The sequence below is a fragment of the Cibotium barometz genome, chromosome 48, assembly GCF_041138505.1.
Source record: "Cibotium barometz isolate CiBa-2024 chromosome 48, ASM4113850v1, whole genome shotgun sequence".
Taxonomy (NCBI): domain Eukaryota; kingdom Viridiplantae; phylum Streptophyta; class Polypodiopsida; order Cyatheales; family Cibotiaceae; genus Cibotium; species Cibotium barometz.
In genome coordinates, this window is record NC_141093.1 from 15,419,285 (window position 1) to 15,563,463 (window position 144,179).

The following is a 144,179-nucleotide window of genomic DNA, read 5'->3' on the forward strand; positions in this document are numbered from 1 at the left end:
CGAGCACTCATCACCTACTCATAGGCTCCAAAAAATGAGAATACAATGGTAACCCTCCACCAACCTAGAGACTAGACAATACCATGAGGATAAAGGTGAGTTCAGCTAGCACTTATCACCTAATCATAGGCTTCAAACGGAATACAATGTAAGTCTCATTGACTTAGAGACCGCATAATGACAATACCATGAGGATAAAGGTTGGTTCGGCTAGTACTCGTCACCTAATCATAGGCTCCAAATGGAATACAATGGCCTCGCTCGACCTAGAGACCGTGCAATCCTAGTCCAATCCACATCCTCAAGGCATGCATGACTGATACCATGCACTCCCCATCCTTAAAAAAAGTCATTGATGTAACTAGCTAGTGGACTAACTAGTAGCTAGGCCCATCTTCCAAGGTCAGAGTCCCATGGGGGAACCCCCTCTAATATGAGCCACAACCCAAGTGTATAGCCCAATATTTTAGTTCACACTGGATAAACTATCTAACCTCATGCTAGCCTCATAATGTTTAAAACGGGCGACAAGACATAACAGGCTCCTTTATCTGTTGGAGTCCGTAACATAAGGGTTGAGAACTGCCCCCCATTCACTTTATTAATTTTTGTGTTCACACAAATCATTTCTTAAAGTAGTTGCACCATGCTTTCATAGGTGGAACCTACCCAAGTGGTGGGTTGCCTTCCTGAAATGTGCAGATTCCCTTTTCACCTGGTTGATTCCAAATCATTGAATCTCCATATGTAGCGTTGGATGCTTGTACTGGACGTGTTTGTTATGTGCTTGGTAAAAGGAGTGCACCTATGTACTCCAAGTAAAGGCTACACCAAGGGCATGTTATCAACTTAGTGGTAAGGTGAGTGTTATTTTTGGCTTGTATACATACACATACAGATAGAGGGTGTGTATGCACATGGCAAGTATGTGTTAAGAGAGTGTGCACGTGTGGGTAGAGGGGTGTGCACGTGCGGGTGTTTGTGTGTGTGGAGAGGGATTGAGCATGTGCACAAGTGTGTGTCTAGGACATGCTAGAGGAAAACATTTTTCTTAACAAGTGATAGTAAGGAGATATCTTGACCTTGGCAAAGTTTTCCTTCAAAAAATCTACACAACATCAATCGGTTTTCAACCGGAAGGCATAGTTTCAAACGATATTTTTCAATCTAAGCTATTGAAAAGACAAGGCTAACTGAAATTTCGATGATATTTTTCAATCTTAGGTGTAGAAAATACAAAAAGAAATAAAAGGGCCCAATATATATTGAAAATGGGTATTTATAAAATTGACGAGCGAGCGCTTCCCTCGCGATCTCCCTTCCTCCACGCCTCCTCTCTTGATCACTGGCTTACACTAATGTAGGTATCGTGGCCCGTAGTTCTTGTTACGATGATGCAATCCGGGAGCATACACGCTTCACTCGTGTGTGCCTGATTCGGATGCGCAGCTCTCTCCGTCGAAGCAGCAAAATGAACGCCAACCGAGTCCGCATTCCGACCTTGGCCAGGCAAATGAGGACCCTTAGCTCCAAACGGCTCCGCGCTTCTCGAATCAAAGACCCCCAACACGAAGAGGCATGGCTCTACACACCCTTATGCTTCTGAATCCTGCTGTATTAAGTTTTTTTTTCTCAGTTAGCCATCCAAAGTACTCTCTATTACGGACCATAACCTATGGGTATGGAACCCAACGTATGATTGGCCGCATGCGACCATTTCACATGTTGTACGTGATGATTACCCATGAATTACATATGATCCGTCACCCACCTAGGGGTGGGGAACATATGACTCATGATCCATGTGGACCATGGGCATGGAGCTGTCAGAGCCATGACCTGTGGGTATTGACCATTCAGATATAGCTGGAACCCTCACATATAACTCATCATCCACGTTGCCCTTACCCGGGACCATAACTTTGGCCGCATGTGACCATTACCTATGGGTATGTAACCTTCACATGATGCACACGAGAATTACCTATGATCCATGACCCACCTAGGGGTATGGAACTCTCACATACGACTCAAGATCCATGTGACCATCACCTAATGCAACCATTACCTATGGTCATGCAGCCCTCACCTATGTGTCAGAGCCATGACCTATGCTTATGGGTATGGAACCTTCACATATAACGCATCATCCAGGTTGGCCTTACCTATGGGTATGGAACTTTCAGATATGGCTGGAAACCTCACATATAACTCATCATCCATGTAGATACGGCCCATGAGCAACCCAAGGGTATGAAATGCTCACAGATGACTTATGATCCATGTGAGTCTGTGACCATTATGGTTATGGAACTCTCGAATATGAGTCATGACTTATGCAACCATCATCTATGGTATGGATCCCTCACATATGACTCATAGCAGCCCTTTACCGACACAATCACCTGGTGGGAGAGCTCGTCATCCGAGTAAAAGTGCTCAGGGATGCGCACACGGGGTGAAGATTCATGTTGCCCACGCTTTCTCGTGCTCAGAATTAATGGACAATGGTTGGACTTAGAAGTGCTAGGTGCAATGCATGGACATTCTCCCTTGTCAAGAACCCAATCAGAGACATAGAAGCCATCGATGCAGGCATGCAGGATGGCTAGTTGGATAATGCGGCGGTTGTTGACGTGCACATACACGCAGAGAAGTACCATGACAATCTAATGAAAGAGACTAAGAAGATGTAGTGAAAGAAGATTACACAGTTAAAGCAGATGCACATGAATGTGCTATTATGTGTAAGACAAGATTGCAAGAGAACTACCGTACATTATTGTATCAGATACCCCATGGAGTGAATGAGTGAGTGTCTACTTCTCTCTGTTAGTTGAATACTCACCATTTGCTACTCCTTACTCATTAACTGTTTCTAAGTTTGCACGTCGCTTGTATGTCTATGCCTGTTAGCTACATTCAAGATCACCTAATGCAACCATTACCTATGGTCATGCAGCCCTCATCTATGTGTCAGAGCCATGACCTATGCTTATGGGTATGGAACCTTCACATATAACTCATCATCCAGGTTGGCTTTACCTATGGGTATGGAACTTTCAGATATGGCTGGAAACCTCACATATAACTCATCATCCATGTAGATATGGCCCATGAGCAACCCAAGGGTATGAAATGCTCACAGATGACTTATGATCCATGTGAGTCTGTGACCATTATGGTTATGGAACCCTGGCATATGAGTCATGACTTATGCAACCATCATCTATGGTACGGATCCCTCACATATGACTCATAGCAGCCCTTTACTGACACAATCACCTGGTGGGAGAGCTCGTCATCCGAGTAAAAGTGCTCAGGGATGCGCACACGGGGTGAAGATTCATGTTGCCCAGGCTTTCTCATGCTCAGAATTAATGGACAATGGTTGGACTTAGAAGTGCTAGGTGCAATGCATAGACATCCCAATCAGAGACATAGAAGCCGTCAATGCAGGCATGCAGGATCGCTAGTTGGACAATGCGGCGGTTGTTGACGTGCCTATACACGTAGAGAAGTACCATGACAATCTAATGAAAGAGACTAAGAAGATGTAGTGAAAGAAGATTACACAGTTAAAGCAAATGCACATGAATGTACTATTATGTGTAAGAGAAGATTGCAAGAGAACTACTGTACATTATTGTATCAGATACACCATGGAGTGAGTGAGTGAGTGTCTACTTCTCTCTGTTAGTTGAATACTCACCATTTGCTACTCCTTACTCATTAACTGTTTCTAACTTTGCACGTCGCTTGTATGTCTGTGCCTGTTAGTTACATTCAAGATCCTAACGGATTGATGATTACAAAGTATTAAACAAAGTAGTGAGTACATGGGCAGTCGCAAATGGTGGCGTTTACGGTAGGTGATGTGGTTGGACTAGTGGACGAGGACTTCTTGTGTGTCATGATTGTGACTTGATCTCTCTTAATTACTCTTAATCATTGAAGGGTCACCAATGTAGGGTCATACCTTGTCACATGGGTCATCACCAAAGGACAGGTCTATTTAAAGGGACACATCTCTATGTCCAAAGGACATAACTATTCATTCAAGAGTCACACCCTTTTGTCAGGGATGTGTCTCTTCATTTGTACCTCTTTAGGCCCTATTTAACATGACCTTGTATTTAACAAGACCTTGTATCTTAATGCAAACACACAGCTTTTTGCGGTAAGCATCTTACTTTGAGTGTTATGTCTTTAATCATGTCTTATAAATCATTAATGTGAGAAAATGTAAATGTGAAGGAGAAGCAAATAGAGATCACATAAGAGAGTAGACAGCCAAGAGAGATCCAACGCTTGAGCTTGAAACTGAAATATTGAATGTATTGAATGAATAAATGAAGGCACAATGGCCATGCTTATAAACATCTCATGTAGAGTAGTCGGCCAGTAGCATTGGAGGACAAATGTCCATGACAAATAAAAATGCCTAAATAGCCTAAGAAATATGGGAAAAATCCCTAAAAATAGTAGATAAATATCTGGATAAAAAGTGGCATAAAATGAAGTAACTGGAGATGACATGTCCAACACCTCTTTGGACATGCGGAAGCTTCGGGGTAGATCGGTAACTTCAATACTCAGAAATCAGCAATCGTTCATGACGAGAATAACACACAAAACTGAAAGTAAATGTGTAGAAAATAGAGAGAGAGAGAGGGAGAAGAGGACATAGTATTGGGTCCCGAATACCCTCTGTAGGGCCCCCACCATGAATGGTGTATTTGCTTTTATTAGAATGATGCAAAATCTGAAAATAAAAGACTGACTTGACCTGTTTTGGCTAAGATAAATCTCTGCCCTTGACCTTCAACCTTCACCCTTGCGTTAGCTTCTTGCTTGGCTGTCCGGGTGTCATGTGCATGAAAGATGCCATGGACATTCTTGGTCGAGAAGAGGCAGCCAGATAAAGAGTATGAGAATCAGATAGAACTAGGATTTATGAGCACACAGTGGAGATTAGCTAGTGTGGACTTGGAGAAGGACTAGGATGCACTGTCGGTTGCATGACAGAACTGTCGGCTAAACCAGATAAGACTCCAGGAGCTGTCGGCTGAGACGGCTATAGGCGCATCTGCGTTTATGGATTTTATGATTATTTTGTCCAGTGGGCTGGCTGACTGCTGGTCGGCCAGCACTCCAAGTAGTTCAAGAGGCTATAGAAGGCCAAGGTGCTCATTGTGTTAGACCATGAACTCACTTAGGAGTTGGGTCCTTAGGGTCCCAGATAGGGAAGATTTTGGTGATGTTCACCTTTTATGAAGGCAGCCAAGGGCTGTAGATTAGGAGTACCTTTTTGTACTATATTAATATACTGAATTTCCAGCATATATCTCTCTCTCTCTCTACTCTCTTCATATATGTGTTTTGTATCAGCATGTTTCTAGGAGTGTTTGGGCTGAAAGAAGACCCCTAGAGCGTCCGCGTGTTACACCGGGCCCTGGAGTAGCTGCAACACTTTGTGAAATATGAGATGAATGAATTGAATTATGGCTGGGCTTTATATACCCCTGCATTAGCCCTGGTCAGCTAGCTTATTGAAGTCGTCCAGCAGCAAATATGCTCATGACTAGCAATTTATGCTAATAAAACTCAACGTTTTCACACCTAAACTATGCTGGCCACTTGCGCATGACATGGACAATGCCCAGGCTGCTAGGCAGCCCTGCGCATGGGTGTGGGATTGCCTCCCACACCTGGCCGACTTGCTGGGTAGGGCTTATAGCCATGTTGGCTGTCTGGCCAGGCCCCTAGGGCTGGTCGACAGCCTGCCTAGCCCACAGTAGGGCTGGTGGGCAAGCCTGGGGCCTTCCTGGCCCAGGGGTGGCTTATAGCCTTCCCCATGCCCACACTAAAAGCAAACCTAAGCTCTGCACAAAGGTCTGGCATCTGGTCGCAGACCGAACACACAGAGCAACTGACATCGTTCCGGAGGGAGACTCACAACGCGGATTGGCACTACTTCATGTGCAGGACAATACACACTTGACCTCGGATGCATGGAGTGGAACCCTGGCTGACTTGTCTCGGACTGGGCTCACATGGGACCGGTTTTCCACTCCAGGTCCTGCACCTTCTTGTTTAGATATGTCTACGTGGCATCCAAGTGTGGGATGCACACGACATCCCTTTTTGCTTAACTTGACGGAAGCTGCTGTCATGTGCAAGAAATGCCATGACCATTCTTAGAGGCTAATCCAGAAGGGGCAGCCAAGAAAAAGACCATTAGAACCAAAAATTGGAGCATAAGGTGCTGAAGAGACTAGTTTGGACTTGGAGCAAGGGCATGGAAAAGCATGGGAAGTGCTGTTGGCTGACACAGGAGACTGTTGGTCGTACGAGTTCAGAGGCGGGCAGTAGGCGCTTCAGTTTATGGAGAGAACGCAGCCCGACCAGCAGTTATTGAAGATCATGCCCAGTCGGCTGGTCCGACAGTAGTCGTCGGCCAGCGTTTCATTTGTCCAGAAGGCCTATAAATAGGCAGTTTGCTAATCATTGTAAATCATTCATTCCTTTATGGAATGGGTCTCAGTATAGGACAAGATTTTGGGTGATGTTCACCTTTTGTATGAAGGCAGCCTAGGGCTGCAGAGTTAGGTACCTTTTTGTACCATAGGAATATATTGAATTTCCAGCTATATCTCTCTCTCTCTCTCTCTACTCTCCCTTCTGTCTGCGTTTTTGCATCAGCATGTTCTCAATGGTGTTTAGGGCTGAAAGAAGACCTCCAGAGCTTCCACGTGTTACAGCTGCATAGCCTCCAAATAGTCTATCAATAAAGTCGGATGGTCGTCGAAGAACTCTTTGTCAAGCCATACGGCTTCGTCGGTCCCTCGGTCTTGAAACTTTGAGGAAATTGTCTGTCTTTTGCTTGAGCCATGCTTGAAGCGGTGCAAAAGGATTTGTTCTGCAACCATCACTTCAGCTTCATCAATGATATCTGGTTCTTGGTTTTGCTTTGTCTTTCACTTCTGAAGGGATCGAACTTGCATATGGTTTTAACCAATTGACATGGAACACATCGTGTATAGTCCAACTCGGAGGTAGCTTCAACTCCATTGAAACCTCGTTAATCTTTCTCTGGATGGGAAAAGGTCCGAAGTTTCTAAATGACAATTTTGGGCATCGCTTGCCCACATGTTTCAACCTTTGCTTCATGATTTGAAGATAAACCCAATCACCTTCTGAAAACTTCATATCCCTTCGGTCTTTGTTGTCCTGTCAAGTGTAGGCCTCCTGCGCTTTAGCCAACCTATCTTTTACCGACTCCAAAATCTTCTGGTAAGATTTCGTCAATTTGTTTGCTTCAGGTACTGAAGACGAGGTCCTGGTCAATAGCGACTGGAATGGTCTTTCAAACGTTGCTTCATATGGAGTCCTACCAATAGCTGAAGAAAAAGAATCATTCAAAATAGCTTGAACTAAAGGCAAATACTATTCCCACTTACCTGTTTGATCGTGGACATAACACTTCAGCACATCAAAGGCCAACTTGTTGTATATTTTTGTCTGGCCGTCCGTCTATGGGTGAAATGCACTGGAAAAATTCAATTTAGTACCAAAGTCATCAAACAATGCCCTCCAAAAATGACTGGTAAACTTGGCATCTTGGTCTGACACTATGGTCCTAGGGATCCTGCCAATCGGGTACCAATGCCAAATGAACAAATGGGCAACATCTTCGGTAGTCACATTGGCCTTGCATGGAATAAGTATAATAAATTTGCAATAAGTATAACAAATTTGCTAAATCTATCAACTATAATCAAGCAGTGAGTATTATGCTTACCCGGATTGGGAGGCAAATTTGTGACAAAATCTATCGATATATCTTGAAAAGGTCCCTCAAGAATTGGTAAGGGCTGTAACAACCCTATCTTCTTCCCACGAGGAGCTTTCACCTTTTGACAAATATCACATTGTTGCACATGTGCAAATACATCTCGCCTTATCTTTGGCCAATAATATTGCCGTTCTAACTTCTTCGAAGTTGAATTCATGCCCCGATAACCACCAATAACGGCGTCATGGGCGTCATGGAGAAGAGTGAAAGAATGGCTGTAAAACAGAAAAACAGCAAATAGATCTTGCAAAGAAGCACATGTGCAAAAGAACTGAAGTAGAAAACTTGTTATCTGTTGAAGTAGAGCACGAGAGCTGCCCGTAGGTGCATACAACCAACAGCAATGGCTGAATAATGAAGTGCTAATGATGCAAACCCAAGCCACCTATAAGGTTGGACAAGAGCTGGTCGGCCAGCATAAAAACAGTGGGCTAGCCGACTATGCAAAAAATACTAGAATAATGTCTAAAAAATAGCAAAAAAATATCTAAAATAAAATGAATGCATGGCCTCATAAATCTGGCCAGATAAAGCATGAAATATGCACATATATGCCCAATCTGGAGATGATAATGCCAACACCTCCTCTTCAGCACCAAATGGGTGGACCGACTCCAGCACGTTGAAGAAAGACCTCCAAAGAGTCTGAAAGGAACAACCTTCTCATAAAAGGCACAAAGCTCGCGAAGATATGGTACATCTGAATACTGAGAAGGTCTTCGGAAGAAGCCACGAGAAGATCGAGAAGATATCGAAGACGAAACGATAGGATCAATCTGAAGAGAGAAGCCCTCAGGAGATGGAACCATAGATGGTACCTCCTCTGCACATGCAACAAGTATCGGGACCGAAGTAGACTCCTCCTCTGAAAAAGAAGGAAATGAAACAACCACTGGAACAAACTGATCATCAGTGATAGTAGAAGTTGCCAGGTTCAAAGTAGGGACAGGCTCCAAGATAGTGGAAGATGCCTCCTCTGAAACATAGGAAGGAGAAGCAACTGAGAAGCAACTGCCAAAGTAGGAAGCTCGAGAATATGTGAGGATATCTTGGCAAAATTTTCCACTTGCCTAGTAGAAGAACCACTATCCTCCTCTGAAAGAGACGAGAGAAAATCTGCAATAATAGCATCAGCATGAAACAACACAAGGGAAGGGAGATACTCATCCAAAGGGATTAGAGGAACTGATAAGGTCTGTATCAGAAACTCCTGTAAATAATCCTCTGTTGCGGATAGGGCATTGACTTCTGAATCAGAAGTCTCCTTTGTGACCACCAGGATGGACTCATCCTGCTCCTGTGAAGATGAAAGAACAGGGGGATCATAGACAGCAAGAAAAACCATCTTAGCATGAGACTTCGTACCCTCCTCTGTCGTTGGCAAAGTATCCGAACCATCTGTCGTGGGTGAAGTGTCTGAGCCATCGAAGGAGGACTTTTGTTTTGCTTTAGCTTTGGCTTTAGCTTTGCGGGAAGCAGCTTGTCTGGCAAAACATTTGGCCTCAGAATGACCAAGTCGGCCACAAAACTCACAAGATTCCTTCATCCTGGAACCCTTGTTGCTGTCAGAATCGTTGTCGTTAGAAGATGACTTTGTGGTGACTTTCTGCTTGTTGTTGGAGTTCCCTTTTCCGCCTTTGTCTTTGTCCTTGCCCTTGTTAGAGGCAACAAAAGCAGACTCTAACTTGCCTTTTCTGCGAAGTATGCACTTGTCGTGGAGATAACTCACGACTTCCTCAAAAGGGGGGAGAGGCTCACGGAAGTAGATGTGATCTTTGAAAGAGTCAAAGGATGATGGCAGCTTACCAAGCAGTTTATGGATCGGGTTGTTGATTGAGCTCCCATACTCCTCAAGCTGCCTCTTGATCCTTGTGAATTCCCCAATCTTATCAATGATATTATCTGAGTCACTGATGGTAATCTTCTCAAGATCCGCCTCCAACTTAGCAGTCTTCACGGAAGATACTCTCCCAAACCTCCTCTGAATCTCATTCCACATCTGACTGGCATCACTTCGAGAAGATATGAATTGTGCCTGGATAGATGGTGTCATACGATGAATGATGATGAGACGGGCCCGTGCATCCAAAACTCCACGAAACGTGGGATCTACCAAGTGAGGAGTGGTGACAGAGGGCCACACACCTACTCCTTCAAGAAGCAATTGCGTATAAAACGACCAAGTATGGTAGCAGTCAGCTTCATGGAATCACTCACTTGAGGGGGTGAATAGGATGGCACATGGGAAGGGGTTGGGATGAGGCTTTTTGGGAGGGGAGAAACAAGAGAAGTGGTGCTGGTGGGGAATATGGATGGAAAAGAAGCAGGAATCTGGGAATAAGGTAGAGAAACAGGAAGCTGGGAAGAAGAAGCCTGTGAAGTTGGGGCTTGGGATCGGGGAGAAGAAAAGAGAATCCCCGAGAGAGAAGAATGACTATGACCAGAAGTCATATCCTCTGATAACGTAGCAGAATCCTCCTCTTCAACAAAGCTGATCAGAAAATCAACAAACTCCTCCTCGAAAGCTGAGTGCAGCCAAGAGAAAGGAAGGAGAAGAATGGATGGGAGGGTGGGAAACCAAAAGGAGAGGTAAGAAATGACTCCCCTGGGTTAAAACCCTGTTGTAGCACCAAAATACGGGGCTGAGATCTAAAAACGCAGATCTCAGGCTGAAAACGCAGCACCTTTGTGGAAAACGTAGCACCTCTGTGGAAAACGCAGCGCCTCACCGCTGGAGCCCATATGTGCAACCACCTGGCGTAGAGAGCCTCCCACTTGACACCTGCCTGGTTGCAGCCACCTGGCGCCGGTAGCTGATTGTAGCTCGCCTGGTCGCCCATTGCACAGCCGCCTGCCCCCCCCGTACGCGCAGCTTGACGCCCATACTACAAAGAGCCTCCCACCTGGCTGTAGCCCATGCGCACCGCAGCGCCCGCTTACCTGTAGACTATGTGCGCAGTAGCGCCTGCCTGCCTGTAGCCTATGTGCGTTGCAGTGCCCGCCTGGACCACACACGACTCGACGATGACCACAGGACCCGACGACCTGCCCTCCTTCAGCTCCGCCACCCAAATATGATTAATCTTTCAAAAAGAGAGTTTTACTAATCAAAAATATTATATTTAAACATAAAAGATTAGCATTAATCCAATTAAACATTATGAATCACTAAAAAGCTTGATTTCAAGAAAAAACCATTGATTAAAAAGCTTCCCAAGCATTAGAGAGGTTGAGAGGAAGATTACCATTTGAGCAAGATAGAAAAAACACCATGGATTAAGGCTTACCCTTGGTTTTTGGCTTGATTCTTTTAAAAAGAAGTGAAGCTCACAAGGAAATCTTGGCCACCAAAATGGGGAGGGTAATCTCCAAGGGAGGATGGAGATTTGTGAAGCTCCAAAGCTTCCCAAAGTAGAGGCAAAATAGAGGGATAATAAAATTACACTAAAATGAAGATAAAACGCAAGTCCACAACAGAAAACGCAGGTCCACAACAGAAAACGCAGCTCCACAGCAGAAAACGCAGCTCCTTTGTAGATGTAGATATGGTGGATCTTTGCCTACAGCAGTAGATGTAGAAAACGCAGGTCCCTTTGCAACACTGAGCTCAGATACCATGAAAGAATGGCTGTAAAACAGAAAAACAGAAAATAGATCTTGCAAAGAAGCACATGTGCAAAAGAACTGAAGTAGAAAACTTGTTATCTGCTGAAGTAGAGCACGAGGTCTGCCCGTAGGTGCATACAACCAACAGCAATGGCTGAATAATGAAGTGCTAATGATGCAAACCCAAGCCACCTATATATAGGTTGGACAAGAGCTGGTCGGCCAGCATAAAAACAGTGGGCTGGCCGACTATGCAAAAAATACTAGAATAATGTCTAAAAAATAGTAGAAAAATATCTAAAATAAAATGAATGCATGGCCTCATAAATCTGGCCAGATACAGCATGAAATATGCACTTATATGCCCAATCTGGAGATGATAATGCCAACAAAGAGCTGCCTTGAACGACTTCATGACACACAGTCGGCCTTTGTAGAAAAGCCAACCATCGCGTTGTCGTGCCATGGCACGTCTATGGTGTGAAACCATGCATATGAGACTATCAAATGCAGATCTAGATGCATGGGATTAAGTGCTATGACGAGTCATTATATGATGCCCATGTACATATGTTCATATTGTAAATGAGGTTCAATAAGACGAGCTGAGGCTGAGTCAGGTCTCAAAGCTTTTGTATATGAGTGTGGTGTGAAATATGGAGCCTTATGCTTATAGTAGACCTTGCAGTAGGGAACACCCCTCTCTATATGTATGGAAATGTGAGAGCATGTATGATATGAGGATTGGTTTTGAAGAATACCCTTTGGAGATATCGTGGAATGAGCAAAACAAGAAGAACTTTAATAAGATACTGTACACATTCAAAGTTCTTGTGTATCCTCATAGGCAGAATGATCCCTTCAATAATATCTTCATGCCCATGGATGGTGAACCTAGTGGCACCTATGCTAGTGAGAGCTATTTCAAAATGACTCTTGTGAGTATGGTGGTGGTGGGCTCCACTTTTCAGAAGCTTGATCATCCAAATCCAAGGACATACATTGGGTCTGGAAAAGTTACAGAATTGCGTACAGAAGCTCGTGCACTTGACATTGAAATAGTCATATTTGATGATGAGCTTTCCCCAGGGCAGCTTAGAAATTTGGAGAAGGCACTTGAGAATGATGTTCGGGTGTGATCGGATAGCTCTAATATTGGATATATTTAGCCAACGAGCTGCAACATGAGAGACAAGCTGGAGGAATGGTGAAAGGAATGGGTGAGAAGCAGATAGAGGTCGATAAACGTATTCTACGAACCCGGCACTCCTCAGAAAAGAGCTCAATTCTGTCCGTGGGCATCGGCAACAATATTGTGATCGCAGAGGATCTGTACCCATTCCAGTTGTTTCCTTGGTGCAAGGTGGAGTGACCTATAGCACCGCTGGAGCCAGATATTCCCGAAATTTGGTGGTATGATTGAGTACCTTCCAAGAAAGGCCAATCCAATGGCCGATGCTTTGAGCTGGAAGAGACAGGTGACTTTTGATTCAAACCACTAGACTCGACCTTATTGGACGACATGAAGCACACGTACATAGGTTCCGAGGAATTCAGTACACAGTGGGAACACGCATTGGATGCCACAAGACCATGCCATTTTTGATACGCTGTCGTGACGTGGGCGGTGTCGCTGGGAAAGCGTAAGCCACTGGATGGCCATTCTGCTGTAATACACTGCCAATTGCGATGTTACTCGCATCGGAGATCACTTGGAACGGCTCGTCCCACGAGGAAAGTGCTGGACAAGGCGCTTCTGACAAAGCCACCTTGAGGTTCTTGAATGCCTCCAACGCTCGTGGAGTCATTCGAATCCGCTGCCTTTTAGTCTTGACACCCTTTAGCAGATCGGTGAGGTTCGTAGATGTCACGTGCACACCCATTCGACCTCAATCCCGACAGAAGAAGTTAGAAGGGGGCAGTGGTTTCAGTGGAGAAGGAACAACAGAGTCGTCAAAAGGTTGCCAGGTATACCACCCAGCAACAGTTTAGCAAAGGGGAATGTCACGTGCACACCCATCAGGTGTACAAGTGGCATGGCATCATCAAGCATCCATAAACATTAATCAGGATAGTTCAGCATTAATCCAAGTATTATTCAGGCATATATCAACATAAGCATGTATATGGGGCTGTTTCGGCACCAACATTAGTACCTTAACATGTAGGGCATTTATTTGCATCAGGTACTGCAGCACACTGGCCGACCAGCAACCATGCTCTCATATATAAGCAGCGCATCATTTCAGCATGGTCATCTCATCTTCAGCGTTTCCTTCCTAGGAGACAAGGGAAGTCAGCGGGACAGCAGTTCACCCAGCATATAGTCATCATAGGCAGCATATTCGGTCCATTGTCTCATCTCTCCTCAGTGTTTCTCATCCATGGAGCAAGGGAGAAGTAGATCAACAGTATAGCCAACATATTCAGCACATAGTGCATCATTCCTACCTCCTACATAGAGGGAAGCCAGCATCGAAGGGTGGACCTCAGCATTGGAGCAAGGAAGAGTCCTCATCATCAGCATTCAGTCTATCCGTGTCATCCCGAGAAGGATCTTCATCGAGGACAGCATCATAGATCTATTTAGATATCATTGTAACCCATTCATCTAATATAGTTGCATTGCATTGCATTGACTCCAATTGTCTCTCTTAAGCATCCTTAAGTGAAGTTTAATTAGCCTAAGGTTGTGATTACTACGATCAATCCCTCACATGTCACAGTCGAGAGGTCAGAAAACTTGTCTATGTGGGTGAAGTATGCTTGGCATATACCCACAAAGAATCTGATGTCATAAGTAGTATGTGGTACTTGCCAATTGACAATCTTGGCCACCTTGGCCGGATCAAGTCTAATGCCTTCTGCACTAATTATATATCCAAGATAATGAACCTTGAACAAAATAAAATTGCGACTTCTTCTCATTGACGTAGAGCTCGTTGCTTTCAAGAAACTTCAGGACTTTCTCCACATCAATGTCATGCTGCTCAACCGTAGTTGAAAATACCAGTATGTCGTCTAGAAATATAAACACACACTTTTTAATCCATTCTCGGAATACCTGCATCATCATGTGGTTGAATGTGGCTGGGGCGTTCGTCAAGCCAAAAGACATGACCACAAATTCATAGTGGGTCCGTTCCATACGGAAGGCTGTCCTGGGGATGTCTCCCTCAACAATCCTCACCTGGTGGTACCCACTCTTCAAATCGAGTTTTGAGAACACCTTAGCCCTATTCAACCTCTCCAAAATATAGTCTATTTGAGGCATCGGGAATCTACTTTTGATAGTCAGCTTGTTGAGTGCACGATAATCAACACACAATTGAGAAGACCCATCTTTCTTCTTGACAAATGGATCAATGCTTCAAATGGTGACACACTGGGATGGATGAAGCTAGATTGCAATAATTCTTCGAGTTAGCGGTCCAACTCCGATTCCATTGCCTTGGAAAGGCGATATGGAAAGTTGCTCGGGGGTTCCGAGCTTGGGAGGAGGTCGATCTTGTGCCCTCCGGTCTGGACGGGGGAAGCTAGGGAGGGAGATTGTCCCGAAGAAGAATCGTCTGGAAGTTTTCATGGAGAGTCAAATACTTCTCGGAAGCATTGGCCACCGTTTCGGCAGTCTAGATGTAAATCATCGCACAATGTGTGCCTTTCCTGATTGCTTGTTTAGCCTGCAAGTGGCTTATGAGTGGAAAGTTCGGGATTCCTTGCTCACACTTAATGGTCACTGGGGCATTGGACACATTCCGGCTAATTTGGAAAGTGTGCTTGTCCCACTTGACATCAAGAAGGAACTTGTGAAACTACTGAATGCCCAAGATTATGTCTGCTCCTACAAGAGAGGCAACCATAAAATCATGCACAAACTCTATGCCCTGAATGACTAATTTAGCACCTCGAGCTTCAAACTTGACGCTCGTCGTCATGCCTGTGCTAAAACCCTCAACTTGCTTGTCCACTGAAGTTGGGACAAAACGGGCACGTTGAGCGGCCTGTTCTGTGGCCACATCCTCTGTGCTGCCGCGGTCAAACAAGACGACTACTCTCTGGCCACCTATGTAGCCAAAGGTCTTGAGCAATTCGTTGCGCTCATACTCTTGGTCATGGGCATTCTTTAGCTTATCTTCGAGCTCCTGGCTAATGATTGCTCCAACCGAAGCATTGGGATTCGAAGAACTAGGGACAGCCATTGGGATTTGTGTGGAAGCTGGGCTCACCACTGAAGCCGTGGAGGCTGGGGTGGCGGTCTTTGGAGTGGTAGTCTTCTTAAGACACTCCCGAGAAGTGTGTCCTTTTGTATGACAAAAGAAACACCTACCCTCCTTGTACTGAGCGATCTCCTCAGCACTCAACTTGCCACCGGTCTTGCTTGCCTCAGCTTTTTCTGTCTGGAGTAAGCTTGGGCGCATTGGTCAACTCTCGAGTTCTTGGAGCTAGAGGCTCCCATGCTTTGTCCTGGGAAAGACCCTGTCTGGTTCTGGCCTTTTCCCCCCGAGGTGTTAGCCTTGGGAGTAGCCGACTAGGAAGTCTTGGGCTTTCCGGCATTGTGCTTCGTTTTAGCACTCTGTGCAAGCGAGAGTGTGTCTTCGAAGGTGGCTGGCCTAAACATACGCACCTCCCATTGGATTTGTGTGTCAAGGCCATAAAGGAATCGCCCTTTCTTGTCCGTATCAGGTAAGCCCAACTGCAAACATAAGTTTGAAATTTTATTGGCAAACTGAAGGACTGGTTACGCGTTTTGACGCGCTCCGCTAAACTCGTCTTCGAGTTGCTCAAGGTAATGGGGCAGTAGAAATCGCTGCTTAAGGTCACGGACAAACTCGTCCCAAACATAAGCTGCCACACCTAATCTGGTGTGGGCATGAGCGCACTAGGTCCACCAAGGAATGGCCTCACCTTCCAAGTACCAACTAGCTAAGATCACCTTGTCAGTATCACTTCTTCGAACTGCGGCAAAGTAAGCTTTAAATTGATGCAACCATGAATAAAGAGTTGTGGGGTGGAGTATACCATTATACTTACTGAAGTTCATTTTCTCGGGAAAATGACTTGAGGAAGCCGCTGGTGTCAGTCTTGCGTCCAAAGCTGCAAGGTATCGTTCATGTTCCACGCGTCGCATGGTGTCGTCTTCACGTTGTCAAATGTCCATTTCATGCATCTGCAACTCAAGCATCGAACTCGGCTGCGGTCGTGACCCTTCAAAAGGGTCCCTTTGTAGAGGATCTGGAATCTGGGAAACGGAAGGACAGGATGGAGGAGACGGAAAACGTGGAGCTGGAGAACGGGTGCGCTCTTCCAGAGCCAGTATCGGCGCCTTCTGCTCTTCCAATTTGGTACTCTGTTCTGCGATTGCTTGCATCATCTTTTGGAACATCTCTTGTACACTCATGCCTGATGCCCTAGATGGACTGCGTGGTGCACTTTGGTCCCAAGGTTCTGGTTCTCTCTTGTCATCGTAGCTCGAAATAGCAGGAAAATGCACTACCTTTTCGGAGCGCAATAATCTGACCATCGACTATGTGTGTGGGAGACCGCCGGAAGTGGATCCCATCAGCCTGCAAGCGCAGCTAAGCCCTAACCCTAATTCTTAGCTGACCTTGGGTTAGCACATCCCTTTTATCCTAGGTCCTCTCCCCATGGTTAATATAGGCCTCAACCCAATCGGGGTTGTCTTTCCCATGTTATCTTTGACAACCTTGTTGAGGGTGCTTGCTCTGTGTTTGTATTTGACCAGCCTTTGCATTTTGAGGACCTCATCCGTGACTGGAATGCTTACATCCCTTTTAAACTGTTAAATAGTTTTTGGTTTGACATGCTGCCTTGGCAGCCTGGTCTTTTGTTTAGCTTTTGTGAATTGCAGGAAAATGCCATGTGAACACATACATAGGGTCCTTTGATGTTAAGAAAGTTGGTGTTCTTACAAGGTTGCAAGTCTGATCTTTCCTTTTTCATTGAACTGGGCTGTGGGGACAGGGGAATCTTGGGTGTGCATTGAATGGGCAATTGGAGATGAGGAGAATGCACTCTGTGCGTGTCTCTCACTTCAAGCTTTCAGCAGATGGTGCCGCTTCTTCTGGCAAAGGTTTTGTACCCAATTTTTGTTACACATGTAGATAATCATCTTATTATCTTAAATAGTAATGAATGTCACCGTTTTGGGAGCAATGTCTCTATGTACAGACTTGTTGGAAGATGACAAGAGATGGTCTATCCAGGTCTAGGAGGGGACTGTTCATCAGATAGCAACACACAGTCTAGTGAAGAACTGAGGATTGAAATTCCTCAAGTCAAGGCAGAATTCGAAGACACAAAGGAGAAGGTGCTAGACACAGATTTTGGAGATGCCACTAGAAAGTTGAAGGCGGAGTTCGAGACAGCCAGACTTTGTTTTAAAAATATCCCATCCGCGTTGAAGGAGATGACAAAAATGGATCCAAGTGGTAGGTGCAAAGTTGTGATTATGTGGGCAGCAGACAAGTGGGCTTTTTTGTTTTTGCATTATTGCAGTAAATTGTTCTTGGTGCTTCATCTTTTTGTGTGTGTGTCCCCGCATGTACAGTACAACATTGATGACCCTAACCTCCCCCTCTGAAGATAAGAACTGAACTGGATTATCGTGGTTGACATTCCACCCCATCTTCCAACAAAGATGCAATTTTACAAGGAACCATATCTTAGATGTTATTACTGACGACTTCAGTCAAAGACCAAGGTGCCGATGAAGACTGTCATTGTTTTGATTAGAGCCCGCTCACATCACTGAACACACAAAAAATCCAGAGTTTCCTATCATCCAGATGCGGTGCAGGCTTTTTGTGATGAGAGGGACCTCACAGTAAATCTTGGGAAGACCAATATTATGCTCTCGGATACCTCCTACCGGGTTGAATTGGTTAGATCAAATGCACGTTCCTAAAAGGTGAATTTGGGCATGTTCTTGGATTCATCTAGGTATATAATTCAGTTGTATTAGTGGACATGTAGATTTCACATTGTGAAGTTTTCGTCCGAGTTGCGGCCGGTTGATATTGTGCTTTTTCTTTGTATCTTTAGCGGTGCATTTGCCCTATCAACTACTTATTTGCTGTACTAATTCTTTCTATTTGCTTCTTCCCTTAGTGCTAGGCTTCATCATGGCAGACTCCATGGCCGAGTCTGCCTTGCATCTCCGGAGGTTTGATAGAAACTCCGTATGAAGGGCTTTGTGTGCATATATGCTCTTATGTGTGTGTGTGTGTGTGTGTGTGTGTGTGTGTGCGTGTTCGGAACAACCTCATGTTCCAAGCCAATGACATTGTTCCCTTCCATTACTTCAAGTTCTCGCTTGGTCACGCGCTTCATTTTGCTTATGATGCTGGGGACATCACTCTTGATGCTTATAGGATTTACTTTGATTGCTTCTAGGTAGTGAAGCCTATAGTTACTCTTCTTTTTCTGGGTTTTCCTCGCTTAGAGGTTTCCCACTTGTAAATAAAAAGTGTGGTCTTTTTGGTGGGTTTTCCTCGTTTTGAGGTTTCCCACCTGTAATTAATGACATGAAGCTTTACAAAAAAAAAAAAAAAAAGTGTGTGTGTGCGTGTCTGGAGTGCGTGTGTGAGAGCATATCTTGATACAGAGTTCTACACCCACTATTGGGCACTGATGACGTTAGTGGGGATGTTGTAGTATCTAGTCCATACTATGCATAATGGAGTTGATAGTTATATAGTCTTGTGGGTTGACTACCATGAGTATATAACTTGCACGTTCCTAAAAGGTAATTTTGGGCATGTTCTTGGATTCATCTAGGTATATAATTCAGCTGTATTAGCGGACATGTAGATTTCACATTGTGAAGTTTTCGTCCGAGTTGCGGCCAATTGATATTGTGCTTTTTCTTTCTATCTTTAGCGATGCCTTTGCCCTATCAACTACTTATTTGCTGTACTAATTCTTTCTCTTTGCTACTTCCCTTAGTGCTAGGCTTCATCATGGCTGAGTCTGCCCTGCATCTGCGGAGGTTTGACAGAAACTCAGTACGAAGGGCTTTGTGTGAATATATGTGTGTGTGTGTGTGTGGTGTGTGTGTTCTCTGTCCTGATCTCACCTTTCTGCACCGACTTTACCTAGTAGCTTCTCCATCGAATTTCGCTTGATCCTAGCTCTTCCTTGCTGTTCATTTCGTGACGCTTCCTAGCCTCGACATCCCCTTTCCTTCCTGTGTATAGCTTCAGCATCGTTTAAATCTATCGTTGCTAATCTATACTCCCTCTTCCATCTCTGTTTTATATCCTTCATTGCTTTTACAAATTTCTGTATACAGCTTTCTTCCAGGTGTCTATTATCTCATCATGGCTTCTCCTACAAAATATTATGCTCATAAAAAACAAAAGCAGGCTGTGGGTCAAGATGACCCTGTGCATGAGACACCCGAGGCTGGGCTGATCTATGAGGTAATGCATGAAGGATTTCAGGATACACGCAAGAATTGGAAAGATCCTGTTCCTATGGTGGGGCTTGCAGTAGATGTGGATGAAATCCTAGATCCCATTCGAGAATATGCGAAGCATGCTGTGATTATCTTTTTTCCAGGCAGGATGCCTGTTGCTGCTGATGTCGGGAATTGGTTAACACGGACATTGGGTGATTGTTTTGTTCGCAAAGTCCACTATGTGGCAAGAGGTTTCTTTGAGGTCATTATGGTGGATGAGCACCATAAGCAAACGCTTTTAGAGCACTCCCCTCTCTTCTATGGACAACAGATGGTTCATGTATTGCCATGGTCCCCCACCAGAGACTATCAGGCTTTGATTAAGCATCGCTGTCCTGTTTGGGTAGAAGTGGTGGACTTCCCCCAATGTTTGGCCTCCTTGTTACCTAAAATTGCAGCATCTCTAGGAAAGGTTGTATGCCCTCCTAGACCAAATGGCAACTCAAATCGATTTTGTATTTTATGGGACACAGATCAGCCCACTCCGGAATCTTATGCTGTTACCATAAATAACGTTTCCATGGGGAGTGCATTTTTCAGACTCAAATGGGGTCTTTTCGCAGGCGCATGCTTTGAGTGCAAAAAGTTTGGACATATGGCATCTCAATGCCCTCTGGTCCTCCATAAGATGCCGCCTAATGCCTTGCCCATCCCAATGCAAAATAAGGACACTCGTGGTCCTTCAGGGGTTAAATACAAAAGTCTAAAGACTCTTGTTATGCCTCAAGAAAAAGGCAAAGTGCCAGTCTCTTCTAGTATGAATGTAGCTGTGGCTAATCCCTCTACTTCTTCACCAAAAGGAAAAGAAAAGACACTTCAAGAAACATCTCAGCCACCACGCAGGACAATTATCCCCAGGCATTCTTTGCCTTCTAGAACTTGGAATGGAGTGTCACGTGCATCCCGCACTTGGATGCTACGTAGACATTTCTGTACAGAAGGTGCAGGACCTGGGATGGTGAACTGGTTCCATGTGAGCCCAGTCCGGGACGAGTCAGCCAGGGATCCATCTCAGTCGTCCGAGGTCAGGTGTGCATTGTCCTGCACATGAGTCCAAGGTCAGGTGTGCACTGTCCTGCACATGAAGCAGTGCCAGTCCGCGCTGTGAGTCTCCCTCTGGAATGATGTCAGATGTTCTGTGTAGCTGGTTTGCAACTGGATACCAAGCCTCTGTAGGCATGTAGGTTTGCATGTAGAGATGGGGCCAGCCCATAGGGCTATCCCAGTGCGAAGATTTGCACTTGCACTCTTAGTGTGGGCATGGGGGAGGTGTAGAACCACCCCCAAGGGGCCAGGAGGGCCCAGGCTGTGCCCACCAGCCATGGCATGGGCTGGAAGGGCTGTCGGCCAGCTCTAGAGCTTCTGGACAGGCAGCCGACAGGGATTAAAGCCCTATCCAGCAGGTCGGCCAGGTGTAGGGAGCAGTCCCACACCCATGCGCTGATTGCCCAGCAGCCAGGAGCTGTCCCAGAAGGCTGCACAGAATGGCCAGCATGTGGCATAGTGTGAAAGCACTTTATTAAAAAAGGAACCTAGTCGTGGGGCTTTTATTAGCTGGCCGACTGGATGCAAAAGGGGGTATAAAAGCCCAGCCAAGAAATCAATGAGATCATCTCATAATTCACCAAGTGCATCAAGCAAACAAGGGCCAGGACAGTCAAGAACTTGCTAACGCAAAGGGGTGAAGGACTGAAGGTCAAGGGCAGGTTTTCCAGCCAAGAAAAGGTCAAGTTTCTGTATTTGTTTTCAGATTTACATCATTCTAATAAAGCAAATACACCATCCGTGGTGGGGGCCCTACAGAGGGTAATTGGGACCCAATACTGTGTCCTCTCCATCTCCCCCTTCTCTCTCTATTTTCTGCACATCATCTTTCAGTTTGTGCGTTAATTCCGTCGCGAAAAGAGTGCTGATTTCTGAGTTTTGAAGTACCGATCGTTCTCCGAAGCTTCCGCATATTACAGTGGTATCAGAGCTCACTTCAAGGACAAAGATTCAGCAAAGAAAACCAGAAATTTTTTTCGCTCGTGTGGTTGGTTTTTAGACGCCGGTGGACTACCCCTTTCGGAGTGACTCCTGTCCCTCGAAGGACGGTTGGTTTTTAGCCTCCGGAAGCCTCCGGAAGTCTCCCACACAGATAGTGGATGGTCAGATTGCGTTCCGGAAAGGAATTGCATTTTCCCGCTATGGCGAGCTTTGGCGACGAGAGAGAACCAGAACCATGGGACCAGAGTGCACCAGGCAGCCCAGTGAGGGCACCCGGCTTGAGTGTCACAGACATGTTCCAGCAGATGATGCGAGCAATCGCCGACCAGACAACCAAGTTGGATGAGCAGAAGGCGCGGATTTTGGCTCTGGAGGAGCGTTCTCGCTCTCCAGCGTCGCGTTTTCCATCTCCTTCTCCCTCTCCTTCTGTACCCCAGATACCAGATCCTCGTCACAAGGACCCTCTCGAGGGGTCACAGCCGCAGCCAAGCTCCTTGCTTGAGATGCAGATGCGTGCATTGGAGATTCGACAACGAGAAGACGACGCCATGCGACGAGTGGAACATGTAAGATTCCTCTCCCAACCCCTTTTTGATGTCTAGTATCTTCCCCTGTAATCAACCCTCTTCAGAAATATAAAGACCCTGTTGCTAACTATTTTAGCCTAGAGAGAGAAAAATTATTCTAGAGAGAGAATATTCAGATTTTGAATATTTTTGGATAGAAAAATATCTCTTATAATTCAGATGAGTTCCCCTGAAACAGAAATTCAAAAAGAATTTTCCAATGTGCAATTGGAATTAATTGGAAATAGGTATAAAGAACCTTAGTCTAAGGGTCTAGATTTTCAGAAATCTTTAGACTATGGTCCAATTAAGGTTCCTATGGGCCAATAGCATCAATCCATGTGTAGGGAAGAGATAAATCCAAATTTGTAAAAAGAAGATACCCAAAAATGAGTAAATGCTCACATAAGGTGAAGAGTTGAAAATGTACAAGGTTTATTAGTAAAAAACTATGAGCAATATTAAAATGATTCCATTATGACACATATGTAAGGAAGGGGAATTCTTTAAAGGAGGTGCATATTTCACATAAGATGAAGAGTTGAAAATGTACAAGGTTTATTAGTAAAAAACTGTGAGCAATATTAAAATGATTCCATTATGACACATATGTAAGGAAGGGGAATTCTTTAAAGGAGGTGCATATTTCACATAAGATGAAGAGTTGAAAATGTACAAGGTTTATTAGTAAAAAAAACTATGAGCAATATTAAAATGATTCCATTATGACACATATGTAACGAAGGGGAGTTCTTTAAAGGAGGTGCATATTTCACATGCTTGAATGAGTTTTAAACTCATAAAAATTGAGATATTTCATCTCTCCTCTCTCCTCATTCAAGTCTAGTTCCAAAAAGTTAGCTTAACTGACCTAAAAATGGTCAAATATTGACCAAACTGATTTAGAAAATTCTAGAATCAGTTTGTTTGGTTAGGAGCTCAATTTTTCCTATAAATAGAAGCCTCCCCCTTGTTGAAAAATAGATAGTGTTTATGCATCGTTACTCTACTCCACCTAAGCCAAGAACTGTGAATTCATTTAATAATTCACTAGTTTTTGGAGCTTCCCTCTTTCTTCAATCCCCATTAGTGGCTCCATCAACATACTTAACCAATTGATTGGTTGGGGGCCTCTACCGTGAACAAAGAATCAAGCAAGTTGTAAGGTAATTAGTGAATATTGATCTTTCTATAATTTCTCAATGTTTCTCTCTTCTCAACCCCTCTCAAGCTTGAGAAGTTTAATCGGTATGGTTTTTTTAAATGCTATTGAAGTTTGAATAGTAGTGAAGAGTTACATAATGCTATTGAAGTTAATTTTTATTTATGTTTAAATTCTAATGATTTTTATGTAAATTCTCTCTCTCACTCAAGAAATGGTCATACTCATGACCCGTTCTCAATCCAAATCAAGCTTTTCATAAAGCTTTTCCTTAACCCAAGATTAAGCTATGCTTGAGGCCAAATTAATGGCTTTTTCTATGCTTTTAGTTTATGTATATCGATGATTCAATTAATTATGGATTAATAATCCAATTAGAAATCATTTTAATTATTTCCTTAATGATAAACATTATCCCTTAGAAAAATTGAGATTTATCAGTCATAACAGCGGAGCTATGGCAAAATTTTTATAAAAATTATGCATAAAATAATCTCATTCAAAGCATAAAAAGAGGACTTCCTACCATATTCTAGGAATTATCATCCTAGATTAATTGAAAGAATTTCATTACAATCATGGAGAAATTGAATTTTAATATCATGCATAAAGGATAAGTTTTTATATCAAAAGTGTTATTTTTACCATTTTTATTTCATGCATAGAAGTATGCATAATGGATAAATTTTTTTATCAAAAGTGTTATTTTTACCATTTTTATTTCATGCATAGAAGTATGCATAAAGGAAATTTTTTATATCAAAAGTGTTACTTTTAGCATAATTGAATTTCATGCATAGAGGTATGTATAAGAGATGAATATTTTATTATAAAAGTGTTACTTTTAGCATAGTTGAATTTCATGCATAGAAGTATGCATAAAAGATATTCTTTTTATACTAAAAGTGTGATTTTCATTATAAATGGATTTTATGCATAACTTAAATGCATAAGAGAAATTCTTTTATTCTAAAAGTGTAATTCCTACCAAATTGAATTTATGCATATGAAGATGCATAAAAGATTGATTCAAAAGTGTCATTCTCATCTAAATTGAAATTATGTATAGGAAGATGCATAAAAGATTGAATTTTAATTCAAAAATGTCATTTTCATTTAAAATGAATTTATGCATAGGAAGATGCATAAAAGATTGATTTTTACTTCGAAAGTATTAATCTCCTTAAATAGAATTTATGCATAAATAAATGTGTAAAGAAATCTTATATCAAATATAAGAATTCTCTTGTATTCTATAAATAGATATGAGATGTGATAGGATGTGATAAGAGGTGTATAAGATGTGATAAGAGGTGTATAAGATGTGGTAAGAGGTGATAAGATGCTTATGAAATAAGTTAGGAGGTGATAAGATGAATTAAGATGTGATAAGATGTATATGGGATGAGATAAGAAGTGTATGTGATAGGATAAGATGTATATGGGTTGTGATAGGGCAAGAATGGATGTGATGTAAAAGATTAGATGTGAAGGCATATGGGGTTATATGAATGGAAATGTGAAGATGGATGTATGTATGTGGATGTGTGGATGTGGAGATGGGATTGTGGATGTATGAATGTGAAAATGGATGTATATGCATGAAGATGTATATGCATAGATGTGAATGCATAGATGTGAATGTGGATGTAGGTATGAATGTGGAATGTGGATGTGGATGTATGTATATATGTGGAATGTGGAATGTGGATGTGGATGTATGTGAATATGGATGTAGATGTGGATGTATAGATGTGAATGTGGATGTAGATGTGGCTGTATAGAAGTGAATGTGGAATGTGGATGTGGATCTATGTATGTATGTGGATGTAGATGTGGATGTATAGATGTGAATGGGAATGTGGATGTGGATGTATGTATGTGGATGTAGATGTGGATGTATAGATGTGAATGGGAATGTGGATATAGATGTATGTATGTATGTGGATGTAGATGTGGATGTATAGATGTGAATGGAAATGTGGATGTGGATGTATGTGAATGTGGATGTAGATGTGGACGTATGTATGTATGTGGATGTGGATGTATGAATGAGGACATGATAGTGGATGTATGCATGTGGATGTATGGATGTATGGATGTGGATATGGATGTGTATGTATGAATGTGGATATGGGATGTGGATGTATAAATGAGGATGTGAAAATGGAGGTAAGCATGTAGATGTGGATGTATGGATGTGAATGTGGATGTGGATGTGGATGTGGATGTGGATGTATGGATGTGGATATGGATGTGAAATTATGATATGTGATGTGAAGGAATCTGAAGTGAAGAGATGGAAAATGATGGGATTGGATGAGTACACATATAAATGGAATGTGGAATAAGTAATGTGGATTAATGAGGATTAATGTGAAAAAATGAGAGTTAATATAGAGATTGTATTTGTAAATGCTGTTTATAAATGCTGTTTGTAAATGGCTGTTTTATGTCAAGAATGCTGGGGAAGCATTTTGACCATCTTGTGATTAAGGTCGTGGAGACCTAATTGATAAAGTTGCAACTGCTGACGGAGAGTCAATGGAGGACGTCTCGCGTAGCAAGGTCGGCCGAGGTCTTGACCAGCCTCGGTTCGATTAAAATGGTGAGCTTCCGGTACGGTGGATGAGGGACCAAGGAAGCGGCCTATGAGTGAAGTGCTAGGTCACCTGCGAAGGATCCTAGAGGGTGCTGACCATACGGTGCTCGGGCTCTGGGTCGCCTAGGATACCCACGCGTACGTCGAGGAAGATATTGGAACAAGGAGTAAGAGTTGTTTTGTGAAACCGAGCATGGATTTGGTTGATTGACCTTGCTGGTCTTCAATGGATGAGTCCATGGCTCTTTATATGGATCTGTTGGTTGATCTTGCTGATCTTCAACGAGAGTCCATCTTGATTTTTATAAGTGATTATATTGCCAAGTATTATGGGCTAGGAACTATTGAAAAGGCCCCTGTGTGGACAGGTGGTGAGCGTTCTAGTTGCCAATGATGCCATAGATACTCTGATGAAGGAATGATGGGAAATTATGAATCAACTGGATAAATTGGAAGATTGTGATCAGTGGTACTATGGTTTCCTTAAAGGATTGTTTTAAAGTTAGCTGATGCTAAGAAAAAGGCAATTTCATATTGGGTGTGTAAGTGGTGTGGCTAGTTTTATGTTTGCATGAACTTCCGGCTAGGGGGCCTTGGAACTCTTTTCCTTGGTACCCGGGACAAAACCTAACCAAATTCCAAATTGGATCCCATCACTACAGTGGTTGGGCGGTTGGCTAACCCATGGGATCGGATGGGGTTAGGCTGGACTGATGGATCCGTAAATCGAGATTTAATTTCTATTATTACGATAGATGAAGTAAATCCCGGATAGAAATTGTTCTATGGATAGGAATCAACGGCTGTGCCTCTTGATGGGGAAAAAAGCGTTGATCCCAATGATCCAAGTGCAAGTTCTTCCTTGATTTGACCAAGTACCGTTAAAGGTGCAGTCAGATCAGTTTGATCAGTAATGATCTTGACTACGTTAGAGTTAAGAGTTATCCTAGTGGAATCGCCCGTGCTTTCCGGGTAAAGGAAGTTTTTTCGATTTCAGTTTTGGACAAACCGATGGATTAGTCTCTTGTCCGGATATCCGTGGGCGAGGCCCCGAGTGTGGGACCCCTGTCCCGCGCGAGAAGTGCTACTTCCGCTGCTAGTACCCCGAATCCGTTGCTCGGTGGGAACAGGGACCTCACAGAACACGAGCGTTACCTCAGAGCTTTGGACGCCAGATTGACACCGGCGGCGCCCTCGAATCATTTTCCCGAGAAAATGAATTTCAGTAAGTATAATGGTAAACTCGATCCCACTACTCTGTATTCATGGTTACATCAATTTGATGCTTACTTTGCCGCAGTTAGGAAAACAGATATTGACAAAGTGATCTTAGCTAGTTGGTACTTGGAAGGTGAGGCCATTCCTTGGTGGACTCAGTGGGCTCATGCCCACACCAGAGCAGGTATGGCAGCTTATGTGTGGGACGAGTTCGTACGCGACCTTAAGCAGCGGTTTCTACCGCCCCACTACCTTGAGCGACTCGAAGACGAGTTCAGGGGAGCGCGTTGTCGTGCTGTGACACGTCCATGTAGGGAAAATCTTCTCTGTGATCAATTCACATGAATTCAGAGACAAGGACATGCAAACAGTGATGTATAAACTGTACATGGGCTTGATATGCTAGTACTCTGTAAATAGGAGTTCAAATATAGTGTGATTTCAAGTATAAAGTGATACACTGGCATGGTTGATTTCTTTTGAGGTATACAGGGCATTTAGAGATGGGCACTTGGAAGGTCGCATTTGAGTGTGTGAAAGCATGGGGAATAATTGATGATAAAAGGGCCAAGGGGGCATTGGTGTGAAAAGGCATATGGTGACCAACTTGTAGACCTTACAAGAAATAATAAAATGATAATAACCTGGCCAGTTGGAAAAGGGATGCGTGGAGGCCTGAGCAGCTGCCACCGTATATTCCAGAAGGTTGGTGAGCGTGGAGGTGACGGGGAAGCGCGGGCTGCAGAGAAAAAGAAGGACCGCCTCGTGAAAAAAGGAGGTTTTTTCCAGGGGGTTCTGGGAACAGGGTGCTGCAGCTGCTGCAGAGGAAAAGAGGTGTAGCCTTGTGTGTGGGGGTCGCTTTGCTGAGGAGGCTCTCAGGCGAAGAGTTCTGGTCGTGTGGGCCGTGTGGAAGCTAATGGAAGGCGACGCTCTGGTGACTCTGCTGCTGCCGACGTGTGAGAAGCAGCCGCCTTGTACAAGGTAGCTGGTCGTGTGGGCTGACGTGTTAACTGTTGGGGGCTCTCTCGCATAGCTACAAGACAGAGCCAAAGAAAAGCTGCAGGCAGGCACATGCTGAGGGCGCCGTCTTGTGAGAGGGGAGAGCTGGTGCTGGAGGTTGCCACAAGGCTGGAGGCGCCCAGGTGATCGAACAAAGAGAAGCATCACGCAGAGCCGCCAGCCCTTGTAGCATGCAGGCAGAGAGGAAACAAAGAGAGATGCGCCGGTAGCAGATGGGGGGCTTGGCGTTGGAGCAGCTGCTGGGAGAAGCTGCTGGCGAGGAGCCCTTTTAGCACGCTAGCTGCAGCGAGGAGAGACGCGAAGGTAAACACAATGCAGAGGGCGACAGCTGTGGGTGCTGACGCGTGGGCTGTAGTGAAGAGGCCGCCTAAGGGTACAAGGTCTGGCGCAGCTGCAAGATAAAGCGAAGGGAAGCTGGGGAGCGCAGAGAAGTGGCAAAGCAGAGGGTGGTCGAGGTGCTCTTTGGCGTAGTTGCAGGACAGTGCCCAAGAAAGAGTGGTGCAGAGAAACAAGTGTGGAGATCGCTGGCAGGTGACTGGAGCGGGTGACAGAGACAGATGTAGTGGAGGGCCGTCTTTGGGTTGGTGACTGTAGCGAGTGCGCAGGCAGAAAAAGCTGCTCAAGGTGCTGCAGTTGCATGTGCAGTTGGGTGGAAGCAAAGGGGAATGCAAAACGCGACTGGTGGAAGCCACCTTTGGGCTGGGAGTTTGTTACAGTGCAGAGACGGCTTAAAAGTTTGTGTTTCTGGGAATCCATTCTGATGCGCCTACAGAATACTTAGGGTTTTTTGGGTCAACATTATGGACAACAAGTCTGCAGATGCAGTAAATGCGAAGCTGCCGCACACATAGGAGTTTTCAGTTCTTCATTATGGGCAACAAGTTCACAAGGCGCAGAGCAGCAGTAGCTGAAGGCTCTGGGAGCCGCCTGTTCGAGTGTGGAGTCGGGGTGTAGATGAGCGAAGGAGATCGCTTGCAGAGGTCTTAATGTCATAATGTTATATATTTTCTTTGATTTTGGAAATCATGTGATGATGTATATATATCATATGCCATCTTTTGCTTTGTGAGTTGTTGGAATCTGAAAGCAGGTCTTTTTGAGATCAAGAGTCATCTTGAAATGATGATGTTGACATTATGTGAAACATGTGATGTGAATGGTCACATGTATGTTGAAACCTTTTGAAGATTGTGTTGTTCCTACATGTGTTATGTATGAGGCACTTGGATAAAGAGTCAGGAGATCTATGCTTGGAGTTGGTCGTGCTCTTGACACACAATTTATGTGCAATCATCAAGCTGAATTTGGGGATGTATTGAAGTGAATTGGCACATGTACATGTCAACAAAAATGGTGATGTCTTATGCTCCTTGAAGAGCTATCTGTTTTGTTTCCTTGGTGGGATTTTGGAAGCTACTCTCATAGCTAGAAGTCTCGCACTTTCCTAGCGACACCGCCCACGTCACGACAGCTTTTGGTGAACCCGACGTGAAACCGCTGGGGTGAGAGTACGTAGAGATGGCTAGCAAAATGGAGCATTTATATGCAGAGATGAAAGAGCTTGAAGAGCGGTTCAGGAAGATTGAAGAAGAAAAGCGAATTCAGGAAGCGGTGGAAATTGCGGTGCAATTGGTATATAACAGGGTCAATATATTTGATGGTTTCGATCCAGAAAGCTATCTAAGGTGTTACGAGACAGAGATGAAGAATCAAGGGGTTCCAGAAAACATGATGATTGCATCTTTTGCATACCTTATAAGTCCTGATTTAAGATGAAGTGCTGGAACTAGCAGAGTATCGCTCCAAACGATGGAGTGATTTTGCAGATGCACTTATTTATGCGAGTTCCATGAACCTAAAGCAGGAGCAACTTACTTGGGAAAAGAAAAAGCAAAAGGGTGATGAAATGAGGTATAATGTGATGATGAAATGAGGTATAATGTGAGCTGTGATAGTGTTCCAGCAACGATCCGAGCCAATTTAGAAGCGGTTGTCGATGCATGTCTTATGGAGGATAATCAATTGCTATTCAAGGCTGATACAGAGATTGTGGAGGCTGTTTATGCTAAATTGGGACTGCAAAAAGCCATTAGTGAGCAACAAGGCCTTCACAGTGCAAAAAGCGATGCTTTGCTACAGCCTCATAAAGATGCAATGGGTGAACTGTACAAGTATAATCTGTCTTCCTTGTTTGAGGGTGCAGACATACAGGGTCCTATAATCATACCACATGATGTGTGTATGCCTATGCTTGAGGAGACACTTGATTCAGAGAGCTTCAGGACAGGTGCTCAAGACCCAATACACGAGGAAGAGGACATCGCAAATAGTTTCCTCTTGGGCTGTGAAGCATGTAAGCTGTGTAAACTTGAGGATTCTCATGACGAAAGTGCTCCTTCGAAGGGTATTCCTCAGGTGTCGTATCATATGTGTGAAGAACAGCAGGAACCAATGCTTCTTGCTGAAAGCATGATTGCAGAGTTTGAAGATCTAAGACAAGAAGAAGATGCTATCATTACTGCATTCTTATCTGGTTATGATGCTTATAAGCAGGATGATGTACATGAATATGCATGCGAGGAAAATAAAATATTACAAGATGGGCCACAAGTATGTGTGATTGATTTAGAGGGGGTGAGTGATATGTGTGATTCCAACAGTGATGTTGCTTCTGAAGCTGGTTGCCAAGGCTCTTTGGATTTGGGTTATCCTGGAATGCTAACTGGGTGTTCCAACAATAAACAGGGTGATGCTATGTCATCAGTGTCAGGGTTACCTTGCAACCACATTTGTGAGCAACAATCTCGAGCTTGGAAGCCTGTTTATGATGATGATTTGGAGAGGGAAATTGAATCTGTCTTTTTGGATCATACAGGGTTCAATGACATATAGATTCAAGGGTACTCGGGTGAGGGACCCATAATTCTAAGCCCATCTGCAGACAGGTATCAAGAAATACTGGGAGATAACATGCAGGATATGCAAAGTGTGGTCACAGAGCCTCATGAGGCTGCATATGAGCAACCAAATGGATATAGCTATGGGGGTATGAATGTTCATGATAATCAACATGTGGGATTGCAAGATGATAATGGCTTCAATGCGATTGATCTTGGATGCTATCTTAGATGATGCATTGGATGATTTCATGGTATATAATAGATCCCCATCAGCTTTGGGCTCTTCTATGCTTGATGCTAGTCAACTGTCGGTTGCAAGTGAGGATATGCAAGTGTTATGTAAGCCAAATGATTGTGATGAGATTGATTCAGAGCTGGAGGCTATTCTCGATGATGCCTTGTTGGACTTTGTATGTGTTGATGCTTTTCCGTCTTTAGATAAGAAGAATGAATGTTTGTCAGTGGGTGAGCTGGATCCAGGCAAGGTAGATTTGGATGGGATGCTACCAAGTGTGTGTTCCATGCTGTTAATACAGTTGTTACTTGGTGTGGCCATACAATATGTGGTGCAAAGGCTTCAAACATGGCCTGAGGAAAATTTTGAAGGAAATTATTTTGAAGAGCATCCCACTTTGAATGATGAGAGTAATTATGCATATGCAGGGAATCTAAGTGAGGATAGGGGTTCATATGAGCAAAGGATATGGCACATATGCCAAAAGCGATTGGTATTTGATCCAGGTGGGAAAGCAGAACCATTCAGATGTGACTGCTAAGATATAAATATCTTGCAGGCTAGGGGGGTAGGTTAAGATGTCATGCTATGTTTCAACAAAGGATAACCCCTTGTGAGTGGCACTATGTATATTCTTCTACTGTTTCATGTTTACTAGGGTGATACCAACTGGGTCAGGTTTGACAGGGTTTAAGACGCCTAGTTGGATGCTTGTACATATACCAATATTGGTGTGCAAATAATGCATGGACACTGAATTCCAGGACCAGTGTGGCACATACCGGAGGATGTGCAGGCTTAGAGGGGGTGGATGTCGTGCTGTGACACGTCCATGTAGGAAAAATCTTCTCTGTGATCAATTCACATGAATTCAGAGACAAGGACATGCAAACAGTGATGTATAAACTGTACATGGGCTTGATATGCTAGTACTCTGTAAATAGGAGTTCAAATATAGTGTGATTTCAAGTATAAAGTGATACACTGGCATGGTTGATTTCTTTTGAGGTATACAGGGCATTTAGAGATGGGCACTTGGAAGGTCGCATTTGAGTGTGTGAAAGCATGGGGAATAATTGATGATAAAAGGGCCAAGGGGGCATTGGTGTGAAAAGGCATATGGTGACCAACTTGTAGACCTTACAAGAAATAATAAAATGATAATAACCTGGCCAGCTGGAAAAGGGATGCGTGGAGGCCTGAGCAGCTGCCACCGTATATTCCAGAAGGTTGGTGAGCGTGGAGGTGACGGGGAAGCGCGGGCCGTAGAGAAAAAGAAGGACCGCCTCGTGAAAAAAGGAGGTTTTTTCCAGGGGGTTCTGGGAACAGGGTGCTGCAGCTGCTGCAGAGGAAAAGAGGTGTAGCCTTGTGTGTGGGGGTCGCTTTGCTGAGGAGGCTCTCAGGCGAAGAGTTCTGGTCGTGTGGGCCGTGTGGAAGCTAATGGAAGGCGACGCTCTGGTGACTCTGTTGCTGCCGACGTGTGAGAAGCAGCCGCCTTGTACAAGGTAGCTGGTCGTGTGGGCTGACGTGTTAACTGTTGGGGGCTCTCTCGCATAGCTACAAGACAGAGCCAAAGAAAAGCTGCAGGCAGGCACATGCTGAGGGCGCCGTCTTGTGAGAGGGGAGAGCTGGTGCTGGAGGTTGCCACAAGGCTGGAGGCGCCCAGGTGATCGAACAAAGAGAAGCATCACGCAGAGCCGCCAGCCCTTGTAGCATGCAGGCAGAGAGGAAACAAAGAGAGATGCGCCGGTAGCAGATGGGGGGCTTGGCGTTGGAGCAGCTGCTGGGAGAAGCTGCTGGCGAGGAGCCCTTTTAGCACGCTAGCTGCAGCGAGGAGAGACGCGAAGGTAGACACAATGCAGAGGGCGACAGCTGTGGGTGCTGACGCGTGGGCTGTAGTGTAGAGGCCGCCTAAGGGTACAAGGTCTGGCGCAGCTGCAAGATAAAGCGAAGGGAAGCTGGGGAGCGCAGAGAAGTGGCAAAGCAGAGGGTGGTCGAGGTGCTCTTTGGCGTAGTTGCAGGACAGTGCCCAAGAAAGAGTGGTGCAGAGAAACAAGTGTGGAGATCGCTGGCAGGTGACTGGAGCGGGTGACAGAGACAGATGTAGTGGAGGGCCGTCTTTGGGTTGGTGACTGTAGCGAGTGTGCAGGCAGAAAAAGCTGCTCAAGGTGCTGCAGTTGCAGGTGCAGTTGGGTGGAAGCAAAGGGGAATGCAAAACGCGACTGGTGGAAGCCACCTTTGGGCTGGGAGTTTGTTACAGTGCAGAGACGGCTTAAAAGTTTGTGTTTCTGGGAATCCATTCTGATGCGCCTACAGAATACTTAGGGTTTTTTGGGTCAACATTATGGACAACAAGTCTGCAGATGCAGTAAATGCGAAGCTGCCGCACACATAGGAGTTTTCAGTTCTTCATTATGGGCAACAAGTTCACAAGGCGCAGAGCAGCAGTAGCTAAAGGCTCTGGGAGCCGCCTGTTCGAGTGTGGAGTCGGGGTGTAGATGAGCGAAGGAGATCGCTTGCAGAGGTCTTAATGTCATAATGTTATATATTTTCTTTGATTTTGGAAATCATGTGATGATGTATATATACCATATGCCATCTTTTGCTTTGTGAGTTGTTGGAATCTGAAAGCAGGTCTTTTTGAGATCAAGAGTCATCTTGAAATGATGATGTTGACATTATGTGAAACATGTGATGTGAATGGTCACATGTATATTGAAACCTTTTGAAGATTGTGTTGTTCCTACATGTGTTATGTATGAGGCACTTGGATAAAGAGTCAGGAGATCTATGCTTGGAGTTGGTCATGCTCTTGACACACAATTTATGTGCAATCATCAAGCTGAAGTTGGGGATGTATTGAAGTGAATTGGCACATGTACATGTCAACAAAAATGGTGATGTCTTATGCTCCTTGAAGAGCTATCTGTTTTGTTTCCTTGGTGGGATTTTGGAAGCTACTCTCACAGCCAGAAGTCTCGCACTTTCACAGCGACACCGCCCACGTCACGACAGCGCCAGAACGCGCAACTAGTCCTTCAGTTTGCCAATAAAATTTCGACCTTGTGTCTGCAATTAGGTTTATCTGATACGGACAAGAAAGGGCAGTTTTTGTATGGCCTGGACACGCAAATCCAATGGGAGGTGTGTATGTTTAGGCCAGCCACCTTTGAGGACGCACTCTCGCTTGCGCAGAGTGCAGAAATGAAACACAATGGTGGCAAGCCCAAGACTTCCCAGCCGGCTTCTCCCAAGGCTAACGCCTCGGGGGGCAAAAGCCAGAACCAGACGGGGTCTTCCCCAGGACAGAGCCTGGAAGCCTCTGGCTCCAAGAACTCGAACAATGCGTCTAAGCTTACTCCAGACCAGAAAGCGGAGGCAGGCAAGACAGGTGGCAAGTTGAGTGCTGAGGAGCTTTCTCAGTACAGGAAGGAGGGTAGATGTTACTTTTGTCACACAAAAGGACTTACTTCTCGGGATTGTCCGAAGAAGCCTCCAAAGGCCGCCGCCGCCTCCACAGCTTCCGTGGTGAGCACAGCTCCCACACAGACCCCAGCGGCTACCCCTAGTTCTTCAACCCCCGGTGCTTCAGTTGGAGCAATTATTAGCCGGGAGCTCGAAGATAAGCAGAAGGGCGCCCATGACCAGGAGTATGAGCGCAACGAATTGCTCAAGTCCTTTGGCTACATAGGTGGCCAGAGAGTCGTTGTCTTGTTTGACAGCGGCAGCACGGAGGATGTGATCACGGAAGAGGCCGCTAGGCGTGCCCGTTTCGAGCTGACTCCGGTGGACAAACAAGTTGAGGGTTTTAGCACAGGTATGACAACGAGTGTCAAGTATGAAGCTCTAGGTGCTAAGTTAGTGATTCAGGGCATAGAGTTTGTGCGTGACTTTATGGTTGCCCCTCTTGTAGGAGCAGACATAATTTTGGGTATCCAGTGGTTTCACAAGTTTCTCCCTGATGTCAAGTGGGACAAGCACACGTTCCAGATCGATCGGAATGTGTCAAACACCCCGGTGACCATTAAGTGTGAGCCAGGTATTCCAAACTTTCCGCTCATAAGCCACTTGCAGGCTAAGCGAGCAGTCAGGAAAGGCGCACAATGTGCGATGATTTACATCCAGACAGCCCAGACGGTGGCCAGTGCTTCCGAGAAGTACTCGGTTCTCCATGAAAAGTTCCAGAAGATTTTTCTTCGGGACAGTCTCTCTCCCCAGCTCCCCCCGTCCAGACCGGAGGATCACAAGATTGACCTCCTCCCAGGCTCGAAACCCCCGAGCAAGTTTCCGTATCGCCTTTCTAAGGCAATGGAATCGGAGTTGGACCGCCAACTCCAAGAATTGTTGCAAGCTGGCTTCATCCGTCCCAGTGTGTCGCCATTTGCAGCACCGATCTTGTTTGTCAAGAAGAAAGATGGGTCTTCTCGGTTGTGTGTCGATTATCGTGCACTCAACAAGCTGACTATCAAGAGCAGATTCCCGATGCCTCGAATTGACTATATTCTCGAGAGGCTGAATGGAGCTAAGGTGTTCTCTAAATTGGATTTAAAGAGTGGGTACCACCAGGTACGGATTGTAGAGGGGGACATCCCCAAGACAGCCTTCCGTACAGAACGGGCCCACTATGAATTTGTGGTCATGCCATTTGGTTTGACGAACGCCCCAGCTACATTTAACCGCATGATGATGCGTGTTTTCCGGGAGTTGATTGGAGAGTGTGTGTTCATATTTTTGGACGACATACTCATATTTTCAGCTACAGTTGAGCAGCATGACATTGATGTGGAGAAAGTCCTTAAGTTGCTGGAAAGCAACGAGCTCTACGTCAATGAAAAGAAGTCAGAATTTTATCTGTTTCAGGTACATTACTTGGGATATATAATTAGTGCTGAAGGCATTCGACTTGATCCGGCTAAAGTGGCCGAGATTGTTAACTGGGAAGTACCTCAGACCGCTTATGACATTAGATCATTTGTGGGTATATGCCAGGCATATTCTACCCACATTGACAAGTTTTCTGATCTCTCGGAAGACCTCACCGATCTGCTAAAGGGAGTGAAAACCAAAAGGCAAAAGATTCGAATGACTCCACGAGCATTGGAGGCATTCCAGAACCTCAAGGTGGCTTTGTCAGAAGCGCCTTGTTTAGCCCTTGCCTCGTGGGACGAACCATTTCAAGTAATCACCGATGCGAGTAACATCGCAATTGGAGGTGTATTGCAACAGAATGGTCATCCAGTAGCTTACATGTCTCGTAAGTTACTGCCCGCCGAGAAGAACTACTCAGTCTATGATCGTGAACTCCTAGCAGTTATACAGGCCTTGAAACATTGGAAACATTTCCTGTATGGCCGTGACTTCGAGGTTCGCACTGACCATCAGGCATTGCGCTGGATTCAGACGATGCCAAGTGCACAGTGGAGTGATCGACAACACCGCTGGAGTCAGATATTCCAGCAGTTCGGTGGTATGATTGAGTACCTTCCAGGAAAGGCCAATCCAGTGGCCGATGCTTTGAGTAGGAAGGGACAAGTATCTGCGATTCAGACCACTAGACTGGACCTTGTTGGTACAGGACCAGAAGACATGAAGCACACGTACGCGGATTCTGAGGAATTCGGTACACAGTGGGAACAGGCATTGGATGCCACAGGACCATGCCATTTTCTGATACGCGATGGTTGGCTTTTCTACAAAGGCCGACTATGTGTCATGAAATCATTCCGGGCAGCTCTTCTCCATGATGCCCATGACGCCATTACAGGTGGTCATAGGGGCATGAATTCGACTCTGGAGAAATTAGAACAGCATTACTATTGGCCAAAGATGAGGCGTGATGTGTTTACATATGTACAACGCTGTGACATTTGTCAAAAGGTGAAAGCTCCTCGTGGAAAGAAGATAGGGTTGTTACAGTCTTTGCCAATTCCTGAGGGTCCTTTCCAGGACATTTCGATGGACTTTGTCACAAATCTGCCTCCCAGTCCGAGTAAGCGTAATACACAGTGTTTAACTATTGTTGATAGGTTCAGCAAATTTGTTATGCTTATTCCTTGCAGGGTCAATGTGACCGCCGAGGATGTTGCCCAGCTATTCATTCGGCATTGGTACCCGATTGGCGGGATTCCTAGGACCATAGTGTCAGACCGAGATGCCAAGTTTACCAGTCATTTTTGGAGGGCATTGTTTGATAATTTTGGTACTAAGTTGAATTTTTCCAGTGCATTCCACCCACAGACAGATGGCCAGACAGAGATATACAACCAGTTGGCCTTTGATGTGCTGAAGTGTTATGTCCACGATCAGCAAGGTAAGTGGGAATCGTTTTTGCCTTTAGTTTAGGCTGTTTTGAATGACTCTTTTTCTTCAGCTATTGGCAGGACTCCATATGAGGCAGCGTTTGGAAGGCCTTTCCAGTCGTTGTTAACCAGGACTTCGTCTTCAGTACCGGAGGCGAACAGAGTGACGGAGTCTTACCAGGAGATCCTAGAGTCCGTTAAAGACAGGTTGGCTAAAGCGCAAGAGGCCTACACTCGACAGGCCAATAAAGACCGAAGGGACATGAAGTTTTCGGAAGGGGATTGGGTGTATCTTCGGATTATGAAGCAAAGATTGAAGCAGGTGGGCAAGCGATGCCCAAAGTTGTCTTTCAGGAGCTTCGGACCATTTCCCATCCGGAAAAAGATTAATGAGGTGTCTATGCAGTTAAAGCTACCTCCGAGTTGGACTATGCACGATGTATTTCATGTCAGTTGGTTAAAACCATATGCAGGTCCACCCCCTTCAGAGGTCAAAGACGAAGCGGAACCAGACATTATTGATGAAGCAGAAGTAATGGTTCCAGAACAGATCCTTCTGCACCGTCTCAAGCATGGCTCAGGCTGAAGACTACGACAGTTTCTCACGAAGTTTCAGGACCGACGAACTCATGAAGCGGTATGGCTCGACAAAGAATTTTTCGAAGACTACCCGGCATTATTGACGGATTATTTGGAGGCTATGCAGCTTCCGTCAAGTTAAGCAGAAGGGGATGTCACGTGCATCCCGCACTTGGATGCCACGTAGACATTTCTGTACAGAAGGTGCAGGACCTGGGATGGTGAACTGGTCCCATGTGAGCCCAGTCCGGGACGAGTCAGCCAGGGATCCATCTCAGTCGTCCGAGGTCAGGTGTGCATTGTCCTGCACATGAGTCCAAGGTCAGGTGTGCACTGTCCTGCACATGAAGCAGTGCCAGTCCGCGCTGTGAGTCTCCCTCTGGAATGATGTCAGATGTTCTGTGTAGCTGGTTTGCAACTGGATACCAAGCCTCTGTAGGCATGTAGGTTTGCATGTAGAGATGGGGCCAGCCCATAGGGCTATCCCAGTGCGAAGATTTGCACTTGCACTCTTAGTGTGGGCATGGGGGAGGTGTAGAACCACCCCCAAGGGGCCAGGAGGGCCCAGGCTGTGCCCACCAGCCATGGCATGGGCTGGAAGGGCTGTCGGCCAGCTCTAGAGCTTCTGGACAGGCAGCCGACAGGGATTAAAGCCCTATCCAGCAGGTCGGCCAGGTGTAGGGAGCAGTCCCACACCCATGCGCTGATTGCCCAGCAGCCAGGAGCTGTCCCAGAAGGCTGCGCAGAATGGCCAGCATGTGGCATAGTGTGAAAGCACTTTATTAAAAAAGGAACCTAGTCGTGGGGCTTTTATTAGCTGGCCGACTGGATGCAAAAGGGGGTATAAAAGCCCAGCCAAGAAATCAATGAGATCATCTCATAATTCACCAAGTGCATCAAGCAAACAAGGGCCAGGACAGCCAAGAACTTGCTAACGCAAAGGGGTGAAGGACTGAAGGTCAAGGGCAGGTTTTCCAGCCAAGAAAAGGTCAAGTTTCTGTATTTGTTTTCAGATTTACATCATTCTAATAAAGCAAATACACCATCCGTTTATGTCAAGCTCGTCACTGTATTCAGGTAAATGATCATCGAAAGCTTGTCAAATGGGAGATACGGGCACGACAACAGGCGCTTTTGGACAAAGGCTGCTCTTCCAAAGAATTTTTCAAGAGTTTACATTCCAAAAAACAAGTTGCATCTATATGTCGCACTTTAATTTCAGATGACACGTGGACCTCCACCCGAGCACAATTGGCTGCGACTTGTGTTACCCATTTCTCCTCTCAATTTGGTGAGGACGATTCTCACGCCATGGAAGCGTATGATGCACGTCATCGGTTATTACAGCATGTATCCCCCATCCTTTCTGCTACTCAGGCGCAACAACTAGAAACAAAATTCTCTGAACAAGAACTGTCTGATGCAATCAGGTCTTGTGGCCGATGGAAAGCTCCAGGATGGGATGGCCTTACAGTTGAATTTTTTCTTGCATATTGGGACACCCTCAAATTACCTTTGCTGCGTATGGTAAACATTGCCTGGGAGACAAGGCAAATGCCAGCTTCCTGGAAAAAAGGATTAGTGAAGCTGTTGCCTAAAAAACACTTATGTCAGTCTTTGGCAGATTGGAGACCAATTACCCTTATGCCGGTGATATACAAGATTATCAGTAAAATGGTTGTCGATTGCATTAAGGGTTGCTTGAATGATGGACTCCATTCTGCACAGTATGGATTTATTCCTCGCAGGCACATTACAGATAACATTGCAAATGCTTATATTGGCATTGAATATGCCAAATACACGCAGCAGGATGTCTATTATTGCAAGTGGATATTGCTAAGGCTTTTGATACTATTAAATGGGGGTTCATTCAAGAAACCATGCGTGCTCTGGGATTTGGAGAAAAAATGCAGAATATCATTTACTGGCTTTATGCTGATAGCCAGGCGGCTTGTATATTGTCAGGAGATCTCTCAGAATCATGGACTTTGCATCGTACAGTTAGGCAGGGATGCCCTTTAAGTGCTCTTTTGTATGCTATAGCGACGCATCCCATGCTTCTTTATATGGATCATTTGGTTGATACTGGCAGTCTTCATGGATTGGACATTCAGAATAGACGTCAGTTGGTTGCTGAGGCATATGCTGACGATTCCTTTTTTCTTCCTCGCAATACACATCAGGATCTCTCTACTTTGATGCATGCTCTTTCTTTGTTTGCACTTGCGGCTGGCCTACAAATCAATTTTCAGAAATCTAAATTGTTGCCTCTGCATTCAAAACAGTGGCATAATTTGCTATGGCCAGGGGAAATAGTTCACTCCACTCATTTGATTCGGCATTTGGGATATCCTTTGGGATGGAGAGTCACTCGCCGTCAACAAACAGATTGGGTCTAGGCAAAGCTCAAGAAAAAGTTGGAATACTGTTCGTTTACGGATTCTCCAATCCATCTTGGTTGCCTATATTCAGTTCTACCTTCCTCTCATCAGGTTTTCTCAGGGGGAGCTGAAATTATTTATGTCCACCATCTTGGAGATATTCTGGAGGTCGAAGCAGGGGAAAAAGAGTGTACGTTTGCTTTCGGCAAATCGTTTGTGTACCCCTAAAATGCATGGAGGCTTGAATATCCTTAATTTACAGGTGCATATTCTTGCCCACAGAGGTAAACTGATGCTTCAATTTCTGGAAGGCACTCAGCCTTGGACAGCGATGATCTGTCATTTGTTACTTCATCTGACGACTTCGGCTTTTGGCCATTGGCAACCTACTCATTGAGATTTTATTCTTGGTTACATTACTGGCAAAATTAAGGGCTGTCCTCTCATTTCTGGCTTACTTGCTGATTGGAAGCTTGTCCTTTCAAATTTAAAATGGAATGGTCGTGGCTCCTTACAAGGCAACTCTCTCCGCGCTAAGAGCATCCACTGGTCCAAAGCATTTTCAGTTCCCCTGGCGGTGCAAGAACCCTGGCGTTCATATTTTCTCCACTCAAAGGGTGTTACCTCTGTGGGAGATGTCATCCATCCTGATGGCTCCCCTCTTTCTTTTCCACAGGTTGCTGCACATTATGGCTTGGGACCTCATTATCGTCGTCTTTGGCGTGATATAATTCAGATGCTTCAGCCTTTTTTGCCGATTCCACTGTTGGAAATTCGAGATCGCCTGCAGGATTGGACTATCTCCTCTTTTGATTCTTCATGCCATCCCTTGAGGCTATCTGATATTACAGTTGCTGGTTTGTATAAACATTTGTTGCCATTGCCTTGGGTTTTTGAACGGGCAAATCTCTTCTGGCATATGCATCGGTCATCTTGGTGGTGGAAAAGACGATTGCGATCTCTTTGGCAGTCGAAGCTTCCTCTTCGACAACTGCTCTTTTTGTGGCACGTTCTTTTGGCTGTTATTCCCTCAGGACAGTTTCTGGCACGCAGACATATATCCTCATCCACTTGCCATAGATGCTCTGCTTCCAGGGAGACAGTCATTCATATTTTTTGGAGCTGTCCTTCTTCTCGTTAGTTTTTTCTTCCTCTCATCTAGCTTCTGCGGGCTAGATTTCCAAATATGATATTTGGAAAGTTTTTCTGGCTATTTGGTCTTCATTTAGCCAGACTAGAGTTCTCTCTTTTCTTCTCATGGGTGCGCTACTGGGCTTTATGGACACTATGAAAAGTTCACAACCATGGAGTTTTCGGTGATGCGGTTTTTTCTGCATTTTCTTTTTTTCGGTACTCCCTGCATCAATCTTTCTTCGATTGCATGTAGGTTGACCAAATAGATCATGATGTATATTTGTCTTATATTGACATCTTCAGTTGATGTACTTTGGGACTATCTACTTTGGATGGTCATCTTGTAAATCTAATATACTTATGATTCCACAAAAAAAAAAAAGTGTGTGTGTGTGTGTGTGTGGAGTGCGTGTGTGAGAGCATATCTTGATACAGAGTTCTACACCCACTATTGGGCACTGATGACGTTAGTGGGGATGTCGTAGTATCTAGTCCATACTATGCATAATGGAGTTGATAGTTAAATAGTCTTGTGGGTTGACTACCATGAGCATATAACATGCACGTTCCTAAAAGGTGAATTTGGGCATGTTTCTGGATTCATCTAGGTATATAATTCAGCCGTATTAGCGGACATGCAGATTTCACATTGTGAAGTTTTCGTCCGAGTTGCGGCCAATTGCTATTGTGCTTTTTCTTTCTATCTTTAGCGGTGCATTTACCCTATCAACTGTCAGAATATGCAGCGGAAATGATAACCAAACTTGGGTTGACAAGAGCAAGTAGAGTGCAGAAAATAGACAGCACAAGAGACACAGAGAAATAGGCGTGTAAACTCTTCTCTATACACCAGATCCCGCAGAAAACTGAATGAAAAAGTGGTGGGGAGCATGAAGCAAGTCGGCCAATAGAAAATCTCCACGCTTGCTGAATAGGTGCTGAATAGGCAATCGGCCAGCCACACGACTGCTGAATGGACAGTCGGCCAGCCACCAGAGGCTCCTGCCAACATCTGGCATCCATCCACACCACGGAAAAATGGGGAAAAAATACGGGGAGTGAGGAAAAATGATAAAACACCTATACAGGGCGGGCACACCCACAACAGAGGCCCTGGTGTATAAAAATAGATAGGAGATGACTTCTAACACCCCCTCTCAGCTCTTGGCTGTGCAATCAACCCAAGGGAGCTGGAGTGCCGCCTGAGCGTAGCCTGAGCTAGAGACTTCGTGAAGAGGTCCGCCGCATTGTCCTCTGTCCAACAATAAAGTAGCAAGATGTCATCAGCCAAGATCTTCTCACATACAAAGTGATACTGTATCTCTATGTGCTTGGTCCGGGCATGGAAGACCGGGTTGCGAGCAATAGGTATACAACTCTGGTTATCGCACTGGATGACTGTGGGCTCCTTCTGTGGAAACCCAATCTTGCCTAGCAGCCTCCGCAGCCACACAACCTCACAAACAAGCAGCACCACAAGCAGCCTGGTACTCTGCCTCTGTCGAAGAGAGGGCAATAGTTGGCTGCCTCTTGCTGCTCCAAGAAACTGCTCCTGAGGCGAGTGTATAACTGTATCCTGAAGTAGATCTCCTCGTGTCTGGATCTCCTCCCCAATCTGAGTCACTCTCTCCAACCTTGGAGTCTGACTCCATCCCCTCTTGTGTAAAAGAGTCCTAGATCCTTCGTACTCTGCAGATACCGCAAGATCCGCAATCCTGCGTCCCAATGAGACTTCAATGGCGTCTGCATGAAAGAGCTCAATAGCCCCACGAACAAGCTCAAGTCCAATCTGGTGTTCAGCAACCAGATCAATGAACCAACCAACTTCCGGTACTGCGAGGCATCAACTGACTCACAAGGATCAGTAACGGTTAACTTTGTGCTCGGGTCCATCGGCGAAGTAATATGCTTGCAGTTCTCCATCCCAAAGGCCTCAAGCAACTCATGAACATACCGCTGCTGAGAGACGAAAAACCCCCTTTGGGTCTGCTAGATCTCCAATCCCAAAAAGAAGTGGAGTAAGCCTAAGTCGGTCATCTCAAACTCCTTTGAGAAGGCAGCCTTCGTCACTCCAATGTGCTCCACATGACCGTTGGTGAGAATGAGATCATCCACATAAAGGATGATAATCGTGACCATGCCGCGTTCCCGAAAGAGATACAGGTTTGGATCTGCAACCGATCTCTGAAATCTAGTCCGAACAAAGAAGGAATCAATCTTCTGATTCCAAGCCCTGGGAGCCTGCTTAAGACCATACAAGGCCTCACGTAACCTGTAAACCATCCCTTCAGATCCTGGAACAATAAAGCCTGGAGGCTGCTCAACATACACCTCCTCCTGCAGGTCACCATTAAGGAACACAGATTTTACATCCATTTGATACACGGGCCACCTCTGAGAAGAAGCAAGGGCAAGAACGGTTCGAATGTGGACATCCGTGCTGTCGGTGCAAAGGTATCCTCATAGTCGATGCCTGGCCGCTGAGCATAACCTTTAGCCACACAAGTCTGGCTTTGTGTTTGTCCACCGACCCATCAGACGTATATTTGGTCTTAAAGACCCATTTGACACCAATGACTGACCGTTTCGACGGCCTCGGTACCAACTCCCATGTGTTGTTCTTCTCGATGGCATCAAGTTCCACCTGCATGGCTTTCCTCCAAGTATCCTGTGAAAGGGCTTCCTTGACGGAAGTGGGCTCTTTGTCGCGCATAATACGAGACATCAAAGCATAGTTTACCTGAAGAAGCTCCGCTGTATTGCTTTTATCTCGGAGTCTGTGTGATCTTCGAGGGCCGTCTTCTGTGGTCCACTTGGAGGGTAACTCCGTGACACCTGACTACCGAAGGGTGTCTAACAACCACCTAGGTACTCGAACGGATCGTGGAGCCTCCTGTGGTCGCGGGGGCTCTACTCCAGCGGCGGGCTCAACCTGCGGTACTGACTGAGGTTGGTCAACTGGAATAATGGTCTGGGAATCATCATCAGACTCCTCTGGATCTCCAAGAAGTGGTGGCTCCTCGACAGTGGATACTGGAACATGCTCGTCAAAGACCACATCCCGGTTGACAACAATGTCGTTCCTGTCTGGATCATACAATGTGTATCCCTTGGAAAGAGAATTATACCCCACAAATACAAGCTTGCGGGACTTGGAGTCAAGCTTCCCCCTCTACTTCTTCGGAAAATGTACATACGCGTCACTCCCAAAAACACGGAAGTGTGTGACATCAGGTTTCCTGCCAAAGTATGCCTCAAATGGAGTCATATGGGGTATTGAAGTCGTTGGAGATCGGTTGAGGGTATGGATAGCCGTTGCCACAGCCTCTCCCCAAAGTGGTCGAGGAAGATCACGATGCTCCAGCATGGTCCTCGCCATCTCCACCACAGTCCTGTTCTTTCGTTCTACACAACAAGCAGCATAAAGTAGAGAGATCCTCCCAAAGATGGTGTCTGCTGAGGTCCACACAAGTTAGTGTGAATCAATTCCAATGGTTTCGAAGCCTGCCTGGAAGCCTGCTTCGGAAAGGATTCCTTGTGCTGCTTACCACGTATGCAAGAACTGCAACGCCCTTGCCTACTACCTACATCTGGCAAGCCAACCACCATCTGGTCTTGGAAAGCTCGCCGAAGTGCATCCACATTTAAGTGGCCAAAACGAAAGTGCCACAAATCTCCGACCTGAGAACCTGTCAACGAGGAGAGTGCAGAGAGCTTGTAGATACCATTCTCCACACCGTCTTCCCAAACAACCTGGCCAGTCTCACGGTCCCGTAGAGCAACTGAATGCTCCTCAAATTCCACCCGAAAACCAGTCTTGCATACTTCATGCACTGACAGAAGATGAAAACCTAGAGCAGGGACATAAAGAACACGGGAAGCATGCTGCTGAAGGCCGAAAGATCCTGCAATGAGTGTGGCGAGAAAGGCCACTATTGGAGGAAGTATCCTAAGCGGATAGGGAAGAGTGCTGATTCGTCAGCCTCAGCTGCAAAGACTCCTGCATTTGTGCACTTAGAGATGATGGACTCCGACGCTTCATCGTCTTCAAGAGCGAGGAGGCAATTGGCTTCACCGCGAAGGATACCCAGGAATGGATTCTTGACAGTGGTGCTTCCAGGCACATGACTCCATCCCGTGACTTCTTTTTGGATTTGAAACGGCAGTCAGGTCGCATCTTTATTGGCGACAATTCCACTATTCCGATACATAGTGAGGGCCGGATGGAGATTATTCCCGCTGAGTCAGGCTTCTTCTCAGAAGACTTCTCCGGTGAAGCCTTCCCTTTGCCTTTGTTGTAATTTGGGCCTTTCGACCGTTGGCCAGTTAAGGCCTCCGAACCGCTGCTGTGAGGAGGGTTCGTGAAACGTTCCTCTTGGTCCAAGACCATTGGCACAAGCTCCTCCCAGGTAATGGTGCTGAGCCTGCCACTCGTAATCAACGAGGAGTAAAAAGCAGAATACTGAGCAGGCAAGTGGGACAGCAAAGTGATGGCCATGCCTTCAGATGATCTCTCCTTCCCAGCTTGGAGGACTTCCTTCTGAAGGGCCTGCAGTTTTGTAATGTGTTCCCGCATCGTCGAGGACTTTGCAGGGTTCATAACCCGCATCTGCACTTCCAAGGAGATCCTTTTCATGGGTGATACCCTGTTATAAAGAGAAGCCAAGTGCTCCCATATGCCTCTGGCCAGCGTCATGTGCTTTACATGATTGATCACTTGTGGTGTGCAGTTGAGGAAAATAAATGACCGGACCCTGGCGTTGACACGATCCCACATGTGTGCCTGTGCCTCTCGGTCCTTCATCGACAGTAACTCCCCTTTCTCTGCTTCCGGCCGTGGAACCCCGATGACGATGAAATAAGCAAGGTCATATGACTCCAGCACAGACTCCATCATAACCTTCCAGATGCCGCAGTTGTTCCCGTCCAACTGACGGTCCACAGGGAACGTGGGGAGAGTCGGAATCTTCACGTGCTTCTCAGCCATCTCTAGTAAATGTGCCATCGCGGGGATTAAACTGAAAAGGGTGGGTGGGTGGGAAAAAAAACTCTTAAAACCTGCAAGTGGCTGTCCAGCACCTTAGCTCGCCTTCCTCTTGCACCTTCTCTTCCCGAACAGTCCAAAACAGTCCACCAATCAGCAATCTAACTATCCCCCTCTTGCTCAGAAAACTCCCAAGATCTATCACGAGCCTAGGGCTCTGATACCATGTCAGAATATGCAGCGGAAATGATAACCAAACTTGGGTTGACAAGAGCAAGTAGAGTGCAGAAAATAGACAGCACAAGAGACACAGAGAAATAGGCGTGTAAACTCTTCTCTATACACAAGATCCCGCAGAAAACTGAATGAAAAAGTGGTGGGGAGCATGGGGCATATTTATAGGCCCCATAGATGCTGTCGGCCAGCGCATGATGGCCCTCCACGACTGCATAAAGCAAGTCGGCCAGTAGAAAATCTCCACGCTTGCTGAATAGGTGCTGAATAGGCAGTCGGCCAGCCACACGACTGCTGAATGGACAGTCGGCCAGCCACCAGAGGCTCCTGCCAACATCTGGCATCCATTCACACCACGGAAAAATGGGGAAAAAATACGGGGAGTGAGGAAAAATGATAAAACACCTATACAGGGCGGGCACACCCACAACAAAGGCCCTGGTGTATAAAAATAGACAGGAGATGACTTCTAACATCAACTACTTATTTGCTATACTAATTCTTTCAATTTGCTACTTCCCTTAGTGCTAGGCTTCATCATGGCTGAGGCTGCCCTACATCTCCGGAGGTTTGACAGAAACTCAATACGAAGGGCTTTGTGTGAATATATGTTCTTACTGTGTGTGTGTGTGTGTGTGTGTGTGTGTGGAGTGCGTGTGTGAGAGCATAGCTGGATGCAGAGTTCTACACCCACTATTGGATACTGATGACGTTAGTGGGGATGTCGTAGTATCTAGTCCATACTATGCATAATGGAGTTGATAGTTATATAGTCTTGTGGGTTGACTACCATGAGTATATAACATGCATGTTCCTAAAAAGTGAATTTGGGCATGTTTCTGGATTCATCTAGGTATATAATTCAGCTGTATTAGCGGACATGCAGACTTCACATTGTGAAGTTTGCGTTTGAGTTGCGGCCAGTTGATATTGTGCTTTTTCTTTCTATCTTTAGCGGTGCTTTTGCCCTATCAACTACTTATTTGCTATACTAATTCTTTCTATTTGCTACTTTCCTTACTGCTAGGCTTCATCATGGCTGAGTCTGCCTTGCATCGCCGGAGGTTTGATAGAAACTCAATACGAAGGGCTTTGTGTGAATATATGCTCTTATGTGTGTGTGTGTGTGTGTGGAGTGCGTGTGTGAGCATATCTTGATACAGAGTTCTACACCCACTATGGGGTACTGATGACGTTAGTGGGGATGTCGTGGTATCTAGTCCATACTATGCATAATGGAGTTGATAGTTATATAGTCTTGTGGGTTGACTACCATGAGTATATAACATGCACGTTCCTAAAAGGTGAATTTGGGCATGTTCTTGGATTCATCTAGGTATATATATATGTATATTTGGGGATCACTTTTACTGGCTTGCTCTTTACTATGCGCCCACTTGTCCAGGCATGACCGGTGCACGAGGATATACTGCTCTGGCTTCTTTATGGAGAGACTGTGTTCGGGCTCTTTTTCAAGAAAACTAGTACCAAATGTTGGCTATTTGGTTCGCCTGATGGTGATGTACTAGTATCTTTTTGGGGACTAGACTTAGAGAGCAGAGGACTGGAGGAGAGTGGAGAGACTGCAAGTTATGATGCTGTCACGCATGATGAGGAGTAAGCCATGAGTGCAACATGCGGCATGCCATAGTACTTGCCGAGTTGTGATTAGCCCCTCTTGTCATAGATGCCTTGTTCTAGGCCTTCAACACTTGTTAGGGGAATATGCTACTTGGATCAGCATACTTCAGACCTGGTATTTGATGGAAATAATTTTGACTAGTTTGATATATTGACTTTGTTAGATATTGGAATCTGTCCTCAAGAGCGGTAAAATTGTCTGTGTGCCCAATCAGGGATGCCTGTGGACATGTCTTACAAGTGCAGCTGCCTACCAGGCAGGATCCAAGGCCATGTTTTGGCTGATGGGCTGCAGTTTTGGGCAGCCAGACAGTGGGCAGCTGGGCACCCAGTTTGGACAGCTTTTGGATACATTTTATATCGTCATGCGCAGTTGGCCTGGTTGGTAGAGTTGGCCAACCAGCCAACCCTAGCAACTGACCAGCCCTTCATCCACTATTCAAGGGCAAGTGGAGGGTCATTGTAGGGCATCATATCCTTAGATGCTGCACTCCTCTTGCCAATGTGGACGGAGAGTACGGTGGAAGTAATGCCTATTTTGGGGTCAGTCAGAGCATCGATCCATACAGGAAGCAAATTGAATATTTTTACCAACCCATAGGTTCTCCATGCATACTCTTATCCACGATCCTCCTCCTTTAAACAGAAATTGCAAATGAACAAGTATTTTGTTCACTAAACCGAATGTTCAAATAAATTACTAAGGATACGGTTTCGATTGAGCTGGGCTCACCAATGCATGGAACTACACACAAATGCCATGTCTGAGGGTCATGGCTAAGCAAAGGGCAGACCTTGGATTAATTTTAGTTATCTCGGTTTGGAGGTACTTAGACTTTTATTTTCAATTATATTTGTGCTGTTTGATGGAGAATCTATATTGCAGTCTAAACAATGAATTTGCTTTGAGTGAATAATAATCGAAACTTTGTTTTCACTTTTTTTTGAAGGGGTTTATGCAAATCACAACTTGAGACTGGACCACATAGGTGTATATGGATTTGATTACGACTATACCTTGGCTCATTATACTCCCGACCTTCAAACATTAATATATGAACTTGCAAAGGAACATCTTGTGAAAGAGGTAGGGACAGCCTCTGGTGTTTATTTGACCTTTTCCAAAATTTCTTTTTAAGCATCTAATAATCAATGCATATGTGCTCATGTGACTTGTGGATGGGCAGCACAGATATCCGGAAAGCTGCTTAAACTTTCAGTATGACAAAGGATTTCCAATACGAGGACTTTACTATGATAAGAAAAAGGGGTACCTTTTGAAGCTCGACTTCTTCCACTCGGTTGAGCCTGAAGGCTGCTTTTTTGGACGTCGCAGAGTATGCTTGGTTATATCTCTCTCTCTTTGTATTGAGTTTCTAAAAGACTTCTCCATCTAGCCAAATTCAACCACATTCATGAGTGTTTACTAATGTTCAGATGTCTTTTGGGGCTATCTTCAAACTGGTCCCTTTCTACGCTGAAGTGTTATCTTACATACATAAGCTCTTGGCAACCTTTATATTCTTTGAGCTTTTATAGAGCGTACTTATGATCCGACTTATGTCTGCATTGTCACTAGATACACTCATGGCTAGCCTTATGTGCTTCAAGCTTTTATAGAGTTGTTATCGAACCTGCCAATGTGGGAGAGCTCAATTAGTTTCACACCTACCAGAATTCCATTTTTGGGGAAAAAGGCACAAATTCATCCTCCCTGCCCTTCCTACCTCCCTCCAAAAAATAAATCCTATAATTTCGTCCACAAATACACCATGCATGCACACAAATACACCGTGCATGCAGACACTCAGACACATCAGTCTTTGTGAAAGAAGTTGTGCTTTCAAAGATTCATTGTATGTTGTGCTAGAGTTTTATGGATGTTCATATTATAACCCTTGGTGGTTGTTAATTAACCACCTGTTCCCACACCGGCGGGGCCCCACCGGGGGGGGGGGGGGGGGTGCAGTGAATAAATCAAGAGTTAATTTTTGTGTGCGCAAATGGGAAGGATGCAAGGTTTGAGAGTCCTGCTTTATCACCCATGGTTTGAAGCACATTCTCAAAGCTTTGAAAAAGAAACATGCTACGCAATCCTTGATGTTTCAGGCCTTGTCTACAGGTAAATGAGGCAGAAATTGAATCTGCATATGGCGGCAAGCGTATCAGTGCTGAGCACATGCCAAACCTTGTTGCGCTCATGGATCTTTTTTGTCTCAGTGAGGTACATGTATAGACTGAGATTGACATGCTTTGGATTAGATTCGATGCTTGTGTGTTACCCATTTTTCTGATTGTTGTCGAATAAGATGTGGATCATCCAAGAAACCTTTTATTGCTAATTTGGTTTCTTGTATTTTTTCTTGAGAGAAAGATTATATATTTAGCTGACATGCTTTAGATAAGATTCGATGCTTGTGTGTTATCCATTTTTCTGATTGATGTTGAATAAGATGTGGATCATCCAAGAAACCTTTTATTGCTAATTTGTTTTCTTGTAATTTTTTCTTGAGAGAGAAATTATATATTTACCTATATGTGTCCAGCGGCTGTAGGCTGGCAAGATTTTAACCTGGGTTCCTGCTCGGTGAGTCCCATCCCCACCAGGCTGCACATCTGTGAACATTGCCTTGTTGTGTTTGAGGAAAGTAAGGCATTTTTTGATTTTTTTCTGATATGTTAGTTTCTAGAAGAGGTGGTTATTTCACTAGCATGTATAAAACGAGAACCTTACGAGACTTACTGAATTTATATGAAGTATTGATGCAGTATGCGTGTTTCCCATGTGAAACAGCAGTCAAATAGTGAACTTATAAAAAAAAACTTTTTTTTTGGATGCGCTGATCTCATGTGAGAGGTTGGGGCTTCTTGGTGTTATGTGGTAGCTGTGAGTTATCCCACACGTGCTCTTCCATACTTTGTGGGCAAGCAGTCCAAACCCTAATCACACAATTGAAGGCTGTTGGGTATTCTACTAGGAAGTTTGGGGGTAGTAGCACTCGCTAATGTAGTTCATTCTGCTTTTCTTACTTAACAGAGCGGTCCCCTTTACTCCCACACCCAATGTTTGGCATGTGGTCAATTAATTCTCAAAGTCTAAAACCCTTTGGTCTTTTCACCTTAATAATGTAATCAATGCCTATGGGTGCCCCTCTTGGCCTTTCTTCTTCACATTGGCTACCTCAACATTTGTTTAACCCTCTATATGTCCTTACGGGAATCCCCCAATACAAGACATGTATGTGACATTCAAACAGAAGCTGATCTGATTAATGCTAAGCAAAGAGAGATTAACACTAATCCTACTACAGCAAACACACCATAGAGAAGAGACAAGAAAGACCCTAAACTACTGTATATTGCCAAAACCTGAATATATACAATGATGATCCGAGATCTACACCAAGATCTGATCCGGTATATGCCATGCAAACTAGCTAGTCTCTATGATATGTTCCTGATACAAAAGTTCTTACTTGAAGAAATCACACTTTGATTTCTTCGCATGCAACTCCTCTCGTGTGAGAATCTAATCTTGAGATGCCATTTATGTCATAGTTGCAAGCAACAGAAACAGGAAATGGATGATGTCTCCACAATGGAAGTGGCCTAAAATTAGGAAACAGAAATGGATAAGAAACGACACGTCTTTAACATTAAATAGTAGATGTAAAGAGAAATGATGAAAAAGGTTGAGAGAAAAAGAGAAGAAACTATCATGTTACCCATTATTGGGATTTAGGGGATTTACAGGCATTTATAAGTATTTTATTAGATTTACTGGATTTTTGGACTTTTGGGCAAGCTTTGGGAATGGGAGGTTATCCAAATATGGGTTCCGGGTACCTTGGACATCTTGGGGGGCACCCAAGAACAGGATATGGGCCTTGGATAATGGAGCGCGTGTGTCCGACAGGTCATGGGATTGATAGGACGGCCTATTGTGTTAAAAACAGGCTTCAAAACAGGGTATTCTGTGCATTCACATCATTATTTATAATGGTGAACATGTTTATTACTAAATGCCAGACTTTTATTGTTGAACCCCTGGATCGGTTACATTGGTAGCCGAGCACAACTTTCCTTTTAACTAAGGAAAACAGCTTGACTTGGGAATTCACTAGGCTATTAGTGTGGCAGTACTACTTGGCTTAAGTGTATCTGGTAGAATCGTGGAGGCTTGTGGATAGGATCTCATTGTCTCTCGATGGCTCTGGATATATCTGGTTATTGTTGGTGGATAGCTCTGGATATCGTTGGATAGCTTTGAAAAGCATTGGACTTTGGAGAGTGACACGGCTTGTTGGTTTTAGGTAATCGTGGCTTGAGGAGTCTCTTGAGTTGGATAGGTTGGTTAAGTACAATGTATGTTCCTGTAAGGCCAATTGGCAAGGGATCTCATGTCATCTACTCCATGGGGAGATGAGGGTTTGTGACGGAGGAAGAGAACTTTGGGGATTTGTTCCTTGAGTACTTTTCCTGGACACTTCTTTGTTGCATTGGTGCTATGTCTCATGTTGGAAATCTGGTGGACCTGTGGAACACATACTTTGGATCAGGATTGTACTTTTGAGATTGACTCTTGTACCCATGTTTCAGGTATTGAGATGTTATATTGGCTAGTCTCAGCTTAGCCTTTGATTTCGGCTACAAGTTTGGAGACATAGGTGACACTTGTACTTGAGTTTAGATTATGGATCTTCTTCATGGACAGATGGACTTTCTTTGGATTATGAATCTTCTCCATGGACAGATGGGCTCCCTTATGGAAGTACGATATATAGGTTTCTGTGGTACACATGTTTATGGGTTGGCATTGTAGATTTCTGGATTTGTTTTCTACAGGTTTATGTATTGCCATTATGGACTCTTAGAATTTCTTTTGGGGATATGGTTTGTCTTGTGGAGACATGATTTTGCTTTGGTCACTTTCAACGTGATCAGTTTTCCGTCTAGTGTTTTGTGTATGTTGAGGACTCTTGGATTATGTGGACTTGATAGTCTTGGACATCCGGATTCTACAGGAGGTTATGGTTTTGGACTTCTGGATTATATGGCTTCTCTTACAGTTGAGGACATCTTGAGAAGAGGCGGGTGATATTACCATTTTTGTGATTTACGGGATTTACATGCATTTATTATTATATTTTTTCTAGGATTTATGGTCTTTGTGTTCACTGCAAGCTTGCTATTTAGCATATCCCATTGCATGCATCATGCCCGCCATTCAGGTTGGATGCCATATCCCACTTGACACATTGCTTCATTAGCTATACTAGTGTTGTTTGTAATATATCCACATACATCATTGCTATTCGATAGCCTTCTACCAATGCTGCTGTTGATAAGTTTGCATCGTCCCCTTGTTGTGAAGCTCGATTGTCATTCACCTCCTCAATGCCTCCATCATCCCTTGCCATGGTTATTGTAGCGTAGAGTTTGCCATGTCCTTGTTGTCCTTGTATGTGGCAGCTCGACTCCTTATGCCACATTCTCCATCATGTTCTGGATGTCTTTCTCCTGTATTAAGGTACAGTGAACTAGGGAATTGTGCCTCTCGGTCTCGACCTGTGCTTTATTGCCATCCAAGGTGGTTCCAAACGTAGTGAACGATATGATTAGTATGTTTGGAAAACGTGCTGAAAAGATTGCAAACGTAGTGAACGCTGCCCATGATATATATATATATATATATACAAAATTTATAGTTTACTTATAAAATTTTGAAATATGAAGTTTGAAGATTCATCAATGAACATTAAAGCACTTACTAATACTATACAACCTTTAGTTTCAATTTTGCGGGAGAGAGAGAGAGAAAGAAAGAAAGAAAGAAAGATTTTATTAACGTCTTCCAAAAGACCGAACTCGGCCTATGAGACAAATCGGAGTACCTGTATGGGGTATCCTCTGTCATCCCAACAAAATGAAAAAGTACTGAATAAAAAAAAGCTGAATCTGGGTGTGCAGGGGATGGAGCTCTATTACTAGGAGAATGCAAAGCTATATGCATGGAGTATACAATCATGATATGCAACCTAGCTAGCTCCATCCTGTACCATACTGGGGGTATAAAATGGTATACATCAGTGAAGGGGGTGTCCACAGCTCCCTGAAGAACATGCCTGGGTGTGCTCTGAAGCGAGCCAGTCGCTCCGCACCCTCTCTGTGAAACTGAGCTCTGATCTCTGTCATCTCTCTCTGGTATAGGCGTGGTGTCTGAAAGCCAGGTGTCCTCTGTCTCCTGCGGGCTCTAAGTGTCTCTGCTCTCTGGAGAGTAATTCCCTGCCGTGTAGGGGCTGGTAGGGGTATGGATCTCTGAAAAAATGTAGTAATCTGTGTCTGTTGCCCCCCCTCTGGAGCTGTCTGAGCCTGTAATAATGTCTCTCTGTGGCGCTGTATGTCTAGAATGTATCTCCCCAGTATGCGCTGGTCTGCTGTCTCAAAGATCTGGCGTAGGGAATGTGGCTCTCTGAATAAAATGGAATATCTCTCTCTGATGGGTGTATATGCTCTGCATCTGCATACATAATGCTCCTCACTCTCCACCTCCTCTCTGCACAATCTGCATACCCTCTCCTCTCGGGGGATCCGTGCTGCTCTGCCAGTCTCAATCTCCAATCGGTGTGATGAAACTCTGAGCTGACCAATAGCCACTCGGGAGCCGTGTGGTAAAAAGCCCTCCATGTATCTAGGCCTCTCTATAAATCCATCATCAGTGATACTCATGAAGTGATCTCTGTAGTATAGCATCTTCGGTGGAAGAGGCTGTGTAGGCGATATCCATGTCTCTCGTGTATAGAGCTGCCATAGATCCTGTCTCAATACTCTGTTCCTCTCACTATGAGAGAGACGGATATGTGGTGCATCCCTGTCATACTGGAATGGTGGTAGATGATCCATGTCTAGGCCATGCTGTGAGAACCAATGTGTGACCTGTGCATACCATGATCCTCTGTCTCCTGCCTCAGCCAACTGTCTAGATGCCTGAAAAGCTCTGTATGATAATCTGTCTTGTGGCATCTCTCTAAATCTGTCTAGCAGGCATATAGTCTGAAATATGGCCTCTACCATCATAGGAGGCGCAGCAAACTCTGCTCGGATAATGTCATGAGGTACTGACGGTTTGCTGCGTATCATGCGTGCCATCATGAGGGCCTGTGGTCTCTCTATCTGTGTCCACCAATGAGTAGCAAGGCCTGGCGCCCATACTGCTGCTCCATACATCAATGCCGGTGTGACTAATGTGTCAAATAGCCACCCCTTCGTCCGGGGCTCCTGAAAATGCGCCTGGTGGCACTGTCTCTCTAGCATAGCCAATGCTGCATATCCCCGTGTCAATCTAGCTCTGGCTGCTGAACCCATGGTAAAGCGTGTGGCTGCTGCAGAGAAGGTAACCCCTAGGTACACGTATGATGTCACCACCTCCACCTGGCATCCTGCGAGAGTGAATGTCAGCTGACTCCTGCCCTGTCTCGATGTATGAAAGACCATAACCTTGGTTTTCCCAAGGTTCACAGTAAGACCCCTCTGTGTGCAGAAATCATGGAGTGCATGTAGATGCTGCTGTAGACCACCTGGGGACTCAGACACCAATACAATATCATCAGCATAGAGCATAATATGTACTGAGGTACCTGCTAAATCAACTCCATCTCCGCCTCCCCGTGTAATGAAGTCAGCCACCTCATCAATGTATAACCCAAATAGCGTGGGGGAAAGTGGGCATCCTTGCTTCACACCAATGGTGCTAGCAATAGTCTCGGACATACCTCCTGGACATCTGACTCGCCCAAAAACCTGCTCATATAATGCATAGATGCCCCATGTCATATCTGCTGGTATGCCAAGAGACTGTAGGCGCTGAAAGAGCCTCTCTCGTGGTACTGTGTCAAATGCCTTGCGGAAATCCACAAAGCAGCAATAGAGCTTTCTCTTCCTCACTCTGGCCTGATCAATCATACATCTCAAAGTGAATACATGGTCAGTGGTAGAGAAAGCTCTCCTGAAGCCTGCCTGCCCTGATGAGCGTAAACCTGCTCGCTCAGCATATAAGCTAAGCTCCTGCTCCAGCACTGCACCATAGAGTTTGGCTAGCACGTGGCCAACCATAACCGTCCTGTAGTTGCTCGGATCGAGCATATCCCCTGTTTTGTGAATCGGCACAATGGTGTGCATCGTCCACTCCGCAGGCAAACCCTCTGCTAGTGCCCTGTTAAACAGGTGTGCAAGAAAAGGAGCTAAAGAATCTACTGCATATATGAGATGCTCACCCTGCAGGCCCATATGGTCGGCGGCCCGTCCATGCTGTAGGCGGCGGATAGCTTCCTGTACCATCGAGTGGGTAAAGAAGCTAGCTGTGGTAGGTCGAGGCTCCTGGCTGAGGTATAGGTGGCTGCTGTGGGGCATGGTATAGACCCTCTGCATATGTGTGCCATGTCTGTGGGTCTGCAATAGGTGTCGGGGTCCGGGGCTCTCTGAAGTGCCGCCATGAGACAGGGCTATCTCTACTCATGAAGAAATGAAAGATCTCTAGCTCCTGTATCTCTGCAAAGGCCCGCCTTTTGCGGCGAGTAAGTCTCCTCATCTCTCTCCTCGACTCCTGCTCTGTGATGGCTCCCAAGGCTCTCTGTATGCGGAGTCGTGAGTATAGGGCTCTGCACTCGTCATCATACCATCTGTTCTGGGGCATAGTCCCAGGTCTCGCAGGCTCTCCTGAGTGTACACGATGTGGGAAGCTCTGTAATGCAGCCGTGTGTAGGAGTGATGCGAGCTGGGCTGTAATGGTATCCATAGATGCCAGGGGATCCATGAGTAGGAGCCCATCCTCTACTCTGCCAGTGTATATGTCTGCCATGTCATGTGTGAAGTAGATGGTAGTGTGTGGCGTCGGTATATGGGGGGCTGGTGATACTGGTGATCCGGCTAGTGAAAATGCCAAGTATGTATGATCTGCCCCAATAGGACGAGGTGGAATGGAGAATGAAGTGACAAGCTGTGATGCCTCCAAAGACCCCATAATGTAGTCTACCACCGTGCCTCCGGTCCGTGTATGACCCCCATGTGGGAAGCATGTCAGCCCTCCTGATCCCGGCCACTGTAGCATCCCGTTATAAATAACGAGACGATGCCTGGCTCCCAACTCTAGTAAGTGGTCCCCATAATGCCCTCTGTCTGGTCCAGTGTCCTCTGATGCCCGACTAGCCCCTATCTCCTCTGGATCCACAGGGTGGAGGATCTCCATGTCATCATAGTCATACACCTCACACTGTCTGCTCTGTGTGTGGGCATTGAAGTCGCCCGTAAGAAATACTTCCCCTAGTGTAGAATAATGCATAATCTCCTCTGACAGACAAGTGTATGGCGAGGCTCCTATCTCCTCCTCCTGTGGCATGTCCTCTGTAATGACGTAGGAGGATCCTGATGGAGAAAAGTAACATAGAGCTATGTATATAACCCTGTCCTGTGAGAGCTGTAAGCTGATCCACATGTATCTGGCCTCTGGATCCTGTGCTACCACTCTCAGTCTCCCCTGTAGCTCCCGTCTGAATAGGACTGCTACTCCCCCCGACCCTCTCGAGGTAGAGAGAGAGAGAGAAAGAAAGAAAGAAAGAAAGATTTTATTAACGTCTTCCAAAAGACCGAACTCGGCCTATGAGACAAATCGGAGTACCTGTATGGGGTATCCTCTGTCATCCCAACAAAATGAAAAAGTACTGAATAAAAAAGCTGAATCTGGGTGTGCAGGGGATGGAGCTCTATTACTAGGAGAATGCAAAGCTATATGCATGGAGTATACAATCATGATATGCAACCTAGCTAGCTCCATCCTGTACCATACTGGGGGTATAAAATGGTATACATCAGTGAAGGGGGTGTCCACAGCTCCCTGAAGAACATGCCTGGGTGTGCTCTGAAGCGAGCCAGTCGCTCCGCACCCTCTCTGTGAAACTGAGCTCTGATCTCTGTCATCTCTCTCTGGTATAGGCGTGGTGTCCGAAAGCCAGGTGTCCTCTGTCTCCTGCGGGCTCTAAGTGTCTCTGCTCTCTGGAGAGTAATTCCCTGCCGTGTAGGGGCTGGGAGGGGTATGGATCTCTGAAAAAATGTAGTAATCTGTGTCTGTCGCCCCCCCTCTGGAGCTGTCTGAGCCTGTAATAATGTCTCTCTGTGGCGCTGTATGTGTAGAATGTATCTCCCCAGTATGCGCTGGTCTGCTGTCTCAAAGATCTGGCGTAGGGAATGTGGCTCTCTGAATAAAATGGAATATCTCTCTCTGATGGCTGTATATGCTCTGCATCTGCATACATAATGCTCCTCACTCTCCACCTCCTCTCTGCACAATCTGCATACCCTCTCCTCTCGGGGGATCCGTGCTGCTCTGCCAGTCTCAATCTCCAATCGGTGTGATGAAACTCTGAGCTGACCAATAGCCACTCGGGAGCCGTGTGGTAAAAAGCCCTCCATGTATCTAGGCCTCTCTATAAATCCATCATCAGTGATACTCATGAAGTGATCTCTGTAGTATAGCATCTTCGGTGAAAGAGGCTGTGTAGGCGATATCCATGTCTCTCGTGTATAGAGCTGCCATAGATCCTGTCTCAATACTCTGTTCCTCTCACTATGAGAGAGACGGATATGTGGTGCATCCCTGTCATACTGGAATGGTGGTAGATGATCCATGTCTAGGCCATGCTGTGAGAACCAATGTGTGACCTGTGCATACCATGATCCTCTGTCTCCTGCCTCAGCCAACTGTCTAGATGCCTGAAAAGCTCTGTATGATAATCTGTCCTGTGGCATCTCTCTGAATCTGTCTAGCAGGCATATAGTCTGAAATATGGCCTCTACCATCATAGGAGGCGCAGCAAACTCTGCTCGGATAATGTCATGAGGTACTGACGGTTTGCTGCGTATCATGCGTGCCATCATGAGGGCCTGTGGTCTCTCTATATGTGTCCACCAATGAGTAGCAAGGCCTGGCGCCCATACTGCTGCTCCATACATCAATGCCGGTGTGACTAATGTGTCAAATAGCCACCCCTTCGTCCGGGGCTCCTGAAAATGCGCCTGGTGGCACTGTCTCTCTAGCATAGCCAATGCTGCATATCCCCGTGTCAATCTAGCTCTGGCTGCTGAACCCATGGTAAAGCGTGTGGCTGCTGCAGAGAAGGTAACCCCTAGGTACACGTATGATGTCACCACCTCCACCTGGCATCCTGCGAGAGTGAATGTCAGCTGACTCCTGCCCTGTCTCGATGTATGAAAGACCATAACCTTGGTTTTCCCAAGGTTCACAGTAAGACCCCTCTGTGTGCAGAAATCATGGAGTGCATGTAGATGCTGCTGTAGACCACCTGGGGACTCAGACACCAATACAATATCATCAGCATAGAGCATAATATGTACTGAGGTACCTGCTAAATCAACTCCATCTCCGCCTCCCCGTGTAATGAAGTCAGCCACCTCATCAATGTATAACCCAAATAGCGTGGGGGAAAGTGGGCATCCTTGCTTCACACCAATGGTGCTAGCAATAGTCTCGGACATACCTCCTGGACATCTGACTCGCCCAAAAACCTGCTCATATAATGCATAGATGCCCCATGTCATATCTGCTGGTATGCCAAGAGACTGTAGGCGCTGAAAGAGCCTCTCTCGTGGTACTGTGTCAAATGCCTTGCGGAAATCCACAAAGCAGCAATAGAGCTTTCTCTTCCTCACTCTGGCCTGATCAATCATACATCTCAAAGTGAATACATGGTCAGTGGTAGAGAAAGCTCTCCTGAAGCCTGCCTGCCCTGATGAGCGTAAACCTGCTCGCTCAGCATATAAGCTAAGCTCCTGCTCCAGCACTGCACCATAGAGTTTGGCTAGCACGTGGCCAACCATAACCGTCCTGTAGTTGCTCGGATCGAGCATATCCCCTGTTTTGTGAATCGGCACAATGGTGTGCATCGTCCACTCCGCAGGCAAACCCTCTGCTAGTGCCCTGTTAAACAGGTGTGCAAGAAAAGGAGCTAAAGAATCTACTGCATATATGAGATGCTCACCCTGCAGGCCCATATGGTCGGCGGCCCGTCCATGCTGTAGGCGGCGGATAGCTTCCTGTACCATCGAGTGGGTAAAGAAGCTAGCTGTGGTAGGTCGAGGCTCCTGTGGCTGAGGTATAGGTGGCTGCTGTGGGGCATGGTATAGACCCTCTGCATATGTGTGCCATGTCTGTGGGTCTGCAATAGGCGTCGGGGTCCGGGGCTCTCTGAAGTGCCGCCATGAGACAGGGCTATCTCTACTCATGAAGAAATGAAAGATCTCTAGCTCCTGTATCTCTGCAAAGGCCCGCCTTTTGCGGCGAGTAAGTCTCCTCATCTCTCTCCTCGACTCCTGCTCTGTGATGGCTCCCAAGGCTCTCTGTATGCGGAGTCGTGAGTATAGGGCTCTGCACTCGTCATCATACCATCTGTTCTGGGGCATAGTCCCAGGTCTCCTGAGAGAGAGAGAGAGAGAGAGAGAGAGAGAGAGAGAGAGAGAGAGAGAGAGAGAGAGAGAGAGAGAGAGAGAGAGAGAGAGAGAGAGAGAGAGAGAGAGAGAGAGAGAGAGAGAGACTTAAGCGTGTGTGGGAGAGAGAGAGAGAGAGAGAAAGAAAGAAAGAAAGAAAGATTTTATTAACGTCTTCCAAAAGACCGAACTCGGCCTATGAGACAAATCAGTGTACCTATGTGGGGTATCCTCTGTCATCCCAACAAAATGAAAAAGTACTGAACTAAAAAGCTGAATCTGGGTGTGCAATAAGTACAATGAGTGGGGGAGGTGATGGAGCTCTACTACTAGGAGAAGGCAAAGCTATATGCATGGAGTATACAATCATGATATGCAACCTAGCTAGCTCCATCCTGTACCATACTGGGGGATAGAATGGTATACATCAATGAAGGGGGTGTCCACAGCTCCCTGAAGAACATGCCTGGGTCTGCTCTGAAGCGAGCCAGTCGCTCCGCACCCTCTCTGTGAAACTGAGCTCTGATCTCTGTCATCTCTCCCTGGCATAGGTGTGGTGTCCGAAAGCCAGGTGTCCTCTGTTTCCTGCGGGCTCTGAGTGTCTCTGCTCTCTGGAGAGTAATTCCCTGCTATGTAGGGGCTGGGAGTGGGGTGGATCTCTGAAAAAATGTAGTAATCTGTGTCTGTCGTCCCCCCTCTGGAGCTGTCTGAGCTTGTAGTGATGTCTCTCTGTGACGATGTATGTCTAGAATGAATCTCCCCAGTATAGAGAGAGAAGAGAGAGAGAGTTGAGCGCCGCATAGAGACGCCCGCAGGAGAAGACTTGAGCGCTGCATAGAGGCTGCCACACGCACGTAAGGAAAAGCGAAAAAAAAATGATGTTGACTTGCGTCTGTTTTTTAAACCTATAAAATCAAAAGTGCACGTTCACTACATTTCCAAACATTAGTGAATGTTCCAAACGTTTGGAACGTTTGGATTACATCCAAACGTAGTTTGGATGCAAGTATGATGCCATGACTAAAGAGGAGTTTGTTTAAGTGCTTTGGGTTGATTGGATCTACATGTTTTGGCAAATAACAAGACAAGGTATGGTTAGTGATGCGAGAGATGAATGAGAGTGATGATTGTTTTACTAATTGGATAAAATATAATGGTATTGTTTTTCTTGTTTATGGAATTTCAGTCTCCAAGGAATTTTTCATTAATTACTAGGCTCCACCCTCTAGAAGTTTTGTTTTGTTTTTTTTTTGGGGGGAGGGGTGTGTGTGCTCGTGCGTTGTTCCCAAGATTTTTAACTATGGTAATTATATTACCATGATATTGGCTACGTAGACCTGAGATTTGTACTGTTCTAAGGTGCTTAGCAATTGAAGATGGATGGAATGTGCTGTGATTGTGGTAAAGTGATGCAAGCTGGGGGTAATGCTAAGCACTCATGCAACGTTGGCTACTATGCATGATGCTGTTTGGGGGGGGGGGGGGGGGGGGGGATTGATCATGGTTTCAAACTTCTTGCAGATGCTTGTAATGAAGTTGTGGAATTGAGTCATTGGAGGAATATGGTGTCTTGATATCTATAGCTGAAAGTGCAGTGTCAAGTTTGTGGAGGGATGTTGTGTGGCTGCACTTGGTATACCCAAGTGACTTCTGACGGTGAAGAATCACCAGGATAATTTTCTCTTGTCAAACTCAAGGCAGGTATTCGGGATGCAACTTGGCTTGCCAATGAGACCACCTTGCAGGTGGTTATGATGTTGTAGGATCCAGATCATTGTGTATGCTAATGATCAGCTACTTATGTGAAGTTTTAAACTCCTTGGTCTATGATCTCATTGGTAGCAGTGTCGAGAGCCCCTGCCATTGGAGAAATATTGAGCAAAAGATGGGAGAGGCCTAATGTGCATGTGACTCTGAAGCAGAGGTTGGAACCAAATTTGCAAGAACGTGGGGAGGGTTCAGAGGTAGGAAAAGAACTGCTTGAAGAAAGGGGACTCAGGCAGAAGAGAAGGGAAAGAAAAGAAGCAATGGGCTGTAGAGCAGGAGGAAATTGTGAACTGGGTCATCCTGAGCTCACGGGCATGAAAGGTGGGAGTTCTACGTGTTCAAGTGGTATAGTTGGTCTCATGAACAAAATTGGCTTTAAAGTTTATATGTTTGAAAACACTTGGGCACGCTGCTTGGTCAAGGAATCAAGAACAGCACTAGGGGCTTTGAGCATTATCCGGTGTAGACAACTTGAAGCAAGGTTCTGACTTTGTGCTATCAAGAAAGCATTTCAGCATTCAAATATATTTTTCTTTCATTTTCTCTGGTATGGATGGTTATTATGTGAACACTTTATGGTTTAGCTTATAAACAGCATCAGATGATCAGAGTCTTTCTTTCTTTGATGAATCAGGTTTGTCTTATATCAGATGTGATTCAGCACTTTGTTGATCAGAAAGTAGCTTTTGACTCCTCATATGTCTATGATGACGTCAAACGCTCAATTGAATTCGTTCACAAGAGCGGGCTTTTACACAGAAGAATCTTGGAGGAGCCTGCAAAATACCTTGTGAAAAGTGTAAGCTCATTTCGTAAGAGGACACTTTTATGCGCTTAAAAGTTATTTGTTTTACTGATTGCATTGAGATTTATTGAAGTCATGTGTGTTGACAATGTTTTGATAGGGAACACTCCAATGTTTTTTTCAATCTCATAAAGTATGCCATTCCTCTCACACAATCATTGCTGGCACTTTTGTGCAAGCAAGATGCCTCAAGAGAGGAGCAATGCTAGCTGAACGCCCTAGTTGCTTGCTGGAGAAGACTACTGCCGATTGCTGGGCTTAAATGCAAAAGATGAGACTGGGATTCTTAAATAGGCTCAAAACTGTGCTCGTGTGTTGGTTGGTCTGCTCACAATGAGCCTGGGCCTTAACAATGCATTTTTAAAACTAGCCCATATCCATACCTGGGCACGGGTTTCTGCTATCCGAACAGCAAGCTCGCTTTCTGGTTGCACCTAACGCATTGTCCCTAACGCTGCTCCTGTGGACAGCCTGCCCATAGGGCCTATCTCTGTGAACATGCTCACAACCTTGCTGATAATGACCATGGCTTGGTTGTGCATCATTAGATCCATGTTCTTCCCCAAAAACTCAAGTCTTTATAACTAATGCCCTGGCCCCCTACAAGCATATGATGGACCGAGTCTTCAGAGACTATAGGAATCTCACAGGAACAGTCTAGTGTAGAATTTTGTACTTATTAAGGGCTCTGATACATGATATATAAAAGATGATGTCTTGAGCATTGCATATCTGTCAGGTAAGTTACCTTGGACCCGTAACTTTGTTAGATAGTTAATAGTTATCCCATTTTGTAGGCATTTCTTTGGTCTCTCGTTATTGTTTTGAGATTTTTGCAATTAGTGTGAATGTCGGGGTTGTTATTTACTGTTGGATGCAATGCTCTTTTTAGGAGGGCTTGGTGCAAATGCTTCAGAACCTAAAGGACAAAGGAAAGAGACTTTTCCTCTTAACCAATTCTCCATTTCCTTTTGTTAATGGGGGAATGCGATATATGTTTCAGGTTTGCTCTCTATCAAGCTTTTAGTTTCATGTTTTCAATAGGAACACCTAATATATACCGAAATTCAAGACACCCACAGAGGTCTTAAAATTCTCAAGCTTTTTAGACATTGAAAGTAGCTAAATAGAAGAGTCATGTAGGGTTTCTTTGGCAGGACATTGTTAAACTCTTGTTATAGGAAAATCATCCTTAAGCTGAAAGGATTTCTAGAAAGTGAGGGATTTTATCGAGGACTTGGGACTGATTATCAACTTGATGTTTTTTGGAAGTCTCTAGAAAGAAAGAAAGACCGAAAGAAAGAAATATTAATGCCTTCAAAAGATCCAATGCGTCTATGAGACGAAAAAGTAATACAATGAATCCATGAGAATATTGAATCATAAGAAAAGTAATAAAGCTAGCTAACCATGCTTTGATAACATCTGAATACAAGATACAGATACATCATGGGCTTATGTGGGTACATTAAGAGATATCAAATACATCATGGTGGGCTCATGTCTCACTTTGGGGGCTAGTTGTCATTTTTCCACCTTCCCAACGCAAGTAGCATTTTATTTGCATTGTCCGAAAAAGGACACGTAAGTGTCCTTTTTTGGTACCAAACTAGTGTTAAGGTCATGGAGGATAAGAATAGTTCTATTGGGGAGTGTCATAGACATGACTCTCTCAGGAGGAGACTGGAGTTGTGAGCCGAGCAACTGATGGGTCGAGGTTTCCAGTTAGACTTCACCGATCACATCGTGAAGGATTTTCTGAGGACATCGCATTTCTTGGGCTAGTGGCACATCAAGGATGCAGAATTGCATGAGGACATGGCTATGGAAGGAGAAATTTTCCAGCCAAGTATTCGATGCAAAGTCTTCCCAACTGTTGATTGCATTGGGTGTTTTTTTTTTTTGGGCTTTCATGGTGGTTGCTTCAGTTTTTGGGCTAGCATAGGAGTACTTGTCACAATTGTTGATTGCGCTAGTCTGCTAGATGGGGTATCTTTAGTTTTCAATGTCATGGCCACATCACAGGAGGGCATGCTAGTGAATGTGCCTTCACTACAAGGGGGCATGCCATTGGATGCGTCTTTATCCGAGGAGGATGTGCTAGTTGGTGTGTCTTCACTAGAGGTTACGGAGGATTTGCCAGTCGGTGTGTCGCTAGAGGAAACATATTTCTTGGATGCTCTACAACAGTCTCCACGGATTTTTCTTTGGTGTATCACAAGATGTATTACTTACCGGGAGGGGAGGACCAAGCATTGGCTCCTAGGAGGTAGGGAGATGTTGGTCTGAGCATACAGCTCCTGAGCGGTTCTAGTGGATATAAGGTGCAGTTTTAAGGAGTAATGTTTCTGGTTTTGATTTCTTCCACTGGAGTGCATTGGAGTTGGTGGAAAAAGCTCTTGTGATTAATCTCATCCGATGCGTTAGTAGATGAAGTTCTGGCAGTGGAGTATTGCTTGGTAGTTCTTAAGACTTTACAACATGCTTTACAGGAGGAGGCTCATTGGCAGTCAATGTTTGTTTGATCTAGATATGGTTGGTTAGAGGAGCAATTGGCAGCTCTCCTTGCATATTTTGGTGTTGACGAGGCAAGGATGGAATGTTAGTGTTATGTGCCTAACACTAATCCTTGGGATTAGGGCTTAATTTGGCAAGGTTAGGGAACCTTGAGATTAGGGAAAGAGGAGGTGGGTACGTTTGGCTAGGGTTAATTATTAATAAATCCATATGAGCTGGCTATTTATGACTGGATGGTTATTTATGGCGGCAGTTATCACTATATAATTTAGGCCTTGGGTTATTATTGTTATTGAATGTTATTGGTCTGAGCTTGGACCAGAGTAGTCATACTCCTGCCATGGACATGGTGGATCACAGGCAGTCTTGCCGAGGGTCCCTTAGGATAGGCTCTATTGGTATGGGACACTATGGTTGATTGGCTTGGCCGCCTTAGGGTGTTTAACCTTAGCCTTGGCTTGGGGGTATTCGACCTATAGTTGCATGGTCTCTATGTTGTTTTTGTACTAACCTTGTTTATGCCTGTGTATTAGGTGATCCTTTGGGAGGAGTCCTTATAGTTGGTATTTGAGATGACCTAATTGCAGAGGCGGAAAAAGCAAGGTTTGCATGTCGTTTGTGTTTTTCAAGGTTGCCCAATCGAGGTATCTCTCGATCACCATATTTATGTTTTGATTTGCCAAGAAGAAGTAGGTGCTTTTGTAGGTTTTGCTGGCATGATAGCGCTTCTGTGGATTTTGAGAGAGGGGGTTTGTATGCATGTAGGTGTGATAATTGTCCCAAGAACCCCTATATAGTAAGAAAATCCTAGTTTCTTTCTCTCGGGTATGCCAGCAAGGAAAAGCGTGCAGACGTTGGTTGCAGCTGGGTGTGCATGAAGGGTGGCCATGTATGGGTTGCATGAGCTGCAGACAAGGCAGAGGGCACACTGTTGGTGTGCGCAAATCCGAGCGCATACTGTACGTGTGCGTAGGTCTGGCAGGGTGGGCAGCAGGTGCGCGTGGAGGCTGAGCATGTACAGGTTGGCGGCGGCCAGCAGCTGCGAGGCAGGCCGTATAGTGCCACGTGGCAGATGCATGTAGGAGAGCAACAAGGCAGCCATGGATGGGCAGTGGGCAGAGGAGAGAGAGGGAGATGGCGAGTTGCATGTTGATCTGCAGACAGGCAGAAAAGCGTGCACGAGTCATCTTAAGGGGATGTGTTTTTTTAGGCTGAGTTGCAGGTAGATATTCAGCTTTTGCGGGATCAGGTGGTTTTACTTCAGACGACAGTGGTTGGTGCAGCAGCTCTTGTGTGGGGCTGGCAACAGTAGCACCTTCTTTGGACCTGAGGCTTTTGCGGATGAGAAAAGGAGGACCCAGGAGGTGGTTGACTCTTTGCTTAACTACACTTTGAGTTCCACCCATTCCCACAAGCGGGGAATATTCGGATGGTTAGGGGTCTCTTGAAGGGGAAAGCCCTGAATGGCAGAGAGAGCTTAAGAATAAACCCACTACTTGGGTGGACTTCGAGATGAGTTCCTCAAGGTGGAGGATGAGTTTGATGTAGTGGCCAAGTTTGCGGACTTGGATATGAAGAACATGTCTTTTGACACCTACTTACAGAGAAGATTTAAAGAGTTGCAGTCCTGAGCAGCACACATTGATGCCAAAACATTGTGTGGGTTCTTTATTGGTGGGTTGGCACGGGAACACAAGCTCTAGGTGAAGAATAATCATAGAAGGACATTGGAGGATGTCTTCTGGTTTGCTAGGATTTATGAGGAGAGGATGGTCGGCCAAAATGTCTCCCAGAATCCTCACGTCATAGAAACCTCCGAGTAGGATTTCCAGCATAAAGAAAAGTTTAAGGTTGAGACGGTTCCACAAAACCAAACCCAGGCTTTGGGCGAGTCCAGTCCGAAGAAGGATCAGAAGCACCAGCATAGCCTTTGGGAAGGGCAAGTGTTTCACTTGCGGGTAGAAGGGTCACATGAAGGTGAGTTGTCCGTAGGCGAAGGACCAAGGCAGCTCATTTGATTGAAGTGACATGTAACCGTTAGATTATTTCCGTTGATACTCTTGTTTTAGGTCAGAGTGCCTGCATGGAATTTATTTTCAACATGGCAGTCTTCTGTTGTAGTAGTGACTTGATACGTATGTATGGGTCGGTGTTAGGGGAGATTGCACACTCTTTTTAACCGTGGTAGTACTCACAACTTCATTGATGCCGAATTTGTGTAGAAGCTGGGAGTGGAGACGCAACCAAGTGTTCACGTATATCGCGTGAACCTGGTGGTGGGACATGAAGAGATCTGGGACAAGCGTGCAGTTACCGATATCTATCCAAAGTTATACGGAGACCTTATATTTTTTGATTATGAATCTATATAGAGTCAATGTTATACTAGGGAAAGAATGGCTTCATAGCCATGACATCCATGTGGATTGGAAAGGTTATGTTTTGTCCTTTGTAATGGGAGTTGCTCCTATATGTCTGATGGGGGATTTTGCAGTCCCACCCTTTATTTTGTAAATTCAGCAAGACTTCTTAATATAATGGAGGATTTCAATGTGTTCTTGATCCTCTTTCATTTGGTTAATTGTGGTTATAAATGGTTAAGTTAGATGTTTGGAGATAGGATTTGGGTCAATCATAGGATTGTTTTGGATCCCAAGGTCTCAGTTTGTGAGTGTTGCATCTTACAGGATGAGCCAACTAGGAGAGAATTGGGACATATCGGAGAGGTATATCTCCCTGGGGAGCTCGTGTAGGAATGAGAGTTATTGAATGTGTGGATTATCTGACTGTTTCTTTCAGAGGCCTACATGTAGGCTGGACCATGACATGAGGTGGAGGTGTAGTAGCACTAAGATGGAGTTGGGGAAGGATTGATTACCCTACACTAGCTTTGAAGTCTCAAGGAGGATCTATAGAATGTAAAGTTTCTAGGTGTGTCTACATTTCTAACCTAGGCATGTCCTATCCTTATGGGGATAGTTACCTTAGGTGATGTTAGACATCATCCCCTTCTTGCTGGCTTCCTATTTGGTGTCCTATTTTAGCCTCTAGGGCTGACCATGTTAGTCAGAGGGGCTGGTCACCCCTCACATATATTTTACCCATATTTATTTTCCATTTTATGGTCATGGGTATTTTCCCAGTCGTGGAGGCACTTTATCTCCAGTCTGCTGCCTTCATGTAGGCATATATATAGCCGGCATGCCTCCCTCATATCTCACTGCTTGTCTAGCTGCAGTCCCTCACATACGAGGTTCTCCCCTCTTGCTCGGGACATGTATTCCTTTTGGTGATGATATTGAGAGCAGGTTCTCACTTGTGTTTCCTCTCCATCTCTCTCTCTCACTCTCTCTCCTGTGTTTCCACTTTCCCTTCTTCCGCTGCACATTCTATCATGGTATGAGAGCGCCGGTGATCTTCACCGTTGGATGCTCCCTCCTCTACCTCTTCAGATCTGTGTTTTTCTGCCTGTGAGCAGATCTGCGTTTTTTTCACCAGACGAAGCTTGTGTTTCAGGTCATTCAAGGGCTGACTCATCCCCAATTCAGTGGGCTGCAGTCCCTCTTCATCAGGGCGTCAGTTGGCAGCCTCTAGGCGGCCTGATAGGGGCGTTTTTTCCGGACAGCATACCTGCCCTTCTGGCGGCACCTTCCAGGGTTCTCAGGCGACTAATTTTCCAGGTCTGGGCAGCAACATTGCTGTCCCAATAGGCTGCATTTCTGGCCTGTTTGGGCTTGCTTTCCCACGCCCTGTTCTTGGAGCTCTCTGGGCTCCCTTTTTGGCCTCTTCAAAGGGCCTTCTACTAGGCCCTAGGCCAACGCCTGTCCCTTATGGTTATCTTGTGCCATCCCTCCCCCCCCCCCCTATTGTACTTGTTCTCTGCAACAGTTCTTGATCTGAGGATTCAGCGTTTCCATATTCAGCCTGTTCTACAGCCCCTTTTACCTCTGCGTTTTTAGATTTGCAGCCATGGTTGCTATGTTTTTCTGAACCAATCTTGCTGGTAGCTCTACCTTCACCTTGGCTTCATCTATTGGACCCGAAGGTACCTTCTCTTCAGCGTTTTTCCTCATAGGAGGTGTGGACACTGGTTGACCTGAATTTTCAGGTTTGTAGCCCTTGTTTGGCTGCGTTTTCTTGTCTAGTTGACACAGATCACTTGCAGAGGGGGTTTATTTTTGGATTGTGGCTTTGGAGGCAGTTTGGTACTTGAGGAGGATTCTGAATTTCAGATTTGAGTCAGCATTTTGCTGATTTTGGAGCATCTATACCTGTGTTTTGTTCCTGGCCTACATGGTTTCCCGGTTTCTTCATGTTCCTTGCCTTCTGTTGGCGGTGGAGTGCTATTTTTTGCTGGATAGCAGTGTGTTGGTTGCGTTTTGCTTCCCACAGGAGTTTTCTACACTCAGAGGGGGCGTATCTCCAGCTACTTCACTTGAGGATCAGTTTCGGGAGCTGTGTTGTATCTGTGGAGACTTTCTTTTGTGACATGAGTCGGTTTTTTGGAGGAGAGCAGTGATCTTTTCAGAGATTCTGAGCAAAATTTATTTTTTCCGAGCTTGTGTTCTTTGCAGTGTTTGCAGAACAAGGAGGGTGTTTTGCCCTTGCTGTGTGATCCTTTCACATGGTCATTTATTTGTTGCTGATTCTTGGGATCTGGTTCTACTTCTGGAACAGTCTTCTGCTATTTGTGATGCTTTTGAGGACTTTGTTATCACTGCAGTTTATATTCCTGCTTTCCTTCCTCATTGTGAGGAGTCTACCTCTGTCTCTCTTTGTGATGCTTCTGCGGATGCCCCTCCCCTTGCCAGTTCTACAGGTTTATTGTTTTGGAGGATGGTTTTTGGGACCCAGTGGGATGCTTTGGATCTGTGGTTGCTAACCATGCCTGGGGCACAATGGTACTTTCAGAGTTTTTTGGATTTGGATCAGAATCAGGTTGGGCTTGTGCTAGTTCGACGATATCTTTTTTCAGAGGGGGATGTGGAGTCCTTTCATCTTGCGATGCCCACCTCACTGGCGTGTACTTATGTACAGCATTGGGTAACTCATGGTACGGAGTTTGAGCAGCTGGACTCCATCTTTTCTAGAGAGTCTTTACATCTTGCGATGCCGACCTTTTCAGAGGATGCTTTTGCACAGCATTTGGCTACTCTTGGTACAGAGTTGGAGCAGATTGACTCTTTCTTTTGAGGGTTCCAGTGAGGAGCAGTTTGCTTCTCCCAGGATTGATTATCTACAGGATATGATCTTGGTTGGTTATGAGGTTTTTCATACCTTCTCCAGGTTGGATACACGACATTCGACTTCGGGGAGTGTTCTTACACTTGGGTTTGGAACCATTATTTGGAGCAGCACGTCGCAGCCTACATGGTTGTTTTCTTCCAGAGGAGCGGTGTGCCTGGCAGCTTGTTCTGTTGCTTTTGTAGTTGAGTTGCTGAGGAGATTGCTTGTTGAGCTTTCTTGGTACATGTTCTTTCATCTTTGATCGAGGACGGCGTCTCTGGCTTCTTGGAGTTCACTCAGCATCCGGTGCTGAGAGGGGGTGTTAGACATCATCCCCTTCTTGCTGGTCCTATTTGGTGTCCTATTTTAGCCTCTAGGGTTGACCATGTTAGTCAGAGGGGCTGGTCACCCCTCACATATATTTTACCCATATTTATTTTCCATTTTATGGTCATGGGTATTTTCCCAGTCGTGAAGGCACTTTATCTCCAGTCGGCTGCCTTCATGTAGGCATATATATAGCCGGCATGCCTCCCTCATATCTCAATGCTTGTCTAGTTGGAGTCCCTCACATACGAGGTTCTCCCCTCTTGCTCAGGACATGTATTCCTTTTGGTGATGATATTGAGAACAGGTTCTCACCTGTGTGTCCTCTCCATCTCTCTCTCACTCTCTCTGCTGTGTTTCCACTTTCCTTTCTTCCGTTGCACATTCTATCAGGTGATGGGGTGGAAGAAGGGTGGGCAGAGGTTATGTAGGATTTTGATAGGGAAATCGGAAAGGGAGTTTGGGTAGGGTTACATATTCTTTGTGTAGGATTGGGGAGGTGAGACTTTCATTGAGATTAGTGCCGACTTAGATGATCCCTTGAGAGGGCTATGCTGGGCCGATGGTCGGCATTCGAGTCAGTATTGGCGGCGGGTCTAGGTGGGGAGCTCCATTGTTTTAGACCATTGCTGATGTCTAGGCTAATCCTTGCTTTGGGCAGCAGATAAACAATAGGCTTAGGGCACTAGCAAGGCTCAAGATTATGCTGAAAAAGCCCTATTAGGTCAGGACTGTAGTCGGCAGGGTAGACAAGACCATGCAAATAAAGTGGGGATGATTATTTATTTGGGTTGTTGTCCTTGCTGTTGGCCGTCAGTAGGTCGGCTATTTTATGGGCATGTCAAGAGCCTATATAAAGGCTAAGCCAAGAAGGTAGAAGCGCATCTCACCCCTTTTGGGGTGCTGGATAGGAACATTGATGCAAGACACCAACAAAGATAGAGAGAAGAGAGAGAGTTAATTTAGAGTTAATTTTCATTATATGATATGGTACAAAAGATATCAAAAGGATTGTACAAAATCTGTGGCCTTTGGCCTTCCAAAAGGAGAATCTAAAGACCTCTAAGACTTGACTCTTGACCTATATTTAGGGCTGAAAGAAGATACACTGAGCTTCCGCCCATGTGACATTGGTATCAGAGCATCAGGCTCAGCAAAGCTAAGTTTTGATGTACGAGGAAGGTGTGCACATGTCCAAGGAGAGTAACACAGCCAGGGTAGAAATCCCATGGGGCTGGTTGGTGTTAGCAAAACCCAAGGGAATGGCAGCCCTGAGTCTCAGGAAAACGGTTCCAAGGGGGTGGACTATGGATGCCATGATCAACCTCGGGAAGGAGATCATTGTAGTGTTCAAGGATAGGGCATGAAGGCAAGGGGAAAAAGCGGAACAGATGCATAGATCTCAACACAAGATTTGGAGTGGAATCATAGACATTAGGTAATCTTTTGCAAAAGATCATTTGTTTAAAAGGATAACAATCTACGTTCCAAATTTGGCTAGGTATTTTACTTGAATTGATTTGATCAGTTTATTTCATTTGCCTTTGGGGTCCATGAAGATAAAAACAATTTGAAGTATATCGAACAGGAGGATGATGCCTCAGGGGAGTCTTGGCGAGATCTGTTTGATGTCGTGATTGCACTAGCCGACAAGCCCAATTTTTACACATCAGAGCGACCTTTCAGGTTTGAAGTTGTTAAGGTCAAATTTTGTAATCAATATCCAGGTTTCATCTCAGCATGGGATTCTTTCTGTTGATTTTACAGGTATTACAATTCAAAGAAAGATGTGTTGGCATTCAGCCGGGTGGAGGTCTTTCAGAAGCATTCCGTGTACTACCATGGATGCCTGAAGCATTTCCTTGAGATTACAAAATGGAAGGGACCTGAGGTCAGTTCTTTTTAAGTCTTTTATCCTCAAATGTGCACCAATAAGTGGCATTTGATTAGAATGACTTGATGGTTTACTGTTCAGTCCACACAGGTTTTGTACTTTGGTGATCATTTGTATAGTGACTTGAGAGGACCTGCAAAAGCTGGCTGGCGCACTGCAGCAATCATTCGTGAACTCGAGGTCAGAGCAAGATTTCAACTGACATGGTCAAGAATGTTCAATCTTTGTGAATTATAAGTGTTTTTTTCCCACATTGTCGACCTTTCCTGATTTCAGTCATGCACCCTATTGTAAGAAAATACACTAAGCGGAACTTGATTTTGATTACATGACAAAGAACTTGAAGCAAGAGATTTGGAGATTAATGCTGAATTATTGTTGCAAACCAAAGTTACAAACTGATGTCATATGGCCACCCGTGCCCTCTGGGGCAAGGAGCTTTGATGGCGATCTAGGTATAGAGGATATCATGTACATACAAGGGTGCACTACTGCAATGAAGATAGATCTAAACTGAATAATCTTGATGTGAAATGAGGACTGCAGAACTAGTCTATATGTTGTATCTAGGGTTAGTCGAATCGTAGGTCGGCTGCCCTACGACATGTCCAAATGGATTGAACCAATCACATCACCTGACTGGAAGTATATTAGACTGCAACAGAGATTGAGGGTTTTTGTGCAGCTTCCAGACCCACCTGCTGTTCTGGGTGCCCAAACGGTCCCCGCAACCCAAGGACAAGGTGTCTCGAGAAGATCTCCTTCTACCCAAAGAGTGTGGCCAGTTGCCCCACACTAACATGCATCCTACTTTTTGGCATGGTGCCAAGTCTGCATAAGCTGTCTCCTAACCATGCAGCTACACATGGCGAATATCCACTGACTAAATTGGGGATTGGTAGGGGCTCGGGTGCTCAACACAAGGGCTATTGCTCGTAAGGGGGGCCTTACAAAATAGGGCAACTTGTCACCTGCACAATGACAGTGATGAGGGTGGAGCATTGATTTTTAATATGCCCTTTACCCTCTCTTGCATCTCCCTTTGTGTGTTGCCTTACTGCTCAACTGCATGCCATGTGTAGCTACTGCCTAGAGTGACCCATCCACACCTTGCAATGTTGGGTTTTTCAAATAGCATCCAGTCAGGTGCTCCAGTTCCTTACCTCTGCTCTACCCTCTTGCACTGTACTGTGCCTACCTCTCCTCTTAGCTCTCCCACTTATGATACCACATGTTGGTTAGGGTTTGCTGCACACTAAGGTGGGTGAAGCTTCTTCATGTCGACTGTGTGTGTAGAGAGTGAAAAGAGAGGGTGGTAGAGAGAGAGAGAGAGAGAGAGCAATGATGGAGACAATATTGCACGACTCAATGATGTTTATTGATGTGATTTCAAACTCCAGCAAGTATAGTGCTTTTATAGCCCTAGGGTTACACCAAGCCCAAAGACTTATCTTTAATGCACACTTATCCACCTATAAAAGGTGGTTCACACACACATACAAACTAACACTCATAGGGAGTGTTCACACGTGCATATACTCCGAATCCCAACAAACCCCCCTTCGGAGTCAAGGTGGTGTTTTAAGGATTGACCTTTATATCCATGGCGATGTGGGCCCACAACTACACGTGTGATTCAAAAGATCAGAGTGGCCAACACCGGTGTACCACATGGTGGCGAGAAGGACTTGGTTCGCCACCACCACTCTACCAGCAAGGGAGAGCCTCACAGAACTCCAGTACAAAAGCTTCTTCCGAATGCTCAGAAGAAGAGGGGCGACATAGGTGCTGACACGCGGCAGTAGTGGCTCTGGTGCTGGATGGGCGGAGCAAAACGGGGTGGGTCGATTGGTTGGCGGTAGTAGAATTGGAGATGGTGGCAGGCGGTCTGGAGCTGCAAGCACAAGAGGTAGGTGCCCTCAGAAGGTGGGGCCGGGCATGGTGGTACCGGAGGCTGAAACACGCAAAGATGCGTACAATGACGCGGCGAGCTGGTTGATGTGGTGGCGACTTCTCACAGGCGGCAGTCAGTCAGCCGCACAAGCTTAGGAGAAGCGACCAGCAGTAGGCTCTGATGCCACATGCTGGTTAGGGTTTTCTGCAGGAATAAGGTGGGTGAAGCCTCTTCATGTCGACTGTGTGTACAGAGAGAAAAGAGAGGGTGGTAGAGAGAGAGCAATGATAGAGACAACATTGCATGACTCAATGATGGTTATTGATGTAATTTTGAACTCCACCAAGTACAGTGCTTTTATGGCCCTAGGGTTACACCAACCCCAAAGAGTTATCTTAAATGCACACTTATCCACCTGAAGAGGCGGTTCACACACACATACAAACTAACACTCATAGGGAGTGTTCACACGTACATAGACTCCGAATCCCAACACTGCTTACACTTCCCGCCTTTGTTTTTCCTTCCATTCACAAAATGAGATTCTTCACTCAGTCAACTGCTTATTCTGGGAGGCAGAGCTCCATCTCCTTTAGTGGAGAAGATTTCTGTCTTCAAGCGGCTGAATGACTGTCAGCTGGTAGTCGTAGTGCACATCCCCCATTTAAAACACACACACACATGCATCCACACACACATAGAACATATGTGATGGCATATGTTCAAATTATTCCACACAAATACATACCATTTATCCAAACAAAAGAACTCAAATTTCAAAACACAAACACACTTTCAAAAAGAACAATTCCAGAAGGAAATGACAGGCCTGTAGTGTTTCCTACACTAGTTTTTTGAAAATAAGTGCGTGTGTGCTGGTGCGTTTGTGTGTGTATGAAACCTCAGTTTCTCCATGAGATGAAACATTATGAAACAAAACCTCAAAAAAGCTTGGAATTTGTGATGTGACTGTGTGCGAAGGTGGGGATCAAATTGCCTATTTTAGTACATTGTTAAACTACAAGATGACACTCCCTGGCTTTGTGTGGATTACCTTAGCAATGAACTAGTGGACCCATAAAAGTTACTTCCACCACGGTCCAGGTCTAATATGTAAACTTGGAATCCTTTTTTTTTTTTTGGGCCCTTATTGAAAGAAATAATTTTTTGAACGATCTTGCAGAGAGAAATACGGACACAAAATGAGGACAAATATCGTTTCCAGCAGGTACTCAAGAAATACATATCAGATTTTTGTAGTGCTTCAGGTTGTTTATAGTTTGAAGGATTTTTGTCTTTGTGTATGTGTGTGTGTTCTATATACACACATGCATATATATACTCATGTAGCTTGCCAAGGTTTTCCGTTTAGCTGTTCATTTAATACCATTGCTCCTGATCACATGGCTGGGAATCACATGGAGCCCAATAACTACAAGACGAACCACACGATCATAAAGTTCTGTGCCTAAGTACACGAATCTTTGGTTAGCACTTTTTTTTTTCTCGACTGGCCTCAGGCCCAAGATCCTCCCATAGTTACTGATCCCCCCCCCCCCCCCCCCCCCCCCCCCCCCCCCTCCTCTCAAAGTGCTTAACTATCCGCCCATAGGCAATGCTGCCGAGAGGAAGCATCAAGGGCGGTTTTGAACCTAGAACCTCTTGGTCCTAGGCAAACACCTTCACACCACTCGAGCTATCACCTGATTGGCTTTGGTTAGCACTTTTATAGAGGGGAATAACATGGGAGCAAGAGGACATGCTGGTTTTAGGCACAATCATTCGACTTTGAATCATATCTAAACCATGTATTGGTTTGGATACAAATGGATGCTAAAAAGTTATGTATCAAACACACACAACTTCCTACTATTTTAGACACTCTCAATTGAATTTTATTTCATGTGAAACTTGGCAAAATCTGACACAAATATGAAATAATTACTTGGAATTTTTCACGGGGCTTAGTGATTTTTTTCTCTAAGCTTATAAGGCGGTTTTCTCAAACCTGAGTTGCAGTCTCATGCAAGTCCTATTTATGGGTGTAATTCCTTATCGTGCCAGCATCCAAATTGCAAGGTTACATTTTTTAAAGACACACTAGGTCACATATTCAAACTCCTCAAGAGGGATTTGGATCTTCACTTTGAAGACTGTTATTGAAGCACATGCTTGTTCTCAAAAAGTCTACTACCGGTCCCACACAAGAAGCTTTTTGACAAGATTCAAGCACTAGACTTCCTGTTATATCTTCTTTGGACAAGAATGACACTCAGTGTGCATGTCACTCAGTGCATAACTCCAATGGGGCTTCCCAGGCCGTACAACATCTGCAAATACTACTGTCACTACAGTACTGTGCTGTACCTGCTGAAGCATCTGCTGTACGGGCTATGCCAGAATTTGGTGCTATTTTGAAGGCTTGTATGTGAGTGGGGAAGATCAATACCGACTACAGCTAGAAGCTTCTATATACATGCAGTGTCAAATTTGATGGGAAAGGGATGAGACTTGTAAGTATTTTACCATTTACATTTTATTTACGACGGCTGAGAAACACTTTGCAAGTTTTTTTTAACGTCCAAAATACCCAAAAACGTTCAAAATGCGCGTCAAAAATCAAGCCTGTATACATGGTATTTTGATAATCAGAAAGATCTAGGTACTTCGAAGTTTTGATTTAGGATTGTTGAAAAGCATTGTACCTTTCAGTCTTGGTTGATTGAATATTGATAATCTGGCATCTCTAGTGGGAGATAGGCCCTAATAGCGTGTACAAGTATATTTCTCCTTCAATAATAAAAATACTCTAAAGTGGTGTTGGCGCCTGGGGGTGTGTGTGGGGGGGGGGTGTGTGTTTTGCCCATTCCGGCTCTAGTGTACTGTCACAATTATTTTGGTTATTGTCGATTTTCTGTGTGGCTGTTGTTTTTTCAAAGTGTCTAATCATAATAAACGGTGGGGTACGAGAAATCCCTGAGCAGTACATTGTATCAGAGCTTTGGCTTCCTAGTGCATTGGAAGTAGAAAATTATGCCTTGGGAATGCACTGATTGTTAATATGGTTAAACCGAGAATAGCCACCAAATCCACATGCCAAGAGAAGGTCACATTTCCAGAACCAAAGCCAAGCTCAGACCAAGAGGGACAAACCATGGAGATGGAAATGTACCGGAACTTTATTAAGGCCTGAAAATTATTTCAATTCAAGAAAGTGGATAATATATGGAGAAATCAAATGGTCTTCATGTCCTTATATCTGGTTGATATCAAGTATATATGAACCTTACATTTTTATGGACCCATGCTGCTAATGTCTTTGGAAATATTGGATAATAAGGGATTTTTCATGGGTAAGAATTGTGGTATGGGTATTGGCGAAGTGGCCATTTCATATAAATCCTGATATGGTTTTGGACCAAACTTCTTTATATTGTGGATATCAGTATATGGCTTTATGTGATGAATCTTTGAAAGCCGAAATGCTTATAGCTATTATTTCTGGAAGCCAAAATGCGTATAACTATGAACATTGGATTTCTGCAGGGCTACAATCCATGATATGATGGCTTGAGCCTAGCTCTTTCCTCTGGAGTTTGTGGCCAGAGTGCCAACTAGGAGTGTAATTGGTAGAGTTTGAGCTAGATTTCACTTGATTAAGGGGTGAACCTAGTGGAGATAGTGGTTTGCCATAGAGTTTGCGTCAATAGGAAGTGAAACCAGTGGTGCTAAATGTCACGTGCATCACATCTGTGAGCACCACATGGACATGGATCTTACTTGCAGCCGCCTCTTAGGCAAGATCAGGTGCATAATATGGTCTGATTTGGGTAGTTTTGAGAGCCCAATAGGTGCCCAAGACATGGATCAATGGTGGGACACAAGCTGGGGATAACAATATGAATACACATCTGTGAGCACCACATGGACATGAATCTTACTTGCAGCTGCTTCTTAGGCAAGATCAGGTGCAGAATATGGTCCGATTTGGGTAGTTTTGAGAGCCCAACATGGATCAACGGTTGGGACACAAGTTGTGCATAACAATATGAACTAGTTTTATGGTATTTTTTATGATGCTTTATGGATGGCTGATGTGCCACAGCAGATTCCTATATGACGGAGGTCAAAGGGCATTCATTGGCATTCGGAGGCAATGTCTTGAGGTGCATCTTCCAGGCAGTAGCCTGTAATCTGGATCACTTGGTTGCAGTTCTTTGAGCGTTTTCTCAAAAGGACAGCTGAATCAGCAATACAACCTTTTGGTATGCAATGTGCATGTAGCTAGGTTTGTATAGCATGCATGACCTAGATCTATGTCTCAGATCTGTGTTTATCAGATCTGTGTTTATCATTGTATAAATCCATTCATTGCAATATACAGTAGTTTAGGTCTCTCATGTCTTCCCTATTGTGTGTTTGTCATCCTCATTAGCATTAATCCATGTTCTTCCTTAGCATTAGTTATTGTTTAAGTCTTTTGATGTTAGCACGCATGTTACACTTAAAGGAAGACCAGGGTGTTTGGTTAGGGACATTTCCGTTAGAGTTGTTGCTGAGTGGAGACAACGGTATGCTTGAGAGTTGGGACAAGACGGGTGCTAGGAGTTAAAAACAAAGCCAACTGGCCATCATCGATTTGATGTAGATGGATGCTGTCAAACAAAGACTTACACAAGGATTGACGAAAGTAGTTATAGCGTGCAATCCTTATGGAATGAAAAACCAACTGATTTCTTGCATGCCATATTGTCTACAAAGCCAAATATCTAGTGTAGATTAGAAAGGGCCGATCCCATCTAGAAGGCCACCTCCCAAAAAGCCAAAAATATCTAGAGAAGGAATACTCTGGGAATATGAGTTTAAGAGAATGTGAAATTTGTCGAAGGAAACTTTAGGTCTTTGGACAAGACCAAAGAAGATGCATCACTGTTTCCTTTATGCAGCGACAAGAAGGAGCTATGTGTCTTTTTTCAAGAAATTCTCCAATTGGCAGAACTCCCAACAAGCATCGCCATAAAAATAATCTAGATTTGAGTGGCAATTTACTATGCTAGATTTTCTTCAGGCTTTGTTTCCAGCAATGAGCTGTCTTAGTGAGGAGCCAAATCTTAGTAACTCGATTGACAAACCAAGGCGCAGGAATAATCAACCTGTAGATCAAAGAAGCCGAAACTTGAGAGAAAGAGAAACTAGGATAAGGTTCCGGGATTTGCTTTATGGAAAATCCAATCATTTGTCCTTTCACCATCCGGAACAACCGTAAGAGGAGTAAAATGCTGCAAGTGTTCTTGTAACATGCACCATAAAGGTTTGTAGTGCATACCCAACTGCCAATGGCTTTGAGCTTGAGGAAAGGACATAACATTTTCTTAAGCATCAACACTATCTTGGCAAACGCGAATGCCTTTTGTAGAAAGAAAGTAAGCTCGCCGTGGGGAACGGAGAACCAAAGGAGCAAGAAATGCACGGCTCCAAAAGACACTTTCTTGTCTCAAGGTATTGCCAGTCTTAGGAGGTCCTACTAGACCGTTGAATATATTGTAGAACAAGCTTCTAGTTTGCAAAAGGGCATCCATAAATCTTACCCTCCACATAGCCAAATAAAAGTTCCCAGTGAGTTAGCTGCCATTTGCTGAATGCATCTGTGTTTACATTAAAGTAGAAAGCTGCAATCATAAGCGTCCAAGTCTATTCGTGCACGTGAAAAGTCGGAAGCAGAGTAGCTTTGCGTGCCAAAACATGATAATGGATATTTTGATGTTGAGCCCTCCATGCATTTTCGGTGAGCATATGACCTCATACTTAAGTAGACACAAGGTGGCCTTATAATGAGAATTTTGTCAAAAGATCTCAATGCTTGTTGTCATAAAAACAAGAGATTTGGTTTTTAGACCATGATAGAAGAGGGAGAAAAAGCTGAACGTAAGCCATCAAAATCGATTGAACTATTCTTAATATGACATGAAGTGGCCAAGTAGAGAGTTTCCAATCTTCCAACTTATATCAGAAGTTTTTGTAGCTCCCAATCTGTAGCATCACGAAGTGGAAGATTCCATCCAACAAGATATCCCGAATGTCTGACATGTTGTGTAGGCGATATGATTTGCCCAAGCTATAGAATGCAGTGCCAATCAGCTTGGCTAAGAGGCAACAATTTTGATTTTTTAAAATTGATAAAAAGACCTGTTGCCATTCCAAACATATGCAAGGCATTCATGAGATATTGCATATCTAATTGTGTATTCTCAGGAAAGAAGAAAGAGTCGTTAGCATATGCCTAAGCAACCAAATGCCGACCATCAGGCAGCTGAAGATGTAATCTGCTAGCCTCACTGAGCTTATCCATATATGTCAAGAAGGGATGAGTAGCAATAGCATAGAACAACAAACTGAGAGCGCAACCTTGTCGAACAGATCTACTGAAAACTCATAGAGAGGATAAGCCTTTTCCCAAAATGCATTTGGCAGTGCTATCTCGTTGCAACCAATAAATTGTGTTATGCATTTTTGGACTAAAGCCTAACTTTGCCGTTGACTTCTACAATGTAAACCCATTGGACTGTATCAAAAGGCTTAGCAATAGCAACCTGGAATAAGATCACATCTTGCTTGTTATATTTTTCATACTCTATGCCAACATAGACATTAGCAACATTTTATGTTATTTGTCTATGAGGCACACCCCTATTTACGATCTTTTTGAGGCGATTAGTGATCATCTTATTGATCAATTTATAAATCGTTGGCATCAAGGTAATAGAGTGCCAATTAGAAAATTTTTCCACAAATCCTTTTTTGGTAGTACTCTTACTAGTCTCTCTTGCTAGGGAGAAGGCATGACGCCTGAATTCCAAGCCTCATTGATCATAAGCAAAAGTGACTACACTCCAAAATTGGCCGATAGGGTCCTTGTCCTTTGGACTATCTTTTGTGCTTGCCTGGCCCTAGCATGAGCCCTAATCTAGCTATTTATCTGCTGGCTATGAGGGTCAGCCTTGGATAATGAGCCATGTACATGTGTACACATAACAACTATCCTGTTCAGTTCCATAGCTGAAAACCTGGTCTCCAAATCAACCGCTTCATTCATATCTACAATGCTGGAAACATGAGAAAAGATTTTGTCGAGCCCTATGAATATTAGGAGTCATTTGGGGCGGTGTTGCAAAAACATGCTGAAAATGTAAAACACATTTATGCTCTAGTTGGTATATGGTCATGTGTCCCATTGCCTATGTCTTGTGTCAAATTACCATCCTCTGTCATCACTTAGTTATAACATTGTTTTTGTCTCGTAAAATGCAAGCACTTGAAAAATGCTTTAGATAAGCAACCCTTATCTAAAAGGGGTTTTTCGCGTGATCTAACTTGCCATTTCTGCAATTTCCATGGTCATTGAGAGCCAATGCATGCTTTGCATAGACAATATGATGCTCCTCTTTCTCGGATAGCATGCGAGTATGACTAGTCTCCGCTAGAAACCGCAACATATTTTTCAGCTGATATATGCGTTGTTTTCTTCCCCCAAGTACCATTTTCCATATTCAATGATAATCGTTTGTGTACGGGCATCAAAATGATACCATGCAACGTTCATGTTCTTATACATTTCAGCCTGTAACACATCAATGACATCAACAGTCATATCCGGAAACAATGCATGTGAGAGAGAGGAATTGTTCTCCATTAGAAGCTGTTTAGTGGTGGGTAAAGAGGCATATCAAACCCAACCAAACTGGTGCATGATCAGAAGGTTCAGAGAGTAATGAATCCACATACGACACATAAAAGTGTCAACATAATCTACGTGAAAGAGGTACCAAGGATCCAATCTTGCACAATAATCTGAATGCGCATTATGGCGAAAAGTAAAACCTCTCTTATCAAGAGGAGTCTCTGTCCATAAATCTCTCAATCCAAGATCAAGCACGACGTATCTCTAGGCGACTTTCTCAGAAGCAAGCATATGAGAATGACCTCGAGTACTGTCCTAAGGAGAAGGGAAGTTATTAAAATCCCCACAAATAAGAGCATTGGACAAGCAATGATACCGACTCAAAAAATGCCACAAAAGAGTTTGCGGGGCTGAAATTGTAGGGGCATATATAGAGCCAAACACATGGAGCTCCCCATTGAGCATGCACTACAAAACAATCAGTTTGCCATCTGGATCATTATAAGCTACTGTAGACTGTAAAATTTGCTTGATCAGCATCTCAACCATATGCGCAGACCCCCCTGGATCCCGCAATACGTTCCGAATAACATCATGCTTATCAGAGAGCTGAGTACCTCGAGTACAAACTTGAACCCAATTACGTGAGATCGCATTGGCAGCGGGATTTGCTTTTGCATTGAGAGCATTAGTCACTAAAGAAGTCATATTGTGAGCTACATTCTCTTTAGTCTTGGTCCAATTACGGGTTTTGTAGAAAGGCGTCCTGAAAGTGTTTTTTGGGGCAATAAAACCATCTTGATCCACTATACTTTTCCCTTTAGACTTGGTAGATGGCACAACCTTATTGGTGGAGGCTTGTTGATTAACTACGGCCCACGGGTTATGAGCCTTTCGGTTTTTCTTGCTGCTTAGCCAAAGTAGCATAGGGCGACACAAGAATGGCATTTGTAGTAGAATTAGAAGGTGAAACTTACGACAGCGGAGGTTGGGCCACAACTGGTGGTTTATGAATGATAGTAGGACATTTTGGGCAGAAAGGGAAAAGTGTTGCAAATATAGCTAGTGTTAAGAAGGGATTGGGGCTGTTTTTGGAGAGGTGCATCCCATGGAGTAGCTAGCATTTTATAGAGGAGGCAGAGTGGTGATGCTAGAGAGACGCACCACTTGACAGTGTGAGACCTATGGGACCAGTTTGAGACCTACAGTATGGAACTGCAACGGAGCATTGAGACTGGATGTGGGGGCCTTTGAGGACAGCTTCAGAGACAGGGACATCATCTTCTACTCGGAGACACATCAGGCCCCAGGCAGCACATTACCGAGAGTGGCGGGATATAGATGGGAGACGACTTGTAGACAAGAGGCCCGTTCGAAGCATGGTGGTCGCGGATCTGGAGGAGTTGCAGTTCTTTTTAGAGAGGAGCTTCAACCACTCATCCATGTTATGCGCTGTGATGAGAGCGCGAGGTACATGTGGGTCAGAGTGAGGGCAGATGAGGGTAGACCCCTATACATTGCTATATGTTACTTTCCACCCAGCACATCTCATTATGCAACGCCCAAGGGGCAATCTCCATATATGATTCTAGATGAGGACATATGGGAGTTCTCCAGGGAGGGAGATGTTATCATACTTGGGGACTTTAATGCTCGAACGGCTCAGTACCAGACCTCCTTCTTTGACACTTCAGAGGAGATGTTGAGAGAGAGAGATGTGGAGGAGATGTGGTCGACCCGGAGATCACAGGATGAGGTGGAGTGTATTGAGTATGGGAGATACCTCTTGGAGATGGGGACTGCACATGGGCTGTCCATTTTAAATGGCCTAGAGAGGTATCCACTTGCCAGTGGCTTTACTTGCTTTCCACACAGACATGGGGACAGCACAGTGGATTATGTTTTCGTCTCGCTAGCCTTCATCCTGAGTATCCAGGATTTTGCGTTTGGCCCTAGGCCCATCGGAGTTACGGTGGATCATGCACTTCTCTCCATTACGGTGGATTTCCACTACAGTACCTGCTAGGTTGGGCAGTCCTCCTATCACCCGAGACATACCTTCTGTAGAGAGACTGATGGAGTATACTCTGCAGAGATCTACAGCTTGTTGAGTGCAGAGGATCCACAGAGGCCATTAGCAGAGCTCACACAGATCCTGACAGAGGCTTTGCATACAACTGACACACGCAGCCCACAGTACGACCACGTCCTGGGAGCATGCCCCAGAATAGTTGGTATGATGATGACTGTAGGGAGCTTAGAGCCCGGCTACAGAGAGATGTGGCCACAGGTGTTACTACATATAGACAGTCACGCATCATCTTCCGATGCCTCATTTGGTGGAAGAAGAGAGCATTCTTAGCTCGGTTGGAGAGAGACATGTATCAGCTGTTTTTGAGTGAGGATTCTTGGGAGGCCTGGAGATTGCTTAGAGAGGACCCCCCGCCTCCGGCCATTACCTCTCCAGATACATGGGGCGAGTATGCAGCCTCCCTCTACACAGTACCAGAGCAGCCACCACTACCGAATCCTCCAGAGCGTTGTCCACCCACTTCTACCTTCTTCACAACAGAGATGGTGAGGAGGGCCATCAACAGATTGCACACAGGGAGGGCACAGGATGATGAGGGCATTGTAGCCGAGCATTTCATACATGCAAGAGATATGATTGCAGACTTGCTAGCTCTCATGTTTAATGGAGCCATGTGTGAGGGGTTTCCTGGGACTTGGAGTACTTCCACAATTGTGCCGGTACTCAAGTCTGGAGATCTGAGCCTGCCGACTGACTACCGTACCATTATGATTGGTCACTCGTTGGCCAAGCTATATGCCTCTATTCTTGAGCAGGAGTTGAGCAGATGGGCAGAGAGACAAGGGGTCCGAGCTCAGGGACAGGCAGGTTTCAGGAGGAGATTCTCTACTTTGGATCATATCTTTACCCTCAGGGCTATCATTGAGGAGGGCAGAGCACATGGGAGGAGGATCTACTGTGGCTTTGTGGATTTCCGCAAGGCCTTTGACACAGTGCCCAGAGCTAGACTGATGCGCAGGCTGCAAGACTTGGGGGTTCCATGTGAGCTCATTTGGGGTATTATGGCACTTTATGAGACAGTAGTTGGGCAGGTGTGGACTTCAGAAGGTCTCTCCCAGCCAGTGCACTCCACTATAGGGGTGAAACAGGGCTGCCCACTCTCTCCGACTCTATTTGGCCTATACATTGATGACAGAGGAGCCCAGTTGGCTGGCAGTTGGATACCTTTGCTCTTATATGCTGATGATATTGTGCTTATAGCAGACTCACCAGAGGGTATGCAGAGGCACTTGGATACTTTACATGCTTATGCATAGGACAATGGGCTCTGAGTTAACCTTGGTAAGACCAAGGTTATGGTGTTTAATACTACAGCTCAGTGGGTCTAGAGATCAGCGCGTATTTTCACATATGGGCAGGAGACAGTGGAGTATGTTGACTCATACACATATCTTGGAGTGGTGTTCATTGGGCCCACATTTTCCATAAGGGGGGCAGCAGAGGCCAGACTGACTAGAGGATATGCAGCACTAGGAGGTCTAGAGAGGATGTGCTCATCACAGGTACAGTTTCAAGAGCCATGCACACTAAGCTGTGGCTTTTTGACACGCTGGTCACATCGGCGATGCTATATGGAGTACAGATCTGGGGGCCTAGCCTAGATCGTCACAGTCGATCAGGACGCACATACGATGGATGGAGATCGATGGAGAGACCACTTGTGTCCATGATCTCCAGGATGATTCGGGCTAAGGCCTGGGTACCCCATGAGATTATCAGAGCCGAGATGGGAGCACCACTGATCGTAGTCGAGGCTCTTGCCAGATCAGTGTCCTTTATTCATAGCACCTGGGAGCTTCCCGGGCACCGGTATACACGACTTGCGTTAGAGTCCTCTCATCAGCTAGCCATGGAGGGAGACACTTCATGTTGGTATGCGCAGATAGCATCCTGGTTTGAGCTCCATGGATTCAGTTTAGACAGACTTCCACCCTTCCAGTACTCTCTGGAGGCACCCTCTCTCACCTTGACACATTCTGAGATTAGTAGAGTCATCAGACAGGACCTCATTCAGTTGGACACTTGGAGGACATGGCTAGAGCCCTCACAGGAGTTGGGGACGAAGATGGCTTTCTATAGAGACCATCTTCTCCACACCACTGAGGATGGCTTTATACTTAGACCGAGCTACATGGATACCCATGTTTCTCATGGATTGAGGTGCGCCATTGGGCATATCCGCACCTCTTCACATCAGTTAGCGATAGAGACAGACAAATTTAGAGGCATACCTCCAGGAGACAGGATTTGTCAGATTTGTTGGATAGAGCCAGAGACGGAGGAGCACTACATGTGTTGCTGCACAGCATATTATGAGATTCGAGGCCGCTACCATTGCCTTTTGAGAGAGGGATTTGGACCACTGGCTAGAGTCATGGTGTATTGTGATCAGAGATGCTTGGGTTTTTATCTCTTGGAGATCCACAGGCTCAGAGAGTCCATTATCACGAGCAGATGCCCGACTGGCAGGGAGTCCACACAGAGATAGATTACTGACTTCTTTAGAGGGACTACCCGGGAGGGGACACAGCCGACAACCAAGCAGCAGGCACCCTGTGGGACTCTAGTTGAGAGAGCTATCCAATTGGGCAGATCCAGACGCCCGAGGGTTCGCGGATCCTCACATCGGAGATGGTGCCTACACCAGAGGATTGAGAGCATCATTGCGAGGCATCGGGCTTGTCTGACTAGGCATCTCACTATGGCAGATATCCAAGCCATCCGGCAGAGACCTATGCTAGAGCTCCTAAGATGATTACCACTCCAGCCATATAATGTTGTACTCACTGTCACTTTTGTACTCCCCCATATTCATGTATTCATGTATCCATGTACTCGTGTACCCCATTTTGACTAGTAGCATTAGCTTCCCACTCTCCCTAGTTGCTGCTTCAGGATGCTCCCTACTGATGTATTGTAGGGCTAGATACTTACTTTCAGTTCTTTCTTTTCTTTTCCAGACAGTGTATCAGATGTCACATGGTTGTAACTGTGATCTCCTAGGTCACTTTGGCCTTTTGAAGACGTTAATATAACATTTCATTTCTCTCTCCTCTCTTGGCCGACTTGCTCCTTACCTCCTACAGGGCTGGTCGACTCCTTACCTCCTAGAGGGCTGGTCGACTCCTTCCAGGACAGCCATAAAGTTGGTCGACTTCTTCTAGGGCAGCCATAGAGCTGGTCGACTTCTTACAGGGCAGCCAGATGGCTGGTCGTTTTCTCCCAGAGCCTGACAGGGCTGGTCGACTCAGTTTTGGGCTGATTTGGGACTGTTTTTGGGGCTGATTTGAGAGCTCCTCTGGGGCTGATTTGGCGTGGAGTTCGGGGCTGTTTTTGGCTCTGTTCCGGGCTGATTTATGGATGGTTTTTGAGCTGAGTTTTGGGGACTGTTTTGGGACAGTTTTGGTGCTCTATGCACCCGCAGCTTGGTATCTTGTAAAAGCTTCTATGTGAATAAAGAAGTTCCTATTGGGGGCCGGCCGTTCTAGTTCAGTGCGGTGTTATTGTATTATTTATGGTTCTTCCACTGTGTTATCATGCTCTGTCTGGTATTTGAAGTGTTGGTCTGTACTATCGTTCTGGGTGTCCCCTTCCTTGCTTTTGACAGTGGTATCAGAGCATAGGCTTTCTCGGAAGTGGAGGCTTCCTTTTAACAGTGAGAAAGAGAAAAGATTTGAACTGGGGACTCCATTGATCAATAGTTTTTCTATTGAGCTTGTGGAAGCAGTCATGAGCAGTAGACAGCTTGGTCTAGGGATTTATGGACTCCATTGATCAATAGTTTTTCTATTGAGCTTGTGGAAGCAGTCATGAGCAGTAGACAGCTTGGTCTAGGGATTTATGGATTCACATATTTTATCCTTAGAATATGGAGTTGGTTTTATGTGCTCGTACTCTGCACTCTTTCCATATGGATTATTGTGGATTATAAATCAAGTTTACGAGCAAGCTATGTGGGGCTATATCTCAAGACACCTTATGTGTATGCTAAGGAGATATTTCTTTGGGCTTCATGATGAACCTGGCAAAGAAAAGCCAAGTATACTTTGAGTTTTGCAAAGTTGTTGCTTCTTGCAATTTATTGTCCGTGTTTTGGACACTTAACACTTTTCGTACAAGGAGAATTGTGTTTTGTTTGTTTGCCTTGAACTGTTGAACTGTCGCACAAACTTTTCTGCAAGAAAAACTGGAGCCAGCAAAATTGCCCCATTTGAGCTTGAAGAAAGCTTCCTGTGTCTGAAGTCCAGGCAGCTCAACATCCAAAGCCACTTGGGAAGGGGTTGGTTTATTTGTATCCCAAAGGATGCAAAATCTATTGACACTTCCAGAAGACCTTGGAGGGAAAACCACTTTGCCCAATGATTCTGCCAGAAAAGGTAAAGCAGGGCGCATATAAATAGGAAGCTCAACAACTTCCACCCACACAGGGCATCTATGTTTGATGAAGCTTTAATCCTTTGTAGGCGATCATGGGTATACATGCACATCTGCTACCCAAAAAAAAGAGGCGACTTTTTCAAAATAGTTTGTTTATGCTATGGATCAATAAGTAGAACCTCATAAAAGCCTCGAGCAGCAAAGTAGCAACCCTCAACAAAGCATCCTCCAATCATGGCTTTAAGCCACTGCCCAACATCAGTAGCAGGCATCTTTCCAGGGAAAAAAAGGATCACAGCTCTCTGCAAGAGTTTCCTCACAAGGTCTAGTAATACTTGACTAGGAACCCGCAAATGAAACTCCGGGATAGGCTCATCCCAAGCTTTCTTGATCTCATCAAAACCTTCTTCAAGGTGTACACAAAAACGTTCAAGATCGGGATTGGAGCAACGGGAGGGGGGCAATTCAAAGCATTGAGAGTCTCCTCCTATGTTTCTTCTCTTGGACTCAACAGAGGGATCTCTACGTTTGTATACTTCAGTAGGAGAAGCCATTTGAGAGAAGCAGCAAGTATTAACAAGAAGAAATAGGCTTCAGCAAAGACGAGGCAAAAGAAAGGGACACGAGAAACCATAGAGTAGAAAGAAGAGATGATAGTGAGTAGGAGCAGGAGACGATGAACAGATGCAGGGGTAGCAAGAGTAGTCGAGAGCCAACAAAAAAAATCTATAGGAACAATCGATAGCTAGCTGGAAGGGAGAAGATCAGATAGCGAGCAGGAAATAACAAGCGAGATGGACAACCAGTAGAAGGAAGAGATGGAGGAGGACGATGGCAAACAGGAGCAACAAAAAACAAGCGAGTAGCACGTTCTGTTTTCATAGTGATGGCAGGCGAGTAGGTAACTCATAGATCACAACTCCACACACACACCACACGTGCGCGCACACACACACACACATTGTAACTATTTGGCCCTCCTAGCTCTATTTCACATGATGAAATCCATGCCCAGACACCATACAGGGGCAAGAAGACATGGGGACAGGGTCCATAAGGTTTGATTAAGAAAAAACACCATTCTTGGTTAAAAAAAGCAGGAAAAAGCAAAAAGTCAAACAGGTTGCACCATTGGAAAGAGGAGACTGAGCTGGACCAAAAACCTAAAAGGCGCTTTCTCAAAAAGTAGCTGTAAGCACCAAAAGTTGAGTAATATTTTATTAATAAAAGTAAAAAGAGCAAAAGCAAAGGCAAAAAGAGAAAGCAAAGCATAAAAAGGCAAAAGAAAAGCATGAAGGCTTTTTGGCAAAAAGCGAGGTCTCTTACAAGTATAAAAAGGATTGGACTCTTTTGTAGTTCCATGAACAAGATCATTGAAGATTGAAGGAGATCGTGGAGTGTGTGTGGGCATCATTATGATCGTGGAGAGCTTCTTCTTCGCCATCAACACCTTCTCCAACTTGCTTTTTAGATGTACGGTCAGCCCTAGACTTGTACGGGCATATGCATGGGCGATACAGACGCGTGTACGGAGTTGTGTAGACATGTACAGAGCTGTGCAGACATGTATGGATAGAAATTTCAAAAACCCTAAAATTGCTCCAAAAACCCTAAAAACTGCGTTTTGGAGGTTTTTATCGCCCAAAAACAATTAAAACAGGTTTTATATCAGTTTTCTTGCCAGAAAGAGCTTTTCCATAGTTTTCATCATCGACAAGGTTTGGGAGATTACTCATGGGAACTTGGACTACTTAAACTTGGATATGAACTTGGACATAAACATGGAACTTAGACATATAGCTTAGACATGGATTTGGACTTGGACTTGATCTGGACTTGGGTTTGGATTTGATTTGGACTTGGATTCATTGGATTTGGATTTGGTACTAGCCCGGTGGGAGATACTTGTGGGTCATCCCCGTGGTGTGCTCAATCCTGGTCAGCATGCCCGTGGATTGTTCTTGAAAGGGGGCGGGGCTTGTTCCCCGCTCAATGTGGTGTACTGTGCAAGATCCCTATTTCCTTCTCTCTCTCCCCTCTCTCTCTATATCTTTATCTCTTGGACACGTGGTTGAGTCTGTTACGCACACCATGCTGGGCTTACATAGATTCTCTCACACAGACACTTTTTAGTGAAACCATTGTCTCATTAAGAAAGAAGAGAAAATACATTCATAGTTGTCCTAGATGAGGATAGCTACTACTTATATCAGAAACAGTGTGAAAACACTTCTAATTGCTAGAAGGTTAGTCCTCCAATTTGATGAGAATCTCAGAGGGATTGGAAAAGGGCTCTTTGGAAATAAACAAACAACCGGATAGAATCTCCAGAGAAGAGCATCTAATTTCGAGCATGATAGATAGTCCACAAAGCTTGGAATCTCGTCCAGTCAAGGAAGTCTGTATAGTCTGGTAGGGGAGGAGAAAGGCAACCAAAAAGCTAGAACATTCGATCAAAACGCCTCCCTAGAAAACAAGCCCGAAGATGTGTAGACAAATCGTCAAGAAAATCGCGAGAGTGCGAACAATATCATAGAAGGTGAGGCACACCGCCTACAAGAAGCAGTGGCAATGCACCTTTGTACCAAAAGAGATCCAATTGGGAATACTCCAACCAGACATCTCCACAGAAACAACTGTTCCTTGAGGGGCAAACTACTCTTCCAAATTCTTTTCAATGCAATTTTCCACCAAGCAAGAGATTTTGACATATGCCAGAGGCGATTTGCATGATCCTCAATCCATGGAGGTGGTAAGAGCAACTTATAAGCCTTAGCTGCAGACAAATTGGCAAATGATACTAGAGTGGAAGTTGCCTATCAAAACGCCAATCTTGGATTCTGAGTGATTCCTCAAGCATTGGGACTAGGCCACTGGTTGAAAGGGCTGCATTATTTCCAAAATGAATCTCCAGATTGGCTTGTGGTGCATCCCTAGCATTGCTTGACTGCATGTGGGAAGGTAAGAACATAACTATTTTCATCCACAATATCGCATACGCAATGAATTCCCAATGTAGAAAGATTGTAGGCCTTTCTTGGTTGAGGCAAAGCAAGTGGTGGATCAAACACCCTGCCCCAATGAATACTTTGTAAAAGAAGTGAGTTTCCTTGATTTGGAGGCCTACCTGACCATTGCAAGTGACACAATATAGCTTGCCAATCTTGAATGAGAGTAGTTGAATATGGAGAGCTTGGAATCCGACCATGAAAATGTCCAAAGATTATATCATCATAATTGATGATCCAATGACCATATGCATTTGTTTGCATGTTAATGCACAGAGCTCCCAGCATGTGTGCCCATGGCTTGACTTGCTCTATAAATGAAGGTAGAAAAGTGCTAGTATATGATAATGAATGTTAAGGACATTGAGCCCACCATGCATTTTGGGGGAACAAATAAGGTCATGCCTTAACAAACATAACCCTTTTCTATCTGCCTTGGTTTTCCACAAGCATTCCATTGCTTTAAACATGAAATTATCATTCGGTTTGTTGGACCAAGGTAAAAGCGGAAGATAGAACTGAACATATGCCATGATTATTGACTATACTATACGCAACCGCACATGTAAAGGCCATGGAGATAATTTCCAGTCTTCTATTTTAGAGTGCAATTTTGCATGAGTGGCTCTCTAGGACCTTTCATATTGATCAGATTGATGCAGCTATTCCGCATGAGTGGCTCTTTGGGACCTTTCATGGAGACTATCATCCAAGTTGGCTGGGAGTCTTTTCGAGGATAGGCATACCTCTGCAGCTCATTGCTCTCCCTGGCCAAGAGGCTACGGATTGCATCATTTACTCTATCATGCCTCGAGGGAGATTGAGGAGATGTAGTATGGAGGAGATCATCATACTAGGCTTAGTCCAGTGAGGATTGTTGGTCGTTCAGGGAAGCATTGGTTCATTGACCCTTCTCCTCAGATAGTGACTCATGGCTCTTGGTGATTGTGGTTATATGGTGGCAGTCCTATCAGGTATCTTCAGTGGGATCCAGGAGAGTGGGAGTGGATTGATGCCTTCGATCCTTTGAAAAGCCTTCCTTTTTATAGTTGCATCGTCCGGAATGCCGGGCTTCTCCTCACTTGAGAGATGCATAGGATCCCTACTCTCAGGCCTCATTGGGAGAGCTATGATATTTCTCCAGTGATACAGTGCAGATATTGGCATAGACTTTGGCACTCATACAGGAGCCAGATCTCTCATTTATTTTGGTTACATGGTGGTCTCCCCACCAATCAGTGGAGATCGGTTTTCGGTGTAGTACCTTCTTGTCCTAGGTGTGCGGCAGATTCTGAGACTGTACAACATTGTTTATGGGGATGCAGCACTGCACAGCACATTTGGGGTTCTGTAGCCCAACTTATGGGCAAATTGAGTGGCCGAGCCATGCATGTGACTTGGGGGGCAGTTGCTTGGCTCTTCTAGTCCGGTCTGCAGCTTTTTTATGAGGGCAGTGGTACAAACTCTGCTATTTTCATTTGTAGAGGTATTGCCCGGCATCATGCATCGCTACTTGGGCTCGCATTCAGGGGCTCTCTCATTCTGCGCAAGCAAAGCGCGTTATATTTATGCGAGAGTGGGACCATGGCATTTTCTTTTCCTCTAGTCCCATAGGTCTTTCTTGACAGCATGATGCTCCTCAGTGGTTGAAATCACCTTACATATTGGGGTGATTCTATTCTTTTTTGGCTTATAGTTGTGATTGTTGTATGTCTTTTTCATACTTAATAGAAGTCTCTTTTTGAAAAAAAAAAAGAGTGCAATTTTGCTATCACCTATTGAGTTTCATCTTTCAAAGACAATTCCCAACCAACGGGATAACCAAGATGCCTGACTATCTCTTAGGTGGGATGATCTGACCCGGCCACAAAAGCTGATGCCAATCATAATCTTTAAAAGGGAGTAACTTTGATTTTTGAAAATTTACATGTAATCTTGCAGCAAACCATAGAGTGACAATGCTTTCATGAGAGTTCTTACATTAGCCTCTGTATTCTTGGGAAAAACGAATGTGTCATCAGCGTATGCCTGTGCTACAAATTGTGTACCATATCGGCTATGGAGAGACCATGTAGCTGTCCATTTCTCTCTCCCTCTCTCTCTCTCTCACACACACACACACACTTTTTTTTTGTAAAGCTTCATGTCATTAATTACAGGTGGGAAACCTCAAAACCACACACACACACTTTTTTTTTTGGTAAAACCAGTTGAAATTGCATTATATCATGAATGTACAAAAGGGTTAGGCATCAGGAGGATGTCTAAACCCTAGAACTCAAAAAACAGCAGTAAAAAAGTTGTATACAAGAGCAGGGCAGTGCTCAAGAAAAGAGCCTATGCCCTATCTATCAGAAACAGTAAAAGAAAAGCTGAACACAAGAAACATCCAAATCTCCCTCATGCACGGCATCATATAAAGACTGCCGCAACGAGGCTCGGAAGAACTCATAAGGCTGCTGAAGGGGTGAATTCAGATATGTATAATTTCGCTGTAGCCAGAGGGTCCACAAGGCCCAATATCTGATCCAATGGAAGAAAAGAGAATACTGTGACAATGAAGCTGATAAGGTGCCAAACATCCAGAAAAACTTGTAGAATCTGTGTGCAGGAAATCTGAGAGATAAAAAATAGGAGATCTTGTCTAGAAGGATTCTGGAACATGAACAAGACCACAATAAATGCGGAACACTCTCAGTAGTATGATGACATCTTGGACAAATAGGAGAGGCAATCCTTCTTTGAGCCAATTTCACTCCCACTGGAAAAATACCAACAATGCATCTCCAGAGAAAGAGTCTCTGTTTCAGTGGCATTTTCAACTTCCATATCAAAGTCAGTTTTGCTTTCCACCAAGCTAAAGACTTATCCAGATGCCAAAGAGAATTAGCATGTTGAGCAATCCATGGAGGAGGTAATATCAATCGATAAGCCTGTATAGAAGTCAACTGATGCAAAGATTGAGAGGATAATCTTGAGCCTGAAGACTGAAGATGCCAATCTTGAAGCCTGTCTCTTACATCCAATGTTGGAATCGGAATGAAAGGGTGTAAGAGATCTGCAATAACTTTCCATATAGATCTATGATGCATCCCAAGATTGTATTGTTGGCAAGCTGTCGGAAAAGAAAGAATTTGCCCTGTAGTATCCACTACATCATCGATGAAGCGGATGCCCAATTTCATAAGATTGTAAGCTCTGATTGGTTGTTGTACAGCAAGGGGAGAGTAAAAAACAGCACTCCAATGTATGCTTTCCATTCGAAGCGAGGAAGCTATAGAAGCAGGATGGGGAGACCATTTGATGCGGGAGAGCACTTTCTTCCAATCCTGAATCAAGGAAGTAGAAAATGGACAACCAGGGATTTTACCTTGAAATTTGCCAAGCACTACTTCCGATGGATCAACCAACCAGTGACCATAAGCATTGGTGCGCATACGACCACACAGAATAGCCAACATGATAGACCAAGGCTGTTCTTGCTGAAAGAAGGCAAAACCACACACACACACACACACACACACACACACAAGCACACACACACAAAGGGTTGTACAGAGAAGAAAAGCGAAGAGTAGGAGGTGGGCAGAGGAGAAAACAACAAACAAGAGCAGGTTGGAAGCATGGAAGCGTGAGGGGTAAGGGTGCAAGAAGACTCAACAGAGGGGAAACAAGACACATTAGAACACAGGAACAGGAAGACTCGACAGAGTAGCAAACTCCTGTACATGCATAACAGAGACACACACGCAGACGCCTGTGTGCGAAGGCGCAAGAAGCAAGTGCACAGTGAGGAAAGACGGCGCTACACAGTCAGCAAAGAGGGCGCTGCAGTCAGGAAAGACGGCGTTGCATAGAGGCAAAGGTGGCAACGGCTGCAGATCTCATCGAACCTCGCACGCTCCGAAACACACCTTTTTTTCTTTGTGAAAACCACTGTTTTATTATAAAAGCAATGTACATTCATAGCTGCCCCAACATGGGGCAGCTCCTACAGAAAACCAGAAACAATGACAAAACACTTCCAACTGGGCCATGGAAAGATCTCCAATAAACTGGGCATCTTGGAGAGACTGGAGTAAGGAAAATTTGAAAAAGGCGAAGACATCCACCGAAGTGGAAGAGGAGGAAACAAGCGAGGCACCGGCTGGAAAGGCTGTAGTAACTCAGCAATAGCATGCCATATAGGCCGGTGATGCATCCCCAGGTGAAATTGTGTCTGGGCCTGTGGAAAAGAGTGTGCGGCCACTGTCATCCACTACATCTTCCACCAGAGAAATGCCCAAGCGATGTAGAAAATAAGCCTTACGAGACTGAAAAAGTGCTCGAGGAGAATCAAAGACTCGACTCGAGTGTAGAGTATGCTAACAAAGTGAACTGCCCGGATCCCGAGGGTGGCCAGACCAAGATAAATGTGCCAAAAGTTGTTGCCAATCGGAAATCAAACGGGTAGAAAAAGGACAGCTAGGAATGTGGCCTTGAAAATGCCCGGAAATAACATCGGAGATAGCTGGTGTTCAATGCCCAAATGCTGTTGTCCTGAGAGAGGCAAACAAGTGAGGAAGCATGAGTGTCCAGGGTTGACGCTATCCCAGGAAAGTAGGCAAGAGCATGGCCTTGCGAGGAAGCACATGAACATGTAGGTTGAGGATGTTGAGGTGATAGCATATAGCAAGGCACTGAGAGGACAGCCTTGCCGAACGGAGCGGCCCAATGTCCAAGAGGAAGAGAGAGCATCAGCCAACAGGCAATGGGCAGAGCCATCCGCATAGAGCCAATGCACCACATGTTGCATACGACGACCGAAGCCCAATTGGGCAAGAACAGCTGCTTGAGATAACTATTATTAACCAACAGTAGCCTCTTGCAAGGCAATGGCACTTCCTGCGGTGGGACACCAAAATGCAACGTCATGCAGCATGGTAAATGATCCGACAAGCGCATCGAGAAATCCAAGCTCATTGTGCAGGTAAAAGCATCAAACTGCACTGAATTCAACATGTACCATCGATCCAATCGAGTCCAATAGCTAGTGAGAGCATTGTGATGGAAAGTATAGCCAGTGCGACCCATCATAAGATGCAGTCATAAATCACATGCGTGCAAGGAATCAGGCATACGACCCCAAGCGCGATGTTCCCTTAAGAGCATATGAGACCGATGCGTACTATTGTCCCCCGGATTAGGTGCATTATTAAAATCCCCACAAAGAAAAGCATTTCCCATCCAAGGCTAGGTTGTCAAACGGTGCCACATTTCAGCTCGTGTAGCAGAAGTTTTCGAGGCATAAACCAAGGCAAACTCATAAATCTCCCCATTAGGCATACATTGAACGACAAGGAAACGGCCTTGCGGATCATTGTACGCAACATGTGGCTGCAACTCATGATGTACAAGCATAGCAACACCTGAGAAAGCAAAAGAACTAGCATAGAAAATACGAAACCTAGCAAAATATTCTTCACGGCCCGCCAAGGAGTGTTGATTGTGCTCCTGCAAATACACTATATGCACCTTACTGCTATTAATGTAGTTCCGCACTAGCCTCCATTTATTTACATGGCAGAGGCCCTGAACATTGTACGTAATGCATTTGAGCGGTATATACATATTTAGAAACTGCAAGAAAGTGCCATCACTCAACTCTCAACCTGCATGGCCTCCGAAACACACACACACACCACACACACAGATACGTTTTTTTTTGTGTGTAAAAGGCTATGTTCTATTTTTTCACTGCACAAAGAAAGAAGTCCTAAAAGAAGAGACAAACTTGTTAAAAAGCAGTCATAGAAGCTAAAAGCACTGAGCAAACAAAGCCAACTGGCCATCATCTACCTGATCTAGGTGGATGGAATCAAACAAAGGCTGGCGCAAGGATTGAGGAAAGTAAGGATAGCGTTCAATCCTTTTGTAATGAAAAACCAACTGAATTCTTGCATGGCAAATCGTCCATAAAGCCTAATATGTAGTCTAGATTAGAAAGGACTAAGTATGATCCAATGTAGAAGGCCACTTGCCAAACCATTTATGTGAGACATGTGCATCATTGTCTAAACATACTTCAAATTTCAGGTATCTCATATCTTTATAGCAAATGATTCTCCAACATGTATCTTTTCCACATCTAGAAGATACACACCAGACATCAAATTACCATGACTCTTTTAAGTTTGTGTTTACCTCGAGTCTCTAAGTTAATCTTTTCAACTCTTTGGGAAATATGATATTTAAACATATACTTTATCTAGAGTAAACTCATTACTATGGTCGTTTCTAAGTTTGTTCTTGATATTCAGGTGAGGTAAATTGAAGATTTATTTTATGTAGACCAAATATATTTTATCTAGACTAAATTCATTACTATAGTCATTAGGATATTCATGTGAGATAACTTATGAAGTTTCTAAACTTAGTGTTTCTACTTAAATTAAGAACTATTATCTAAAGAAAAAATCTTATTTCTCATCATACTTGTGTTTACTAATGTTTCATGAAAATGTCAAAGATCTTGACATCTCGATTATACTTAAAAGTTTATTCTAGTGAGATTATTGGGAATCCTAAAGTCTTGTACCAAAGTTGATAAACTATGACAAATCTCTAGCAACTATGTCACGCCTCAATAATTTATAGTACTGGTATAAACAAAACTTCTTGGTCAATAATGATAGGACATATGGTCACCTCATCCTACTATCTCATGGATGGTCTTGACTGTAGTTTTGTGTTACATAGCCTATAGCATCTTGGAAATTTGAGCAAAAGATAATGAGAAATTTGGCAAAGGAACCACGAACAAGACCAAAGAAGATGCATCACTGTTTCCTTTATGCAAGGGCAAGAAGTGTAGGCATATGCTCACTTATAGTAGTGCTATGTGTGAACAGGGCTTAACCAAGGGCACTTTTTCCCATGTGGTTTTTCCCCTTGGACATCAAGTGTGAAAGGACACTCAACATATAATATTTTGTACTTCTATATTATATGGATGTGGCACACATGCAAGAGTTGACTTGCATTTTGTGGATACCACACTTTTGGCTCTCTCTCTCTCTCTCATTTCTGTGTGTGAGCTTCTCTACCCTGCACCTAACCCTAATGTGCAGGTTTGTGTGTGTGAGTGTGTGAGTCCAACACCCAACATTTGGTATCAGAGCTGGGAGCTGGCCTTGCAGAACTGCTGCTGGAAAAATTTCTGTGAAATTCCGTCCGCAGGCTGCCATATTCCGTCGCCTGCGTTTTTCCGTCCGTCAGGTTCCGTCGTCGCTCTGTTTCCGTCCGCCGGTTCCGTCCAGTAGCTCCACCGTCCGGCCGCCAGAGACGGGCGGCACTAGTGGGGAGCCCACCACCACCGCCCAGCTCACGGGCGGCACCGCCCTTCCCAGCCGGCGGCTGTGCTGTCCACAACGGCGTCCGACAGCTGCTCCGTCTCTCCCGTCACCGCTCCACCCGCCGGCCAACATCGTCCCGACCTGCCGTTCTGTTCCGTTGCAGACGCCGTCTGTCCGGCGTCTCCGTTCCGTCGGCGCCTTGCGCTCCGTCACAGCAGCCGACGTCTCCGTTCAGGCCGTCTCTGCTCCGTCGACGTACCGTCCCGTTCGGCCTCCGTCGCCGTCGGCCTCGCCCAGCGCTACGCACCTGCCGTCGCCCGTGAGCGTTGCCGTTCCCTTCCGCCTGCTCGCCTGCCCGACACCAGCATGGGAGCCTGCGTTGCCGTTCCCTTCCGCCTGCTCGCCTGCCCGACACCAGCATGAAGCGCCTTCCCGTTCTGACCTGTTCGCCCGACACCAGCATGGGAGCCTGCGTCTGAAGCGCCTTGTCGCCTCTCGCTCACCCGACAGCTGCACAAGGCCCGTTTCTGCTGGTCCGCCTCCGTTCAGAGCATTTTTCTGCTGGTCCGCCACTGTCCAGCGCCCGTCTGCTATTCTCCCGCCTACGACTGGTCCACGGCTGCCGCCTCCGTCTGCTCCGCCTTGCTGTCCTCTGCACACCTTGTGACCTGTGTGCACCCATCTGCAGCTCTGCACGCCTCCGTCTTGCCATCCGTGCTCTGCAACGACTCTCTGCAACAACAACTCCCTCCAACGACTGGCCACCTGCAACGACTTGGTCCATTGCCCTTGCCTGGAGGTATTTTTCTGTGCAATTTTTTTTTATCAAACCCAAATACAAAATCTGCAGCCATTGCAGTGCAGGTCATATGCCGATTTTGCAGACAATGAAATTGCAGATGAAATTTGGGGGTTTTTGAAATTGAGGTCAAAATCAGCAAATTGAACCTCTCTAATTTGCAGAAATTTGGGGGTTTTCAAAATTGAGGTCAAAATTGGCAAATTGAACCTCTTTCACTTGCAGAAATTTGGGGCTTTTGTGAAAATTGGCCAATTAGATGCACATTGAAGCGATTGGAGTGCATACAAATTGGGGATTTTCTGATTGGAGCATGTAATTGGGCATTACAGCTGCGATTTGTCGCGTATGTATACACATTGAGTGTAATTGGACAACTTGGTGCAGGTTTACACTTGCTTTGGTTTGCAGGCATACATTTGCACAGGACATTTGGTTGCCTGGCAGTGCACATTGGTGCTTGGTTTGCTTGCAGTTATACTTTGTTGACATGGCACAAAATGCTACAGATGTATTTGGTGTGCTCACCCAGGAGGACAAGCTGGATGGATCTAACTACTCCCTCTGGAGTTTTATGATCCGTAATTTGCTGGTAGCCAAAGGGCTTTGGGGCATCGTGTGTGGTGATGACACACGCCCACATACCATTCAACCAGCCACGCCTCAAAGGGGAGGTGCTCAAAGAGCTCCTGATGCAGATCCTGCTCCCACACAAGAGCAGAAGAGATGGGACTCTAGAGATGCACAGGCCATGTCATTGATAGCCCTTTCAGTGAAAAGGACTATTATTCCGCACATTCGTTCATGCAAGACATCGAAGCTTGCATGGGACACATTGGAAGCAATGTATCAGGTACGCAACGAGGCAAGAGTTGCCTACTTGAAGAGGCAATTGGATCTTCTTTCTATGGATGAGGGTGACTCCATGGCAGATCATCTCACCAAAGTGAAAGATTTGCAGGAACAATTGCTCAACATTGATGAGGTTATCCCAGACAGACAGATGGTCACCAACACTCTTCATTCTTTACCGCCTTCCTACTTGGGCTTTCATACCTCTCTCAACCTCTCGATGAGAGGAGGTGGTGATCCCGTCACTTTTGAAGAGCTCGTGGGTTTACTCTTGCAGGAAGAGCAAACAAGAGCAAACATATCGAGCAACCGTGGTGGAGAAAAGGCATTTACAGCCAAGGATAAGGGTAAAGCAAAGAGCTTTAAGCATGGGGGACAACAGTCTAGCAAGGCTGGTCATGGACAGCCCTCTTCTAGTGGTGAAAAGTCTGACAAAGGGGATGCAAACAAGCCCAAAAAGAAGGGCAAATGTCACTACTGCCATAAGCCTGGACACTACATCAGTGAATGTAGGAAAAGGATTGCAAAAGAGAAAAAGAAAGAAGCAGGCAATGCAGTAGCAGACTCTTCGGATGACAAAGCAAAGCAATCAGCTAATGTAATCCAAGAAGAGTACACTTTTTTGGTCACATGCACTAGTGACACACCAGGTGCTTCAGACACTGATATGTCTTGCATTGCATCTGACAGACAGAATGCATCATGGTATTTTGATAGTGGTGCTTCGAGCCACATCACTTCATGCAAAAATGTATTTCAGCACTTGGTTTATGCTTCAAATGGCCGCACTGTATCATGTGCAGATCATACCACATATCCAGTAAAGGGAATTGGTAATGTCATACTTATTGCAGCCAATGGTGCCAATATATGTATGAAAAATGTATTGTATGTTCCAGGGATAAAGAAAAATCTGCTCTCTGTCTCAGCCATAAACGACCAAGGTTTAAAGGTTGAATTTGAAGATGGGAAGTGTTTGGTAAAAGACCCATCAAAGGGTTATGAAATAGTCACTTCTGGAACACGATACAAAGGCTTGTATAAGCTGGACAGCTATGACAAGCGCACTTATGATGCAAATACAGTGGCTGCCCACACTCCTGCTATGCATGATGCAGAGCTATGGCATGCTCGTTTTGGGCATGTAAATTTTCAGAGTTTGATGCTTTTGCAGAAGCATCATATGGTTGATAATATGCCGCCTCTTGAGTCTCCGCCAAGACATGTATGTGAAGGGTGTATTTTGGGAAAGATGCATCGGAAACCATTCCCCAAAGATAAAGCTGTTAGAGCTGAAAGTAAATTACAGCTCATACATAGTGATGTATGTGGTCCAATGCGGACACCATCCATAGGGGGGCATCTTTACTTCGTCACATTCATTGATGACTACTCCAGGTTTGCTTGGGCTTACCCTTTGAAAGCGAAAGAAGATGTGTTTACATGCTTTCGACACTTTGTAGCAATGGCTGAAAATATATGTGCATGTAAAGTCCAAACACTTCGCTCAGATAGAGGTGGAGAATACATGTCAAATGCATTCAAGGATTATATGCTTCAAAAGGGCATCAAACACCAATGTACTGTGCCTTATACACCGCAGCAGAATGGTGTAGCTGAGAGAAAAAATAGATCTCTCATGGAGATGGCAAGATGCATGGTGAAAACACAAAAGTTGCCTCACAAATTCTGGATGGAAGCTATAATGTGTGCAACTCATGTGTTGAACAGGTGTCCAACAAAAGCTTTGAAAACCATAACACCATTTGAGGCTTGGTATAGCCGAAAGCCAACAGTGGATTATATGCGTACATTTGGGTGTTTGGCATATGCACATGTGCCAGAACAACTCCGAACAAAGCTTGATGACAAAGCAATTAAATGCATTTTTGTGGGCTATAGCAACGAAAGCAAAGGATACCGTCTTTATAATCCAACTACACGAAGGATTTTTGTAAGTAGAGATGTGGTATTTGCTGAAAATTCAGAACAGCCCATGGCCAGCTTGTATAAAAGCAATGATACAGGCATACAGGACATGTTTGATGGACTTTTACCCATTGCAATTAGGGGGGATTCAAATCAGCCAGCCCCTACACAAGAAAATCCACATGTAGAACATGTGGACCAGCCAGCCATTCAGCCCCCTTCTGTAGAAGAAGTGGAAGATCTTGTCAGGGAAGAGCAAACAGCCATAGACACAGCCAAGTCAGTGCCAAGATGGTTGCTGAAAACTTTGCAAGAAAGCAAACTTGCAGCTCCACTCACAGGTAGAACAAGGGCTAGTTCCAGCCATGCCTTGAATGTACATCGTGGGGAGTCTGCATTCGCAATGGGTGGTCTCTTTGATTCAGAAGAGCCTTCTTCTTATGAAGAAGCACATGAGAATGAGCATTGGTTGCAAGCTATGCAAGCTGAAATTTCTTCTATCATGAAGAATAATACATGGGATCTTGTGGAATTGCCTAAAGGCAAGCATGTAATTGGCACAAAGTGGGTGTACAAAGTCAAAAGAAAGTCTGATGGTACTATTGACAGGTACAAAGCAAGACTTGTGGCTAAAGGCTACTCCCAGAAAAAGGGAATAGATTATGAAGAGACTTTTGCTCCTACTTCGAGAATGACCACAATAAGATCAGTGATTGCACTGGCTGCCCATAAAGGATGGAAAGTGCATCAATTGGATATCAAAACTGCATTCTTAAATGGGGATTTACAGGAGGAAGTATATGTAAATCAGCCCATTGGTTTTGTAGTTCCTGGTGAGGAACATAAAGTATGCAGGTTGCACAAAGCATTGTATGGGTTAAAACAAGCTCCAAGAGCTTGGTATGATAAGATACATGCTCATCTAACCAGCCAAGGTTTCGAGAATAGTTCAGCTGAAAGCACATTGTATGTGAAGAAAACCGATGCCGATATTCTCATAGTCATCTTGTATGTAGATGACATGCTCATTACAGGTACAAGCAAAGCACAAATTTCAGATTTCAAAGCTGATTTGAAAGCTGAATTTGATATGTCAGATTTGGGGCCTTTACACTACTATCTCGGCATACAGTTTATGCATACAGATGATGGCATTGTTATGCAGCAAACTAAGTACATAAAAAGTTTGCTAAAAAGGTTTCACATGGATGAATGTAAGCCCATTTCTACTCCGGTAGAACCAGGTGTACGGCTTACTATGCATGATATTGGAGAGCCTTTTGAGGCTGGCCTTTATAGCCAGGCAGTGGGATGCCTCATTTACTTGTGTAACACGAGGCCAGACATATCTTTTGGGGTGTCTTTGTTGAGCAAATTCATGCACAGCCCAGGCACAAAGCATTGGCAAGCAGTCAAACGCATTTTTCGTTATCTTAAGGGTACCCTGGATCTTGGTTTGTTCTATCCCAGGGGGGACAGCTTGCAGCTTTATGCATACAGTGATTCAGATTGGGCTGGTGATTACGATACCAGGCAATCCACCAGTGGGAATTGTTTTTTTCTTGGCAGCTCATGCATATCTTGGTTGAGTAAAAAGCAACCCACTGTTGCTACATCTACTTGTGAGGCTGAGTACAGGGCAGTCTTTACAGCTACAGTAGATTGTGTATGGTTGAGGAGACTATTGGCTGATCTTCGTGAGTGTCAGCAGACACCCACCACCATTCTCACTGATAGCCAGAGTGCTATGGCTGTGGCACGAAATCCAGTATTTCATGCACGTACCAAGCACATAGAGATTCATTATCACTATGTCAGAGAGAGGCTACATGCAGGGGAGATCAGTTTATCTTATTGCCCTACACAGGATAATGTTGCAGATCTATTCACAAAGGCTTTATCTCGAGAAAAGTTTGAAGCTTTCCGCAAAGCTTTGGGCTTACTCTCATACAGAGAGTGATCTGCTACCTTGTACAGGTTCACACTTCCACTACAGGGGGGATTTGTAGGCATATGCTCACTTATAGTAGTGCTATGTGTGAACAGGGCTTAACCAAGGGCACTTTTTCCCATGTGGTTTTTCCCCTTGGACATCAAGTGTGAAAGGACACTCAACATATAATATTTTGTACTTCTATATTATATGGATGTGGCACACATGCAAGAGTTGACTTGCATTTTGTGGATACCACACTTTTGGCTCTCTCTCTCTCTCTCATTTCTGTGTGTGAGCTTCTCTACCCTGCACCTAACCCTAATGTGCAGGTTTGTGTGTGTGAGTGTGTGAGTCCAACACCCAACAAGAAGGACATTTTGGTGCAGCTAATTGTCTTTTCTCAAGAGGTTTTCCAATTGGGAACACTCCCAACAAGCATTGCCATAAAACAATCTACATTTGAGCGGCAATTTACTATGCTAAATTTTGTTCAGGTTTTGTTTCCACCAACGAGTTGTCTTAGTGAGGAGCCAAATCTTATTAACTCGATTGACAAACCAAGGCGCAAGAATAATCAACCTATATATCAAAGTAGTCAAAACCTGAGGGAAAGAGAATCTAGGATAAGGTCCATGATGTGTCGTGTGGAAAATCCAATCCTCTGTTCTTTCACCATCCAGACCAACTGTAAGAGGAGTAAAAGTTTGCAATTGTTCCTATAACATGGGCCATAAAGGTCTGTAGTGCATACCCAGGGGCCAACATCTTTGAGCTCGAGGAAAGGACAAAACATTTCCTTCAGCATCAACAATGTCTTGGCAAACCTGAATGCCTTTTGTAGAAAGAGAGTAAGCTTGGTGAGGGGAATGGAGAGCCAAACGAGTAGGGAATGCACCGCTCCAAAAGATATTTTCTTGTCTCAAAGTATTGCCAATCTCAGGAGGTCTACCCGACCATTGAATATATTGTAGAACAAGTTTCCAGTCTGCAAGAAGATAAGAGACATAAGGGCATCAAGAATTTTGACGTCCACATAGCCAAATAAAAGTTCCCAGTGAGTTAGCTACCATTTGCCAAATGCATATGTATTCGCATCAAAGCAAAGAGCTGCAATCATAAGTGTCCAAGGTTGTTGCTGCGCAATGAAAGTCGGTAGCAGAGTGGCTTTGAGAGCCAAACTCATAGAGCTCCCCGTTCAGCATGCATTGCACAATCTGGATCATTATAAGCGATTGCAGGCTATAAAATTTACTTAACCAACACAAAAAAAGAACCCAAGCTAGCATAATATATACAGTAACCACCAAAGAAACCTATCTTGCCAGCAAATTCATGCTGGTTATGTTCTTGAAAAAACATGATATTAGGATGCATTTTATGTACATATTCCCAAACAAGTCTCCATTAGTCAGAGGAACAAGAAACTTGTACATTGTATGATACACATTTTATAGATGCATTCATCATCATGAAGAGGAGAGAAAAAGATGGTTAAGTAACCATCATACCTATATCGCCCTACAAAGCCCGAATGCCACCTTTCACAACATTAGACCAGAGCATACCAGCATCTATCTCGGTAGAGGTAGATACACAATCAGAAGATGAAGCACGAGTCTACGTAGAGGAAGGATCAGACCAACGATGGAGTTGCAACTGACGTGGCCGTATAATCTTTTTGGCATAAAGGGTTTGCTAGCCGTCCTTATCCAAAGTAGATCGACGCACATCTGCAGTAGCTTTGTGCTTAGAAGACATGTTTTTTTGCATTGCCACTTGTGCTTGTTGGGGCACTAATTGTGGTTGCACAACACCTTTTCTCCTAGTGTGTATACCAATGATGGGTCCTGTTTGACCTATCTTAGATGGAGGAACATTATCATTAACCAAAGCTGTTGGCGGCAAGGAAGTAGCAGGGGGTGTAATTCGAGGGTGGGGCAATCATTTGCAAAGTACACACGTGCACACATTTTTTATAAATAGTAATGATATATTACTAGTGGGAAACCTCACTGCGAGGTGAAAACCCACGAAGAAATATGTACTGAACAATGATGAGTCGAAAAAGGACCCATACTAGAGTTCTTAAAAAATAGTCAAAGAAAAGAGAGAGTCTACAAATCAACATCCTGGCTTGCATAATAACAATGCAGTGTCCGTCGCAAGGAGAGCCTGAAGAAGGAGAAGGTGTCTAAAACATATGCTGTCCGAACATGAATTGGTTCCGGCTGGTACAAATTGTCCACAAAGCCAAGAACCATGCCTAGGAGAAGAACACAGCATAAGGCCGGAGTGCAACCTGTCAGCACTACAAATATCCAGAAGTGTTTTCCAAAAAAGTGTGCGGGAAGTCTAATGCGCAAGGAAGTTGATACCCTATCTAGGAGCAGTCTGGAATGTGGACATGATCAATGAAGGTGCAACACTGTCTTAGACTGTGCACCACAGTGATGGACGAGGCACAGATATGCGGTGAGTGCAGAAGCACACCCACTGGGGGTACTCCAAGCATGCATCTCCAAAGGAACATGCGTCCTTTCAATGGCGAACCGCTCCTCTAGATCCCACTTAAACATTTCCTCCACCATAGTAATGGTTTTTGTAAGTGCCACATATCATTACATACATGCGTAATCCATGGCGGTGGCTGCAGTCTCACATATAAATTCTTAGCCAATATAATATCCAAAGGCACCCCCAAAACTTTCTAGTCAGCCATGCGGTCATGCATACAAACAGTGGTATTGGTGCAAAGGGGGACAACAACTCATATATCTCATGCCACAAAGGTCTATAATGCATACCCAATCCATAACTACGTCGAGCCATAGGGAAGGACTTAATGTTTCCAACCTGGTCCACTACATCATGAATCTCAATTATGCCCTTTTTTGCCAAGAAGAAAGCTTTCCTTGGTTGTGTGAAAGCCAATGGGCAGGCAAGAGCAACAGTCCAATGTACGCTTTCAGCCCTCAACGAATTCCCTTGCACCATGTTACATGTGAAACTTTCTTCCAATCTTGAATAAGGTGCGTGCTGTATGGACAGCCATGTATCTTTCCAACAAAACGACCAAACACAAACTCCCGGTGTGTAGTAGTTCAGTCACCAAAGCTTGAGGATCTCATTCTAACACACATGGCTGCTAGCATCCGTGACTAAGGCTATCGCTGTGCTACAAAATCTGACAAAGTAGCTTTCCGTGCAAGGACATGTATATGTATGTTGAGGATGTTCAATCCACCATGCATACGGGGAGTACATAGCTTTGTCATTGACAATAGCCTGAGTGCGTTCTTATGGTGTTTTGATTTCCAAAAGAACTCTAATATTTCTGACATAAAGGCATCAATCCGATCCCTTAGCCAAAACAGAAGAGGTAAAAAGAACTGAATATATGCAATGAGTATGGATTGTACTATTCTCAGGCGCACATGCAGAGGCCAAGTGGAAAGCTTCTAGTAGTACAATTTCTCTTTTATGCGTTGTAATATACAGTCTGCCTATGCATTAGCAATAGTGTTCCATGCTAGCGGATATTCCAAACGACGCACAATCTGTGAAGGCTCAATTATTTGCCCAAGCCATATATGATCATGCCAAGCTTCAATTTTCAATGGCAAGAGTTTGGATTTCCTAAAATTGATTTTGAGGCCTGCCGCACATGGGAAGAGGTCAGGTGCTTCCATTACGGATTTGAGATCATCCGGATGATTTCTAGGCAGAAAGAAGGATCATCTGCATATGCCTGTCGTCCCACAAGTTGATCACCTGATGGCAAACCCAGCCCATGCAAAGTATGCGTGGTGAGAAGGTGATCCATATGTAAAAGCAGTGGATGCATGGCATTGGCATATAGTAATGCACTCAAGGGGCAGCCTTGGCGTTCGCCACCCACACACACACACCCCACTGTTTCATTATAAAATCAATGTACAATCATAGCTGCCCCAACATGGGGGAGCTACTACAGAAAACTAGAAACTGTGATAAAACACTTCCAACTCGGCTGTGGAAAGATCTCCAAGAAAGTGGGCAACTTGGAGAGATTGGAACAAGGAAAATTTGAAAAAGGCGAAGACATCCACCAAAGTGTGCCCAAACAACTGAGTGTTGCGGGCATGGTATAAACTCCATAAGGCCCAATAACAACACCACAAAAAAAAGAGAGCATAATCGGGGGTAGGGGGATATCTACCAAAAAGCCAAAAGTGCATGCTAAAGGAAAGGTTGGGAAACCGGGCATGGAGAAGAGTTGTTAAATGATCCAAGAAATCTTGAGCGGTAGGACAAGCCCAGAGAAGATGCAGAACCGTCTTGCGTAGATGCGAACAAGTAGGGCAAACCGAGGAGACAATACGTCAGGCAGCCGTAAGGACACCCACCGGAAGGGCCCCCACCAGACATCGCCATAGAAAGACCCGTTGTGTGAGGGGAAGCTTACTTTTCCATATATGATGAGAGAAAGTGGAATAACTTGGTAGCTCCCGATCAAACTTCCAATCAGGCAATGGAAGAGGAGAGAGCAGGTGAGGGACTGGTTGGAAAGGCTGTAGCAACTTAGCAATAGCATGCCATATAGGCCGGTGATGCACCCCCAGATGAAATCGTTTCTGGGCCTGTGGAAAAGAGTGTGCGGCACTGTCATCCACTACATCTTCTACCAGAGAAATGCCCAAGCGATGTAGAAAATAAGCCTTATGATGCCGAAAAAGTGCCAGAGGAGAATCAAAGACCCGACTCCAGCGTAGACTCTGTTGACGAAGCGAATTGCCCGGATCCGGAGGGGGGCCAGACCAAGATAAATGTGCCAAAAGTTGCTGCCAATCGGAAATCAAACGGGTAGAAAAAGGACATCCAGGAATGCGGTGTTGAAAATGCCCGAAAATAACATGCGGGATAGCTGGTGTCCAATGCCCAAATGTTGCTATCCTAAGAGAGGCAAACACGTGAGAAAGCATGAGTGTCCAGGGTTGATATTGTTCCAGGAAAGTAGGCAAGAGCATGGCCTTGCGAGCAAGCACATGAACATGTATGTTGAGGATGGTCAAGCCCCCGTGCATCTTTGGCGCGCCTTTATCTTTTCCTTTTCCAGCAAGTGACTGCACTTGATTGATTGGTTTGGCATTCTTTGCTCCATTTCTATTTGCTGTGTTAGCTTGCAAATTCTCATTCTTTTCCCGTGTCTGGGGCGGCAAGGCATTGGGAGGGGGCTGATGCAGAACCATTGGGCATTCAGAGGCTAGATGCCCAAACTTGTGGCAGGCAAAACAAGCTCCTGCAAATACACCCCACTTCAATTCAAAATACTTTTTTCCCAATTGCACTCCCTCAACTTCCACTGCAATAGAAGGAGGGGTAGGTGTATCAGTGTCCCAGAGAATGGAGAACCTGTTACGGTTTCCCATGGGGCGTGGAGGACAAATGACCTGTCCCAAAGAAGCAACCAGGCCAGGCAACTCTTCACGCATATAATCCGGGAAGTTAACAACCTCAACCCATACAGGACAATGATGTCGTATAAGACTTTGATAATCCTTGTTTGGGGACCAGGGCATAGCATGTACCATCTGCTTTCCGTAAAACAGGGGAGAGAATTCAAGAGGCCTCTGCTTGCACGAAGCATCTGATAAATGCACCTCATAAAAGTCTCTGGAAGCAAAATACACTCCCTCTACAAAGCATCCTCCAAGGATGGACTTAATCCACTGTGCGACATCACTGGCCGTTGGGATTCTTCCTGGAAAGAAAATTATAACTGCAGTTTGAGACAACTTCCTAAGAGGATTCATGAGGGACGACAATTTCAATTTGTACGTGACCTCTGGAACCGGTTTGCCCCATTCCTGTCGTGATTGCTGAAAGTCATCCTTAAGGGTGTCAAAGACGTACTGAGCTTCCATAGTAAGTTCATCATCTTGTGATGCAGGCTCTGATAGGCGGCGCTTAGCATCTGCAGGTCTTTCTTTTCGAGCATATGTACAAAAATCCAAACCTGAAGCCATGATTGAAATACGACTCTCTCTCTCTCTCTCTCTCACACTTTTTTTTTTTGTAAAGCTTCATGTCATTAATTACACGTGGGAAACCTCAAAACGAGGAAAACCCAGCAAAAAGACCATATACAAGGGAGACTACTAGAGTGTTCACTATGTTCAGTGTGAACATAGTTAAACATCTAAAAAACAATCTGTAAAAAGAGCATACAGAGATGAGTCAATCTCATGAAGAGAGAGACAGTCATATAAAGATTGCTGAAGAGAGGAACGGAGGAATGAGTAAGCATCCAAATGAGGCCCAGCAAAAACTATCCTGTTGCGAGACTCCTAGGTAGTCCATAAAGCCCAATAGTGAATCCAATCAAAGAAGACTTTATAGGATCTAAGGGGTGAAGGGAGAAGACCGAAGATCCAAAAGTATTTCCCAAAGGGTGCCTGTCGGAAGCGGGCTCTCAAACGTGCAGCAATCCGATCCAATAAAGTCCTGGTGAGAGGACAACTCCATAAAAGATGAAAGACTGTCTCTTGAGAAGAACCACAACTATGACAAGTCGAAGGTGCCAAAAGTCGCCTAGCCAAGAAAAGGCCGACTGGCAAGACTCCAGTCAAGCATCTCCATAAAAAAAGTTTACTTTTCAAAGGAAGACTGCATTTCCAAAGAGAATGAAGCCGTTGTTTCCACCAAGCCTGACTTTTGTGAAGATGCCAAATCTGATTCGCATGTTCTTGAACCCAAGAGGCAGGCAACAAGAAATGATATATCGAATGAACCGAAAGTTTAGCCATTGATAAAGGGCCTCGTGCAGGTTGTTCTCTTTTAAGGCTCCAATCAACCAAACGATCAGAACGATCCAAATCTGCAATTGGTTCAAAAGGAGCAAGAAGTTCTCGAATAAGCTGCCAGATTGATCTATAATGCATCCCCAGACCAAATTTCCTGGCGGCAACCACAAAAGGAAGCACATGGCCACTAGCATCCAAAACATCATCAATAAATAAACTCCTTTCTTTGAAAGGAAATATGCCTTCCTAGGCTCACGTAGAGCCAAGGGTACATCAAAAGCCTTCGACCAATGAATACTCTCAAGGCGAAGCGAAGAAGATTGCGCATTAAGCCTGGGATTCCAAAAAAGATATTGCGTAATCTGTTTCCAGGCAAAAATTAACTTAGATGAAAGAGGGTAGCTGATAATCTTTCCATCGAAATGGCTGAAAATTGCATCCCAATACGTAATAGTCCGCTTTCCAAAAGCAGGTGAAGACATAGACATACACATATGACCCAACATAATAGCCCATGGCTGGCGCTGTTGTACAAATTCCATCAGCAAAGTGGATTTACGAGCAAGCACATGAAAATGAATATTCAATATGTTCAAGCCACCATGTATCTTTGGAGAACACATCTTTGGCATTGATAAAAGACGAAGACCCTTTTTACGATGTTGAGTTTTCCACACAATTGCCATTGCCAGAGACATAAACCGATCTATATCAGCTTTCCTCCACATAATCAATGGAAGAAAGAACTGTATGTAAGCCATCACAATAGCCTGCACTATCCCGAGACGTACATGAAGAGGCCAAGTGGAAAGCTGCCAATAATCAATTTTGCGATTCAATTTTAGCATAACCCATTGAATCATTTGTGAAGATGACAGCTGCCAACCCAAAGGGTAACCCAAATGACGAACGATATGTCCACCAGGAGGTATTCCACCGGGCCACAATACATGATGCCATTGCTGTACATTAAGCGCGAGCAAGGTAGACTTATGGAAGTTTACTTTCAAAACAGCAGCCATACCAAAAAGTTCCAAAGCCTCCATTAATTTCTGAAGATCTTGTTGCGTATTCTTGGGCATAAAAAAAGAATCATCAGCATAAGCCTGAGCCAGGAAAGTATGCCCAGCAGGAAGCTGTAAGCCATGCAATTCATCAGTGGCTTGCAAAAAATCCAAATAGCAAAGAAAAGGATGTGTGGCAATAGCAAACAACAAGGAACTAAGCGGACAACCCTGGCGAACTGAACGTCCCAATTTCCAAGAATTTGATAGAGAAGAGCTCAAAATCAAAGAAGCATCACTGTCATTATACAGCCAATACACAATATTTTGCCACTTTGCACCGAAACCAAGATAACTCATAGTCATAGCTATGTAGTCCCAATGCACAGAATCAAAAGCTTTCTCAATATCAACCTGCAAAATGAGTACATCCTGCTTAGTGTATTTGGCATATTCAATGGCAATATAAGCATTGGCTAAATTATCATTGATTTGCCTCCGAGGCACAAAACCATATTGCGCAGGATGCAAACCATCATGTAAAAATCCTTTAATACGATTTGCCAACATCTTAGTCAGAAGCTTATAGATGACAGGCATAAGAGTAATGGGCCTCCAATCAAAAAAAACTTCACAAAGATCCCGTTTAGGGAAAAGCTTAACCAATCCTTCTTTCCAAGAAGATGGTAGTACATCATTTGCCCAAGCTTCATTGATCATATACAGCAATGATTAAGCATGGAAAAATTCCACTGTCAATCCATCCCATCCGGGAGATTTCCATCGACCCATTGAACGTAAAGCATCTTTAAGTTCAATATCAGTGAACGCAGATTCTAATTCCAATGCATCCTGTGGAGAAATAATGGGCTGAACATGATGCAATAAAGCATAACGAGCATTAAGTATGTCAGATGAAGTAGTTGGCGGTTTAGCAAAAAGAGCTGCAAAATGCTGACTAGCAATATATGAGAGCTCCGATAAAGAATGAGTCCATTGACCATCAGATTTTTTCACCCTTCTGATGCATTCCTTTTGTCTTGAAGCATGTAGATTTTTGAAAAAATCTTTGGAAGAGCAACCCTTATCTATGATAGCTCGATGTCGCGAACGTGTCAACCATTTTTGCAATTTTCTTTGATCATTTAGCATGAGGAAATGCTTAGCCTGCATTAAAGATTCTTGTTCATTAGTATTTAAAATCCTATACTGAGCAAGATCAGCCATAGATTGACATGTTTCTTTAGCCTGCAAGATCCGATCCCGCAAGTCGGCCATGTAATAACGACCATAATCACAGATCACAGCCTGCATGCGCTGAACAAATTGAAACCAAGCAATGTCAATGTCCTCATGCATTTGAAGGGGCAAAGGCTCAATGGCTTGCAAAACCATTTCCTTGAAATCAGCATGCACAAGATAACTGTTGTTTAAAAGCAACAGCCTATGTTTCTGAAGAATAGAGACATCTTGTGGCATGTCGAAATAAAGGCCTAACCATAAAGGAGAATGATCAGAGAGTAACATGGAACGATCAATCCATAGTTTGCAAACAAAATCATCGTATTGGTCAGCATGTAACAAGTACCAGCGATCCAGACGTGTCCAGATATGTGGAAAAGCATTGTGGTTAAAAGTAAACCCTTGCAGATGAGGGAATACATGCTGCCATAGGTCCAAAATATTGCAGGAAGAGAGCAAATCATTCCATGTTCTGCGTTCAGCTCCAAGCATATGAGTTCTTCCAGTGGAATTAAATTCAGGAGATGGAGCATTATTAAAATCTCCACAAAGGAATGCATTATGGAGCCAGGGATAAGCCAACATTTGTGACCATATATTTGCCCTGTCAGCTGAGCTTTGTGGTGCATAAACTGCTGCAAATTCATAAATTTGTCCATACAATAAACATTGAATGACCATCCATCTGCCAGCAGAATCATTGTAGGCCAACATTGGTTGTAGATCATGCTTAACAAGCATAAAAACTCCCGAGTAATGCTGAGTGCTCGCATAAAATATATCATAACCAGCAAAGTGACCTGATTGACCCACTAAGGTATGCTGATTGTGTTCTTGCACACACACTAGATGAGGCTGCATTTTATGTACATAGTGCCAAAACAGCCGAAATTTACTTGGATCACAAAGTCCTCTAATATTGTACGAAAGACATTTTATTGGAGCATCAAACATCAAATCTGTACAAAGGTATATACAGTGAACAGCCAGCAAAATCAATGCTGCATAACAACAACTGAATCAGGGAGAGAGCCCTCGCCCTGAATCAAGAGAGACTCATGCATATTCGTATCAACACACATATCCAAAGCATTTACATTGGCATCCATACTCGAGGAAGCACCTCGAACTACATCCGACCATATTCTAGAAAGCATAGTCGATGAAGTGGAAGACTGTGCAATAGTGGCAGATGCAGTCCAATTACGTGAAGGAACGGGAGCACGACGAACCATAGTAGCTTTTTTCGGAGTTTTCCATTCAGCCGAAGATATTTTATCTTTTCCTTTATCCTTAGGTTGATTAGGCACTGCCAAAGAAGAAACAACTTGTGGAATAACTTTAGGTTTTCCTTTCTCTTTCTCCTTTTGAGTATTTCGAGTGGCTTGATTTGTTGGTATCTCCTTAATTTGAGTTGGCTGCTCATTCGCTGAGATGGGAGGTACAGCAGATAACGGCGGAGGATGCAGCAGAGAAGGACATTCAGAAGCCATATGCCCAAACTTATGACAAGTGAAACAAGCACCTGCAAAGACTCCCCAATTTAATTTGAAGTAACGTGCACCCATGCCACGCACATTTTCTACTTCAACAGCAATTGCAGGTGGTTGCTCATGGTCTGTATCCCACAAGATGCAAAATCTGTTTTTGTTTCCTGTAGGACGAGGTGCACAAACCACTTTGCCCAGAGTGGCTGCTATACCTGGCAAATGTTCCCTCAAATATTCCGGAAAATCCTCGACCCAAACAGGACAACGATGCCTAATCAAGGACTGATAGTCCTTGGTCGGGGACCAAGGTAACACATGTACCAACTGTACACCAAACATAAGGGGAGAAGTTTCAAGCATCTGCTGCTTATATTGACCATCAGACAGTAATACATCATAAAAACCCCTTGCTGCAAAGTGAACTCCATCTACAAAGGGTCCACCTAGAATGGACTGAATCCATTGAGCTACTTCTTGCGCAGAAGGCATTTTACTTGGAAAGAAGAGAATAATCCCTTTCTCTGAGTATCTACGCAGAGGAGACACAATCGTCGGCAATTTAATCTTGTAACTGAAAGGAGGAGGCGGGTCCTTCCATTTGACACGACTGTCTACAAAGTCCTCACATAAAGCCTCATATACAAACTGTGCATCCGACGAATCTTGCTTAATCATGGTGACAGATTCAATTGCAGCATGCTGCCTCTTGTTACTGTCTGCAGCATTATCCCGGCGAGCATAGGTCACAACAGTCTCAGACATAATTGCAAGAGTAAAGTCTGTACAACACTGCAAAACAACTCTTTTTTTTTTTTTGAAAGCTGTATGCTGTATACAGGAGCCTTTGAAATTTAGGCGAGTAGAGTCGCAGCTTCGAAGCAAAAGGAGTCGCAGGCGAAGAGGCGAACAAGGTCGCAGGCGATAGGCGAATTGGGTTGCAGGCGATAGGCGAACTGGGTCGCAGGCGAGCAGTCGAACAGGCGAACTGGGTCGCAGGCGAGTAGAGTCGCAGCTTCGAAGGCAAAGGGAGTCGCAGGCGATAAACGAAGTGGGTCGCAGGCGATAGGCGAACTGGATCGCAGGCGAGAAGTCGAATAGACAAACTGGGTCGCAGGCGAGCAGGCCTCTCTCTCACACACGTGCGCGCGCGCGCACACACACACACACGCACACACACGAGCGCACAGAGAAGAAAAGCGAGCTGTACAGCAGGTCGTGAACCCTAGAACAAGCTCTGCAGAGCCCTCGCACCTCTCTCTCACACCTATGCTCCTACACACACACCTCTCTCTCTCTCTCTCACACACACACACACACACACACAAGGCAGCCAAGAGGCTGAAGAGAAAAAAAGATGGAAGCTATGAAACAAGAAGAGGCAGCGAGTAGCAAGCAAATGGAGTAGAGTCGCAGGCGAGCAAGGCACAAACATGAAAAGTCAAGCGGGAGAGCAGGCGAGCCTTACACATACAGTCAAAGAGTCACTCAGGCTAGCAGAACTAGAAGGGAGTGAGCAGGCGAGTGTCTCACCACACGTGCACACACACAAGGGGGGAGCAGGTCGAGCAGGGCGAGCATGTCGAGCAGGGCTAGCAGGTCGAGCATGTCGAGCAGGTCGAGGCGAGCAGGTCGAGCAGGCTCTCGCTCTCTCTCTCACACACACACACACACACACACACACACACACACATAAATACATCCATCCATCCAGACATACATACATATGTGTGTGCGTGTGTACATATACATTTACACAGCGACCTGGAAGAGAGAATATGTGTTGTAGATTAATCTCACTGTAGACCATGTTACTAAAGAGAAAGTTTACATGCTTATAATTTTGCTTTCTTGAATTTGCATTATTTGACAGTGCTTCACTGATGGTTGTTGTTTTACTGCGGTGGTGTATGCTAGGCAAAATATCACATAATGCAAGAGTTATTGGGAAAGTTTCATGGGTTGCCAATGACAAACCCAAGGGGTGATGATGAGAAACTTTTGCTCTTGTCATTGAGGGAGGAGAGGCAAAAAGCACGGGCAGCCATGAAAGCTATGTTCAACCCATACTTTGGCTCGACTTTTCTCACCGATACAGGAAAAGAGTCTGCTTTTTCTTACAATGTCCAACGCTATGCAGATGTTTACACAAGCAAGCTTGAAAATTTATTGCAATTATCTGTGGAAGCTTGGCTGTATACGCCATTCGATGTGAAGATTCTACCACATCATGTCAAGGTATGCTTCTCTTCTTCACTGAAAGCAAAAAGTGCTGTTCATTATGATGGTGCAAAGACATTCTCTTACAGTAGTTCTCAAGTAATTGGGGTCCTTGATTTCGGACTAAATCTATTGCAACACCCTACAAAGCTAGATTGAATGCATTCTGTATGTGTCTTGATGTTATATGTTATGTTTTCTGCAGGTAAGCCCAGCAAGTCTTTTGAAGAAGGCTCCATAGCAGTTCGCCTACAATTGCTTCTAGTTCACACAGGTTGGTACTTCCCAATCGTAAAAAGATTGGGATATCAAATCTATTTTTTTTGGCTTAAGCTGCATGGGCATACTAATAAGGTGGCACTCATTAAGAGTGCTAAATTTGGATATTATCCAAAATCTCTTCCACCATGGCCTTTACCTAAAGCACACAAATTTGCAAGAGCTACCTAAAGTGCACAAATTTTCTAGAGCATTTCTCTAATCAAAGTCAATGTAGTGCTTTTAATGTGCAGTTTCTTTAAATTGATGAAATTGGTTGGGTGGGCGCTTTTGCCCTAGTGGCTATCACATGATGCTGCCAGCAGAGGGAGTGAGTTTGAACCCTTAACACCTAAATATAGATCCAAAGCAACCTTCATGATGATAATGCCCTGGTTTTTGTGCGCTCTTCATCTACACCAAGTATGCTAATAAGCAATTTCTAATGATTTTTTGGAGCACTACACATTATGGTCTTCATTAATCTATACATGATTCTCTTCTATAATTGTGTATGTTTGCGATTAATTTAGTTAATGCTATCCTTTAAAAACAATATCATAGTTCTGTAATATTCTATATGTAATCTTACTCATAGAGGAGAACATTGGATAGTCAGCCATGCTAAAATGGCATTAGTAGAATTCATATATTTGCCTTCTAGTAACTCTTTTGATCTGCATTCTATGGAGGACAAAAAATCGCATGTGACCAAGGCCTTTGATCATTGAGAATGCAAGGAGTTCGCTAAGTCTTGTGAGGGCATTGTGGTGATCTATGGGTGATAGTGTGACAAGGCGATGAGTCATGTCGTGAAACTTGGTAATGTTAAACCAAAAAAAAAAGCATTCTTGGACTTTTTGTTTGCAAGTTTGCTTTGTGGAATGAGCATATTGTGGCACTCAAAGTCATTGAGAAGGCATGGCCACAATAACAAGTCTAATATTGTTTTGCAAATTTTTGTAAGGTCTTTTGTAAGGACTTTTACTCATGCCTCCTCAAAGTCATTGGGGAGGCATGGTCACAATAACAAGTCTTATATTGTTTTGGATATTTTTGTAAGGTATTTCACTCAGAACCCAGACCACGGCTCTATAAGTGCTTAAGAGCTTCATTTTCCACCACATGATTTGGGGAGTCATGGCATTGTATGTGTCCATGAGTAGCATGATCGTTGTAAAACATAGGTGCCATCTCTTTAAAATTTTTGTGGCATATATTTTATTGATATGATGTGATTCACATGCTCGTTGGTAGCCTACATGATAGGGTCCATTCTATTGTATGGAAATAGTCCTCATTTTTGTTCAACAAAAGGATTGCAAAGACATCTTTAGGCACTCTATGAAACCAGAGGGACCTCTCTATGAAACTCTCATAAAACCAATCGTTTTTTATCAAAGGGATCTTTTGTACAAATGAAAGCTAGTTGATATCACCACTTTATATGTTTACTTAGGTGCCACTAATAGGCGTGATCTACACTATGTAACCATCTCATTCTTGGAAGGTGAGGGTGTGCACTTCTCTTGCACACCTCAACATAATATTTTTAGGAACTAGGAATGAAGAGTTGGTTTTTGACACTTTTATGAGGTTTCTAGGCATGTATGGAGCTTTATTTGGGGACTTTACTTTGGTAAGAATTGCAGAAGGATAGAGAGATTATGGGTGATGATCTTCTTAGGCAATATATGTAACGAGTCGTTGATGTCTCACGAGTATGCAACCCCATTGAGGTTTTAGGCACTCTTTGAGATGGTTACCTACATGCATCATATGTACACTTTAAATAGAGACTATCATATGACAAGTGTTGAGTCCTCCAGATTAATAAAAGAGCAGAGATATTGCTATGTGATGCAGTATATGCTTAGTTTCACGACTGTAGATGCATGAAATTTTAAGTGATATATGGTATGTTAATTTTGTGCATTGAACCACATGACACATCATGGTGAGTGGTTCAAAGAATTGAGAGACTTGGAAAACCAGATTACGTAGGATCATGTGATGATACAATGCACCCTATTATATATGCTGGGAAAGTCCTATGCAGAATGGCAAAATGATGTGCATTTTGTTGTCTGGGAACCATTGAGTGTCTATAATTGTTGCTTAATATGTAAGGTACCTGTTTGATTCTTTTCTTCAGTCTTTATAGAATACTTTATTTTATCTACTAGCTACTCATCTCATCAAACACAATATCCTTGCTCACTCTCATCTCACGTGTATCTATCACCTTTCCGCTCAAGCGAGTAACTAACGAATATATATTTTTCTACCTTGGAATCTAACTTACTTCTCATCTCATCTAATACATGTATATAAACAATGCACTCAAACACTTTTAAGTATTGAAAATCTAGTCTTCTATCAGTAACTGTTTGTTCACAAATCATGTCATGAATTGTTGTAGTAAATGTCCTATTCATGGCATAAATTGTAATTGCTACTGATTCAATCTAATAATAATACGACTTTTCTCATTCATCTATGCATGGGATTCTTCTAGAACTTTCAACAATTCTATTTTGCTTCAGAGTGTAGACCTTCAATTGTTGCAATGGGCATCTTGTTAATGCTTTAAACCGCATTTGTTACTACTTCAGTCCCAAAATAATAATGCCTCATTCATCGATGCATGTGAAACTTCTACAATATACATGTTTTTCCTTTTTGTAACCACATTTTGTTGCGAAGTGTGGACTTGTATGTGAACTGCCTCTTTATCCATGCTCTCTCAAATAGTAAGTGAAACATTGGAGAAATATTCTCCCCACCATCTGAGCTTAAGTACTTTATGTGCATGCCTTAATCTTTATTTGCCATAGTTTTGAAGCTTTGAAAGTGAGTAAACACTTAAATTTTCTCTTTCATGAAATCCACCCACACTTTCCTAGCGTGGTTATCAATGAAAGATACATAATAATGGCATCCTCTAATTAATGGCAATGGGTCTATTGTGAGACCTTGCAATAGAATGCTAGGCATTTATAAGTGTCATATGGTAGTACCATAGGTATTGAGAATTTTGCAAGTTCACATGTATGTCTGGTATTGCAGTATGTCACTCCTTTGGTTGGTGGATATAGTGATTTAGAAATGAACCTTAATGAGGAGTTTGGGATCTCGCTTGTTGTTACACCTACTGTACGAAGAGCCAAAGGAGTGTTAAGATTACTTGATAGTGATTAAAGTGTACACAATTGTACTAGAGTTAAATATGTAGTGGACACATTAAGATATAATGGGTATACAACCTAGGATTATGCATATATAGCCAAAGCTATACAAGAGGTAGAGCCCACATGTTTGGGTATCATGAGGTATGTACTTGGCATTGTAAAGGTACTTGGTTCTGTCAATGAGCTTACATTTCTCTAGACAATCTAAAGTGTAATTTTTGATAATGGATTCATATTGACTTTGCATGGCTCTTATCCAATTTGGATTTTTCTATGCTTCCAACAAACTTGGTAGCACCTTCACCTTCATTATCCCAGCCATCAAGACCATATTAACAATGTGTTCTTGTGGCCTCTTCTCCTTCTCTATTCTCTTTGATCACTGAATTGATACCTCATCTCATCAAGACTTAGGGAAGCTTTCCAATTAAAAATATGCTTCACCTACTTTGGATATGGTTTTCTTCTCTGTGTTTCAAGATGTATGCCATCTTCATCATCATCTCTAGAGAAGCTTTCCCATTAAAAATATGCTTTGCCTACTTCGGATATGGTTTTCTTCTTTGTGTTTCAAGGGGTTTGTCATCTTTATCGTCAATTTCCAGCTCTTGTAATAGAAAGGGTGTGGGCCTCTCCTTTTCCATTGAAAGGCAAGAGCTTGCAATATTGTCTCTAGTGGCTATGTATACTAAGCTACATCTTTGTTGGAGATAAAAAGGATGGAGCCTCCTTCTCACTTGATGGGGCTATTTCATAAATACCACATCTTAGTTAACAATAATCTCCCTTGCCTAAGGTTCATATAGTTGACAATGTATAGTCATAACTAATAATGTATCGTTAGTAACCCTTTGACTCCATAGTGTACCTAGGAAGATACACTTTTTGCTTTTGAAATCTCATTTCCTTAATGTGTTTGGAACATGCATATCACATCCAAATGTTTTGAAATATATGATAGTGAATGCTTCTTACTAGAGTAAGCCTATTTAGGAGATCATCTCTTCGTTGGTGTAACTCGTATTAACGAGTATATGTATTGTAGTGTTGATTGCCTTTGCCAAAGAGGCATTCAACATTTATTTCCCCTTTAGTATTCTCTAGCCATTTCCATGATCATGTAGTTTCATTTTGCTACTTTGTTTTGCCGAGGAGTATGAGCATGTCTTTTGATCCCATGGTCCTCGCAACAATAGGCATTGAATTGACATGATTAAACTCTCCACCTTGGTTTGTCCAATCTTCTTCAACATTTTTTTGGTCTCATTATATGCCATGAGTTAAACTTTCTAAATGCACATCCACCTTATCTCAAAAAGCACACACATCTTTCTACTGAAATCATCAATCAGTAATAACAAAAAATAGGAAGAATCGAGTTTATTAGTGGTAGGCATCTTACAGTCAAGATCATCATCATCTTCTTCAAGACCACATAGCTTAAGTGCCCAAATCTCTTGTGGCATAGCTTGCTAGTGTCCACTTTGGCTCGGGTGGTTGATAGTTCATATAGATTATTGTGCATGGTACCTCTTAAAAAAATTTCTCGATCAGATGATTGCACTAGCTTGATCAAACTGAACCCTCAACTGATGGTTTGTTATTATTGCAAAATAGAGAGCAAGTTTTTCTTGGACACAACATTGGGTATATAGGGTACATAGAGGACATCTCACAACCTTTTAGTATCACCTTTACTTGACGTAGAGGACATCTCACAACCTTTTAGTATCACCTTCACATATAGGGTACATAGAGGACATCTCACAACCTTTTAGTATCACCTTTACCTGACATAAAAGGAATATTACATGTGCCTTTTGCCAACCATTTGGCATCATTCTTGATTGCTACCAAGGTGGACTCCCCTAGTGGTTATAGAGAGTTTTACCATTATTTTTTGTTGGGCACATATTGGGAAAGTCCACTATTGAGAATCATGGAGAGTTGGGAATGCCCAACCTTTGCACATATCTCTTCAATTTCTATAAAGAGATATGACTACTGTTACGTGATTCCTTATTTGATAGCTTAAAATTCGCATTTGTCGTTGGTTGTCTACATTTTGCTTACATATGACTAGGCTTGTTATAACAAAAGCATTTCATTGTGTATTTTTCTTCCTTCTAGAAGAGGAGGGGTTACCAGAGTCCTTCTCCTTACTGTTCTTTGTGCTTGCAAAGAAAGCAGGCTTGTCATAACAGAAGCATTTCATTGTTTCTTCTTCTGTTTTCTAGAAGACAAGGGTTACTAGAGTCCTTTTCCTTACTATTCTTTGTGCTTTTAGAGAAAGCAAAATCATCACCGTTATTTCTAATCTTCTGTTCTGATGCATCTTCCCCTCCACAAGAGTAGCACTATGCTCTTTAAAATATAAAGGAGGATTCCTTACCTAAGTGTTCAATAATGAGGTGACCAATTCATCATACTTTTGAATCAAGATCTTGATGCACCTACATGCCATATCTTTACTTGGCTTGTTGATTGTGGCATCTAATCTTTTAGATCCTTGATCTGCATTATGAGCTACTTGGTTGCTTCTTCATCAAAAAACCTCTCGAATATTAGTTGATTCTCAAGGTTTTAAACCCTTGTTTAATTTGTCGTTTTATATTGGTTTCATAAAATCTCACCCAAGCCGCCACATCTTTACTTGACTTGTTGATCATCTGATCTTGTAGATTCTTGATTTGCACTGAGTTGCTCGATTTCTTCTCCATCAAAAGGTTCTCCAATGCTAGATGGTTCTCAATGTTTTATATATTTCTCTAGTTTGTCATTTCATGCTGGTTCCATAAGATCACCCATGTCTGTGTTGGTGTAGTTATTATGCTAAATCAAAGTTATTATAATAGATTCATTGATGCTAGTGATGATGGCACTCATATCATCTACACCATGACAAAACAAGAGTAGGATCTAACATGCTTATTTGTGTTGGATCTCTTGGATTTAGATTTGGATTTGATCTCACATCAAGCGGATCTAATCTCACATCAAGCAGAGTTATGGTCTCCCATAACTCATAAGAGTCCAAAATGGACTGAAGTTGAACTTCCGAAGTGTATAGTTAGTTCCATCCAAATTCTCATAGCTATAATAGTGGTGGTGAAGAGCCCGTGCAGCTATAGGTAGAGTCATTTATCTAAATTTGCTGCCAAAAATACATTTTACAAAATAAGCTTTGTCTAGAGCATGTGCTCTGAAACCCGTTAAGAAAATACGAGTTGTGTTTGTACACAAATTGCAAAATGTTCTCAAGGTAAAGAACTTGATGCCAGAGAGATGGAGAGTAATATTGAAGTACTACTTGTGCAAACCAATTACAAACTGATGGCGTCTACCCACTCAAGCTCTTGCAAGGAGCTTTGATGGTGTCTACCCACTCAACAAAGGATGTCATGTACAATCAATGTGCATAACATAGTGAAGATAGATCTCTAATGATCTCAATATAATTAAGGAGGTTGCTTACCTTCTCATTATAGAGTATATGTAGGGTCACTTGTATTATAGGTCAACCTATGTTGGCCACCCTATGACTTGTCTAGAAAGACCGAATGGGTGGGAACCACATTAGACTGAATACAAGAGGCCGATCACATGTGTCGCACATCCGATCAAACACTTCCAAGTGCAAAATGGGATCTCCAGTCGCATTCAAGTTGGGCATCAATTTTGCAATTTGCATAGGTTTGATAGTATTTTGATTCACCTATGGGCTTCACAAGACCTATGGTCTTGATGTAGATTTGAACCCATCCGAGGTTGTTTAGGCTCTCGGTTGGGCCCTGTAACTTGAGGACTAGGTTTCTCTGGAAGATATCCTTCTGAACTATTATGCAACACCGACGAGAGCATGAACTATATATCAAATGCCTTATTCTACGTAATTTGTGCTTTCAAAACATTAATGATGCTTGATAGAAAAACCTATTTATCAAGGCCTAGCACTACATCAGCAAGAAAGTTCTTACCTTGATCAGACATTATCTCCTTAGAGTATCCAAAGTGAGTAATGTCGTTTTCATGCATGAAGTATGCAATTGTCTCCCTTGCTGCATTCTTAATCGAATGGAGATAGTGGTACATGATATATTTTTCTTGATTGTGAAATTTTCCCTTTTATGATCACTGATCATGCCTCCTAGCTAAATGGGTTGAAGTCATTCCTCAATCCTTGCATCATATAGACAATGCCTATCATTTGGATGCCCCACCTTCGAAATCTTCTCAAGTGCATGAAAGTCCTTCGTGTCATTATCCATCTCTGTGTCCAGGTCACTTTCAATTGTGTAGTCATTCAGAAGAGTATCCATACTCATCATCTTCTTCACTTTGCTCACTTTGCTCAACAACAACACTGGTAGGTGAGATAAATATTATTTTCTTATGGGAGATTCTTACCAAAATGGTTCTGTACCCTTTACTTCAATATCCCCTTGCATGGACCTTTTCAAAACTAAGGCCTTCTAAGAAGATCATGTGATAAGAAGTTCAAGCCCTCTTTATAATTTGGAAATCTAAAGAGGTTGATACTCTATGAAAGAAACCACCACATTAGTCACAACACCTTCAGGTTTCACACTTGGCTTTGTATGCCATCCCTAAGGTAACATTATATTTGAGACTATTTTTCAACCCCAATGTTTCTATTAAATGACATTGACCATAGAACCACCATCAACAAGAACATTAGACTTGGGACTATTTTTAAGCCTCAATGTTCTATTAAACCTTTGTGGCATCTATTAAATTTACATGATTGGAGGAAGAAGCAGCTCTCCTAGAAGAACCTCTCTGATAATGTCTTTCCCTAGGCACGCATAGCATGTAATATGAGAAAGATTACGAGAGCCATGATTTATTACCATGTTTCTTGCATTTGATTGCCGTAGGGGACACCTTCTTTCACAACCTATTAGAAGGTGTCACAACTAGTCCATGCTTGCAATGAGTTGAGATACCAGTACATCAAGTGCATTATGACTTGCTTATGGTTCATATTAATAGTGACCACTTTAGGAGTAGCCATTGGTGTGGGGAAAAAAGGTAATACGTGAGGATTTGGTTGATCTTCATCCTCCTCAAGACTTAATTCTTGGCATGTGGCTATCTTCAAGCTCCTTCTAAGTTTTCAGCACCTTCATACTTCACCATTTGTATTATCATAAGCTTCAACCGAGTGATAAAATGTTGCATAATCAACTCATCAATCCCAATCATGAACGATGCAACCTTCTTAACTCTAAAAACCTTTGCAAAATGGTGTTGGATGCACTCCCTCAACTTAGTGTATCTTTCACCATTTCCCTTTGAAGAATGAGAACCTTGTGAGAGTTGAGAGATCTAAATCAAAAGTTGATCATACTTTTCCTCTTGAAGGAATTTGTCTAATATTGCACTACATAGGTTATCCCAATCCTCAAGAAAATCTTCCTTTTTTCCCTCCGCCCATTTGAGATCTAGTCCTTCTAAGAATAAAGGCAACAACTATGTCCACTCCTTAGGCTTGTTTTATCACCAGTGCTAATACAAGCCCTTTTAAATTCCGTAAGGTAATTCTTTTGGGTTTTCTCGAAGGTTTCCATAAAACAAAGGAATCTTCCCCTTTGTGGCTTAAAGAATGTGTGTGGTCGGAAGAGAAAGAAGAAAGAAAAAGCAAACAATATTTACACCCTATTGTCTTCTCTAACATTCCTTACTTGTAAAATAACTTGACACATAGGGTAAACAATACGGCTAATCTAAGACTTACATCCATATGAAATATTCTCACTTCTCTCAAAAAAAATGTCCCTAAACATCTTGGAAAAATGAGAGTATTTATACAATGGGGACAATAAACACATTTCTCTTTCTCTAAGAAACCTCACACAGTATAACAATACTAATATATGTATATCCCAAGTTATCTCATACTCAAGAATAGGAAGAATAAGAGGTTGAGATAATTATAAGATTTCTTGAAATATCTCGGCTCAAAAATGAAGATAATGTGTTATTGATGGAAAATATTCTGACTCACCATAAGATTCACAAACAAGGTAGGGGAGGGGTCGGAAGGGTTGAATGAAAAGATTTGGGTGAAACATTGAGACATGAATGGGCTTTGCTTCCGTTGAATAAGATCGGTCTCCTTCAATCTTGAATAGTCTTGAGCCAATTTATATGTCGGTTGAAGCCTTCCATTAGCTTTGCTAACACAGAAATCAATCCCATGATATCACATTTGTATGAAGGATATCAAGCAAGGCAATTTGTACCGCTTTCTTTAAGTGACTCCTACACAATCTATCTCAAAGTTAAATATTTGCTTCACACAAACTAAAAAAAAATTCCCAATAGAGAATTTCAAAGATCTTAAAGATTAATAGAATTTTTCTTTTTGAAGTATTAAAAAATTTCTTCATTTGTAAAAGTTATAGCCAAAATAGTGAAGTAGGTAGGTACCCAACAACATCAATTTCGGGAAGCCTTTTCACATCAAGTGTGAAAACCCACTTATGTACCTCCCAATATTGAGCTTACCAACGATGAAAGGTGTTGAATAAAGACATTACATGGCCCAAAAGTTTACATTCTGAGATATCTTTAGTCATTTTAGAGCTCAACATATTTTGCATATTTTCCATAGGCTCATTAGAAAGCTCTCAAAAAGTACTATAACTTTCCTTTTTGAAGTACCTTAAAAACATTTCATAGTTTGAGAGATTTGATCAAAACCGTGAAATTGGGTACCAAGAAAAACTTCTTCTTTTCCCGTCCACATCATGCGAACAAGATTACTCACATCATATGCTCTTACTCTTATTAGAGTGGTTGTTTTGATTTAGCCTTTATAGTGCCGTTTAAATCTCCAACATCAATTTGGAAGAAGTTTTCTTTAAATAGTGGCCGTGAAGAACCCAAAATCCATGACTTTGAGGTAAATCTCCTCTCCTTCTCCTTGAATTTGATGAGGTCTCAACAACATAACAAAAATATGTACACTCACTAATCTAAATTCTAGGGCTCTTCAATATTGACCTTGTTGGTGGTTGTACAATTGTTGAAATACAATGAGAAGTGAGGGGACAAGACTCAAGTAGACACATTCTAGAAGAGGTAATGAGTCGAAAATAAGAGAGAACATTAACACAATCATGAGTCACATAATATGATCTACACAAGCTTAATAAGTTAGAACATCACCATTAATACCGAAGGGAAAATAGAGTTCCATTATTAGTAAACTAGAATTTCATTACTAATGATCAAATCAAACATCAAGAAGGAAAGCAATAAGCTATAAGAGTGAGCTACAAGAGTGAGGGTAGCTCTCTTATCTAAGAAAAATCTATAGCTCAATATGCTAATATACTAATAGCTTAATATGCTAAGAAAACTCTATAGCTCAGTGTGCTAATATATTAATATGCCTTACAAGTGAGCAAGAGGACTCCTTATATATGATATTTCTCATCGTGTTCTCAATAATTATGTTAAGAGATAGAAAAAGCATTAAACTTTGGATTTCTCACCCTCTTCTCAATAATTACATTAAGAGATAGAAAAAGCATGTAACTTTGGATTTCCTAAGCATGGATGTTACTATCACTTGTCTGCTAGTTTTGACATATGTTTTCTTGATTTCTTAATTCAAAGATTTCTTGACTTGTAAGATAGGCTCAATCCCACCTTGAGCCCACACAAAGGCCCCCTTCAGTACACGTTCAAAAGTCTCCTTAGTCCACATAGGACTTCTAAAAGGAATTTTCTCTATCATGCATACTTCCACACTCCTTGACATGCTTTCCACAAGCTTGGCATATATTTTGCATCTTATTTTTACCATGCCATGTAAATATAAGGCCCACTCCTATTATACTCTTCACTAATTCTATATATATTGAGCACTATAACCCATACCAATTTATTTATAAAACATACAAATGGTATTTATAATAAAGCCTCCACTCACTCTCACAACAAATACAAAATATTATGTAGAAATCCTTAGAATCCTTCATGTGAAACATGATATTTAGAACCACATCATTGAAGATGACCCACTAAGCGTCTGCCAAGCCACCAACTTCTCATACAAGCTTCCATCAAAAACTCATGAAAAAGTATTCACATAAGCATTAAATTCTTATACAAGCCCCTTCACAATGAGCATTATTGACATACCAAATGTTGGGTCCCACATGGATAATCACCACATATGTATTATATGTTGCAATAAAGAAGCCTTAATAAAAGATTTTTTTGGTATTACAAGACAAGGTTATGGATGATAATCATGGTGTCTACCAAAGCTGGCTTCTATTCAAATCGAATCTTAGTGGTCATGCCTACTAGTAAGCTTCACTTCCCAATCTTCTTCGTCTAAGACAAACAACTTGGGCCATGTATAAGATGTCAACACACAAAGGGGAATTATACATCAAAGTGAGATACATGATGAGAGGCGGGCATTGAGTGTATGCTAATACCTCCCCTGAATGTCTACTCGGAGATGAACTAGGGTTTTGTCCCAACGCCAAGTCAATGAAGATGTCGAGAGTGAGCTAGTCCTTCCCAAGAGTCTTAGTAAAGATGTCAGCGCAATTTTTCTCTGTAGAGAAATACTCTATAGTTTTTCTCTATAGTCTTAGTAAAGATGTTAGCGCAGTTTTTCTTTGTAGAGCAATACTCCAGCTCCACTATCTCATCATCTATCAGCTCCTACACATAATGATACTGGATCTCAATGTGCTTCGTGTGAGCATAAAACATAGGGTTCTTGGAGAAAGCCATGCAACTCTAATTGTCGCACCGTAAGACTGTAGCCTCCCTGATCTGAACTCTCATGTCAACCAAGATTCTCCTCAGCCATACTACCTCACATGTAGCAAAGCAAGCTGCTTATACTCAAACTCTGTGGAAGAAAGTGCCACTGTAGGTTTCTTTTTGGTGGTTCAAGAGAAAGCACTGGAACCAAGCGAGAAACAATATCTAGAAATTGATTTTCTAGAATCACAATCTCTTGCCAGAGTGTCACCCATGCTGCAAGTGATGCCATACTCAAGAGTACCTCTGATGTATCTAAATATCCTCATCCCTTCCTTCCAATGACTCTCTCGTGGCTTGTTGGAGAACCTACTCAACACATGAACTGTGAAGCTGATATCGGGTCTAGTGTTAGTGAGAAAAATCAAACTCCCCACCAATTTCATCTACTTCCTGATGTCAACAAGTGATGAAGAGTCCTTTGTCGAAAGCTTCACATTCACTTCCATTGGTGTAGACAAAGGCTTGCAATTTGTCATCCCAAATGCTTTGAGAATATCCCAAGCATACTTTGTTGTGAAATAAAGATTTTACCTCGCTGTTGCTAGACCTCAATCCCCACACATAAATGCATAAGACCCAAGTGTGTCACTCAAACTCATGGCTCATCATATCCATTGTCTGCTAGAAATATGACTGGTGGGGGGTTGGGGCCATGGTGGACTATTTCTCCGGCTGATGATAAAGTGATGGAACTCCTTCCTCCAGTGAGTGTGGCTATTCTACAAATACCACATATCGGCTGGCCAAAATCTTTTTTGCCTTTACATCATAGAGCCAATATGCCTTTGACTCTTGACTATATCCAAGAAAGATACACTTCTTGTTTTTGGCATCTAGCTTGGTCCTGAATGCATCTGGAATATGCACATAACATTCACAACCAAATGTTCTGAAATGAGAAACTGAAGGATTCTTACCAGAGTAGACCTCTTGAGGTGTGCAACATCCTTGAGTGCCTTTGTGTAGCTCCAATTGAGGACATAAACTGCTGTGTTGATTGCTTTAGCCCAAAATGTATTGGTGGGCAAACCCTTTGCTTTCAACATACATTGAGCCATCTCCATGATAGTTGCGGCGTTCTACAACATCAAAGGCATATAGTCAAGAGCCAATATGCCTTTGACTCTTGACTATATCCAAGAAAGATACACTTCTTGTTTTTGGCATCTAGCTTGGTCCTGAATGCATCTGGAATATGCACATAACATTCACAACCAAATGTTCTGAAATGAGAAACTGAAGGTTTCTTACCAGAGTAGACCTCTTGAGGACTTGTGTTGATTGCTTTAGCCCAAAATGTATTGGGCAAACCCTTTGCTTTCAACATACATTGAGCTATCTCCATGACAGTTGCGGCGTTCTACAACATCATTTTGGTGAGGTGTCTGAGTAGTGGTTAGCTGGCGTTTGATGCCATTCTCCTTGAAACTTCTTCACCTTCTTTCTTGTCTCTTTTTCCACAAGCTTATGCCACTGTTTGAATTTATCAAAAGCTTTAGCCTTATCTCGAAGGAAATAAACCCACATCTTCCTACTATAATCGTCGACATCATAAAGTAAGAAGATCCCCCTAATGTGGTAGTAGACATTTTACCACAAAGATCAGCATGTACCAACTCTAGAGGTGTCTTTGCCCGATTACTGCTTTCCTGTGGAAATGCCTTATGTAAGAGCACTTAGCTCGTAGAGATTGTTGCGCCGACTACTTTACCAACAACATCTAAAACTTTTGCTTCAGTTTTCTTGAAGTGTACTTCAAGCCCATGATATGTCATAGCAGTAATAACTGATAGTAGATTTCTTTTTAATTTGGATACATAGAGCACATATAACAGCTTCTTCTCTTCACTTGTAGCTGCCACAAAAAAATATAGTTCTAGATCCTTTGGCTGGACATTTAGCATTATTCCCAACAACAACACTGATGGGTTCCTGTAGAGGCTTCGAGGAACTATACCAACCATTCTTATTGGTCTCATGTGTCGGGATGCTCCACTATCCAAAATCCATGAATCATCAACAACTGGAGCATGAGAAGATGACCATACCTCTTCAATGGCAACCCAAAGTTCAAGCTCAGTCTCAACATTGTTGTGACTGACTCCTTTTCCTTCCATGAAGACTTCAGGGTGCCGTTTTTCTCGTCAGCCTGCTTCTTTCTATAGTCTTTGACAATGTGGCCCTTCTTGTCCCAGTAAAATAGAAGCTCCCTTGAAACTTCTTCTTCTTCTTCTCATTAGAAGATGACACGCTTTTGCCTTTAGCATTGGCCGAAAATGCAGCATCACCACGATCGCGGGTCTTCAGTTGCATCTCCTCCTCAAGTAACATAGCACTAAATTCTTCAAATGATAAAGGTGGTACTCGAACCTTAGTGTTTAGTGGTGTAGCCAAGCCATCAAACTTCTGTGGAAGAATTCGGATGCATCTCCAAACCAACTCCTCACTAGTGTGTGTAATTCCTACAGCAGCCATTTGATCTTGCATATTTTTTAATCCGCTAGATTAATGCTTCAGTAGCTTCTCCTTCAGCAAAATTTTTAGCAGAGCAAGCTATTCTCCAGGTTTTAAATCCTGGTATGATTCCGAGTCTCATATTGATTTCTTAGTATGATCCAAGCCTCTGTAGCCTTGGTAGTATGTTGAATTAGAGTGAGAACAGAATCACTTACGCTGGTGAGACGATGACACAAAGTGCGTCAGCATTGGGCCTTCTCCATGCCCGAAGAAGTGTAGCATCTGGAGGAGGCATGTTTGCAGGATTGTTGGGGTCAGTACTTCCCACTGGTTCTGCATCCATTCCCAAAACAGTTTCTAGGAGCTCATAAGAGTGTAGAAGCATTGATTTTGAATTTCCAAAGAGTGTAGTTTGTCCCATCAAGCTTGCCTTCTCTAAAGGCAGGTGGACGAATGCACAAGACTAGTGCAACAGGCAGCCAGCAGCAGCAACATCAGAGATAGAAGCCATCACTCCTAGGATTCTATGTAAAGAAAGACTAAACTTTATGCACTATTCTTGCTAAGAGCACCTAAGCTCTGATACCATATAAGCATATGGTACAATGGAAAGAGATAGCAAGATAAAACATAATAGACAATGCAATAGATACACAATGGAGAGAATTTAGAAATTCCAATTATACCAAAGAGGTACAAGTGATGGTGTTGTCCACCCGTGCACTCTCAAGTAGAGCTTAGATGGTGATTTAGACAGAGTGTGGATGGAGGATGTACGAAGTGTAGAAGGGGGTGGATACTCACAAGCATTGGATGCCTTGGCTCATGGCAAACAACCATAGTATTGTAGGCGGTGTGGTAGACGTATATACAACGAGGGCGGTTACAGTGCATAGACACGGTCACCCACCCACGTATCAAGAACGTGACCCATCGACCACGCCCACTAATGATGGACCTGGTATCCGAGAGAATATTCTAGGAAATATTTCTCATATCAACCCTAGGCCCTCGCTAATGCTCGTACCCTTGACCATCTCCTAACCATCATTAATGGTCACAATAATGACCCCATCGATGTCTAAGCCGAGATTCCCACTAAACACATATACACCATGGCTACTCCTCATAATGGGGGCCTAACAAATGTGCATTATACATCAAAGTTAGATACATGCTGAGAGGCGGACATTGAGTGTATTCTAACAATTATTGTGTCTTTGCATTATGAGAAATCACCTTATATATATGAAAATTTCTCATAGTGCCAACACAAAGGGGAAGTGTGTCTTTGCATTATGAGAAATCACCTTGAATATAATAATTGAAATTTCAACTTGAAGACATATATCTAGAAAGATTGGGAAAAGAGGAAGACACAACGTGGTTATGGTGAAGATACAGCCACCACGAATTCTTTTGTATCATCCTCCTTCATGGAGAAGATGGGCTCTAAGGAAATCTACAAAAATTGGTATCATCCTCCAAGGAGAAGATGAGTCTAAAGCCATCTATAAAAATTGGTATTATCCACCATGGAGGAGATGGATCTAAAATCATCCTCCAAGCAAGAGGAAGTTCAAGTTAATCCATAAAATTTTCCAAAGAAGTTGGTTTATTATCCTAATCCCATCGAGTAGAAGAGTAGATTAGTACCCTAACCCCATCAAGTAGAAGATTAGATTAGAAGTTACTTAGGAGTTAGTGAGAGAATGTCACGAAAAAATTGAAGAAGAGTCTTCTCTACAGTTCGAGTTGTAGCAATCCCTCATATCATGGAAATAAGACCAAACAAAAGGCTTGGAAAGGGGCCTTTCTGTTCCAAGGTTAGAGATGAGTAGCTAGAGAGGCAGCAAAGGTCAAAGGCAGAAATCCATTACATATGGGTCCCGACACAATTTATTCTAAGGTCCTAGGTGATGATCTAAGAGTTCCACTCTTGGAAGGATCAATCCAGTTTCCATACATCATTATAGGCCTAGATACTTGCCCAAATGAGAGTGCAGTAAAGGTATCTAGGGGTTGAGAATGATGGTTGCACTTATTTAAGTGGAGTACACACAACTTATACTCATGAAGGGAGTACCACCAACTCATCGTAGAGAGTAGCACCTACTAGACATGGGAAGTCTGCCATGACACAACTATGAAAGCTTGGGCCATAAGATCCAAGAAGATAAAGAGTATAATGATCCAAAAGGGTACAAAGTACATAGGCCATATGCCATTTATAGTCTCAAGGCCACATGTGCCCTAGTCCCATATTCAAAAAAGATGCCATACGTCCCATACTCCTAGGTCCATGCCCCATGTGCATGTGTATACTGAAATTACATAATTACAAACCATCCCCTCTTACAATGATTTTGTCCTCTCAAAATGAAAGGGTGTTCATGCACAAATAACATATATAAGAGGCTATAGAAAAAAGCCAAAAGTTAGTCATAATTATGTGTTAATGTCGAGGCAAATGGATGCCAAAGACATAAACTCGCATGATGTCATTGCCAAAAATGCATGACCCCCTAGATCGAATGAAAAGATCATGTGACATCTTGGATCAAATGGGAATATGAACCATATAAACTCCAATGCAATAGTTCCAAGTAAACCTCGATCAAATGTGAACCGTAAGGAACCATCGTCGTCGATGATGAAGCTAGCTAAATATCCTCCCGGGTCAAATGGACAGTTATGAGATGCGTATACACCACGGATCCTTGAATCCAATGTAGTAATAGGGTATAAGCATGAAAGAGTGTCTAAAAAAGTACTACTTTTTGACCAAGGAAAAATTGGTACTATTTTTGTACTTATGAGTACTTTGATTTTTTTTAAACATTTACCACAAGAAGCTTGGATCTATGCTCATAGTAGGTATCTTGTGAACCCACATGTGAAGTATAACTAACCTTTTGCGTAATAATAAATACATCACACTAGTTAAATGCTCATGATCCTCTAGTATACGTCCATTAATGTGTAATGCATTCCCATGATCCCCTAGGAAATAGACATAGGTGTACTCACCATACTCGATGCTATACTTTCCCTTGAGATCATGATCTAGCTCACACATGACCATATGAATCTATGTCGAAGTAGTCTACGTCCGAAGAAAAATAATCATGACGGCTCAAGAGTGTAGGACACTCATGCAAGTCTGTAACATCTGGCACATATATCCCTCTCATCAAACAAGTTCCTCAAGTGGCTAGGCATCAAACCCTCAAGCTTCCATGGCATGAATATGCCGCCTGGTCATAGCTTAAAGTTGGCAAATGAGGCTCTAAATGTGTAAGCTTCGAAGGGCCGAAGGTATGTGTGAACTCAGCAAAAGAAGTGTGATCTGAGAAATGAAATGGAAATTCGTGATAACAAGCATAGAGCCATGATGACAAAGCATGAGTAAATCTCCTACGATTGAGATCTGAGATTGTAACAAAGACATATCGATGATGATGGCATAGCATGTCGATCTAAAGAAGGATAGCATTAATAGACCATGGCTGCGCGTGAATACCACCCAATAAACACAAAGTGTGTGAAAAATCCTTACAAACATGCCAAGTACATGAACACCAACATAATGCTCGAAAATATGTAAGCAATCCTTATGGTCAACAAGTAAAATGTGGATGAACAAAAGAAATGAGGTATAGATTTAAGGAAAAATGTGGATGAAGGTTTAATGGGTTGGATAAAACAGGGGTAATGGGTTGGACACAATGTAAAAATGTAAGGAGGTGTGGGTAAGGGATGGTGTGAATGGGTCAAAGAAACCTAAATGGAGTGAATGCGTTTGTGATTTCCCCAAAACGAGCCTTTCAACAAGGTGATAAAGCTCTTTTTTTATTGTTTTTGTTTATGATTGCTATCTATTGGTGGTAAATGATAGGTTAAAAGACCTGCACTTGTTGTAAAAACTCCAAACTTGCAAGAAGAAAGTCTCAATGGTGCTTAATGACCTTCAGTCAATCTATACTGCCAAGAATATAAAGAAACTATGCAAATGTTGAAGGAAACTAGAGTTTATGAAAAGGTTTGATGAGAGAAATCATTCATCAAGGAAATTATGCACTAAATTCAAAGAATAGGATTTGTGAAAATAGTGATTAGCATATATTTAATTCTTGAGTATAGAGTTATACTCATCTTGCATAGCATGCATCCAATGATCATCATCCTGTGCTTCCTCAAAGGAAACAGGTTCCTCCTCATTACATAAAAGTAGAAATGAGAACATGATCCACATGAGAATAATTTGCATGATCATAACCTGCACGAGTTTTGCTAGGTAAAGGAGCTGCCAACTTGCTATCCCTCAATGTCTACACAAGCCATTTTGGCATACGCCTAGATTCTTCTATGGCTGCTCTCTCCTCATCAACTACATCCTCAATAATTGCCTCATCAAAAGATTGATTTGTAGACTGATTTTGCACCTGCAAAGGTTGAATTTCAGCACTTGGTTGAGCATTCAATTGCTCTACATATGGCTGCCCTCCATTAAACAAAGGTAGGAGCATCAAACATGTCATGTGAGCATACATTCTATTGTTTTTTGCATGAAAGCATGGGCTGAACTGATTTTTCGACAAAAACAAAATCTCTACTTACTAAAATCCACTTTGAGGCCGGATGATAGAGTTTATATTCCTTGGTTTTTCTGAATTGTATTCCACAAATATGCATTTAATTACCTTATCATCAAAGCTTATTGTGTTGTTGCTTAGGCACAAGAGCATAAGCAAGACAACCAAAAACATGCAAATGAGCCACAAAAGGCTTCCTGCCATGCCATGCTTCATAAGGAGTTTTAGACTACAAGGCCTTGGTAGGACATTTGTTCAACACATAGTTGCCTCTAACCAAAAACCATGAGGTAAATCTTGGACTTTCACCATACATCGTGCCATATCCATGAGACCTGTTCTTCCTCTCAGTCACACCATTTTGCTGAGGTGTGTATGGCACTGTACATTGATGCCTTATGCCTTTTTTAGCCATATATGCATGAAATTCCTTGGACATATACTCCCCCCCTCGATCTAAACGAAGGGTGCCAACGTTACATTCACATGCATTTTTGGCCATGGATACGAAGTGCTTGAAGCACATAAAAACCTCTCACTTCTACATTAATGGATACACCCAACTATATCTGGAGTAATCATCAATAAAAGTGACGAAGTAGAGATATTCCCCAATAGATGGTGTTCTCATAGGACCATATACATTACTATGTATAAGCTGTAATTTCTTAATAGCTCTCACAGATCCATCCTTTGGAAATGATGTGCGATGCATTCTACCAAGAATACACCCCTCACATACATGTCTAGTAGGAGTCTCAAGAGTTGGCAACTCAGACACCATATCATGCCTTTGAAGGCGTAACAAACTTCCATAATTCAGATAGCCAAATCGTGCATGCTATTATTCTGCATCACTCATAGCACTAGTCGTATAGAGACTTAGCAAGCATCATGCTGTAACTTCTTAAATACATCTATCTTATATATGCCATGAAACAAGGTACATGAGGCAATGATAGAATAACCATTATTTCTATCCTAAACTACTGTACATCTGTCATCCACAAATTTCACCGTCAAGCCTGACAAGGCTAAGGCTAAAACTGATAGCAAGTTCTTCTTAATGCGTGGCATATATAAAACTTTTAAAAGAGTAAATGCGTCCCCATTTGTAGCAGTGAGCACAACTCTACCAACTCCTTTGACAGGATATGAGGAACCATTTGCATATGTGAGTTCCTGCACTTGGGACAGATTCCAAAGATGAGAACAAACTTTTTTGTGAAGTAATGTGCTTACTAGCATCACTATCAAAGTACCAAGCATTCGATTCTGCCATTGACATGCATACATCATGAATATAAGAGTCATAACTGCAATGTACAGTCCATGCCCAATCATCTTGAGCAAAACTTGTAGATTTCTTCTTCTCTGCACTTGGTGTAGATGCATCAGTCAACACAGTCATGCCCGATTCTTTCTTTTTCTCTTTCTCTAGCCTTTGCTTGCACTCATGTATGTAGTGCCCTGGTTTCCTGCAATAGTGACACTTACCCTTCTTTTTAGGCTTCTTTGCATCCTTACCTGAGGATTCTTATTTTGGCTTATAGCCACCATGCAAAGAAGCTTTGCCTTTGCCTTTCTGATTGGCAACAAAAGCTTGGTTACCAACTCGCATATTAGATATGTTTTGCCTAGACTGCTCTTCTTGCAAGAGTACTGAAACCAGCTCATCAAATGTAAGGGCATTTGGATTTCCCTTCATCATGAGTCTAAGGGTAGAGACAAAACTCTGATAAGAATCCGGCAATGTATTGAGAACTGTGGACACACCAATGTACTATCAGGGTATATCTCATCCACACTAGCAAGCTGTTTCTTAAAATCTTTGATCTTGGTCAAGAAGCTATCCATTGAGTCTCCCTCATTTATGTGCTCAGACTCCAATTATTTTCGCAGATATGCAACACGTGCTTCATTGCGCACCTGGTATAATGCAGCAAGTGTATCACATGCCTGTTTTGAAGTCTTACATGACCGAATATGAGGAATAATGCTTCGCTTCACAGAAAGTGCAAGCAATGCATGTGTATGTGCATTTCTACCATCCCATCTCATTTGACCAAACAGTGGGAGGAATTGGTGGTGCATGTGGAGGAGCCACATCTGTGTATCAGATTCTACTTCAGATGTACCTGCAGTACTTGGTTGCATTGGTAGTTGTGAAACAGGACGAGTTTCACTACCACTGACCACATTCCACAAAGGTCTTTAACAACCAGTACATGTCTCATCATATAGGACCACAATGGATAGTTAGTCCCATCAAGTTTGTCCTCAGCAGACAACATGTTGAATACATCACTACTGCCAGTCATGACTTTCTACCAAATGCAAAATCTTTCAACACACTGCAAGTACTCAACTACAAGTACTCAGTATTCATTGGATGTAACCCTGGATGGCTGCCAACTGACTTAATCACCTACAAAGTGTATGAAAAATAACACAGAGTAAAGAATAGAGTGTTACTGCCAAAAGTATGATAGTCGATGTTGTTGAAGACACTATAGATGCTGTTGTATACTAAATCTTTGCCGCTATCACACAGCTTAAACAACCAAAATCGAGCAGAACCAATCCAAAATGATACTTCTCTAGAACGTCTGCAGAAACCTTGTGGCACCCAAAACGCGCCTGAATCGCACCGTAGACCCCCAAAATTTGTATACATAGTATACATCACACTATAGTATACACCTTCTTCTCCTAAGAGGATATCTCAATCAGAGACAGAAAAAATAGGGTCATGAGGAGGGAGGTAGACTACTAGATCAAGTGTCAAGGAAGCTAGCTCTGATACCAATTGTTAGAATTAAGGTTAGGGTTTCAACAATGCACACACACAAGATAGAGAAGCTTGAGAGCACACAAACTCACTGGAATAGAATGAACAAATGTGTGCCAGATATAAAAGATAAGTACACACCCCAAAATGAGTAGATAAGAGGGTATACATATGTACGGGGAAAAAAACCTCCTAGTGAGGGAAAAAGTGCCCCGGTGGTCCTAAGTGTGTTCATACACATCACTACCATATAATGCTACAAAAATTCCTTCATTACAGAGAGTGTTTGATCTCTAAGAGATATTGTTAGTCTCTCCACTTTCTTGTCATCTCAAGTCTAGATACCTATTGGCTTCTTTTATTACAAGGAAGCCCAAGTTTATGGAAGGACTGATGGAAGACCAAGAAGAGCAAGAATGAGGAACAATCACTAATAGACTCCTCAAATGAGTCCAAAGTCAAAATACCCGCTCACATAGAAAAGAGACCTAAAACGATTCCTGAAGTTCTTGTGAACAAATTTGGTCACACTACTTTTTGAGAATGATTCCCAAAGTGTTTGTGAACAAATTTGGTCACACATTACTTTCATAATGATGACATGAACTTCATGTGCAGGTTGAACCCAAGGCTAATCCTTGAAAGGGTAACAAGATAAAGAACCAGAACAAAATCAGATTTCGGAGCATATGTTGGTGGTGTGGACAAGGAAGGACTAGTGGAGGACAAAGGAGGCTGTCGGCCAGCACACGAATGGGAAAAGAGACGTGTCGGCTGCGCATGATTTTGTCTAGGATGTGGCTGACAATAGGTCAGTCAGTTCACTAGGAAATTCCCAAGGCCTATTTAAGGCATGTGTTGCTTAGCGTTTTATTCATTCAGTCCTCTATGGACTGGGTCATAGATTTAGGACTAGACTAGGTATTTTCTACCTTTTGAGAAGAGGTAGTCTATGGTTGCAAGAGATGCACTACATTTTTTTACTATATGAATGTACTGAAAACTCAGCCATCTCTCTCTCTTCTCTATCTTCTGTATGCGTTTTGCATCAAGCATGTTCCAGGATGGTGTTTAGGGCTGAAAGAAGACTCCCATAGCTTCCGCATGTGACATTGGTATCAGAGCATCAAGCTCAGCGGCTAAAAACTGATTCAGTCCTAGATGAAGGTGCACACTCCATGGAAAGGGACTCTAAAACTTAATTTGCAAACATGGAAGACCCACCCCATGAGTGTCAATCTAATGCCTATGATTTAATCATAGGCATTAGATTGATTTAATGCCTATGATTTAATCATATAACACCCCTACCTGAGGGAAGTTAGATTAGCCCATTATTGGGATACGATCCATATTTACATTCAAAAGGGGGACTAGACTTCGAAAGTTAATTTGCAAACATGGAAGATCCACCTAATTAATGGAGGTCCTCGAGCAAAAGAGTCGGTCATGACTATAATGGAAGATCTACTGTAATACCTATGTTACACATGCATTAAGATGAGCAAGAAAGTTTGGAATTCACACCTCTTCTAGATCTAGAATACTTTGAGAATTGAATGCACATTCTAGTAACCATGAAAAATTTTTCAAAGAAGACAAGCATTATATTTGCCATGACGATTGATGGCAAGGAAACGGCTTCAATTTACATGCTAAGTGTTGCAACCATGTTGCAATTGCCTAGGAGTGATGAAGAAACTTTTGACAAGGAAGCAACGGTAAGGGAACCCCAAGGCAAGTCATCTAAGCTCCCCAAGCCTAAGGAGGATGAATACAAAGAAGTACGCTTCTTCAAGGGTGGAATAGGGTGGAGTTGAAGAACATTGCATGAATATGTTAAAGCAATAGATGTTCACATTGAAAAGATCTTATTCTCAATGGAAAGAGAGAGAGAGAGAAAACTTCATATGATCCTTAATTTACTCAACAAAAAGGCCATTGAAAAAGGAAGAACCAACCAAAATGCCAAAAAAGGAAAAGCAATGAGAAGAGCCAAAAACAAAGAACTTGATATGATCCCTAAATATACTTAGAAGAATGGCCATTTTTGAAAGGAAAGAACCACCCAAAATGCAAGGAAAGGTGCTCAAGAAGAAGAGACAAAAACAAAGATTTGGCAAAAAAAAAAAAAAAAGGCCGAGCAAAAGGTTAAAGAAATCACTAAGGTAGAAGACCTTAGACCAATCCCAAAGAACTTTAAATTCTTCCAATGATGGAACAACCAAAGTTAAGGAGGTTAATTGAGTGGGACTTGGAAAGAAGCCAAAGCTAAAATTTACTAGAAAAAAGATCTCTTTCCCAAATAGGAGAAGGATTTCTTTGATTTTCTCACTAAATTTGAAGATTGCTCTGCCTAGAAATACATAGACATGAAAGGGGAACCTCTAGAAGTAGTCAAGCATACCATCCCCACCCAAGCGCATGCATTTTTTTGGGAAGAAGACTCAAGATAAGAAATAAGTTATCTATAAAATTGAGAATATGAAATGGGTTTCACACAATGTGATAGTGCCCAAGAAGAATGAAGAAGTGAGAGTACATGTTAAACCTTAAAAAAGTTAATGCTACCAATGAGAGATCACTATCCTCTGCACTTAACTAAACATGTCTAGAATGAGTAGCAAGAAAGGAGGCCTATAACTTCCTAGACAGATTCTTAGGCTATATAACCAACAAGTGTTGATAGACCCAAAAGATCAACACACAAGATAGCCTTTGCTACTAAATGGGACACATATGCATACAAAGTAATACCATTTGGTTTGACCCACGTCCCAATAGGGACAACATTTGCAAAATTGATGTGTACCACATGTAAGGAGTATCTTTGGAAATTTATTGAAGTCTTCATGGATGACCTTTGTGTCAATTCTCTGTGAAAATTGTATGTGGAGAGCACATCTATGTGGAAGGCATGTGGGCATGAGTACAAATGTGTACTTGCAGTCCTACATTAGTCCATGGGTAGCCCCTGCCTCATGGGCACTCTTGGGCAGCCCAGACAATAGCCAATCCACGTTATATGGCTTAGTCAGCAACCCATCTATATGGTGTCCTAAAAAGGTGTTAGAGAGATGTGGATTATAGAAAATATATCTTAATCCTTTGAAATGCTGGTTTTGGATAAAGCACATAGTGATCTTAGGACACACCACCTTAGAAAATGGCATTTTAGTTTATGATAGTAAGATAAGATTCATGCTTAAGCTATCCCCGTCTCCAACTAACTCGAAAGGTGTCCAATGCTTTATAAGATACGTTGGCTATTACCAATAATTTATATTACTTTGTGCTGACATAGCTAGACCCTTGTAGTATCTGCTCATTATCTTTGAGTGGATTGAAGGGATCTCTTAAGCTAGTGCATTAATTCTTAGAGCTCTTGGCTCAAACATGACCTTTTGTGCGTATTGAGATGGTTTAGCCTTTATAATTGGATGCATGCTAGCCCACCAACCTGGAGAAAGTATAACATAGATATCCTTGTTAACTTTGCTAGTCTCCTCTCTAAT

The 144,179-nt window shown here is 43.6% G+C and overlaps 1 protein-coding gene and 1 pseudogene across 10 annotated transcripts; both read left to right on the top strand.

Moving 5' to 3' along the window:
* Window positions 1-1,288: 1,288 nt before the first annotated feature.
* On the top strand, window positions 1,289-119,992 carry LOC147610862 (HAD-superfamily hydrolase, subfamily IG, 5'-nucleotidase). Of its 10 annotated transcripts, none has more exons than XM_086785490.1 (15): window positions 1,290-1,576; window positions 17,447-17,555; window positions 17,689-17,913; window positions 49,838-49,974; window positions 50,075-50,233; window positions 51,010-51,111; window positions 63,784-63,948; window positions 64,847-64,957; window positions 73,613-73,710; window positions 73,792-73,915; window positions 74,000-74,098; window positions 76,996-77,040; window positions 118,250-118,570; window positions 118,758-118,826; window positions 119,065-119,313. In XM_086785490.1, exons 1-14 carry the CDS (start codon window positions 1,442-1,444, stop codon window positions 118,791-118,793), a joined length of 1,866 nt encoding a protein of 621 aa, XP_086641616.1. In that variant the 5' UTR covers window positions 1,290-1,441; the 3' UTR covers window positions 118,794-118,826; window positions 119,065-119,313. The 10 variants fall into 10 exon arrangements, with proteins under 10 accessions (XP_086641625.1, XP_086641623.1, XP_086641616.1 ...); XM_086785495.1 differs by having other exon boundaries at window positions 50,075-50,224; window positions 74,009-74,098; XM_086785491.1 differs by having other exon boundaries at window positions 119,049-119,184.
* Window positions 84,432-86,910, top strand: LOC147610863 (uncharacterized; annotated as a pseudogene).
* Window positions 119,993-144,179: the final 24,187 nt, after the last annotated feature.

What these genes read in the sequence shown, in the direction of transcription:
- LOC147610862 (XM_086785489.1), top strand. Translation starts at nt 1,442, where the DNA reads ATGCGCAGCTCTCTCCGTCGAAGCAGCAAAATGAACGCCAACCGAGTC. An exon ending in CAAAATACCTTGTGAAAAGT is followed by an intron (nt 63,949 to 64,846) that starts GTAAGCTCATTT and finishes TGCTCTTTTTAG; the next exon opens with GAGGGCTTGGTGCAAATGCT. An exon ending in ACATCAGAGCGACCTTTCAG is followed by an intron (nt 73,711 to 73,791) that starts GTTTGAAGTTGT and finishes TTGATTTTACAG; the next exon opens with GTATTACAATTCAAAGAAAG.